We start from the raw sequence: 144,179 nt of genomic DNA on the forward strand, positions 1-144,179 counted from the left end.
GCCCTGACAGGTAAGATTTGCACTTGGGACTCTCACTGTGGAACGCCATGATGTGAGGAGGTCCAGGCCACTTGAGGTGGCCACCACCCCATGAGGTCTCGGCTGACACCTGGCAGCAACCCAGCCAGCCTTGGATATGACCCAGTGCGTGCCACCAGCTGCCCACAACCACATGGGAGAAGCCCCAGTGAGCACTGCCCAGTAGAGCCCGGCAAACCTGGAACCCCGAGCTGTCATAAGAAGGAACTATAGTTTTATGCTACTACACTTGAGGTTTCCGTTATGCAGGGACTGAAAATTGAGACAGTGATTTTTACCTTTGCTGTTTTTCAAAGTATTGTTTATTTCATACCCCTGACCACAACTTTACAGATAATAGATGCAGCACCCCAGCTGGGTCCCTGCTTATAGATACAAAGCAGCCAGCTGTAATTGTTGAGAAACCTGCTGCCACCTTCCCACTCTGCTATGCAAAACTAGACGTGCTTAAATGTCCCCCGGTCTCTTCAAAGGAACCTGACTAGAGGGAGGCTGCAGCTGGTTCTGCGAACCTCAGCAGTGGTTTCAAGGAAGCCTATCTATAAAAACCACTACAGCTGGGCTCCCCTGGGACAGACACCCCCCAAATAGGGGCCCCAGCTCAGTGCCCTGAGGGAATCCCTAAACCCGGAAGCTGATTTCACTGACCAGTCTTGAGCTGGACACATGTCGAGATGCAGTGGCCGGCTGGTGGGGTCAGCCTGGCCCTCCCACTGTGGGCTCTGGCCTCCACCTTAGTCACCCCGGGACATAGGCTGCAGGCTGTCTGAGCATTCCCACAGTTGGCCTGGAGGCAGGCAGCATCTGCCCTGGGTTCGCTGTATGCACCATCACCTGGGCACGTGGTGAGCTGGTGGGACCACTGGGGGTCCAGGGGTCCTTGTCAATGCCTCGGGCCATGCTGGCCAGCTCTCTGGTCCCCTCGCCAAGGTCTCTGCAGGAAAAGGAGGTGTGAGCCTGGGGGCAGAGCGGGGGCCCCATTTAACCCCAAATCTGCCACCATGCAGGGTACCCTGGCCCTGATCTTCAGCAGGCCTGGGATAGACTGCTGCCCCTAGGTGAGGGCCCCCGTTTCCTCTTGCCTTGCACCCAGGGAGGCCCCTCCATCGGTGCCCCTCCCTGGGCCTCAGGCCCCTCACTCATACAAGGGGGATGACTCAAGGAGCATCACACCCACCTTCCAAGGGTGGGAAGGGGCTTCCTGGGGCTTTGTAGAGGAAGGGAGCTTATTCAGAGTGTTTGTAAACTATGTGCACCAGGATGCCCTAGGCAGAGAAGGGACACTGGGGCCCCAGGAACACCCTCGCACTTGCCAGGCTCTCCTCTGAGTCTGGGACCAGATCTCCCACCTTCCATATCTTCAGTTCCCTAGTGGCCTCCCCTAGCCCCCAAGCCACAAACCCACCCATTCTCCAGGCTGAGAAAACCCTGGCCCCACCCTTGTACACCTGGCCCTGCTCCCATCTCCCGTTTACACTGGACTTTACTTCCTGAGGCTGCCTGGCTGCTTCCTCCCCTTAAGATGCTGTCTCTCTCCTTCCCCCCCAGTATAGGCTCTCCTAATCTGTTCACCTCAGGCATCACTTCCTCCAGGAAGCTTTCCCAGATCTATGTTGCCACCCACACCTAGTTCTCAGAAAAGCTCTAGGCAGTAGTAGGACTTAAATTATCTGTTGGTTCAATGAATATGTGAATGAATCAATTAATTAGTGGAGAGGAAAGTCAGTTTAGTGAGCAAGTCCATGGACTTTGGAGCCACAGAGCCTGAGTTCAAACCTAGCTTCATGCTTAGTAGTTAGGTGATTCTAGACAAGTTTCTTAAAATGGGATAAAAATAGTGCCCGCTCCCATGGTTAGAACAAGTAATATTTGGAAAAGCTAAGAACAGTGCCTGGCATAATGTGAGTGCTGGGAAGTGTTTATGAAATAAAAGTAAGGTCAAGGGGCAAACCTCACCTTACTAAAGACGATTTCACCACCAATCAGTGGGAGACCTGGGGTATCTGGGCCTTGCCTAGGATGGCACATCCTGAGAGGCAGCAATTCCTTCCCCTATTCCACTGGGGTTTCCCAATTGAGACACAAGACAGTGTGTCACAGGTCTATAATGGGGAGAGGGTGCCACAGGGCAGCGGGCAATGCAGAAAATTCCAAACCTGCCAAGGAAACGTGACTATATGAAAAGGATGTGCACTAGCAAGACAGCCCCAACATAACTGAAACAAAAAGGAAAGTGCTTGCAGCCAACTGACAGGTAAGGGTCTCTTCCATAATGTACACAGAGCTTCCACTATTTATGAGAAAAGACATCAGCAGGAGATTCAGCAGAGCAAAGTGAAAGTGACTAAAACCAGCAATGCAACTGCTAAGCAAAGGTATGGAGAAAACACTCTTTCTCAATGTTAAAGAAATGCTGATGAAAACCACCTATGTAACTCACCCCTGCTAAGTAAGCGATGGAAAACAAATCATTAACACTCAGTGACAGTATAGGTGTAAAAATGGCTCAACTAGTGCCAGGTTCCTGGAGAAAGAATTTGGTAATAAAAATATTCGGACTACTTGGCCTAAACAGTCTGTTCCTAGGATTGCCCCAAAATGTCATCTCAAAAAAGAAAAACAGCTCTAAGCACAAGCATTTACCCAAACCTGAGCACAGCAGGTGAAGTATCTGGAGCATAGCTCCAGGGGCCTCAGACCACCACGGCAACACAATGACACGTCAAGTCAGGTGGAAAGGGCGCAAGGCGGCATTTCTGCCATGGCCATCATGACCTAGGCCTAATGTGTGTCAAAAGCTCAAGGGAAGGAGGTAGGAAACCAATTCCTTCCCACAGGCCTCGCCACTCCAGGAGTCAGCTAGGCCCGGTGCATTGAGTGTGGACATGGGACCAGACAGACCCTCGCCACGCCTGCACAGGCCACCACCTCCAGCGCAGGCCACCACCTCCAGCGCCTCAGTTTCCTCACGTGCACACCAGGATCAAGAGCAGAATTAACAATGGCTGGCACTCACTGAATCTGTACTCTGGGCCCAGTCAAGGCCATTGACTTGTATCACCTCAACAGGGCCAGGAAGTGAGCCCTGCCATAATCCTCACTGTACAAGGGAGGAAAACGAGGCATGAGCAGTTGTCACACAGTGAGGCGTCAGGCCAGGGGCAAGCATTTGGTTCCCTGGGAGGTTCCTGTGGGGACAGGCTGAGGAAATGAGCAGACTGCCTCTGCGACGCCAGGGCGGGGCAGAGAAAGCACTAAATGGGCCAGAACATCTGTGCAGAGAGGAGGCACTTGGAGAATAAAGGGCATGATCAGGACGCAGCACAACAGGGCTCCAACCAAGAAAGGACTGGAGCCCATAGGAAGCATAGGTCCAGATGACGCAGGGGAACGGTGACCCCTGAGGTTAGCAGACAGGGACAAGAAACCCGTTACACTATTCTCTCTGCTTCTGTGTATTCGTGAAATTTCCCCATAATAAAGTTTGAGAAAAGATTACCTATGAGTTCAGAGTGATACAAAAACAACAAAACAAAATGAGAAGGAAAGGAAGGAAAAAACAGAACTCATTTTCATTCCTCATAGAGGGAATAACAGAATCGCAACAGAATTAAAGTCATTATTCTGTAAACCCCAGGGCCCAAACCGATTCTGGCTGGAACATCCCTGGATGCTAAGGCCACAGGTCAGACGTCATGGGGGCAGCAGAGTGACCCTTAGCAGGGTCCCTTCTTCATCACCTGACAACGGACTCATCTCAGTCAAGAGCACCCAGTCCTCGTGCCTGCAGGGCGACAGCCTGACCCATACCTGTGATTCACACCAGCACCGCCCATGGGGCACCCACGTGAGAAACGCTGCCCGAGTGCAGTCATGAGGGAATGTCAAGACAGTCCAGGACACGGTGTCTGTAGGAGACCACTGGCCTAGAGTCCGCAAAAGGCAATGCTGCCCAAGACAAGTATCCTGCCCCATTTAAGGAGCCCAGAAACCGGGCAGCCCTGGGATCCTGGGGTCAGAGGGTGCTCACTCAAAGCTAGCAACAACCCTGGGAGATGTTCTATCTGCAGTCCGTGTTCAGCCAAGATTAGACTCCTTGAGTCAAAAGGAAGTTATGTAAGAAATGTCCTTGTATTGGTTCATAAAAAGTGTGTGTGTGTGTGTTTTTAAAGAGAGACAAGAAGAGATAGAAACTGAGAGACAGAGGAGCAGGGAGGGAGATGGGAGGAGAGACCAAGCTGACAGGGCACCGTGGGTCCTGGTGAAGGGTAATACTCGTGTCCAGAAGCTTCCTTCTCTAGACAAGGGGTGACAAGATAAAGAAACAGGGTGGAGGGCAACTTTAGGCACTAGGGTGCAGGGTCAGACACGGGTACTAGAAGGACCATCAGCCCCTGTCTTAGGGATGGGAGTTGAGGCCCTGGTGAGCCTGGGCTCGCAGCATGCTGGGGCCTCCCTGCCCTCACCACTGCCCCACCGCCCCGTTGCTCTGCCCATGCCCACGTGGTGAAGCTGTGGTTGTCGTGAGCCTGGATGGGCTGGATCCTGGACTCGCCACTGATGCTGCGTTTGTTGTTGAGGCCCTTGAGGCCGAGGCAGGCGGCCTGTACTGTCTCTAAGTCCTCGTCTCTCAGCTGGAACCATAGCTGGGCCGCCCTGGAGAGAGATGGGGGAAGGACATTCAGGTGCACGTGTGTCCAGGACACCACCTGCAAGCCTCCGCAAGGCCGATAGTACTTTAGGGCCATACAGTTCCTGAGCAATTACTCAGCTCTGCTGCTGTAGGGAGAGAGCAGTCATGGATGATAAGTAAATGTCAGGAAAACTATACTTACAAAGACAGGCAGTGGAAAGTTCTTGAGATGAATCAAGCTGATGGTGGCACAACACTGTGAGTGTAACTAATGATCCTGAATTGTGCACTTAAAGATGGTTAAAATGGTAACTTTTATATTGTAAATATTTTACCACAATTTTAAAAATAGCAAAAAGAATAAAAGGATAGGTTTCCGTGAAGGAAAGTAGAGGTGGGCCAGACTCCACCTGCAGGCCCTAGTTAACCGTCGTGTAGTCAGCCCTTCATGTCCACACAGAGCAGAGCATATACTGTGTGTGTGCACAGTCTGCAGAATGAGACAATCCCCTGTGTACCTGTCACCTGTCTTATGGAAGACCAAGCGAGTGAGCCATGTGCCCTCCACGGCCTCAATGCTCTGTGAACAGCAAGATGCCAAGATCCCAGCAGCCCCGCTCCCTGACACGCCCAGGAGTCTCGGAGTGACTTGCAGGTGCCCTGCGGCAGTGCCAGGTCACTGTACCTGTTGGATCGCCGCTGCTCACTCCTCTTCACACACTTCATGAGGCAGCAGGTGAGGAAGGCCATGGACATGAGCATGATGACGGCACAGCTGACGATGGAGGAGATCACGGCCACCTTGAAGCCGAAGGTTTCATAGGGAGGCACAGCTGCGAGTGAGACAAGTCCAGCTCTTGGGCCCAGCCTGCCCTCAGGGAGCCCTGTTCCATGGGAGAGGCAGGGAGGCGCTGGCAGCTGAGGTGAAGGTCTGTGCAAATTGTTGTAGGGAGTGGGGCTATCAGGCAAGATTGCCCCCCAAGAAGGGGGTGTTTGAGCAGGGTTTTGGAGGGTGTGTAGGAGTTTTTGCTGGCACACTGGGGGAAGCTCTGACAGCGAGTTCAGTGATGATAGTCCCCTTGGCTCCCACCCACTGCAGACTGGGCCCCTGAGACCAGAGGACAGCAGACAACACACAGTCTATTTTCACAATGCCTCAAGTGGGTAAAAACCTACGGGGGCCTAGGTGCTTTCTCGGGTCACTTTCCAGGAAGGTGCAAAAGCAAGAAAAATGCCAGTGTTTGGGGTCAAAGGGCCTTTGGCACATTATCAGCTGTGTGACCAAGAACTAGCTATGTACCAAGAACTACTTCTATCAGGTTCTAAATGATGTTCTTGGGAATCAAGGCCCAGGATGCTAATTTGAACAACACTGCATACTCTCCCCTGTAGTGGACACTGATCACGCTCCCCAGTCCCTAGTCCCCCAGCCCTAGCTGGACACTGGCCGTCCAGACTGAAGACTACATCTCACAGCTTCCCTTGCAGCTACATGTGGTCACATGACCATACTCTGGCCAGTGGTGAACAGGGTGGAGGAGTGTGGGACAACTTCTAAGAGCCTTCCTTGCCCTGCAACTCATCCTGTAACAACTGCCTGGATCATGCAGTTGAGATCATGCCTAACAGAGCCATAACATGGGAAGGACTTGGGTCCCCACCATGGGGTACCATACAAGGCTAGGACTGCCCATCCTGAGGGCCATGGGCAAGAGAAAGCTCTCATAGCCCCCATTATCTTGGGTTTTCTATCTCTTGGAGTCTAATCCTAACAGACACTCTCCTTCTCAGAGATTCAACCACCACATGAGTATTTTAAAGGCTCTGAGAAGTCCTGCAGTCTATTAACCCGGGCTTTTCCAAATTATATTGACTATAGAGCCCTTTTCAATGCACAATACACATTAACACAATATATGTATCCTTACTTTGGAAAATGCTGTGCTGGGTATTATCCTTTAACATCCTGTATAACAAATACAACTAGAAAACCATCTCCTCCCCCAGACTGGGGCCCCATGGCCAAGCAATCCTATTCCCCAGTTCTAGAATTCTTGGCGCACGAAACATCCTATTAATGTTTGCTGCATGTGTGTTTGAAAGAACGTAGTTTTCTGCTTAACAGATGAAGTACTAGCTCAGACAGCACAAGTAACCTCTTGGAGATGACAGGCCGAGTCAGTGGCAGAGCTAGAATTTGGAGCAGCTGCTAGGATTTGAGTCTACACTGCTGACATGGAGCCCCAAGGGACCACCAGCACTGGGAACAGGACCCTACACAGACGCCCATGGAACTTTCTCTGTGGACACCCACACCATCCATGTGACAAAATCAGCAACCCCCCACCAGGGGTCGCTGCTGAGCTGGGTGCGGCTCACAGGGAATGGGCCTCACTCTTGCACATGGGGGTCTCTGAAGACCACTCAGCAATGCTCCCCTTCCAGACACAGGTGAGGAGGCCAGACCCCACCATCTGGTGGCCCGAGGGGCAGTGGAACACGATGACAGTCCCCACAGAAGTACCGTTCCCACGAAGTACTTGGAAGGTGCCCTGCAGGGGTGGCTGCACTTGCACACACATGCCTAGGAGAGAAGAGAGGAGAGACAGAGTGAGGACCTCACCCTGGAGGGCAGGGGCTTGGCAGGAGCCCTCACCTGGGACAGGCATCATTGACCCAATGACCACACGATGCTCTGGAGAAGGTCACACAGCCACCCAGACAATTGGAAGTGGCGTCCGTGTGACTAGTGGCTTGGGAACAGAAGTGGAGCTAATCCCTACATTAAGTGAAATCTAGATGCTCTGAAGACCATGGTGTTGATAAAAGAAACACACATCTAAAGACAATAAAAGCAAAAGGACAATTATTACCCAAGTGCAGCTCAAAAGGCAGAATCAAGGGGGAAAAAAAGGAGAGAGATCAACAGATGTGGTTTCATTAAAAGTAAAACACAAAAACTTTTGTTACTCCCTAATAACTGAAAAACAAACAAACTCAGATGAAAAAAGTAGGAAAAGGTATTTGGAAAACATAGGGCAAAGGTTCAACACCCTTAATTTATAAAGAGATCTTACACGTCAATAAAAGCTGAACATCCAAGTAAAGCAGAATGGACTGGTGTGTGAACAAGCAAATCACGAGATACAAGTAGCCAACAGACATGAGAAAATGCTTGCCCTCATAGTAACTGAAGAAACACTAATTCAAATGAGAGCTAATCTTTCACTCCTCCACTTGGCAAAAAGGAGAAAAAAAAAAAACATGTGTGAAGTTAGCAAGGGCCTGGGAGCCACTCCCCTCAGACTTGCTGGTGGGGGCACAGATCCAAACCTTTCTGGACAGAGTCTGGTAAAGTGTATTAAGAGCTTTATGCTGTGTATACATCTGAGAATTTAGCCAAAGAAGTAGTTACGCATCTGCTGCCAGGATTTCTATACCAGGATGTTTGTCTACACCCACATCTCCAGCTGTGGGGATCAGTACAGTTAATCAAAGTACATCTGACATGAATGCCAGCAATGCTATCCTAAAGTGTTACAATGATGTCCTTATATAAGGACACAGAGGCACTCTAGATAACGTGGGAATCACAAGCATTTTAATAAAATTGTAACAATGCCAACAGCTGGCACGTAGAATTTACTGTGCTGGACGCTGTTCCAAACGCTGTACGTGCATTAACTCATCGATCCACAAAATACCTCCCCACTTGACAGGAAAGCAAACTGAGGTACAGGGTGGTTTAATCACTTCCTGAAGTCACACAGCTCCTATGTTGTAGGGTAGAGATGTGGAACCACACAAGGAGGCTCTGGGCCTACCGTCTCAACACACGCGTGTGACAGATACATCACGTGTCCCTTGTGTCTGGCTTCCCTTGCTTAGCACAGTGACGGGAGAGGTGCCGTGCTGCGTGTGTTGGCAGCTGTCCATATTTATGGTGGAGCCGAGTCCCGTTGTATGGATGCCCTTGTTTGCTTCCCTGTTCCTGCTGATGGGTGTGTGAGTTGTTTCCGGTGTTCAAGAATACGGAATGAAGCTGCTACCGATGTTCTGGAGCACACCTCCTGGTGCCTGAGTGCAAGAGGCTCTTCCTCCTGCTTTTCTGGAACTTTCTGATTTTGAGCACTGTATACTACTAGTGTATAAAGCAGTGAGTCTCAGACAAAAGGGAGACTGACCAGAGGCAGCGTCTGTGTCCAACTCCCTCCACACATCCGAGGCCTAGGTGGGAGCAGTGGTGGGGATTCAGACAGAGGCTGGCACTGCCCAGGCTAAGGACCCCATTATTCCACACCAACCCAAGACAACCCTTCCCCTGTCCTCCACGGGATACCTCCAGCTAGGACTGTCCCCTGGGCACCAGGCACGGATGTCCAAAAGCCCACTAGGCCTGCCACATCCAGCCAAGCTCCTGCACTGGCCAACCTGCTCATCACTTGGCCTGCCCCATTCTAACTTTGATGTTAGCCACTATGCCCTCCATCCTTTACTTGCTCCAGCCCCCAAACTTGGAACCTACCTGGACTCTTTTTCTCAATCCACAACCAATTCACCAGCAAACTGTGTGGGCTCTGTTTTCAAAATATATACCCAGAATATCTGTAGTGGGCTGGAGAGTCCTCCAAAATCCACATCCACCTGGAAGCACCCATGAGGGTGATGCACTGTGGAATGCATGGTACCCCATTTCACATAGGCTGTGGGGACAGAGGACACCCGGAACTGCCCAAGGGCAGCAGCTGTCACTCAGGAGGGCCACACACATGCACTCACACACCCCGTGATAGTGCTTCACATGTCTGTGCACAGCCAGCCCTGCCCAGAGGGGAAACTGAGGCTCAATGAGGTCGAGCCACCCCTTGCATGGCCCCATTGGCCCTACCCCACTTAGGGTGAGGGTGTTAACAGGGCAGTGGCAGAGCCAGGCTTCAGCCTCAGTCTTGCATTCTGCCCTTGGAGGCTAAGGCTCCTGGACCCTCGCTGTGGGCGGTGACACTGAGGGACAGCGTTTGGCTGAGATTGGCCAAGCCCCCCCAGCTCTGCCCTACCAAGAACCTGGGGGGTGCCTCACCAGGCTGAAATGCTGGGGGGAGGGGTGTGAGCCTGGGTGGTCCTTGTGGTTTGTGTACCTAGCAGAGATGGGGGGCTGACATTCGAACAGCACAGACAACGCTGGGCACCTCATGGATACTTCACTGTATTTCAGCCATATGAGGAAGACCATCCACCTCCATCTCACAGATGGGAAAACTGACGCAGAGCAAGGCTGGATGACACGCTGAGGGTGGTGGGGTGGAAGTGTGCTGGGCCACGGCTGCCATGTAAACTGCACATCTGGGAGGATTCAGGCTTCCCTGTCTGCAGATGTCCATCATTAGTGTCACACTAACAACGGCAACGCAGGTCCGATAGAAACATCTGGTTAAGAAGGACCCCAGTTCCTGACCTCACGCAGCACTCAATCATCTGCAGAGGACAGCAGGGAAGAAATTGTTATTATCGTCATTTTAACATGAGCAACCAAGTCTGGAGTGGTGGCTGACCTGCTCAACACCCACAGATAGAGAGGGCACCCGCAGACAGGACTGACGCAGAGCTTAAGATTCCTAATTAACAGCAGAACAAGGGAGTGTGGGTATTTGCAACATACATGTAACAGAGCATCTTTCCTACATAAACAGCACTTACGTAAGACATGACAAAAATCACAACACAAAAAATGGTTAAGTTAGAGAAGAAAAATATGGAAATAGCCCCAAACCAGGGGGCAGAGCAATTAATTAAGAAAATTAAACAGCATCCGCATCAGAAAGGAAGCAGCAAAACTTCTCTATTAAATGACATGATCCTGTATCGAGAAAATCCCTAGGAATCTGCTAAAAATCTACAGGAATTAATAAATGAGCGCAGCGAGTTGGCAGGATACAAGATCAACACACAAAAATCCATTGTTATTTCAGTACAGTGGCAATGAGCAAACTAAAAATGCAATTAATAAGACAATTCCATTTACAAGAGCATCAAAAAGAATAAATTACTTAGGAATAAATTTAACAAAAGAAGTGCAAAACTTAAACTCTGAAAACTACAAAGCATTGTTGAGAGAAATTAAAGAAGACCTAAATAAATGGAAATACATCACATACTCATGGGTCAGAAGACTTAACATGGTTTAAGATGGCAATGCTCCTCTGCTCATCTACAGATTCAACATGACCCCTAACAGATCCTAGCTGCTACCTGTGAAGAAATTTACAAGCTGATCCTACAGTTCATAAGGAAATGCAAAAAGACCTAGAATAGCCCAAACAGCAATCTTGAAAAAGAAGAACAAAGTTGGAGGACTTGTACTTCCTTATTTCAAATTCTACCACAAAGCTACAGTGATGACAACAGCGGCACTGGCATAAAGAGAGACATATAGTCCAATGCAAGGCTTTAGACTCCAGAAATAAACTCATATTTACAATCAACTGATTTTCAACAAGGGTGCCAAGACAACTGAATGGGAAGAGAATAGTTTTTCAACAATTGGTGCCAGGAAAACAATACTTACATGCAAAAGAAGAAAGTTGGAGCTCTCCTTACATCATATACCAAAATTAACTTAAAATGACTCAAAGACCTCAATATAACAGATAAAACTATTAAAAAAACTCTTAGAAGAAAACATAGAAGTAAATCTTCCTGACCTTGGATTAGGCAATGGTTTCTCAATGATACCAAAAGACAAACAACAAAAGAAACAGATAAACTGGACTCCATTAAAATGAAAAAATTTGTGCTTCAAAGGATACAATCAAGAAAGTGAAAAGACAACCTACAGAGTGGGAGAAAATATCTACAAATCATCTATCGGATAAGGGACTGTATTTAGAATGTATAAATTATTATACTGAATTATAAAAAGACAACCCAATTTATAAATGGGCAAAAGATATGAACAGACATTTCTCTAAAGATATACCAATGGCCACCAATAAGCACATGAAAAGATGCTCAACATCATTAGCTTCAGGGAAATGCAAATTAAATGCACAGGGAGGTACTTTTTCACATCCGCCATGAAAAAGACATAAAAAAAAAACAAAACAGATGATAACTGGTGTACCAAGAATGTGGAGAAACTGGAGCCCTCACACACTGCAGCTGGGAATGTAAAAGGGGCAGCCGTTTTGCAGTTTCTCCAACAGTTTCGCAGAGTATTTCCAAATGATGCAGCAATGCCCCTCCTAGCAATATACCCAAGGGAAAGGAAAACACATCTACAAGAAAACTTGTACACAAATGTTCACAGCAACAATATTCATAATAGCCAAAAAGTAGAACCCACCTAAATGTCCATCAACTGATAAATGGATAAATAAGATATGGTCCACCCATACAATGGACTACTTCTGGAAATAAAAAGGAGTGAAGAACTGACATGCTACATGGATGAACCTTCAAAACACTATGCTCAGTGAATGAAGCCAGCTACCAGAAAACCACATATTGTATGATTCCACTCATATGAAATGTCTACAATAGGCAAATCCAGAGACAGAAAGCAGATCAGGGAGAGGGGGACTTGGGAGGTGACCTCGAAGGGTCTAAGGGATGCAGGGCTTCCTTCTGGGGTGATGAAAATGTCCTAAAATTGAGTGTGGTGATGGTTGCACGTATCTGTGAATATACTAAAAATTGTGAATATACATCAAATTGTACACTTTAAATGTACAATTTAAAGGTGTGAATTGTATGGCACATGAATTATACCTCAATAAAGCTGTTAAAAGATTCAGGGGAGAGATCTAGCGGCTGCCTTCCCCAGCTCAGGCTCCAAAATGGGAAAATCCTTCGCCAATTTCATGTGCAAGAAGGACTTTCATCCTGCCTCCAAATCCAACATCAAAAAAGTATGGATGGCAGAACAGAAAATATCATATGATAAGAAGAAACAAGAAGAATTAATGCAACAATATCTTAAAGAACAAGAAGCATATGATAATAGATTGCTTATGGGAGATGAATGTGTGAAGAATGGCCTTAATTTCATGTATGAGGCTCCACCAGGGGCTAAAAAAGAAAACAAAGAGGAAGAAGAAACAGAAGGAGAGACCGAATACAAATTTGAATGGCAAAAAGGGGCCCCACGAGAAAAATATGCCAAAGATGACATGAACATTCAGAGATCAGCCCTTTGGTATTCAGGTTCGAAATGTGAGGTGCATTAAATGTCACAAATGGGGTCATGTCAATTCAGATAGAATGTCCTTTGTTTGGTCTTTCTGGAATTAATGCAAGTTCAGTTCCCACTGATGGCTCAGGACCATCGATGCACCCGTCGGAGCTAAGCGGAGATGAGAAACAGTGGGTTTGCACTGAAACGAAACGTACTGGGGAGAAACTTGACCGCAAATGATCCATCACAGGAATATGTTGCAAGTGAGGGTGAAGAAGATCCAGAAGTCGAATTTTTAAAGTCACTCACAAGCAAACAAAAACAGAAACTTCTCAGGAAATTGGATCGACTCGAGAAGAAAAAAAAGAAAAAGAGAAAAGGCAGAAAAAAGAAAAAGCTTCAGAAGAGCAGAAGTAAACACAAAAAACATAAAAACAAATCCTCCTCCTCTTCCTCTTCCTCCTCTGGTGGCACTTCAGAAAGCAGCAGTGAGAGTGACAACAAAGGAAAAAAAAAATACAGAGGACTTCCCTCGTGGCACAGTGGTTGACAGTCCCGCCTGCTGATGCAGGGGACACGGGTTCATTCCCCAGTCCGGGAAGATCCCACATGCCGCGGAGCGGCTGGGCCCGTGAGCCATGGCCGCTGAGCCTGCGCATCCGGAGCCTGTGCTCCGCAACGGGAGAGGCCACAACAGTGAGAGGCCCACGTACCGCAAAAAAAAAAAAAAAAAAAAAAAAACAGAAGAAGAAAAGAAAGAAAAACAAGCATTCAGGGAATTACAACAGTGGTTCTGGAGAGACGGACAAGTCTAACAAGAGAAAACTTGATGAAGAACGTTCTAGCAGTCACAGTAACAAGGAAAAGCCTAGGTTTTTAAAACAAGAGCGTTCTGGGGAGGAGAGCAAATGGAGGCATTCTGATTCTGACAGAAAGCCCAGAAGGCATAACCAGAGTCCAGAGGAGAGAGGATCTGGAAGAAATGAGAGAGGCAGCAGGAGCCAGAGCAGGGATGAGAGGAGTAGGAGAAGCCGAAGCAGAAGTCATGGTGGTTACAAGCCAAGAGAAATAAGAAGACGGCCACGGCGAAGTCCCAGTGAAGAGTGGGACAGAAGAAATGACACCAGAAGCCATGGCACAGATAGATACAGAGGAGGGAAAATGCACAGAGCATTATCAGGAGACAGGCACACTAGAGTGATGCAAAGAGAATGGAGAAGTAGAGAATAGAGACTTGTATGTGACAATTACCTGGAAATAAAAATATCTCCACTTTCTTCTTGAATACCTTTAGCAAGGGCTAAATTATGTACTATTGTCTTTCTAATAAAAAAGCTCTATTTTAATTTTTCATCTCTGTAAACTGTTATATTAAGTACAAAACTACATGAATCCCATAAGAATGAACTTGGCAAATATTTTAAGTGATCTATTTTGGGGCTGTAAAAATATTTTCTGTTCATTAATGTTTCTTGTGCCCTATACTAAAACAAAAACCCCATGTAACTGCGTGACATTTTCTTTGTTCTGAAACATCATTAAAAGAATGACAGACAGTAAAAAAAAAAAAAAAAAAAAAAAATTCAGGGGAAATATTTATTTCAATTAAAGCAACGCAGATTTGAAACCTAAGTTATTACTTTTGGCTTCTTAGCTTGGTCAAGATCACAAAGACCAGGCCACCAGGTTGGTGAGGGTGTGGGGAAAGGGGTGCATAACCCCTGGGGCAGAGGGCACAGCAGGGAGGACCTGAGAGGCTGTCCTGCCCTGTAGCAGAGGACAGGCAGGTGCTTGCAGGCAGGAAGGGGTGGGGAGCCTGAGCTGGGAGCCCCAGGGAGACAGGGCAAGGAGGACACCGCACCCACCCTGAGCCTCCAATCGGACATTTCCTGATTACCCTCACTGGTCTTGGGTCCCCTAGTACTCAGTAGTACAGAGGGATGCCAACTTTGATTCCAGAGTATAGGCCCTTAATTAATCACCACGCTTTGTTTCCATAGGCGCCAAAGCAGGAATGAATGAATGCATGCATGAATGAATGAATGAACAAACTAACAGTTGAAAGCTGTGATCAACACTCCCCCAGGAAGAATCTCTTTTCTTTTTCAGGATCCGTGGACTTGGACATGTGCTGTTCTTCCAGCCAGGGAAGCGGACTGGGGTTTTGGAACTGGGTAGACACAGCAGGGCAGCCACGGGCCAGCCACGTGGCCCCTTCCCCAGGGTCACCGGGCAACCAACACTTCCCAGTCCCCAATTTAGAGCTGCTACTTCTCCATTCTTCCATGGCTAAGCATCTTCTTTCTCCCGGGCCCCATATGGCCCTCAGAGAAGGGAGGCCCCTGTGGGGGGATCAGCAAGGGTGAGAGCTTTGTGGACACTTGTCTGCCCAGCACCTGCACCAGTGCCTGGCGAATGAAAGGAGGAAGGGATAAACTTGTATTCATCTTTTAAAGATGCAACTAGGACTTTATCAAAAAAGTAAGATGCCTTGAGGGAGGGACGAAGAGATGGCAAGAGATAATGATGAAGCAGGCCTACTGAAAAGTTATGGCTAGGCTAGAGCTGGGGGGGGTGTGGTTATAAATTTTTTCAACTCTGTGGTATGTTTGAAAAAATTTTAAGTGTGGGGAGAACGCCTCAAGCGTCACTGCTGACTGCCTGATATGCCCCAGCTGGCCTGCCAAGCCATGAGGGGTGGCTGTCCAGCTCCCTAACCAGAGCACAGCCTAGACCCTGCATTACCTAATGGCCCTGGCATGGAGAGTCACAGACAGGAGAAAAAGCTCCAGAAACAGAGGCAGCAGGCTGGTTCTGCAGCCAAACATGTCTGGGTGTAAACCACACTTAACCAGCTGGGTAACCGGGTCACCAGTCTGGTCCTCTGACCCACCTGTAAATGCTGCAGAGGGCAGGACAGGGGCTGACTGAGATGATGTGCAGCTCCGGCTCCAGCCAGGAAACCACCACTGTCGTAGGGAAAGGGCTCGCCTGTCAACAGCCACATCCTGTGCTGCTGCTGGGTTCCGCTATGGTTAAGGGTGCCCATCATGACACAGCACTGCAGGCTATTTCACCACCCAAGGGGGTCACACATCTTAAAAGACAGAACTAACCCCTCACCCCAAGAGGCCCAGAGCCTGTCCTGTCTCCTGGAGCCTCGTCAAGGTGGGAGGGTGAGAGGTGACACCACAGAAAGGAAACAAGACTGACCTGCAGATGCCTGCATGGTGTGCATCAAACTGAAGACTGAAGGGAAAGGTACAAGAAAATTTGAAGCACAGGCCCAACGAAAATGCCGCTGCCCCATTAACTATGCACTCTGCATGGCCGGGGACAGGAGGGGCCTCTGAGAGACTCGGAATGGAGGGCTTTAAATGCAGTCATGGCCTCTCTCCCCAGGCCTCGTACTCTGCGTTTCCAGCCAGCCAATACAGGGGTCTCACGCCCATCAGAGGCAGGGAGCCCCTGCTCCTAGCATAAGTGTATTGTTTGAACGGTTCTTCTTTTAAAAATGAAAATGAAAGGTCAGAGGAAATAACTCTGGTAAGAAAGGGTAGAGGGAGGATGAGCCTTGCCCATGGCCCCCTCCTTGCAGTGACCTTTCCCCTACCTGGGAGGCAAGGAGCTCAACCCCCAGTAATCCAAGAGCCCAACCAGGCTCAGAGGAGAAGGCAGAGAAGCCAAGTGGGCCTGGTCTGCTAGGAACCCAAACCCCACCCAGCCCCTCTCCACCAAGTCTGACTCTGCTCCACCACCTCTAGCCTCAGTTCCTGGACCTGGTCCTTGCCTTTCTCAGACTCATCTTCCCAGCCTGCAAAATAGGGTGACCTGTCCCCCGGGGTGACAGGAGTGGGACCACCTGGTGGAGACCTTAAGCCTGTGCCTGGGAGCTCAGGAACGCCGCCTAGGAGGAGGCTCAATACCTCATCCTACCCCCCACCCCAAGTCCACAGCACCCAGGATACCTGCACCTGCCACCCCTACCCGCCACCCGCCAGACTCCAACAGGATGGCCTGCATCCCTTCTCTGGGCCTGGAAGGCCAGCGAACACTTTGGGCTGGGCCCATTTTCCAGATGAGGAAACTGAGGCCCACAGACTTTTGAAGGCCCCAGGTGTACACTGGCAGGGCCCCCACCAGACCTTTCTACAGGACTTGTGACACGTAGCCCAGATGGGGCAGGAAGGTGGCACAGCATCAAGGGACTACAAGGGCTTCAGTCTACCCATCTTCTAAGGATATTCCATGAAACCACCAGCCGGCTCCAGAGACCACATCCCCCAACCACTGCAAACCCAGCCTCTGCTCACACTCCTCACTGCACCCTCCACAGCCTGGAGACCCCTGCACCCCCTAGCTGGGCCCCCAACAGTCCCTCCCCACACTTGGTGTCTAAAAGGCAAATCCTACCTCCTCCATACCCTGCTGAAAACCCTCACAGACACCCAGTTACCCCTGTATACCCTTCCTAGGACTGGTCCCCAAAGGGGACCACCCCCAGCTATCCTTTCCTTCCAGCCCTGTTGCCTGGCCCCATCCACTTGCGGCCCGCCTCAGACACTGGATGCTACACTTCCCCAGCCTTCCTTTGGCTGGACCCCTGCACCTCTCAACCTCTGGTGCATTTTTTTTCTCTGCACCCTGCACGATACTATCTTTTTTACTATGTACAAATAAATCTCAGAGGAGAGGAAAAACAACAGAAAAAACAAAGGGAATGGATTTGATGCAAGCAAGATACAAAACAAAAGCAAACCCTATAGGCTCACTGGACAGTAGAGAGGCAGACCTGCCCATCAGTGTTCGCCCAACACTCCCAGCTCACTCCCCAGCCCCAGGCAATGCTCTCTCCCACCTCTAACACACAGGGGGTGCATGGCCTGACCTAGACAGCCTGTCCTCCCAGCCCATGCCTCCCCCAGCCTGCCTGGCCAGTGTGGGTGAGAACAATCCTTGCTTGTTAATCTTTTATCTGGAACCTTGGACCGCAGGACCATCCCTCCCATCCTCCTTTCTGGAGCCAACATGGCCCCCAAACCCTGACCTCACCCGCTGAGACCAGGTAAATAAGTTACCTTTTATGCTGGCTGTGACTGTGGACAATAGGTACAGTGGGGAGATGGGGGGAAGCAGGCCACTGGACCAGCCCACTATGGGCCTGGGTCCCTGTGGGACTAGAAAGTCACTTCTGAGTCTCAGTTCTGAGTCTCAGTTTCCCCAAGTGGAAAGAGGAAACCGCAGGAGGAATTTCTCAAAGAGAAACTAAAGAGTGACGTGTACAGAGGTACTCTATGGAGAGTGGGACGCCCCAAGACCGCAGCAGTGGGGACAGCCACATGCAGAAGGCCCATGCCCAGGTCGTGTGTCCTGAGGCAGGTGCAGGGTTCAGAGCTACTGCAAGCCTGGCCCTTGGCTATGGTCCAGACCCGGGTCTCCCAGGCACTTCCCTGACAGCAGGTCAGCTCACACACCCAGAATATATATTCTCCTCCAGAACATAACCGGGTAAATTCCAAACCAGGTAAATTCCAAACCAGGAAGAGCGCACTTCCCCATTCCCCCCAAATCTCTCCGGGGAGAACATCGAGGCTCCAAGGAGCCTCATTCATCCAGCAGCTCTGCCTGTACCGTGGTGGGAGGCCGGAGCTGGGCCTTAGGGGCACATAAGCCACATTTAGATTCCCACCTACACCCTCTGGGCTTTGGTCTCCTCCATGAAATGGGCCCAGGGCTGGCCCAGTGGCTGGGCAGCAGGAGTGAAGCGAAGAGGCTGTCCACAGAGCACGTCCTCACCCACCCAGCAGTCCTCCTGCTGCCCCCTTTCAGGGGCATGGGGGAGGGCCACCTCTGGCCACTGGTCTTCCTCTGGCAGGGCCATGTTCCTGGACAATCTCCTCCATCAGGGAGTGCTGGAGCTGCCCTGGGAACAGGGCCAGGGACAGGCCAGGGGCCTAAGGGCAGTGGGAGGGTGGCCTCCCAGTCAGCCATTCAGAGCAAGGCCATAAAAATTTAAGGCCTTGCTCTGAGCCAGTCTTCCCCCACCTGCCTCTCCCCGGTCATCGTGCATGGGAGATGAGGGGAGAATCCTAGGACTCTGTGTCTGACTGGACTCTCATACCTCCTCTAGGAAAAGCAGAATAATGTGCCCATTTTACAGACTGCAGGAAAAACACCCACCCCATTGCTGTGTTTTACACAGTGCCAAACTGTCTCTAAAGACCCCCACACCCATCACTTCACTGCCCCACAAGGAGAGGTGGGTGCACATTTCAGAGCCCAAGAGACTGGGGCCATGGGGCAGAGAAGTGGATGAGTCAGCATCACCTTGGAGCAGAACCATGCAAGGGTGGGTGCACTGGGCCCTCCCTGGCTCCCCCTGGCCTGTCCACAAGCCTGGGGCAGGTATACAGGGCCCACCACTTAGCACGTGGAGAAACTGAGGCACAGAGATAAAGAGACGCACCGCAGGTCATTGTGTGTGTGGGGGTCCAACCCTAAATTCCTGGGAAGGACTCACAGGCTGGGACCCACAGGGCTCACATCTGGGAGGAGGCTGAACAGCAGCCGGTCAGAAGTAGGGCTGGGGCCAGGCTTGGCAGGCCAGAGGGCAGGAACTGGACTCTGAGACCCTCTTTCACCCAGGAGAGTCCTCTGCAAACAGCCTTTTGTATGTAGTCAGGGCCTCCCCTTCCCTGTCCTTGGCTGACCTTGGGCAAGTCCCTCCACCTCACAGTGGACACTCACCTCCCCAGGCAGTGCTGCACAACTTGCACACACATTGTCCTCTTCACACACGGGGCAAAACACCAAATTCAGGATTGGGCATCAGGCTGCCCGAGGGAGTCAAAGAAAATAAACCGACCCCACCACACCAGGGGCAGTATCGGGTCTTAGCTTCCACACCACCAAGCCACATGCCTCTGCTTTGTGACTTACTTCCCTGGGCCTGTTTCCCCATCTGAGAGGAAGCCAGCATTCCCCCCAAGGTGGCAGGTGTCACTGTTTTAAGCATGACTGGCTGCATCCCGGGTGTGTGTGTGTGTGTGTGTGTGACCTGTGCCAGCCTGCTCTTTCAGGCCCAGCTTCCACTTGTGCAATTTAGCGCCTGGACTGGGGCACAGGTGTGCAAAGACCCTGAGGTTTAAAGGGGAGCAGACAGTGTGCCCTAAAGTGAGTCTCCAGGAACATCTGCGGCTCAAGGTCCGGCTTTATCTTTGTTTCTAAAAGGGTTAGATTTTAGACGCATTCATGGAGCAAGGCCGACATTCGAATCCGGGGCTTCAGCTGCAATCCCCCTATCCGAGCAAGGCAGGAAGGTGAACCCCCTACAAAACAATCTCGAAATCAAACATTGAAGATAACAGCCAGCCCACCCCTCCTTCCGGAGACCCCGGAGCTTCACCACAGGCTCGGCTGAAGCGGGACCTTGAGCAGTCACTCCCCTCTCCCAGGTTCAGTTTCCCCGCCTGTGAAGTGGGGCTGGGGAGCTAGCTGAGGATCCAGAACACCTCCCTAGGTGAGGCCAGTTTCGATTTCCCCACGTCCGTCACACCGACATCCCCCGCACTGAGGCGGCCCCCATTGGGAAAAGGGGCGCACCTGGGTTGGCGGGCAGCTGGACGCCGCCGCCTGGTTTCTGGCCGCTTGCCGCTGGGCTTCGGCTCCGCTGGGGCGCCTGCTGGGCGGACGGAGAGCGTCGGGGAGGTTTGTCCTCCGACTGTGCGCCTCGCCGCGGCAGTGCCGCACCCACCGCCCCCGCGCAGGGCTGTGCCCCCCGCGCCTCAGCTTCCCCGTCTGAGAAATGGGCGCAGAGACCCGCTCGAGGTCTGCGGCCTCGGCCCTCACCTGTGCAGTTCCCCGGGGCGGGCGTGGCGTCCCCCATGCGCCCCCCAGGCCTCGCCCTGCGGCTGAGGGTCGTAGCCTCCTCGCGCATCCCTGCGCGCTCCGCGGCGTTCGGCCAGCCTGCCGCGCAGGGGCCAGCGGGGGCGGGGCCGCCCGGTCACGCCCATCCAGGGTTGAGGGCGGGGCCGACCCCGCAGGAACCCAAATCCCCGAGGGGCGAAGCCAGCAGACCGGGAAGTCTCGCTCCAGGGCTTTGCGTAGGTGTTAACCTCTGCCCCTGCGCCTCCGACCACCAGGGCCCCCCACAGACCAGGTGTTCTCGGTGAGTAGCACATGTGAACTCCATCTGCGTCACTGTGGGTTAGGCCCTCTGTGGTGGGTGTCGATATTGTAGGTCCTAGTGAGGGACCTCCGAGTCGTGGGGGTCAGGATTCAGACCTCCAGGGTCTGGCCCTGGCCTTACACACCCGGAGGGCCTGCCCTCTCCTTGCTCCTCCTACCCAGCTCCCTCTGAAGGGGCCCCTGGCTAGCCTCAGAGCTGCGGCCCGCCCCTTCCTCTTCCTAGGACCCCACCCAGCCCAGGCGCAGCACCCCGCCCAGGCCCAGGCAACCACTGAGGGAGCTCTCAGACAACAGACTCAATAGACGCCCCCCCTCCCCCCCACTCCCCGGCCAGGGCATCTCAGGGCAGCTCCTGATCAGATGACCAGCCCGGTAGAGCTGAGGGAACGTAAGTGGAGGATTCCTGGGTCTATCTTCGTTTGCAATCCTAGTCTAATAATGGATCCTTATGTCTATCTTGGTCTACACTATCTATTCTAATGGTGGATCCCTGGATCTATCTTGATCTCCACTACCTAGTATAATGGAGACTCCCTGGGTCTCTCTTGGTCTGCACTTCTAGATTAATGGTGGATCACTGAGTTTATCCACCATTAGACTAGGTAGTGGGGACCAAGATAGACATATGGCTCCATCATTAGACTAGGAGTGCAGACCAAGATAAATCCAGGGGACCATCCTCAGAATAGGTAGTGGAGAACAAGAGAGACACATGGATCCAACATTTGAGTACAGACCAAGATAGATACAGGGATCCTCCATTAGACTAGGTAGTGGAGACCATGATAGATCCAGGGGTGCACCATTAGGTGGTTAGTGACAGAGAGAACAACTGATGCAAGGCCTTGAGATCTTAATTCTTTGGAAGCTTGAGGTATAGCCAGAAGTCCAGTGTGCTCACCCCTGCAAGTCTGTGAGGTGGCCCAGCTGGACAGGCCTGGCTCTGGAGTGCCTGGCAGGTGGCAGCGAAGAGGTAGGTGTCTTGTGGGACAATAGAGCAGGGTTCCAGCAGGCCAGCCCCTCCCCGCCTTTGCTTTTGTAGCCTGGTAGAAGCTGATGTTCAGTGCGATACATAAGGGCCCTGCCCTTTCCTGGGTCACAGTTGTTTCAACCCATAATATCTAATTCCCACTTCAGACTTGTGGGTCACATGACTTTCTTCATTTCCCTTGATGTGAACCAAGCACATATGTCCCATCTGCCACATCAGGAAGCCAGGTGAATCCACAGGGCCCACTGTGATCTGCCCCCTTCAGACCACACTCGGGGACATGGGACCCCAGAATTCCCTACCACATGGCCCCGTGCCTACCTCTGGGGTCTTGTGACCTTCTCATTGGCTCTGGTCTTTTGTGCACACCACTGTACCCAGGACAGCTGCCTGTATAGGTGCATGAGCAGGGCTGGGAGGGGAGGTCTGGTGCCGCCCTTGAAACTACAGGATAGAGCTGGTGGAAGCTGCCTGCGGGCTGCCTACAACACCACACGCTGGCCCAGGCCTGGTATGTGTATGCGTCCTGGGGCTGCTGTAACGAGGTACCACAGACTGGTACTTTAGGACTATAAAAATGTGTAATCTCAGGGTTCTGGAGGTCAGAAGTCTGAGCTCAAGGTGCTAGCAGGGCTATGCTCCCCCTGAAGGCACTAGAAAGGGTCTTCTCCATGCCTCTCCCCAGCTTCTGATAGCTTCTTGGCTTGTGGCAACATCATTTCAATTTTCATACAGCTGTTTTGTCCCTTTGTGCATATCTGTCTCTGTGTCCAAATTTCCCCTTTTTATAGGAACGCCAGTCCTATTGGAATAGGGCCACCCTAATGACCTCACTTTAACTTGATTGCCTCTGTAAAGACCCTATTTCAAAATAAGGTCATGTTCTGAGGTACTGGGGGTTAGGACTTAATCACTTGAATTTTGGGGAGGACAAATTTCAACCCATAACAGCCTATAACATAACAAGAATGAGACAACATGTTTTCTTGGCCATCTGTGGCATGGTTACACGTTCTGGGTATTCAAGCATGGGGCGCTGGCCTCCGTTTGTACCGTTAGGGAACTGGTGGTGGCCTGAGACTTCTGTCACATGCTACAGGAAACTCTACACCTCGTTCTACCTCAGAACACCCACTTGTGTCAAAGACATCTTCAGAAGCAGTGGTAGGCACTGGGTTTGGTTCTGGAGGTGGAACCTCAGTCGGTATGAACCTTGATCTGGACCACCCCATCTACCTTTTCCGGGGCTTCTTGGAACAGCGTGCTCCTGGAGAGCACCAGCAACACCTACCATGGGTAGGGAGGGAAACTGAGGCCGGGGAGGCGAAGGCACTAGTCTACCACAGACTCAGACCGCTTGGGCCGCCACCTCGCCCCCCATCCATGTCAGGGATCGCGGTTCTGACAAGCATCCTGTGCCCGAGTGTTAGTATTCTCATCTGAGGGATAGAAAAGATCCTGCCACCCTCCCAAGGTGAGGGAGACTGTGACATGGTCAAGGATGGAGCATCTCCTGAAAGCTGGGTTACACAGGCCCTGCCAGTGTTTGGACTTGCTGCCATCCCTATCTGCCCCGCAGCTCTCCAAGTTCTGGCCCAGACTGGGAGCAGTGCCTGTGCTATGCCAGGCTGGTGTCTCCTGGCCCTCAGGCCTTGGCCACCTACTCAAGGGAGCCCTCCCTAATGCCCTTCCTGGACAAAGCCATTCCATGCTGCATGACCTCAGGCCTGCGAAGCAGACAGGACATAGGGCTCCCTGGTGGAGGCAATGGCGAAGAGGCAAGAAGAACTAGCAGAGACACTTGAGGAACTGACCGAAGCCTTGGCCTCTCTGCCTTTGGGGGTCCAGCCCCTACCCCATTACCTCTTCCCCATCTGCGTTGGTATCTGGGAGCACAAACAAACATTTGTTGAATAAATGAACTGGCAGGAAGGAACCAGGGAGGTTCGTGAAGGGGGAGGGGTCTGGAAGCTCTAGGTCTTGGTGTTCTGCTCTATAAAATGGGCTTACACACATGCTACCAGAGACTTTGAGGGGATGATGAAGATCTGGCTTGGGGGGTCTCCTCTTCCCTCAAGGCTTAGCCTGTCCCAGAGAGCCTTCCTCAACTTGATTGTCCTGACACAGCATCCACAGGCCATGGTGGCGGGGTTGGGGGGGGGAGGCGTTGGTCATTGCTGTGTTTCCCTCAAATTGGATAATCACTTTAGAAATGTAAAATGCTTTTTGTTTTTCTTTAAATGTTCTTCATTTTTTCCACCACTCAATATAAAAATAAGATTTTTATCCTAAAAACCTCTCATAAAGGACCAGATCCAGAAAATTCCATCCCAAAACAAGAGTCAGGGAAGCAGGGTGGTCTCATGGGCTTTGCCTCTTTTTTAAAAAAATTATGTTTTTAAATTAAGAGCGATTCTTTTAAAAAGTAATCTCAACTTGTAGCTCCAACGAGCTGGGTATTTGGGGAGGGAATTTTCCCCAAAATATTTTCTGCCAGGCTGTTTGGCATCCTCCACACACACTAGTCCTCTGGCTGCTCCACAGGAAAGCAAGAGCTGGTCCTCTTCTGTAGGGAACCCCTGGCTGGAAACCCACTCCCCACCAGGGCCCAGGCTCTGACCACTGGGATGTCCTCCCTGGCCCTAGGTCTGTACAAGTGAGGCTTTCCTTGGCTTTCAGGAGGGAGACAGGTGAATCACCCTAGGTGACATCAAGCCACCACCCACAGGTTCACAGTGATGGCTTGGAGACATGTAGCAAGGAAGCTGGAAGGAGGCAGGCCTATGGGCTATACGCTTTCCTAGGGGGGGCAAAAGCAGGTGATGGATTCACAGAACAGATAGGACCAGGTCCTCCTGAGTGCCAGGCCTGCTCAGCAGCCAGGACACAGGGGGCACAGGAGGGACAAAGGCTGATGGGCTGCTTCCAGGGCTCCTCCTCCACCTCTGGGCAGCCAGACTATGGGTCAGTTTTTCCTGCCTCTTGACTCTTCTCTGAGTTGTCTGAATCGTTTACAATAAGCACGAATCTATTCTCTCACCAGAAAGCAGGAAACTCATAAAGATTTTAAGGGTGGGATCCATGTAAATGGTAACACACATTCACAGGACAGTTCTGAATTCTACCTGTCAGTACAGATATGGACTGGCCCCTTATTAGCAGATGGGGAAGCTGAGGCTCAGAGCAGTGGAACTGTCCTATCTAAGGCCATTTGCCAGCTAGGAGGATGCCTCATGACTGTGGTCTGAGGGCTCACTCATAATGATAGGGTTTGGCTGTGCCCCCACCCCTGCCGGGTGGGGGCAGGGGTATGTTTTCACAGCCAGAAGTTTTCCTAGGTAAGCCTGGGGTAAGAACTACATAGGCGGGTCCAGGGAAATCCAGAGGCTTAGTGGTTATGAGCCAGTTAAGCTTCTTTGATGCCATGCACCTGTGCAGCCAGCTTGGCGGGAGCCTGAGTCCCCAGTCACAGAAGTATGAGAGCCTGCCTCCCCCTGCCTAACACAGACCCTGTGGCCTCTCGGCCCTCATCAGCCCCTCAGGCTCAGGGCATTTTAGCTACTTCTGCAGCCTGCTGGTTGACTTTGGGTAAGCCCTGCCCCCTCTCTGGGCTCCTGTCTCCTCCCCACCTCCTCCCAAGCCACACCTGCCGAGGCTGTGGCTCAAGGGCACCTCAGAGGCCCAGGCTTGCGGCCTGGCACATGCCTTGTGGGAAGGCATCCCCTGGGCCTCCTAGGGGGTGGTGTCTCACAAGGCCTGGAAGGCTGGCCAAGGCCATCCGCAGGGACAGATTGGAGAGACGTGGCCTGGGACAGGTGCTTGGAGGGCTCCCATTTCACAGATGGGGAGTCTGAGGCCTGGGGAAAGGGTCTGTCCCTAGCAACACAGCTCATCCCCAAGGCCCAGCCTCTGGGGCCTGACATTCTGGCTCTCTGTGCCTCTCAGTTTTCCCAAGATGGGCATGTTAGCACTCCTCATACCAGGGCCAAAGGAAGGATGAGATGTACAGTGCAAGTCCAAGTATGTGACCCCATAGTCAGGGCTAGTAGGAGGGTCAGGACAGCAGAGAGCAGGAAGGGGCTGCTCTGAGTCCTACAGGCTGTATACCTGCTCTCACCTCCTCACTCCCTGTGCTGACAGCTGTGCTTTTCCAGTAATCATCAGGAGCGCTTTGCTGTCCCCATTTTACAGGTGAGAAACTGAGGCTCAGGCCTGTGAGTCACACATTTGCTAAGTAGCTGCTTCAGTCAGCTGCAAAGGATAGAAACCCAGCGTCAACCCAGAGGAGATGGCTGCTGGCAGCTTCAGAGTTCAGAGGGAAGTCCTTGAAGCTCAGGATCCCAGAACAGGGGAGCAACTCTTTCAGCATCCCAACACCTCATCCCAGAGATGCACTGGACCATGGGTTCATCCCTGGACCAATCGCTGTGCCAGGCAGAGGCACTCGATGAGCCAGGGTTCCAGGAACCTGTGGCTGCATAACCACAGATACCGTTTACAACAGCAACAGTCATTTCTGCTCATGAATCTGCAGTCCAGGCAGGGCTCAGCACCTTGGCTCTGATCCACGGTGAGACTCCACTGGAAAGGCATCCCAGAGCATTGGCACCTCTCCACAGGGCTGCTATAGCTTCCTCATAGCATGATGCTGTCTTCTAGAAGCAAGCATTCCTTAAGACAGGGAGTGGAAACTGCCTGTTTATCCAGGCCTTGGCCTGGAATGTCACTTCTATCGGATTCTATTCATCAAGCAGCCGTGGAGCTCAGGTCCAACGAGTAGAGACAGACCTCACCTTTCATAGGGAGGATCCTCAGCAAATTTGAGGGCCACAAGCACTAGGCCAGACTCTTCTTGGGTGTCTGATGTGCACCTGCACACTAGCAGGCCATTCCAAATTAGAGAGCTCAGATCAGATTCAGACCCCAAAAGCAGGTGTGACCTTACTGAGTTCTGGTAAAACATGCACAAGCAGATGCAAACACAGGAGGACTGGAGGACACTAGTGCATGGTGTTAAGTGCTGACAGGGGATACAAGTAATGTGTGTGTTTTTGATGATTGTCCACATTTTCTGAACTGTTCAGAGGAATGCACACTCTATTCGTCTGGCCTCGGGCTGTAACGATGCTATCTGAGGGCAGGCGGGCAGAGCCTATAACCAGAGACAAGGTCATCTCTCATGTACCCACGTGTGGAGTCCTGATTATTGTGCCCAGGAGTCTTCCTTCCCATCGAGACCCAGCTCGGCCCAGGTGGTTCCAAGCTCATGTAGATCTTGGATATTGCTGTACTCTTTTCTCCCCTGTCCTCTGTACCCCCATGGTCCCGGTCCTCCTGGAGACCACCTTGTTCTCAGCTCCTTTGAGAGGCTCAAGGAGGGCCAGGGGAGGCCAAGGCTAGCCCATCTGGTGAAGGCCAAGATGCTGAGGGTGCTGCACGGGCTGGATCGCTTTGTATCTCTGCGCTCACCGGGGCCCCTGTGCAGCAGACAATCTGTCAACTGCACACTGTGACCCTCTGTGGGGAACATGCCCCTTCAGCCTTCAGAGGACTGTGAGTGCAGAGGTCCTGCCTTCCCTTGCTGATGGTCACCACCTCCGAAAACCAGACTCAAAAGGTGATTAGGTTAAAAGGTCCCTGCCCAGCTCTTCCTTGACTCCCTCTCTTATTCCATCCAGTCATCAAATACCTGCTCCTGCCTCGCTCGGTGCCCCATGCTGCTGACCTCTGTGATCTCTTGGGTCCACAGGGCCCAGGAATAAAGCCCTCAGTTAAGCTGACTTTCCTTGCAGTCTACCCAGCCCTGTGGCTCTCCTCGTGCTTCCACAATTCACTCAGGTGCCACTGCTTCCAGGAAGGACTCCATGCCTACCCAGGCTGGCTTGAGGCAGACCATAGGCTTGCAACTCCTCCTCTCCCACCCAATAGAGAGATTGTACCTGGAGTGCAGGAACCACACCTTGTTCATCTCCTTGGCCCCAGAGCCCAGCACAGGCTGAGCACAGGGCAGGTGTCACTAACTGTTTGAGGAATCTGAGAACGACAGATGGTCCAGGTAGAAAATGTTGGTGACACCTTGGGCAAACTCCTGCTGTTCCTTTCTCTCCACTCACCAAACTGAGCTGCGGATCAGATTGTGGAATTTGGCATCAGTGACCTTAAGCTCAAACCCTGGCACTGCTGTGGTGACTTTGGGCAGGTCGTCTGTGACAGATGCTGCCTGTGCCCACCATGTCTCCTCTGCTAAGCTCACTCAGGGCCCTAGGCCCAACTCCCAGCTGCCTGAGTCTCCCTCTGGGGTCTTGTGTTAGTCATGTCTTTTATTTTCTATGTTCTGATGCTTTGACACAGGCCAGGCTGACCCTGGAGGGATGGCCTCCAAGTCCCAGAGAGAGTAAAGCAGTTGCCATGAGCACATATTTCATGTGCAAACCAACACATCCAGAGCCAACGCCACAAGCACCTCACACTCCAGACCAGTGTCCACCCGCCCTAGTCACCCCAGGGCCAGGTACCAGACAGCTAGCCTCTGTGCCCTGGTCCACTAAAATGATTCAAACTGGCCAATCCTAAGCCTGCTCACGTTGCTCACTCGTTCCTTCCTATGGAAACCACAGTAAGGGCTCTCACCACATGTCCCCCTCTCCCTCTGCCTCCTGAGCAAACCTGGTGCTTCCCTGTGTGGCCCTACATGGTGCAGTGTGCTCCCAGCCCCCTGGCCCCTCAGGCAGGTTAGCTCTGAGGTGCTGGTTCTATACAGTGAGAAAGCCGGGCCCTGGGGCTCTCCTGTTGAACATAAACGGTCACAGAACATCAACATCAGACAAGGTCACTCTGAGACAAAGAAACAATCAACTGTACCTATCCTGGTGATATAAGTGGCTGCTGCTTTGTTACCAATTACAACTCGTGCTTCCCTTCATTCCTTACGCTTTCTAATAAAACTTATTGATACTCAAACATAGAACAAGCCCCACTTCCTAACAGCATCCAGTCCAGCTCTGCTTCTTTGAACCTCTTCAAAATTGCCTTACATGAGCCCAAACCCTACTCAAGTCCTCCCTAACACCATTGCACTGAGACGCCTTACGATTTCGCGTGGCAAGTGTTTCACCTCACCTCATCACGGCAGGTCTAAACGACCCCGGCGTCATCCTGGGGTCTTTGCTGGGACAGGGTGAGTGGCACACAGGCTTCCCCTACAACCAAACTTCAGTTGCCTCCAGACCTAAGTTGCTTGATGCCACACTCTGTGTAGCAGTGTCCTGGGGCCACTACAACAAAGTATCACAGATCAGGAAGCTTAAAACAACGAAGGAATCTTTGGCCTTCCTTCGCTTGTAGCTGCACCACTGCAATTCCGCCTCCACCATCACATTTCTGTGTGTCCTTTTCCTCTTCTTTTTTTTCTTTTTCTTTTTTTATATTACACACCTTAAATATATGTAGTTTATTGTGCATTAATTATACACCAATAAATCAGTTAAGTAAATCATTAAATTGTTTTGCAATTTTCCTGCTTCTGTCTTGAAAAAATAATCTGGAAATATTATACCTCCAAAATAATAGAGAAAGATTTAGCAAGTCTTTCCCTCTTCTTATAAGGACACCAGTGATTGGATTTAGGGACCACCCTAATGCAGTAGGACCTCATCTTAACTAATTACATCTGCAAAGACCTTCTGTCTTGGTCACATTCTGACATTCCAGGTCGACATGAATTTTGGTGGGGGACACTATTTAACCCATCATAATCTACCCTTTGACCCCCTCAAAAGTCACTTTGGTCCCACTTTCAAAATATATCCACCCCATCCCAACATCTCCCAAAGTCTTAACCCATTCCTAAAGGGAGAAAAAGGAAGGAACGAAGGAGTCACTGGTCCAAAGCAAGTCTGAAGCCCAGCATGCACATTCCAGTAGATTTCAAGGCTGGCAAATAACGCTTTGTGGCTTGATGCTCTGTCCTTTGGGTGCATGAAGGTGGCCCTGCTCTCTGGCGCTTTGGCAGCAGCCGCATCCCACCTTCTCTGGTCTCTGCCTCTGCATTCATGGCTCTGCCCTCCAAGCCATTCTTCACTTCATTTCATCTCTGGGCCTCTCAATCTAGACTGGCAGAGTTTCCACTAATGTAACAGTCTCAAAAGCCTTGTTGGTCTTCTGCGTAATTCACAGGGAGCTACACCATCAGGTAAGAGGCTCCACAGATCTTTCCTGAATAGCCCCATCTCTCTTCCTGCATTCCGCTGGGATGGTGGAGTATACCCGCAAGTCACAGATTTAATCTCTTCAACACTAGGTTCTCCCACAACATCTTTGGTGCTGTCTTTAGACCACACTTTCTGAACAGTGAATTTCCTAATTTTAACAGGCTGAGGACTTCCCAAATCATCAAGTGCTGGTTCCTTTTGCTTAACAGTTCCTTCTGCAATTTATATCTTTCCTCTCAGATTTTACTACAAGCAGCAAGGAGAAACCAGGCCATATCATTCATATTTTGCTTAGAAATTTCCTCAGCTAAATATCCAAGTTCATTCCTTACAATTTCTACTTTCCACTCAACCCTAGAATACAATTCAGCCAAGTTTCTGCTGCTTTATGGCCTGTCCTCCGGTTTCCAATAATTGGCTCTTCATTTCCATCTGAGACCTCACCAGAAGCACCTTTCATGTTCATACTTAATACCAACATTATGTTCATGACCATACATGTATTCTCTGAGACAATAGAAACTTTCTCTACATTCTCCTCACTTCTTTCTTTTCTTTTTTGGAGGTTCTTTTTTTTTTTTAATTGACGTATAGTTGATTTACAATGTTGCATTAGTTTCAGGTATACAGCAAAGTGATTCAATTATACATACGTATATATCTATTTTTTTCAGATTATTTTCCCTTATAGGCTACTACAAAATATTGAGTATAATTCCCTGTGCTATACAGTAGGTCCTTTTTGTTTATCTATTTTATATATAGTAGTGTGTATATGTTAACCCCAAACTCCTCATTTATCCCTCTCTCCCACTTTCCCCTTTGGTAACCATAAATTTGTTTTCTATGTCTGTAGGTCTATTTCTGTTTTGTATATAGGTTCATTTGTATCATTTTTTCTAGATTCCACATATAAGCGTTAACATGTGATATTTGTCTTTCTCTGTCTGACTTATTTCACTCAGTATGACAATCTCTAGGTCCATTCATGTTGCTGCAAATGGCATTATTTCGTTCTTTTTTATGGCTGACTAATATTCCATTGTGTGTGTGTGTGTGTGTGTGTGTATAGATCACGTCTTCTTTATCCATTCATCTGTCGATGGGCATGTAGGTTGCTTCCATGTCTTGGCTATTGTAAATAGTGCTGCAATGAACATTGAGGTGCATGTATCTTTTCAAATTATGGTTTTCTCCAGCTATATGCCCAGGAGTCCTCACTTCATTTTAACCTCTCTCTCCCCAGAATTGCCTTTATTGTCCATATTTCTACCAACAATCTCTTCAAGGAAATCTAGGCATTTTCTATCATGTGCCTCAAAACTCGTCCAGCATGTATACATTACCCAATTCCACAGCCACATTTTTAGGTATCTGTTATAGAAGCATCTCCCTTCCTGGTACAAAATCTGTGTTAGTTTTCTAGAGCTGTTGTACACATTTCCAAATTTAGTGGGTTAAAACAACAGAAATTTATCCTTTCAAAGTTTTGGAGGCCAGGGCCCTGAAATCAAGATGTTGTCAGGACTGTGCACCCTCCGGAAGCTCTAGGAAAGGATCCTTCCATGCGTCTTCCAGCTGCTGGCCACTCTGGGTGAACTTTGGTGTTCCTTGGTTCATAGCTGCAGCGTGCCCATCTCTGCCTCCATCATCACAAGGCCTTCCCCGTGTGTCCCCTCCTCTTCTTATAAGGACACCAGTCATAGGACTTAGAGCCCACTCTATTCTCATCTTAACTAACTACATCGGCAAAGAACTTATTTGCAAATAAAATCACAGTCTGAGGTCCAGGTGGACATAGATTTAGGGTGGGGGATACCATTCAACCCAGGACGCCAACTTGTGTGGGCTTTTTCCCTTCTCTGCCTTATTCTCCATTCCCCTCCTATTCTTCCTGTGTTGCCTCCCAAATAAACTCCTTGCATTCAATCCGTGTAGCAGGATCTGCTACTGGGAGAAAACTACCGAAGACACGGGGCCCCCTGCTGTGAGCCAATGGGGACCCACCTAAGACATGCCCGCCCCCACCCTGTGAGCTACTGGCAACCCATTTAAGACATAACTCCTGGTGCTGAGCTACAATGTCCCCCTCTGTGAGTGGAGTGAAGATAATGGCCCTTTCCTCTGAGGTTTCGGGAGCACAGAGGAGAGAATGCCGTAGGGCTCTGGGTTTAGGACCACACACAGGGAATGGCCACTCCCTACTTCTGGGAAGCGGGGTGCTTTGGGAATGACCCCAATATTTTTCCTTGCAGTGGATGGGCTACTCTTTTGTCAGTTTTCCAGTGCCCCTTGGGGGCAGATGTCGTTCTGGGGGGCTATAATGTGCTTTCTGAGTTCTGATAGAGCACAAGGAAGTGGAGCTCCCTCTCCAAGATGGAGATTCATGGGATGGTGGCATGTGCATTGTGAGCGGGCAGAACTGGAGTGCTTAGGACCAGGCTCCCGGGGCAGGCCTGGCCCTGGCAGGAAATGGAAGATTTTTGTCCCTCTCAGGGATACTGCCAGCCTGGATTCTGCTGGGGAGAGAGGGTCAAGGCAGGACTTTTTGGAGGGTGCAGGCTGGTCCCTGCAGATGGGGTCTGCGGGGTGGGGCAGGGCCATAGAAGAAATCAGACTCCAAAAGAACTGTATTCTCTCATGGCTGCTTCAGGTGAAGTCAGAGGTGGGTTTCTTCCTGCCTCTGTTCTCCCATCCTGGTTTGGGCTCCCTGGGAGGCCCTTCCATCCCATTCCAGGATGGCCCCCTCCACCCTCAAGCGGGGGACTATCTTAGGTCACATGGCCATCTTGGACCAACCCCAGCAGAGGGAGCGGGAGAGCTGGTCAGTGAGCCTGTGCCACAGGAGGGCTAGCTGGAATCCTTCCCCTGTAACCTTCACTTTCTAGGATCTTAGGGCCAGATGGCCCACCCAAGCCACCAGCTCTTCTCCTTGGCAGGAAATTCCCTAGGCACTACCTGGTATTTGCCATCCTGCTGGTCAGAGAGGACCAAGTCCAGTTTGGGGACAGCACAGAGGGGCCATCAGGAAGGTAAGACAAGGCTGAGAGAGCAATGTGGGTGTGCCACTATCCTCAGGGATCCCTGGTATGCTCCCATCAGTGGGGGGGCCACTGAGGCCCAGCAGACAGCGGCTTGAGCACACCTGGGCTTTGAGGGAGATGGCGCGGGTGCCATGGGACAATGGCTTCCTGGGGCTGCAAGGACCTCCATCAGAGCTTTGCACCTGTGAGCAGGGCACCAAGCCCAGAAATTTGTTGGGTCAGCAAGACCAGGCCTGGTGGGCCTTGTGGCCAGGAGGGCGGGGGAGGCCAGCTTTCTAGGACGGAATGTGCAGAATGTAGGGTGGGAACCTGGCTGCTCCCCCATGGCCTGCCCTAGCCCCAGTTATTTCTCTGGCCCTTTTTCTCTCTGTTTTCTCTCTTGTAAATGGGGGGCAGTGGTGGGCGTGGGAGGGTATGTGACCAGGGAGCAGCCTGGCCTCTTGTCACAGCTGGTTGCCTTGGGACCATCTGGAGGTCCTCAGATCACTTGGAGGACTTAGGAATACCTGGAGCCCCCAGGGGACACCTGGAGCCTCACAAGGACCATCTGGAGCCCCTGGCGACCATCCGGGGCCCCCTGAGACAAACCGGAGACCTTTAAGGATCCCTGGGGCCCTCAGAAACACCTGGAACCCCTCAGGACCACCTGGGGCCCTCAAGACCACCTGGAACACCTTGTGACCACCTGGAGCCCTCTGGGACCACGAAGAGCCCCTTGGAGACCCCGCGAGGAGGGGGAGGTGACTGAAAGGAATGGGCGGTGGGGGGTCCATAGTGCAGCCACCCTCTGTTGCCAGCTGGGCCTCCCAGAAGGATCATTCAGAGAGAGCTCGTCTGTAGAAACATTGCAGTGGCATTTGGGGAGGTGAGCCCACCCTCCTTCCTAGATGCCAAGCACCTGGACTAGCTGCTCACAGGGGCTTGGATTCTAGGGCCCTGTCAGACCCCAGGAGGTGGGGAGGCCCTTTGAGCATCTGGGGTATGAGGGCTAGAGCCCCCCAAGGCCTGGGCTCTGAGGTTTAGGGTAAGCAGGGACTTCAGGGGCTGATCCTGCCCCTTCCATGTGCACAGTGGTCCGCTGTCCCCTTGGAGGGTGGTGACGGATGGGCACAGGTGTACGGCGGACCCACCTGGGTCCAAATGCCCCTCTGCTGATTTCCTGGGGCATGGCAGCCCCTTTGGGTCTTGTGTGCTGGTTTCTGCAACGGGACCAGACATCTGAGGAGGAATTGGCTGTATGTCCTGGAGACCTGGGGACCTCAGAGGAGGCAGGAGAGCACTGGGCCTTTATGATCTCAGACAGCCTCTGTCTCTCTCTGAGCCTCGATTTCCCCATCTGTTAAAAGAAGATTCCAGACCCAAAGTGCTCTGGGGCTGCATGGCAAGAACAAAGTCTCTGAGCTTTCACCCAAGCTGTTGGCAAATATTAACTGAGCACATACTCTGTGCCAGGCACTATTGTAGGTACTTCATTCTGCTCTCAGAACGTCTGTTCTAGATGAGGAGACAAAGGTTAAACAAGAGAGCAAATACCCCAACAAAAAGTAGAAAGACTGGGGCAAGGGCTCTTTGTTGAGGTTCACGGAGCAGACTCTTGCAAAGTCCTGCAGGAAGAAACCCCAGACAGACAGAACAGCATGTGCAAAGTCCCTGAGATGGGAAGGAGACTGGTGTGTTCTGAAGGTCCAGTGGCTGGAGCCTGGTGACCTGGGGTGGGAAAGGAGCAGTGCGGGGGCACCGGACAGGAGAAAATGAGGCTGGAAGTGTGACAGGGCCAGAGGCTACAGGGCCTGAGTCCAACCCCTGAGTCCCAGAAATCCAAGTGGCCGGCACACAGGAGGTATGCCAGCAGTGCCTGCTGCATGAAGAAATGGACAAAGAGTGAATGAGTGACTCCTGGCTGGGTCCCTAACTCACTGTGTGACCTTGGGCAAGTGTATTTCCCTCCCTGGGGCTTAGTTTCACTGCTACTAAGACACCCTGAGTTGTCATTATTTTCAGCGAATGGCTGGGCTGGGTGCCTGGCTGCAGCAGACCCTTGTGTATGTTGGCTCCTTCCTCTTCCCAGGACTGTGAGGGACACGGCCAGCATCCCCCCTGGGCCTAGTGGGGAATGTGTGTTCCCCAGGCTGAAGAGGAGCAGCCCCTGGGGGCACAGAAGACCCTCAGCTCAGGCCTTTGACTCCTGTGACAGTTGGGTGCTTCAGACCCTTTTCCTGCCCCGTCTGGCATTCTTTAGGACCCCAGAGGCCCCAGGGCCCACCTCCTGCTCCGCCCACTGGCCTCCCTTCTCCCTCTGTTCAAGGGATGGCCTCCTGTCCTGCAGGGTTGGGGGCTGGACTTGGGGAGGAGGAGGAGGAGAGACAGAAAAGGAAGGTCAGTGGAGAGGCTGAAAGCCAGTGTGCGTCCAGCCTCCACCCTCTGTGGGTGGGCAGTGCAGAGTGCCCAGGCCTCAGGCTATGGGAGCAAGATGAAGGTAGACAGAGGTGGGCAATGTGCAGGTAGGAAGAAGCCCAGGCCCAAGGGTCACCCAAACACATTGTGTGGAGACTCTAGGCAGGCAGCCTGCTTCTCAAGTCCTTACTGGGGCATCCAGAGGGCCAGGCCAGATGCCCCAGCCGGAAGGGTCCCTGGGGACAGACCTGCCTTCTGGGGCCGTGCACCGGCCACCCACCCCATGACTTCAGACTCCACAATAGTTATTAACATTTATCAGGATATTTCACACGAACACCTGAGTTTCTTTCATCTCCTGAAAAGCTGGAAGCTCTGGCCACACAGGTCCATGCCTGCGTGGGGACAGCTGGCAGAGGCTCCCCTATATCACCATGCCTGCTGGCCTCCAGCATGCCCGTCATGGGGGTCTGTGTTGAGACTTGCTGGAGACACAAGGCCCTGTCTCCAGCTCTGCCCTGGTTGCCCCCATCGCAGCCAACTGGATCTGTTAAGACCCCCAAGCCTGCCCCGTGGCTCTTGCCTCCTGGAGCATCACCAAATGAGACCCCGTGGAGACCCCAGGACCAGGCCTTGTCTCCCCCATGCTCCCTCTGCTCCTTGCTGTGTGTCACTGGCTCCTCCAGGCCTTGGTGGCCCTGCACTCAACTTAGGCACCCTTCCTGCAACCCCTCCCCCAGGGTGTCCTGGCTGGGAGTGGGGCTCCTAGGGAACTCCTGCCACACCCCCTGCCATGCCCACTCCCCTTCCCTGCTTCTGTTCCTCCCCTGTGGCTGCACACCTTCTCAATGTCTCAGTGGGAATAGCCACTCCAAACAGAGGGATTTCCTTTCCTCTGTGTCTCAGGGCCCAGCACTGTCCAAAATGGACAGCGAGGACATTTTTCCGGGTCCTGCTGCAGCCACAGCCTTTGGGACGCCTCCTGTTTTCACCCTTGTAGCTGGCCCCAGGACATATGGACTGTGATGGAATATAATGTCCTGGTGTACCCCGAGCTGCTAGGGACAGAATGCCCACCTCGCCAGCCTTCCGATGTGCTGACTGAGGACAGGACCCTCCTGAAATTACTGTGGAAGCTTGCGTGCCGGGCCCCCCAGGCTGTTGGCTGGGAGAGGATAGGGCTCAGGTCTGCCCTGGGGCACAGAGAGCTCACTGGGAACCGGCCACGGGGACCCTGGGCGGGAACCCACAGTGGGGGCCGCGGGTGAGGACCCTGGATGGGGGGCCCAGTCTTGCCCCCTCAGACCCCAGCAGAGTGGCACCATGTCCAGCAGGTCAATTCCAGCTGCCCACTAGGTCTGGAACTGTGGGACTCTTGGGGGCATCCTTTCTGTGACTGTTTCCTCAACTGTCAAGTGGGAACATCCTGGGGTTTAGGTGAGACTGGAGTATTACAGAGTTGACCCTGAGAAGGAGCCCCACTAGGCCCATGCTCAGTCAGTGCATGAGGCAGAGAGCAGAGCTCCGAGGGAGAAGGGGCAGGACCAGCGGGAAGAGGCCGGCTGGGATCCAGGTCCCTTCAATGCCTCTGACATCTGCTGTCCCTGCCTTGGCTCCATGGGCAGGGACTTTGCTGTATTTTCTTGAGTAAGAGCACAGTTGGAAGGGCCTGGCCTCCCCTTCCCAGTGGGCAAGTTGCCGGTATCAAGCAGCTTCAGAACACCCGCTGCAGGTGGTGAGCTCTCACAGGTGCAGGATTGAGGCCCAGGTATGCAGCAGGTATACAGCTGCAGCAGCATCCAAGCATAGCAGGGTGGGTATGTGGGAGACAGCGCTGACTCACGCCTAAGCTCACCTGTGCCCTGCCCACCTCACCTGGGTCTCTTGCCGGGGACCAGCCCCAGCTGGACAGGTTTTACCCAAAGGGGAGACGGAGTCGGCGTGGACAGACCACAAGACACCTCAAAGGATGCAAGGATCTGACAAATTTATTTTCTTGATTCCGTAGTACTTATACTATAAAGTAATCTCATTTTCAATCTTAGTAACCTTATTCCCATACCAAAAAAATCCCTTACATAAGCCATAGAAGAAAAGTAATTTACATTAGCAAATTACATCAGCAGGTTTCAAAATTAGATGTTCTTGTACCTGTATGTTCTATTCAATCAGCCAGTTATTCAAAGCACAAACTCAAGCACATTATTCTTTTAACAACTCTCAAGGGAGGGCGTTGTACCTTTGATCACCAAGTTCCTTTGTAAAATACTTACAAAATATAATCTGTGCTTTATATCTATTTCTATACAAAAAACAATTAAACTTATTAAAGGTTGCCAAATAGCCTACTCTATCTAATTTGCTATACCCCATTATAGCATAAAACTTTCCCACCACCATACCCAAGTGTTTTTTAACATATCTCTAGCTCCCCCGGAGGGCCATAACTCGTCTTCTAAAGTAAGCTTTTACCACACAAATGTTCCTATATATTTCCCTGAACCCAATGCCCTAGCCTGGGAATGGGGATTTCAGGTGTAGTCTTTAAGGGAGCCGGGGTAATCATAATCTTTTTTAGTTTTACCCTAAATCAGGGTCTTTTCCTAAACCCTCCACCAAACTATGAATAATATATCCCAATACTAATAGCAATCCCATAAAAATCACCTTAAGCAAGAGTAGAGGAGAACAAGGGAACCACACAGAGGAGAGCTTTGCTTCTCCTTATTTGTACCTGACAGTACCAGCTTTGCTTGGCACTATGGGTCTCGTCCGTGCTGAGACTCAAAGGCACTTCCTATATGGCTCCCGGCAGTCTCTACTTTACCCGTGTCCTGTCCTACTTCACCTGGACCCTGACCACCTCACCTGGGCCCTGCCCACTTCACCTGGGTCCCAGCTCACCTGTGCCCTGAGCACCTCCCCTGTGCCCTGTCACTCCTTGCCTGGGCCCCACCCCTGCCTCACCCATGACCAGTCATCCATTTCTGGCTCCCACAATGACCCTCTCAGCCCACAGGTATGTGCCCTGCAAGTCTGCCCATGGCTGGGCAGTGACAGGCATCCCCGCAGGGTGCCTTGCGGACGTTAGAGGGATGGGGGTCCCAAGGGACTGGACACCCCTCAGTCATCAGTTCCTAGGTCCCTCTGCTCTCCTTCAAGGCCCTCGGGGCTCTGGTGCAAATAGACCTTCCCGACATCTTTGTGAGTAGCCAGCACTCCCACGATCCCGTATCTAAGTCTGGCTCCACTTGCTACAGGGGCAAATGGCCCTGTCTACCTCACTAGCATGACCAGGGACACAGAGCAGGTCTCCAGGCATGGCACCTTGTCTGAGGCCCCGCTGTCTAATGCCGCTGCATCCTGGGGCAACCACAGGGGTGTTACTTGCACCCTGCAGGCCTGGATTGGGGTCCAGGGCGTCATTACCGGCTGTGCCCAGCTGTTACCCTCATTCTCCAGCCAACCAGGCCCACTGTGGGGAGACCCTGCCCCAAGGCTGTGTCCACCTGTTGGCTGCCAGCATTTATTTATGTAGATAAGCACTGTCCACCACCGACCAGGGGAGGCAGGCACAAATCTCAGGCCACAGATCACCACGCCTGTGTGGTCCCCCTGTAGTTTCGCAGCATGGCTATTCAGGAACCCACCACTCGCTCCCTTAGGCACCTCCAAATGGGGTGGCGAGCTACGAGGTGGCACAGGGTGTGCCCAGTCCCCGGGAGAGGAAAGAGGAGAGAGGTGGAGTCCGGGGGGCCAGTATGGTTCAGCTCACATGGATGTAGATGGTATAGATGGGTGGGCAACCATCAGGAGGGGTGGCATGACTGCAGACATCCACCAGGTGTCCTGGGCACCACCCATGAGCTCCTTCTGTCTTCTGGCGCAGATGACCCCTCACTGCCCACTCAGATGGAGTTTTCTTGACAGTCACCCCACGCCCCGCTCTGGGCCACACTGCTGGGCCTGCAGGCAGAGGCCCGGGTCTTTGAGGGACGTGCTGGGTGACCCTGGGCAATTGGCTGCCCCTGTTTGGGCCTCATTTTTCTCCTCTCTGACGTGGAGGAACCCTCCAGGGCCAAGTGCTATGTGGCCTGTTGGTCCCTCAGCAATCCAGGCTCCCTTCATGCCTGCATGTGGCCTGATGCCACCTCTCAGATGAGTACAGGCCCTGCCACGGTGGCTGTACAGCTAGGAGACACGGCAGAGACTCAGCTCATGGGGCAGCTGGGGCCTGGGGCTGCTGGGCCCCTGGGCTGGCCTGGGCCAGGTGCCCGTGGGCTGCTGAGCTCAGGGCCTCCAGCCACTGCTGCTGCAGCTCGGCGGACGGGGCACTGAGGTACAAAGACTGCTGGGCCTGCTGCAGCTGCCACGTGTGTCCAGCATCCAGCCTCTCTGCGGGCTCTGGCACACTCACCCTGCAGCCAGAGAGGGGGATGGCATGCAGCAGCTGGCCATCCTGCAGGAAAGGAGAGGAGCGTCAGCACCCCGGCCTCTGGAGTCCTGGCATCACGAAATACCATCTCCCACAAGTGGGCAGCAGAAGGGTGATTCTGGACAGCCGGGGAAACTGAGGCCCTAGGGTCACATGAGCCACCCACCACGTGGGGTTGGGCCCAGGCTGCATGGCCCAGGCCTATCTGGGCGCCGCGGGCTTGAGGCTGTGGGCTGCCGGAGCAGGGTGGACCCCCACCCCCAGTGTGGCCCAGCGGACAGAGGACACACCTGGCTGCCTCCTCGAAGGTGCAGCACCAACTCCAGGGAGTCCGACTCAGAGATGGCAGCCCACACCTTGCTCCAGGCTGTGCCGCCATCCGACACCAGCAGGGGGCCACAGAGCAGGCTGGGCGGGGGGTCCACAGTGGCTGGCTTCTGGGGACACAGAGGACAAGTCAGGTGGAGTCTCCCTTGTAAGAGCCACGCCCCAGGAAGCACCAAGGCTGAAGCTCTGGGGGGAGAGAGGAGGGGGAGACAGACTGGACAAGGCCTGGGCCAGCCTGAGCTTCCCCAGGGTCACTGCAAGGCCACTTGGGATTGGGCTGGACCTTTTAGGCAGTGAGACCACAAGAAGGGTCAGGACAGAAATAAAGATAAGGTAGGAAAAAATGGAACAGCAGGGAACCAGAATGTGGCGGCTGTTGATGATTTCCCTGTACACACACACACCTTTCACACGTAACATCACACACCCCACACACATTCACATCCTCCAGGACTAGGAAGAAATAAGTTTCTGTTGTTTAAGCTGTCCATCCTGTGGTATTTGTTATACAGCCTGAGCTGACTAATGCACCATCTAACTCCTGAGTGCAAACGGTTCCCAAGCTCTCAGCCATGACCGGATCCTAAGAGCCCAACATGCACACACGTGATATTTGGCATTCAACTGCTAGCTGCTCTCAGTGGCCTATGGACCCAACCGAGCCCTACCAGTCCTGGTCCCAGGGAAGGCGACAGCACTAGGAGCACAGTCTGTCAAGGCTTCTGGGGTCTTGTGTCTGGAAGGCTCACCCTGCCCACCCACCTCTGTGCTCTGCTTGGGCTCCAAGGGCTCCTCGAGGCTGGGGCTCGAGGGGACCACCGGCTGGGTCAGGAAACACTCTCCGCAGACACGGCTCTGCCTGCCGTTCTCAGCCTTGAACTCGGAGCACTTCCCACAGATGACCTGCAAGACAAGGGCACCTGTGACCCCAATGCCCAGGGACAGAAGACTACCCAGAAGGAGGCTGGAAGGAGAGGTGTAACGGCATGTGGAGGGGAAGGGCTTGTCTGTGAGACATGGGAGTCGGGAGCCTTGTCCACAGGGCAGAGACCCCAAGTCTGGCCCCTGCTGGGCCTCCAGAGCCTGCCTTCTTGCTCAGAAGTTCCAGGATCCAGGGGTCTGTGTGCATGGAAAGAAGATTTGGAGGAGGAGCTAAGCACATGGAGGTCCCAGCAGCTGGCCTCCTTCCACCTGGACTCACCGCCCCGCACAGCTTGCAGTGGCGCTTCCTTTTGGTGATGGAGTTGAAGGTCTCGCCGCAGCTGCTGCAGCCCTGCTTCTCCTTGTCACGTCTGGTCTTAGAGGACCCTCTCCTGGGCTCAAGCTGTGGGAGGCAAACGGCTGCAGTCAGCTTCCCAGCGCATGTGGAGTGGCAGCTGTGCGATACACAGGCAATGCACATGCAGGGCAAGAAAGCCGGACGTGCAGAAGGGAATTAAGCAGGAGCCATACTGGCCAGGGCCCCCTGCCCAGCCTCACTCCCCAGAAGCTGCCCTGCTGTCACACGGGGTGAGATTCCAAGGGGAACAGGAACTCTATGCTTGGAATGACTTGTCCCACCACGGAGGTCAGTGACTTTGCGTGTCTGCAAAGATAACCACCGGAACCCACACTGGGGGAAACGGTGGCTGCTCTGCACAGGAGCCCAGACGCCAAGGACTGGGGTGTCTGCACCCAGCATCCAGCCAGGTGGCCCTTGCTTCCACGCTCTGCCCTTTATTGGACCCCAGAGCATGGTCCCTGCTCCATGCCAGGCACTCAGAGGTGTGCAGTTGCCTGCCCAACACGTGTGAGAGCACTCTCCAGGGGTGGGAGCAGGGTCAGGGGCTGGACTCCTCTCTCTATCTCCTCCGATGCTGCCTGAATTTCCCACAAAAGAGGGCAGTGATGAGTCCTTTCAGCAAGACAACGGGAAGTCATGAAACATGGTGTGTGTTCAGAGAGGTTAGAAGATCTTTAAGACTAGTCACAAGAACACACTATAAAATGCTTTTACTTCTTTTTTGTTTGTTTGTTTGTTTTCTTTTACGTTTAAACAAGCTGTTTTGTGTAAGATTTCTCAAAAAGTTTTACAAGAACCACATCAAACTCCTTGGAGCAAAGAGGAATTGGAGAGTGGCAGGCAGCAGTGGGAGAGAGGTTTTCATTTTATTCTATCACTTTACTTTTTTTTAAAAAAAGTATTTATTCCTGTTTTAGTTAAACATATTTACAAATTTTAAAAAATCTAATGCAGTCTAAAACTAAGGAACAGGTATATAAATCATACACGGGAGGTAGATGTCAAGGCGACATGTTGGAAGACTGTTTAAAGGTGTCAAGTTATATTGCTAAGGGAAACAAGCAAGTTGCAAAATAATGTACAGTAGCATATAATGTTTATACCAAAAAGAGTACGTGCATGAAAAAAAGACTGGAAGGAAGCACACCTGATGATCTTATTGGCTGTTTGGGGTAGAGTAACTCTTATCTGACTCTCTTATCTGGATTTTCTCAAGTGTTCACCGAGAACAGCTTGTGAAAGAGGAAGAAAACCAATAGACACGTAGAAAAGCAAACCAGCCACTCACTGACCAGCCCCCCTAACCCCCCCCACCTCCTGCCTCACATTCCCATTGAGGACTGTGTTCCCTCTGCACTGTGGACAGCGGTTTGAGAGCTGGGTGAGGGAACCTATGTGGTCCACTCTGACTGCCTACCCCTGGCCATAGTGACATCAGTCGTGTCCAGGACCCCAGCCCCACCAGATGCAAGGGCTTGGGAGGTGAGCAGGAGGCAGGAGGGAGTGAAGGTGGGAGTGGGCACCGACCATGCAGGGTGAGGCTGGCGTGGGGGCTCAGTAGCGCTGTCTGATTAGGTTTCCCCATATGAGTAGGAGTGGTGCAATTTGGGGGACAGCTCCCAGGCCCTTGCCCTGCCCCTCATCAGCCATGAGACCCTGCACGAGTCACTTCTCCTCTCCAAGCTTGGTTTCCTCATCTGTAAAGTGGGGTGAGGAACCGCCCCTGGCCCTGAACACCGTCACAGCACAAGAATCCTGACTGGTTTTGCTGATCGCCCTTATGTTACCATGGCTCTCAGGAAATGCCCCGTCCCAGCCCCTTAGCATTTCCTCTCTGTGTGGGTAGGGGGCGCTGGGGTCCCAGCAGAAAACACAGTCAATTCACCACAAACTTAAGATTTTAAGAAATGTCACAGATATGTATCAAATTCCCCAGGATGTCAGAACTAGAATGGCTACTGGAAGTGCTTGTCTCAACCTCTCCCTTGCACAGATGGGGAAACTGAGGCCCAGAGACACTTTTTCTGTTTAAAAGAGAAACACTTAAAATAAGTTTAACATTAGTGTTTCTGAGCAGAATAAAATGACGTCTGAGATTTGTTTTAAAATATTCCAGAAGAAGGAAGAGTGTGTGGGGGTGGGGTGAGGATAGGGGTGGAAAGACAGATAAAACATGAACAGCACAAAGCTGAAGTTGCTCCAGGCTGGTGTGGGGGTCTTGCCGTCTGTTAGTTCTACTTGTGTGTGTCCAAAGCTTCCCTAATAAAAATTTGAACAAAATAAGCTAAAAATATGTCTAATATAAACTCTGCAAGTTTAAGGAGAAAGAGATGCACTGGTTGGGGGTGAGGGAGACAGAAGGGAGGGGCTTGGGCATTGGAGGCTGTTACGGGCTGAATTGTGTCCCCCAAAAGTCATAGCTTGCAGTTCTAACCCCCAGCACCTCAGACTGTGACTGTATTTGGAGAGAGGGCCTTTAAAGAGGTGATTAAGGTAAAATGAGGTCACTAGGGTGTCCTTAATCCAATATAACTGGTGTCCTTATAAGAAGAGGAGATTAGGACATGGTCACACACAGAGGCAAGACTATGTGAGGACACAGGGAGAAGATGGCTATCTACATGCCAAGGAGAGAGGCCTGTGAACAAAAAAAGAACAAAGAGTGCCACTCATCATCCAGTTATATAAGGGTTAAGATGCACCCACTGCAGTCACCCACGACAGTGCACCCGGGAGGGAACTCAGGATGAAAAAAACAAGATGAGGCATTCTGTGTGTTGGAGAAACAGGCCCCAAGATAGAGGCACATCTCAGAAAGAATTTCAGTGACCCCAGATTCTTGCATCTTCCCATGTAGAGAAAATCACTTAAAAGTATTAACTTAAGATATCTGTTCTTTGTGATATAGCAGGAATCTTTTACCAAAATGTATGCTTGACTACATGTATTTCCTAGCCAAAAAATTCGTACATATACTGGCTCCTCCCCTCCCTCTTACAAGCAGTTCCTCAGAGCTGTCTCCCAGGCTATAGTCCTCAGTAAGATCCTGAGTAAAACTTAAACCCAACTCTAAGTTGAGTGTTTTTCTTTAAGTCGACAGGCCTCAGGAGAAACCAGCCCTACCAACACCTTGATCCTGGACTTCCAGCCTTCAGAACTGTTAGAGAATAAGTGTCTGTGGCACTTTGTTAAGTAGCCTGAGCACACTAATTCTGGCCTGTGCTTCCAAGCTCTGCTGCCTCTGCTCATAGACCCCAGTGCTGGCCCCCTGGTACGAGGAGCCCTGGGACCAGCTGGTGCCTCTGAGGGTGATAGGGACGCTCGCTCTACCCAAGACCCCATCACCCTCCTCCTCCATCTCATGACCCCTGACCCCATGGACACTGGGTGTAAGAAAACCTTGGGCCCCCTCTCAGTTTATTCCATGCAGCTCAGGACCACAGAGCCCTGTGGGTGGAAAATGGGTGGCGCAGACCCGACAAGCAATACTGACGCTCCCCACAGCCACATGCCTTACTGGAGGCCACCCCTGTCACCCGGCCTTGGCTGCCAGCCACACTCTAGCCCTGAGGCACATCTGTCTGCCCCACTCAGGGCTCCTTCCCTTGAGACCATCTCTCAGGACTGCTGGGGCTCAGACATGAGAAGAGAGAGGAGGGGCCATCCCTGGGTCTGCTGTGGCCCAGGAGCCTCAGCCCTCTACCAACCTTCATGGTGACCCTGCCATGCCTGTTTTCCAGGTGAGGACACCAAGGGCACTCGAGGTGGGAGTGGTCAGTGGCAGGTGGCTGGATCCGCGTCTTTCCTTCAAGCACTTACATGTGCTGCAGAACCTGGGCTCTCCAGACCCTGCGAACAGCGCTGCACAACTGCTGAGAACACAGGGAGGCCATGGGGGCTACTGGGGCATCCCTGAGGGGCAGGGCTGCCCACAAGATGGAGGAGAGGCTGTAGCGGGTCAGGGGTATGTGGCCAAGAGCTCAGGTGCTGAAAGTCAGCAGGGACCCCGTCCTGGTCAGAGGGACCAGAGGGCAGTTCCTAGAGCCGGGCATCTTGGGGCTGGGGCTTGGAAGAGCGACCCATCCTGGCTTCCTTTTTTTAGGTTGCAGTTCGGTGATCAGACAGGGTCTGAGTACCAGCTTTCTTGGCTGGGTACCAGCTTCCTCGGTGCTGAAGACCGTAAGCCACCATGGCCCATGCTTGATGCGGCTCCCCCAGGCAGTTCCCGACACCGAGGGCTGGTGACCAGGTGGCTGAGGTGAGCCCACCTGCATCGTTGAGGACAGGTCTTCCTGGCCAAACATACTTCCTTTTTGGATGAAGATATAGAATAAGTCAACCAAAGGGAGGGGCTCAGATTTTCTTTTTAGATGTGGAGACATTGGAAAGGCCTGGGCCAAGTCTAACCAGGGAGGTGTGGCACCGTGGCTTCCCTAGTAACAGCCAAGCGACTTCACCCAAAGCGCTCCAAATGCACAAGCGTGGGCGTGGGAGGTCTGTGCTGAGGGCCTGTTTTACTCAACGTCTTCTCTTCAGCAGATTCACTTACAAAGCAAGGAAGCAGGAGTAAAATTCAGGTAAGAATTGGGTCCCAAACAGTGGCCCTGACAACCAGCGTCAGAAGATGGAGCCACAGTTATCATCAGTCCTAAAGGGTGTGGACGTAGGCCCGGGTCTTAGGCCTGGCCCTGTGGTGGGTGCAGCCCAGGTCCTCTGCCCTTCACAGGCAGCCCTGTCCTGGGCTTGGGGTGGAAGGGCGGCACTAAGTTTGTGCATGCTGAACGACGGGTGGCAGGGATGGGGCCTTTCATGACATCGTGGAAGGGTCCATATGTTGCCATGGTGGCTCTGGAGCCCAGGGAGGCCTTGACAGTTCTGTGCTTCCGTGAAGAGAGACGCAACTTTTGCAGAACGGGGAAGTCTTTGTATTCTGCAAGACTCCCTTGCAAAACTTCCTGGTTTGGGTTTAGCTTTTCTTAGGAAAGAGGGCCTAGTGGGAACTGTGCGTCTGAGGACAACACCAGGAAATCAAATGAGCACACCAAGAGTGAGTTTACATTTCCTCTCCAAAAGCTTACATCTGGCATGTTGTAGCAAAGATCACTCTTTCTAGTGCCAGAATTAAAACCCACTTTGGGGTACTTTCCACAAATATCCACTGAGCACATCTCGGACTCGCCCTGTATGGCAGGAGCTTCACGGAGCTGCCCTCCTGGGTCCACCAAAACCTGTGCTCATCAGAAACACAAATGAGAAAAACCATGGCCGGGCCATGTGTGCTGGGGCCGGAGCTGCAAGTCTGTTGCTGACGAGCGTTTGTCTGTTGTAGGGCCTGGGCCTGGCTTGGGGTAGATAAAGGGACTGGGACAAGGAGGCCTGAACTTGAATTGTGATCCCAAGCATCCAGCAAGTCAATGGTGCTGCAGAGCCCTTGGAAGGCTGAGACCCTGGGTAGAAGAAGGTGGGGTGGCCCGCATATCCGCGGGCTGAGCGTCGCCATCGATGCGCAGCAAGTCTGCAGCCTGGCCTGGGCAGACCCCTGGACCGCGCTGAGGCCCTGAGCCTCAGGAGCTCTCAGCTACCTTTTCACCTGTCAAAGGAGTTGGGCAACCAATTGGAGGGGCACCCAAGTGGCCAACAGACACCTGACACGGCTTCTCTCTCTCTTCTCCCCACCCAAGGGAAGGCGAGGGCAGAGGGGGAGGAGTTGCCCAAGGCCTCATGTCAGGACCCACTCCACATGTTAAAACATTAAACATGTGACCTTCAGGTCCCTTCCAGCTAGAACATTCTCCGATGGGCAGTGCCCGTCGTGTGTGCCAGCCCCACCTCCTGCTCCTCTGTCTCTGCCCTGGCACTGGATCTTCCTCAGCCCTGTCTCCCTGACCACACAGCCCACAGCCACTTCTACTTTACCCCGCATCCACGGACTGAGGCCTGCCCGTGGACTCACCCTACAAAGAGTGGGGGTTGCTCACGGCCCTTGATGCCTTCCGGCATGCCCCAGGCCAAGGGTCGGATAGCAGAGGGCCCTGCAGGGGGTCCAGCTCAGCTTCCCTGCAGAGACAGGGAGCAGCAGTACTTCATGCAAAGGGCCATCATGGAGGTCGTCAGAGACCCTGGCCAAGGGACCCTGGAGCTGATTGGAAAGCTGAAGAGGCCCCATGTGTCATTTTTCTCTGGGCAGTTAGTTACACAGATGAAGCTTGAGTGTGCAAGCTGCTTTTCATGATGTTCCTAGACGTTCCAGAAAGGAGCCCAATAGCACACTGCCAGCCTCACACGCACAGTTTGGTGATTCAGAAAGCTGATGGTAGGTTGCTTCACGTGAGAAACACTTGTCAGTGACTCTGGGGTCAGCTGCGAGGGCTTCACAGATGAGGCCTTGGGACACAGCAGGCATAATTGAGGCATTCTGCACAGAGGGGATAGCAGGTGCAAAGGCCCTGGGACATGGCCAGGTGAGGTAGGCCAGGGCATGGTGGGGGAGGGTGGGCTGGAAGGAAGGCAGGGCCAGACAGAGCCACAATGCAGGAAGCCCCTCAGGGCGTTTGAGGGGCTGTGACAAGACCATCTCTCCCCTGCTGATAATGCTGCTTTCAGATTTCCTGACTGAGTTCAAACAAATTAGCACAGGCTCCCTCTGGTTCTCGCAGTGCCACCCTGTGGCAGCAGTAGCACTCAAATAAGGGGGTTCCCTCCTCTCACTTGGTCCCTGAAGCCCATCATGCCCTAGAAATGCTCCATCCCTCCATGGGAGCCCAAAAACTCCTCAAGGTTTTCCCAGTGCCTGGCACTCAGAGACACGTCGGGTCAGGGGTCGTGTGGTGACCTGGCAAAGCTTCTGCTCTTGTAACAGAGCAGGGGACTGGAGCATCTGGGCACACCTGTTCTGGGGCCTCAGCTGGGGCCCAATGCTACCCAGCAGCATGGATTGTGTGGGAGGAGGGGACTAGTTTTCTTACTAAAAATCTAAGCCAGGACAGGAACATTTACTCCCCGTGAGGAGCTAGACATCCGTCCCTCCCTCTGCTGCTGTCCCAGGAAAGCCAAGTCCCACCACAAGGCCTTTGAGGCAAAGGCCAGGTCTCCTCGCCTATCAAGCCCATTTCCTGTTCCTAAAATGGGTTGACCCTAACGAGTGCCAACCCAGAATGGCTGTGATGACCAGCAGGGTGGCCCTCGTAGCCAGAAAAGAAGGAGCTCTGCAAGTTGGTGCGAAATTCAGGCAGACTGTGCTGTCCAACTGGGGAGCACCTGCCACCAAGGGAGTGCTGGCCCAGATGAGGGATGTGAGAAAGAGAAGTCAGGGGGAGGGAAGGAGAGGCAGGCCCAGTGGAGAGAATGTGGGGGCTGTACCAACCTACCCATGGAAGAAGTTCCGCTTTAAGAGCAAAGCCCCTGTTAGGGGTCAGGCTGGGGCTCAGGCCTCCACTCATTCCTTCTGAGCCCGGAAAACTGAGGGATAGGGCAAAGCGAAGATGCCCAGGAGAATCCCCTCTCAGGATGCAGGGTACAGCACCTCCTTGGTAGTCTAGGCTTATAACTGTCATCAGACTTCACGACTATTAGGCCCAGTGGTTAATAAAGATGCTTCCCTGTACTGGATACTCACTGCATGCGAGGCGCACACATTTACCCTGTTACTAATCTCCCAAACTGACAGAGCAGGAGGGACTCGGGCATAGTCCCATGGCCTGGCCCTGTCGGGGTGGGGACATGCACACAGGCTATCTGACCCCGGACCACGCCTTCTCCGCCCACATTGACTGAGCCTCCTGAGGGCCAGGTACCGCCTTGATCCACATTTCATCCAGGCATACTTTACCTGTGGTAAAGAGCACAAGTCTTCAGAAGAACTCAGCTGTGTAACCTTCACCCACCCAAGGAAATGGACATCTGGGTCCCAGCGGGCTTGCCCCAGCCCTCCACCAACAGGCCCCAGAGGCCATCACTGTGAGGACCCAGGTCACACGGAAGGGGGAGGCTAAACCCTCACCCTCAGGTCACCCTGGTCTGACCCCAACTTCCACCTCCCACCCCGTCAAAGCTGGGGGGGTCACTCACCCCTGCAGCACCCCCTCCGCCAGTGGCGACCGCTGCAGGCACCTCTGAGTTGGCGCTCACCATCTGGAGGGGACAAGACAGCTGGCATGAGCAGAGGTCTGTGGCCACAGGCTGACATCCAAGGCAGTGCTGGAATGCCACCATTCCTTCTGTCTGGTCACAGGGTCAGGAGGAAGACTGTCGGGGCCTGGTGTTTGCTATGACTTTGGGAATCTGTCCTCCCTGGCCTGAAGGCATCTCAGAAGAGTTATCATTTCCCAGCTGGGGTGGAGGGCGGTGGGCAGGTATGAACCTCCTTGAGGCCCACCAGGTCTAACCAGCTGCATCACACCATGTGAGGTGGCCCTGGCCTCTAGCTGTCCTCAGGCATCTGTGGAGAGCTCGGTGCCCTGCCTTCTACGGTCAGGCTCTGTCTCTGCACCAACTTTAACGGCAGGTATGGGGTGGGGTGGGGGGTTCTGTTTCCAGGTCACCTCTTTTCAAGGTAGGGGACAGTACTTTCCCCGCCCGGGGACAACACAAAGTTTTCTTCTAAAATAGTCCAGAAAGCAGACAAAATGGAGATTTGATGCAAATATTAAGTGGATAATGAGGTGGCCTGTGGCCCACAGACCAGTGGGACCACAGGGAGGGCCAACCCGGCCTGGTGTCTGGGACTCAGGGCTGCTCAACCAGGCTGGGCTGGCTATCTCTTAGCTTCAGGGATGTCCCTGAGGCATGGAGTGAGGGACCCTCACTGTGAAGTCATGTTTGGTTGTACCTAGACAGAGGGGATGGCCAAGGCCTAGGGTGGACCCATCTGGCCCTGGGTGGGGATCCTGCTTCCCGGCTCCCCCCAGGCCTGGGGACAGCTTCCCATGGGGAGCAAGCTACCCCTGCTGATAAGATCACAGCCCCTAGGTGCATGTGATAGGACAATGCCTCATGTAGAAGCTTTATCCAGGCCTGTCCTTCCCTCCCTCCTGTCCAAGCGCCGACCACCCCAGCTATAAGGTACAGGCGTCCCCACATGGCTGCTCAATAAAGGTGGGCATGAGGAGAGCATGGGGACCAGCTTCCCCCCCAAGCACCAGTCCTTGTGCAAAGGGCCTGGGTTGCCCCAGGGACACTGGCACTCACAGGTGGGTCTGGAGTGAGGGAGGAATCCTCATCCTGGCTGAAGGAGCCACTGAAGGCCTTGAAAGTCTGGCTGTTCTGCTTGTGCTTCTCAATGGTGGCCTCAATGACCTGAAACAAAACCACAGAGAATAAGGGCCCTCAGAGAGCATTCCAGGAGGGTGAGGACAAGGGTCCCGTGGTCCTTGCATTTTCCCCTGACCAACAGCCTCACATGTCCTCTGAGATGAGGAAACAAGGCTCAGGGATGTGATCAGTGACTGACCGGGTCCCCACTCCAATCTCCATGGCTCCCAGTGCCACCCCACATGCAAGGGCAGATGCTCTTGGAACATTTTATATGGATCCGAGGCCATGTTTCCACTTCCTGCAACAGCATTCCCATCTAATATCTGTTTGAATTTCCTTTTTCTCTTCTCACTCAGATTTCTGTCTTATGAATTTTGGGAGCCACTAATGGTGGCTAACCATCACTAATGGTTAGCGTTTGGCCTGGTGGTGGTCTGCCAACCCCGGTCACTGCCTTGGCCTCCGCTCTGACGTGGCCCTCCTGGCCTGTGTCCCTACCATGGCTGGTTCTGAGCTGAGCCTGCTCTGGCTGCCCCAGGACACTGCCTGGCCTGTCTTTGGAAGCACAGGCTCCGTCCTGGAAGTCAAGCTGCTCGTCCTGCAAGACCCACCGCTCCTGCCAACCACGGAGAGAAGGACAACACGGACCCACCTTGGAGCTGCCAGACAGTGGAGATCCTCCCCAGGGTGAGGGCACCTCCCTGCATGTCCACCTCCAGGCCTTTATGTTTATTTGTTTACTGGGGAGCCCCAAATAAGAGAATGGATTCAAAGGTTTGTGGAGTCTGAAGGTGCTTATAAACTTGGTCACCCCATCACTTCAAGGTGGATAGATGGGTGGGTAATACCTGGGGGGGACACGGGGCCATCCCATCCCTTGCTCCAACATGAAATGGCCATACCACTCAAGAATTTGGTCATTTGGTTACTTTAAAACTTTAGGAGCTTCACCTGAATCCATTCTTTCTTTTCCTCTTCTGTCCTATAAAAGCCAAAAGAGTATTTTATTCATTTAGTCTTGGATACTGACTCTAAACCACCTGATTCCGCTCAGCCCTGAAGTACACGCCTGTGCTGCTCACTGCCTGGAAGTGCAACTCACGGCTTGGGAGAGTGGCCCCGAAGGCTCTGGAACACTGTGGCCAGTATCACCAGGTGCAGTCAGGCGAGGTCAAGTGTGGCCAGGTGGAGTTAAGTGTGGCCTTGTGGGTGCAGGTGGGGTCAGGTGTGGCCAGATGAAGTCAGATGTGGCTAGATGTGGTAAGCTTGGTATGCAGAGCCCTCTGCAGTGGATGTAAACCAACACTTCGGTGGGCCACAATGGTCATTGCAAAGATCTCACGTCATTGGCGGAAGTGAGAGATGGGCTCTCCCAAGCCCCGCCACAAGTCATGCACCATCTTAAAGGGTAGTGTGACAACAGCCACCAAAATTTAAAGTGGACATGCTACCCTTTGGCCAGCAATTTTACTTCAGGAATCTACCAGACGGACGTAACGACATATATGTACAAAACTTGGTTCATGGACACTGCTTGCAGCACCATTTGCAACAGCAAGACCCCAGAGGACCTAGGTGCCCGGCAATGGGAACCAGCCAACGATCATATTGGAAAATTATGCTGCTTTAGAAAATGGTGCTCATATATGGGATGATTTCTGATAAATTAAATGAAAAAAGCAAGATGCAGAACAGACTAGATAGAAAATGGTCATCTGTGATTTAAAAAATAGATACAGGGCTTCCCTGGTGGCACAGTGGTTAACAATCCACCTGCCAATGCAGGAGACAAGGGTTCGAGCCCTGGTCTGGGAAGATCCCACATGCCGTGGAGCAGCTAAGCCCATGCGCCACAACTACTGAGCCTGCATTCTAGAGCCCGCGTGCCACAACTACTGAAGCCCATGCGCCCTAGAGCCCGTGCTCTGCAACAAGAGAAGCCACCGCAATGAGAAGCCTGCGCACCACAACGAAGAGTAGCCCTTGCTCGCTGCAACTAGAGAAAGCCTGCGCACAGCAACAAAGACCCAACACAGCCAAAAAAAATAAATAAATTTATTTTAAAAAATAAATAAATAAAATTAAAAATAGATACATATGTATGGGGACAGAAATTCCGGAAGGATACTTCAGAGATGGTTAAGAATGTCTGCTGGGGGTGGGGAACAGGGGGTGGGCAGAGGCTTAATTTTCATTGACTTCCCCTTAGTACTGTTACATTTTAAACCACAAATAAGCGAGTAAAATGAACACAAACACATCGAAAATTTATGCAGTTTAGAAAAGGAAGCCATCTGCTAAAATTTCAGGTCAAACATATTCACACAGCGGCAGACACCCAGGCAGCTGAAACCTACCGAGTTTGTAGCTCCAGGGACCTTTTCTTTCCAGTTATGATGAATGTGTAGGCTGCATTTGACTTGACGACATCCTGCACCTGAAGGCATACAACAAAGGACAAAACAAAAACAGTAGGTCACTTTTAGCAGGTCCTGAACTGTGGACTCACACTCTGAGACTTGGAGGCCTTTCCCTGAGAAGGGGGGGCAGAGGTGACCCAGTGAGTCTGCAGGGGAGTGCTCAGCTTAGGGTCATGGTTGCTGCGGGCCACTCCGTGAGTCAGTCCATGGTGGAGGGCGGACCACCGACCTGCTCAGGCAGGGCTGGGACCACTCATTCACTGTTCTTGGAACTGTGCCGGCCAAATCTGCCTGCTCTCAGGGCTTCCCAGGAAGTCAGCCCCAGTGCCTTTCCCCACAAAGGTACCCACAGGCACTCCCGACGCAGGGATGGGAATCTTAGGAGAAGAGCCAGGAGGATCTCCACTACTCTGCCGGGGTTTCTGAGGCCCCATGGGCAGGTACCTTCTATCTGCAGGTGTCTGCAACAGGGAGCCTTCCCTCATCCCCTCAACACTCTACTCCCACAGCCCTTGGGAGTAGATGTGGCCCACAGGCTGGCCACTGTCAGAAGGGATTGTTTTTGCATCACTAATGCAACCCTTCACTTTTTAGAATAAAGAAATACTTTGCTTTAGCCAGTATTTTTGGAGTGCCCGTTAATTCAAAGCACTCTCCCACAGAAGAGGGGGACTGACTCCAGCTCCAGCAGCCCCACAGCATGAGACATCAATGGAGGCAAGGAATAGGGACAGCAGGGACAACAGGTCATCTGGACCTTGGGTACAAGTGCCTGCAGAACCTCATCTGGGCTCCAAATTGGTGCAGGAGTGGAGAGAGCATGGACCAAGGACCAGGGAACAGGCAGGATGGGCACCCCATCTGCATTCACCCCAAGTTTCCCTTAGAGTCTGTAAGTGGGGCCCTTAGGGCTGACTTCACAGGGGACAGGAGATGGCCCAGGTCCTGGCATTGCCCTTCATCCTGCCAACATGAAGCCGGCAGCGCACTGGCAGGTAGGCCAAGTGGAGGGACAGGGGATCCTGCCCATTCAGCCCAGGATGCTAGGCCAAGGCGCCCTCAGAGATGTTCCCCCATGCCTGGGTCAGGATAGAAGTAAGGCTCAGAGAAGTAGTCAGGCAACCAGTTGCACAGCAGTGAGTACTTTGGTGGCTAAAGCGCTGTGTCCCTACACCTGCTCTGTGCTTTCTCAGGGGAACAGATCGGTGGGAGGGGCTCACCCACCTGGAGGTCGGAAATGTCCATCTTCTCCCGGACACTGAACTTCTGGCCCATGAGCCGCAGTTTGGGCACGCAGTAAAGGATCATGCTGTTGAACTGCGATAGTGACGGGCACGTATGGGGTGAGGGGCGGTTGACTCCACAGAGGAGCACCCCAAGGAGGAGGTGGGGCGTGGCTCTGGCAAGAGTGGGCCGGGCTAGGCAGGGCTGGGCTGAATGTGGGAGTGGTGAGGGCATGCTGGGGGTTGGACTGGGGGAGTGGCTTAGTGGTGGGGCGGGGCTCTGCAGCTGGTTGGGCCTGGGTTGGGTGAGGGTGTGGCTGAGTGGCTGGGTAGGCCCAGGCTCTGCCGCTGGGCTGGGTGTGGCGTGGCCAGGGGCGTGGTTCTGCAGCTGGGCTGGGCAGGACTGGGCAGGGCTGGGTGTGACCGGTTGGGGGCTCACCAGGAAGAGGTGGCGGTCCTGGGTCGTGCCATTCTTGGCTGATAGCTTCTGGATGTGGCCCTCCTTGATCAGCTCGTTCGCAGGGTTGACGATGTCCTCCTCCCCACCCAGTCTCTCGTATACCTCCAAGAGCTTGTGCATTTTCTCCTGAGAGAGACACGGGGTTCAGGCAGCTGCACAACCACAGGGATTGGAGGCCTGCCAGGGCTGGGGACCCAGAGGTGTGTGGAACCCTGCCCTGCAAGTGTGGTCCAGAACCAAGGAGGGACCACGATCCTGCTGACAACGGTGGGAGGGAAAACACGGGCCTTGTAGAACAGAGGTTCACCTTGCAGAGAGTAATAAATAATAACAACAGTTAGCACCATTGCTATGTGCCACACCCTGTTCTAAACACAATGTGGGTATTAATTAATTTAATTCTAGCACCGGCCTTAAGAGGCAGATGCCATTACTATCCTCAATCTATAGACAGAGAAACCGAGGCACAGAAAAATCAAGTGAGTTGCTGGAGATGTTTCAGCTAGAGAACTGGGACTGGCTCTCTTAGCCTCCACAGTGAAGGGCATTGGGTCAGAGGAGATACGTTGGGCAGCTGCAGCTTTTGCCCTGGACAGTCATCCCTTCTTGTGGTAGCCTTACCTGGTTTCCTGCTCCACCCTCAGATGGCCCAGGGCCATGATGAGACCAGACCTCTGCCTACCCGCAGGTCATCGCCCTCTGTTCTCGAGACTGGTTGTGTGGTCATATGGCCAACCAGCACCCTTGTGGTGTGAGGGGAGAGGGTAGGCAGCTCATTGCTCCAGCTCTGGGGCAAGAGGCCATAGGCCCTGACCAGGGGCTTGAGCCAAGAGTGAAGGAGTGAACTCAGCGAAAGGCAGAGCTGAGCCTACAGGAACCTTAACCCAGCAACAAGGAGCATGGATCCACCATGCTACAGCACCACTGCCCTTGGACCTGACCAATCTTAGCCTGCACTCCCTGGAAGCAGGCTGGTTTGGTAGCTCTTCTGCCTCTGGTATGGAAACAGGTGGTAGATGTGGGCATGGGAGAAGGAGGGGGAGCCAGCATGGAGAGTGAGGAAGAGCAGGCTAGGCAGGGCCAAAGGGCCTTGTGTGTACTGGGGGCTGGGCGTGCAGTGGACATGTAGGAGAGCTTATGTGTGTACCTGTGAGGCAGTGGCAGGCCAGGAGGCTTCTGGACAGGGAGTGACAAAATAAGCAACCCATAGAAAGCTCTTAGTAGAGAAGTACGGACCGGAGACCAGGGAGATTGGAGGTGGGGAGGTTGGGGTGTTGGTCCAGGTTGAGGGGATTAGGGATGGACAGGTGGAAGCATGAAGAGGGTCCCATGAGCACACATTGATAAGCCTTCCCCCACACCTGACCAGAGCCCCCTGCCGGTCACAGAGGCCTCACCAGACTTGGAGCGAGAACTGCCACACAGTGGACATGCTATTGTGGGACAGGAGTCCACCCCAAGCCCCTCAGAGATGTAGGCCCATGGGGGCTCCTCCATGGGCTCTGTGTGAGCTCATGACCACAGAGTTCCATGAAGCAGCTCTTTCTCCTCCATTAGATTTAGTCTTGGGGAGGAAGAAAAGGGGAGATTAGATAAAAAGTATCTAGAGTGAAATGTCACCTGTTTAGGTTGCCATGGGTGCCCCACTGTGGGCCTGACCTCAGGCGCATCTGGTCTGGGGGCTCCAGACCCAATCCCGGGGACAGGCAGGTAATGAGGACACAGGACGTGGACCACACATAGCAAGAGCTGCCCCAAAACAGGCAGCCCGTCTCTCATTTCTCCTTTTTGAGAGATGTGAGGTCAAAGAAATATTTCACTTTCTTTTTCCTCTCAAACAACAGCAGTGCCCATGTGAAAGTGAATAGGTCTCAGGACTGAGGCAATCAGGGCTGGGTAGGGACTGTGGCGGCCTGGAGAGCCGGCCCACTTAGGGGGCACCTCGCCTCGTCCCAGGTTTTAGTGTGGGCCTGGGGTTTTCAGAGTTTTCCAGTAAAGCCAGGAATTTGGATTCTCCTGTGAAATGACCTGATCTCTAATTCTGGGCAAGGATTTAGAAATTCTTACACCATGTCCAGGCAGTGTGCAGGCCAAACAAGGACCTCTGAAGACAGGGCCCACTGGGTCAAAAGGCATTGGTATGGGCTAGGAGGCCTCCCCATCGGCAGAGCCTATTACTTGGGGGCGTTAGATCAACAAGAGGACACCATCTCCTCCACCTTCAGGCTGTATTTGGAGGTGGGGCCTTTGGTAGGTGATTAAGTTTAGATGAGGTCATGGTCATGGGGTGGGGGAGGGGTGGGGCATGATGAGATTAGAGCCCTATTAAGAGAGACACCAGAGAGCTTGCTCTCTTTTTTTGCCATGTGAGGACACGGCGAGAAGGTGGCTGTCTACAAGCCAGGAACCAAATCCGCCAGCACCTTGGTCTTGAACTTCCAGCCTCCGGAATGGTGAGAGTAAATGTCTGCTGTTTAAGCTGTCCAGTCTACAATACTTTGTTAGAGCAGCCCCAGCTGACAGAGCTTCAGTGAGTGAATGAACGAACAAATGAATGATACTAACACCAAGAGCTAACACTAAGTTATGCCAGGTCCTATTCTGAGCACTTCACGTAGAGTGATTTAATCCCCGCAACAGCCCAATGAGACAGATTCTGTCAGTGACCTCATTTTACAGATGGGGAAACTGAGGCATGGAGCGCTATATAACTTACCAGCAATCACCAAGCTAGTAAGGGACAGGCCTGTCTGGCTCTCAGTGGAGTCTCTGTCTTCCTGGGGGACAGGTGGGTGAGTATGCATGCTGACAGTACCTGGCCCACCCTGTGCCCTCCCTGCCCCAAACTACTGGTCCCTTGGGCATCTTCCAGGGTCGCCTACACTCACCATTTTCCGAATGGCAGCGTTGGAGTGGTTGGCAGCTGTGGAGATGAGCTCCAAGGACCCTGCAGGAAGAAGACAGAGTCAAGCTGCAGGGCGCCTGGTGGCTCCTCGCCCCACGAGGCTTAGTGTCAGGTTCTGCCCTGCTCCTGCCCTTTCCCACGGTTGTACCAGGCTGCTCATGAGACCTGGCCTTGGGTGTGGGGGTGTGACCCTGCAGATGCATCCCATTTGCTGGGGGTCCGCTGGGGCTGGCATGCCACTCCCCTGTGCAGACCTTGCCCCATGCTGCCTGCCAGCTGCTCCCCATGCACCAGGAGCAGCCTTGCCAGCCCCATAAGGTCCTCCGTGAGGGCTAAGCTCTGCCAACACTTAGCAGCCCCCTCCACAGAACCATCATCCACCCCTCGCACTGCAATGGGGGCAGGGGCGGTTTTCCCTTACACTCAGACTCTCAGTCACCTCCTTGTTTAGGGGTCACTTGGAGCTCTCTCCGTCTCTCTGTCTCTCTCTCTCTCTATCTCTTTGTCTCTCTCTTTCTGTCCCTGACTCTCTGTCTCTCTCAATGTGGGTTTTCAGCAGGGGCCCCAGCTCCCACTGCCCAGGAGCCCCTCAGCCTGTGGCCGGCTTGGCTCACTCTCTGCATCCTTCCAGTCTGGGGCATCCTCTGGGAGCCTCTTCAGATAGTCCTTGAGCAGCAGCTCATAGCGGGGGACCCTCTGCACGGGCTCCAGCATATGGTGCTGCAGCGTCAGGTTTCCGCACATCTCCTGCTTCTGTGGGGGAGATAGAGGCAGTGTGGGGCAGCCATGGACACACATGTGGATCCCCCAGGAGGCTGCCTGGAGTACTGTACCCAACTGACTGCAGACCACATCTTACAGCAGAGGAAACTGAAGTTTGGAGAGGTTGAACGATGGAGTAAGGAGCTGGACCCCAGGCAGGCCTGCTCTAGACCCAGCGCTGGCCTTTCTATACACATCCTCATTGGAGGCTGTTCTGTGGGAACAGCTGGGAGGGGTGAGCGTGCAAGGAGTGCAGGCAAAAGGGGAGAAGGAAACACTCTGATAGTATCAGAGCTATCCTCTCTGGGGAGGGACAGGGATGCTGAGACATGCAGGGGGATCTAGGACCCTACGCTGAGAAATCATGGGTGACCTGATTACAGTGGGATCTGGGGAAAACACAGAAAGTTATCAAGGGGCCACCCCAAATCCGAGCCTGGCCTCCAAACCCTCAGCACAGAGGGACTCTGTGCCCATTAACCCTTCAGGGTACAGTGAGGAATGTAGGTGCACGTATGCATGTGTGAACACATATGTATGTACACATGTGCACATGTGCCTATGTATTATGTGTGCACATGTATGCATGTATGTGCATGTGGCACATACTTGAAATATTTTTTAAAGAATTACTTTATTTAAAATTGGTGAATGTGGCTAATTAAAACCCCAAAATTTTGTATGGAAAACAAAATCATACATAAAGTTAAAAAATAAAACATCAATGGAGAAAAATAATTTGCAACACATTTGACAGTTAACAGCTGACATTCTTAACATATAAAAACCTCATGAATCAGTAAGAAAAAGACCAACATGGCAGTAGACAACAGCAACCAGAGGTGTGAACAGGCTGTTTGCAGAAAAAGAGAAAGAAAAGATCAATGCAACATTTTCCTAAGTGCTTCCACTAGCCATTGAGAGATGCTGTGGAGGGAGACCAGCATGTTTGGATCCAGGTCCTATCGAATAATAGTTTCTGATGACATAGATCACACAAACTTTTTTTTTTTTTTTTTTTTTTTGCGGTACGTGAGCCTCTCACTGTTGTGGTCTCTCCCGTTGCGGAGCACAGGCTCCGGACGCGCAGGCTCAGTGGCCATGGCTCACGGGCCCAGCCGCTCCACGGCATGTGGGATCTTCCCTGACTGGGGCACGAACCCGTGTCCCCTGAATCGGCAGGTGGACTCTCAACCACTGCGCCACCAGGGAAGCCCCGCACAAACTTTTTGAGCCATGATTTCCTCACCCATGAAATGAGAATGATGATTTGTCCCTGGAAGTTATTTTAAGGATCAAAGCATCAATAGAGCATCTGGACACATCCCACAATTTTACTGATTTTCTCCATGTTGAAACACAAAGCCAGCACGGTGCCCGTGAAGCAGAGGTGGGACCGCCCTACCTGGATGCCTTGGACAATGTCCTTAAATACCGGTGAGCGCTGGGTCCAGGTGCTCACCAGCTCCACGGCCCGGTCAAAGTTCTTGACATATTCACCATACATCTTGAGGAATGGGGCCAGCTTCTGCAGGATGTCTCCAAGCCGGGGGTTTGTGTCCCTTTGTGGGGGAGTGAGTGAGATCGTTAGGCAAACAGCTCCACTGAAGTGCCAGGGTGAGACAGGGACTTCACCAGGGAGCTATGGGACAATGGCCTGACTCCCAGCTCTGTGTGATGGTGGGCAAACTGGTCACCTTCCCTAAGCCTTACTTTCCTTCCCTGTATCACATGGGATGGAAAATAGTGTGTTACCTAGAGGATCATGTAAAGTACTTCAATCATGCAGTCATAGAACGATTGCTCAAAACCAGGAGTTGTTAGTAATAATGGAATCACTTTAATGATGAGGCACAGTTATCAAAAAGAATCAAGGAAACCCCATTATACTTCTTCTATATGAGCGAAGATTAGGAAAAATGGGGCAATCTAACTCTGGCAATGTCATGGGAAAGCAGCACTGTGTAATAATGAATGGTTTGGACAGGGATTTGGAAATAAATTTCAAGGAGCAGAAAATATATTAATAACCTTTGACCTTAGAACTGTGGGGGATTTATCCTAAAGAAATAATCAAAAAGAAGAAAAAAAGGCATATGCATAAAGTCATCCTCTGCAGCATTACTAGGAACATGCACTCAAAGGCCCACCACCTGTGAAGACGGATGGGCAAGCTGCTGGACTCTCGCACCTTTATTATACAAGGGGTGTCTGTGTGCTGACAGTCTCTCCAGGGCCTTGAGGAGAAAACTTATATCTAGCAGGTGTGCACTGCATCAGCCAGAAAGCCAATCTAGCCCTGAGCTTTAACCTCATGGCCTTGGACACAGTATAACCTGCTCTGCAGGTGGAGCATGTCTTTCTAAATATTTACGAATTGCCCTGGACCCCTGCTGAGCCTTGCAGGTGCAGGGACAACCCCCAATCAAGCCCCCTGGCCTCTGTGTTCTCCCTGGCCTGGCTGCAGCTTGGTAATGACCTCTTCTCTTACCACAGAACCACACACTGGCTCAAGCCAGGCCAGTGAAGAGGGGAGACAGCAGAGACCCCAAAGCAAAGCTGCAGCAGCACCCGGAACAGAGGGGGAAGCACATAATATGGAGAATGGCAAGCTGGGGGCCATGCCTGTAATGTTTTATTATCATTTCTTACAGCTGGGCAGTCCCTCTGCTACAAATGAACGGAAGCGGCAGAGGGACAGAGGGACAGCCCTCTGGGGACACTGCTGAGGAAGAAAAACATATCATTTTTTAAAGCAGAGGTGCAATATACACTAGGAGGGAAAATAAACCAATAAGCACTGTCTATTCACTGGTGTTTGCAGATGGCAAACCTCATTTAAATTCCACAAAGCCCTGAGCAGGTATTAAAGTCCTTTTAATTTGCAGATGAAGAAGCTAAGACACTGAGAGGGCTTGGGGTCAGGGTTGGCCCAGGACCCTACAGAAAGAGAGCCCAGGGCACTATGAGACAGGCTCCCCAGGTGTCTCCTGGCTTTTGGGCATACAAACCCCAGATTTAGAGGCTGCTTGGCAGAGAGTATTCAACAAAACCACTGCAATAGTGTCATCATGACCCTCAACCACCAAGGGCATTGGAGCCAAACTCCCTGGGACATGCCAGCCCCTACACTTCCCAGGCACCATGAGCTGCACTTACCACTCATTCGTGATCCGTGTCTGCAGCTCAGGAAGGAGGAACTTCCCGTGGAAGCAATAGATGGAGGAGATGTTAGAGAAGATGCCTGTGGTGACTTCCGAAGGGATCCCTGCTTCCATCAGTCGGGTGCAGAAAACCTGGGCACGGAGAAGCCCATGCAGTGGTCACTGAGTGTGGGTCACTGCAGATGGTTACGATCATGCTTCGGATGCAGGTATGGGAGCTCAAGAGAGGCTGCCATTGCCTTATGTTTTCTTCGTGAACCTTCCACTTCATCAAACTGGCTCAAAGAACCTTATGGTCTTAAAGCAAGCTTACTTATGGCTAAGAACTGGGGGCGAGGAAGGGACAGTCCCCTCTAGATGGGGACAGGCCATATTCCTTCCATCTGCCCTTCAAGGGAAATGGATGGTCCTGATTTCCTTTCTTTGCTTTGTGAGCTACAAACAGGAGAAGCACCTGTCAAAACCCAGTTTCTGTTGCAGTTTTACTTCCTGTGCTCATAAACCCCACGTTGCCAGGTGGACAGGGAGAGTGCCACCCACTTTCCCAACTATTTATGCAGAAAGATGTCCAGAGCCCATTTACATGCTCAGATAATTTAACTGCCAAGAAGAAAAAAACCCCAAGGTGACTGGATGAGACCATTGCCCCAAAGCCACAAGTTCTGAAAGCAAAAACTAAGACTTTCTGGAGGAGACTTAAATTTGTCCAAGTTTTAGTATTCATGTCAGTCATACTCCAACTGCAAGCCCTAGCCAATGCTAAGAGAGAAAGTTTGCCTCTGAAACTGTCCACTGAAACTCTGGAAGTGGATAAAGGCAGGCCCAAGCCAGGAGGGCTACCTGGTCTAGCAGGTGTAGACGCTTCACGTAGGTCTCCTCAGTATGCAGCAGCTCCTGGGCAATGTGGAGCAGCTTCTGGGGCTCAGCGCACTGTGAAGAGAAGAGCCATAGCTCACCTAGGGAAGATGAGTTTTGGGGAGGCAGCATATGACAAAGGCTACCCGCTGTATGCCAGGGATGACCAGGGGCCCCAAAAGACCAGAGGAGGCTGCTGGGACTGGGATGTGGGGCTCAGTTCTCGCAGATGGAATTTCCAGGGAGGTTTCTGGGGAAGACATAATAGTTTCTACCAACCCCCCCAAACCTTCTGCAGCCCAGAGAGAACTCTATCTTCCCGGGGCTTTAACTACAGAGGAGCTGCAATAGCCACATCAAAATATATTGTGGAGTGACATCAGCAAGGTGGCAGATTAGAAAGCTACAGGCCCTCCCAACAGGCACATGAAAAGATGCTCCACATTGCTAATTATTAGAGAAATACAAATCAAAACTATAATGAGGTACCACCTCACACTGGTCAGAATGGCCATCATTAGAAAGTCTACAAATAAGAAATGCTAGAGAGGGCGTGGAGAAAAGGGAAACCTTCTACACTGGAAATGTAAATTTGTGCAGCCACTATGGAGGTCCCTCAAAAAACTAAAAATAGAGTTGCTATATGATTTTGCAATCCCACTCCTGGGCATACGTTCAGACAAAACTATAATTCAAAAAGATACATGCACCCCAATGTTCATTGCAGCACTATTTACAATAGCTAAGACATGGAAACAACCTAAATGTCCATCAAAAGATTAATGGATAAAGGAGATGCGGTACATATATACAATGGAATATTACTCAGCCATTAAAAAGAATGAAATAATGCCATTTGTAGCAACATGGGCTAGAGATTATCACACTAAGTGAAGTAAGCCAGACAGAGAAAGACCATATGATATCACTTATATGTGGAATCTAAAATATGACACAAATGAACTTATCTATGAAACAGAAACAGGCTCACAGACATAGAGAACAGACCTGTGGTTGCCAAAGGGCAGGGAAGGGATGAATTGGGAGTTTGGGATTAGCAAATGCAAACTACTATATATAGAATGGATAAACAACAAGGTCCTAGTGTATAGCACAGGGAACTATATTCAATATCTTGTGATAAACCATAATGGAAAAGAATATTTAAAAAAATATATATGTATATATATAACTGAATCACTTTGCTGTGCAGTAGAAATTAACACAGCATTCTAAATAAACTATACTTCAAGAAAATATATTAAAAAAAAAAAAGAAAGTTATAGGCCCTCCTTCCCCTACACATGAGTTAACAATATACAAACAAGAATACCTCTGTGGAAACTCTGGAGACCAGCTGAGAAGCTACAGCTTCCAAGGCATTGTAAAACTAAGAAGAGATTCTATCAAATAGAGAATGAAAATTGGCATGTTTGGAACACCCTTTTGTGTTCCTCCCCCATGCAGCATAGCACAGCACAACTGGGAAGAACCGCACCCCCCCCCCAACTAGGGCTCCTCCCTCAGGATGGAAACAAAGGAGTGAACTGTGCATCCAAAATTTTGGCTAATCTGGAAGCTGCCTGAGGGACTGGTTTCTGTCTTGCCTGATTTGGAATGCTGTCATGACCAGCGCCAGAGTTTGAAAACAGAGGCAAGCAGCATGTTAGAGCTGATGTTCTGCAGGCAGATGCCAGGGGAGCAAGAGATCAGAAAAATTTTAATAGGTCTTAGAAATTCCAGCCTGATTGGCTAAGGTTTTCCCTGCACAAAGCCAGCATGCAAAGACTAGAGAGATGGTTGTTTTTCAGATGCCCAAATTCCAGCAAAAAATTACAAAGAAACAGGGAAACATAGTGTGATTAAAGGACCAAAATAAAATTCCAGAAACCAAACCTAAAGAAACATAGCTCTATGAGCTGCCTGTAAAAAATATTAAATACCTGTCATATAGATGCTCAATGAACTAAAAAAGAACACAGACAACTAAGTGAAATCAGGAAAGTGATGCATGAACAGAATATCAATAAAGAGATACAAACTATTAAAAAAAAAAGAGCCAAACAGAAACTCTAGAACTGAAAATTGCAATAACTAGACTGAAAAGTTCAAGCTAGGTCATTTGAAATCATAAATCAGAGAAACAAAAAGAAAAAACAATGAAGAAAGCAAAGAGAGCCTAAGAAACTTATGGGATACTACCCAAGGGACCAATATATGCATTTTGGGAGTCAAGTACAGCATACTTGAAGAATTAGTGGCTGAAAATGTCCCAAATATGAGGAAAGAAATGGACATATGAATTCAAGTAGCTCACAGAACTCCAAATGGGATAAATCCAAAGAACCACACTGGGACACATTATAATAAAAAAAAAAGGGGGGGTGGGAGGAGTGGGCTGATATATTTAAAGTGCTGAAAGAAAAATAAAACTGTCAACCAAGAATATGTATCCAGCAAAGCCATCTTTCAAAAATGAAGAAGATGATACCAAAACCAGATAAACATATCACAAAAAAAGAAAATTACAGGCCAATATCACTGACAAACATACATGCAAAAATCCTCAACTGAATACTAGCAAAACGAATCTAACAACACATTAAAAAGATCATACACCATGATCAAGTGGGATTTATCCCAGGGATACAAGGATTCTTCAATATACACAAATCAATTAATGTGATACACATATTAACAAATTGAAGAATAAAAACCATATGATCACCTCAACAGATGCAGAAAAAGCTTTTGACAAAATTCAACACCCATTTATGATAAAAACTCTCCAGAAAGTGGGCATAGAGGGAACCTACCTCAACATAATAAAGGCCATATATGACAAATGTACAGCAAATATTATTCTTAATGGTGAAAAACTGAAAGCATTTCCTCTAAAATCAGGAACAAGACAAGGGTGCCCACCCTCGCCAACATTATTAAACATAGTTTTGGAAGTCCTAGCCATGGCAATCAGAGAAGAAAAAGAAATAAAAGGAATCCCAATTGGTAAAGAAGAAGTAAAACTGTCACTGTTTGCAGATGACATGATACTATACACAGAAAATCTTAAAGATGCCACCAGAAAATTACTAGACCTAATCAATGAATTTGATAAAGTTGCAGGATACAAAATTAATGCACAGAAATCTCTTGCATTCCTATACACTAACAATGAAAGAACAGAAAGAGAAACTAAGGAAACAATCCCATTTACCATTGCAACAAAAAGAATAAAATACCTAGGAAAAAACCTACCTAAGGAGGTAAAAGACCTGTACATAGAAAATGATAAGATACTGGTGAAAGAAATCAAAGATGACAAAAAAAGATGGAGAGATATACCATGTTCTCGGATTGAAAGAATCCACACTGTGAAAATGACTATACTACCCAAAGCAATCTACAGATTCAATGCAATCCCTATCAAATTACCAAGGGCATTTTTCACCAATTTTACAATTTGTTTGGAAACCCAAAAGACCTCAAATAGCAAAAGCAATCTTGAGAAACAAAATTGGAGCTGAAGGAATCAGGCTCCCTGACTTCAGACTATACTACAAAGCTACAGTAATCAAAACAGATGGTACTGGCACAAAAACATAAATATAGATCAATGGAACAGGGTCAAAAGCCCAGAGAGAAACCCACGCACCTATGGTCACCTAATCTATGACAAAGGGGGCCAGAATATACAATGGAGCAAAGATAGCCTCTTCAATAAGTGATGCTGGGAAAACTGGACAGCTACATGTAAAAGAATGAAATTAGAACACTCCCTAACATACACAAAAATAAACTCAAAATGGATTAAAGACCTAAATGTAAGGCCAGACTGTATAAAACTCTTGGAGGAAAACATAAGAAGAACACTCTTTGACATAAATTGCAGCAAGACCTTTTTTGACCCATGTCCTAGAGTAATGAGAACAAAAACAAAAATAGACAAATGGGACCTAATGAAACTTAAACCTTTTGCACAGCAAAGGAAACCATAAACAAGACGAAAAGACAACCCTCAGAATGGGAGAAAATATCTGCAAATGAAGCAACTGACAAAGGATTAATCTCCAAAATATACAAGCAGCTCATGCAGCTCAATATCAAAAAAGTAAACAACCCAGTCCAAAAACGGGTGGAAGATCTAAATAGACATTTCTCCAAAGAAGTTATACAGATGGCCAACAAACACATGAAAGGATGCTCAACATCACTAATTATTAGAAAAATACAAGTCAAAACTACAATGAGGTATCACCTCACACTGGTCAGAATGGCTATCATCAAAAAATCTACAAACAATAGGACTTCCCTGGTAGCGCAGTGGTTAAGAATCCACCTGCCAATGCAGGGGACATGGGTTCAAGCCCTGGTCCAGGAAGATCCCATGTGCCACAGAGCAACTAAGCCCGTGCACCACAACTACTGAGCCTGCGCTCTAGAGCCCGTGAGCCACAACTACTGAAGCCTGCGCACTTAGAGTCCATGCTCCACAGCAAGAGAAGCCACCACAGTGAGAAGCCCACACACCTCAATGAAGAGTAGCCCCCGCTTGCCACAACTAGAGAAAGCCTGTACACAGCAACGAAGATCCAAAGCAGCCAAAAAGAAGAAGAAAAAAAAAACTACAGACAATAAATGCTGGAGAGGGTGTGGAGAAAAGGGAACCCTCTTGCACTGTTGGTGGCAATGTAAATTGATGCAGCCAGTATGGAGATTCCTTAAAAAACTAAAAATAGAACTACCATATGACCCAGCAATCCCACTATTGGGCACATACCCAGAGAAAACCATAATTCAAAAAGATACATGCTCCCCAATGTTCATTGCAGCACTATTTACAATAGCCAGGACATGGAAGCAACCTAAATGTCCATCAAGAGATGAATGGATATAGAAGATGTGGTACATATATGCAATGGAATATTACTCAGCCATAAAAAGGAGCAAAATTGGGTCATTTGTAGAGACATGGATGGACCTAGGGACTGTCATACAGAGCGAAGTAAGTCAGAAAGAGAAAAACAAATATCGTATATTAATGCATGTATGTGGAATCTGAAAAAAATGGTATAGACGATCTTATTTACAAAGCAGAAATAGAGACACAGAAGTAGAGAACAAACGTATGGATTCCAAGGGGGAAGGGGGGGATGGGATGAATTGGGAGACTGTGATTAACATATAAACACTATTGATACTATGTATAAAATAGATAACTAATGAGAACCTACTGTATAGCTCAAGGAACTGTACTCAGTGCTCTGTGGTGGCCTAAATGAGAAGGAAATCCAAAAAAGAGGGGATATATGTATCTATATAGCTGATTCACTTTGCTGTACAGCATAAACTAACACAATGTTGTAAAGCAACTGTACTCCAATTTATAAAATAAAATTAAAAAAAATAAAAATTTTTAAATGAAGAAGAAATTAAGACTTTCCCAAATAAACAGAAGATAAAGGGTTCATTACCACTAGACCTGCCATACAAGAAATGCTAAAGTAAGTCCTTCAAGTTGTGAAAAGGTGGTAGATAGCAACATGAAGCTGTACAAAAATATAAGGTTCTTCAATAAAGGTAAATGCATGAACAAATATAGTAACCTGTACTATCATAATTTTGGCAGAAAATAACACAAAAAGGACAAAAACATTTAAAAGCTATAAATCTATGTGAAAGTGCATACTATATATAAAAATACATAATTTGTGACATCAATAACACAGAGTGTCTGGGAGGGGGAGCTGTAAAGGAGTAGAGTTTTTGTGTATCATTGAAATTAAGTTTTGTTCAGCTTAAAATAAAATGTTATACAGATGAAAAGATGCTCAACATCACTAATTATTAAAAAAATGCAAATCAAAACTACAATGAGGTATTACCTCACACCAGTCAGAATGGCCATCAGCAAAAAGTCACAAAAACTAAATGCTGGAGAGGGTGTGGAGAAAAGGGAGCCCTCTTGCCCTGTTGGTGGGAATGTAAATTGATACCTCCACTGTGGGGAATAGAATGGAGTGTCCTTAGAAAACTAAAAATAGAACTACCATATGACCCAGCAATCCCACTACTGGGCTTATACCCTGAGAAAACCATAGTTCAAAAAGACACACGTACCCCAATGTTCATTGCGGCACTATTTACAATAGCCATGACATGGAAACAGCCTAAATGTCCTTCGACAGATGAATGGATAAAGAAGATGTGGCATATTTATACAATGGAATATTAGCCATAAAAAAGAACAAATTGGGTCATTTGTAGAGATGTGGATGGACCTAGAGTCTGTCATACATAGTGGAGTAAGTCAGAAAGAGAAAAACTAATATCAAATATTACCGCATATACGTGGAATCTAGAAAAATGGTACAGATGAACCTATTTGCAGGGCAGGAATAGAGATACAGGTGTAGAGAATGGACGTGTGGACATGGGGGAGGGGCAGGGGAGGGTGGGATGAATTGGGAGATTAGGTTTGACATAAATACACTACCATGTATAAAATAGATAGCTAGTGGAAACGTGGTATAGCACAGGGAGCGCTGCTCAGTGCTCTGTGATGACCTAGATGCGTGGGATGGGGGTGGGTGGGAGAGAGGTGCAAGAGGGAGGGGATATATGTATACATATAGCTAATTTACTTTGTTGTACAGCAGAAACCAACATAACATTGTAAAGCAATTATAGCCCAATAAAAAATAAAAAGCAGATGGAAGATCTTTAAAAAAATAAAATACTATAACTTTAACTATTTTATGTAATTGCAATAGAAAAAATATATAGAATATACAGAAGAGGCAATGAGAAGGGACTCAAAGCATATTATTACAAAAAAATCAATTAAACTTAAAAAAGGAAAGCAGTAAGAGAGGGACAAAAAAGCTACAAAACATACAGAAAACAATGAAAAAGGCGATAGTAAGTCCTTCCCTACCAGTAATTACTTTAAATGTAAATGAATTAAACTCCCCAATCAAAAGACACGGATTGATTGAACAGATTAAAAATAAAATCCAATTATATGCTACCCACAAGAAACTCACTTTAGATTTAAGGACATACATAGGCTGAAAGTGAAAGATGGAAAAAGATATTTCATGAAAATGGTAAACAAAAGAGATCATGAGTGGCCATATTTACATCAGACAAATGGACTTTATGACCTTTTTTTTTTTTTTTTTTTTTTGCGGTACGTGGGCCTCTCACTGTTGTGGCCTCTCCCATTGCAGAGCACAGGCTCCAGGCGCACAGGCTCAGCAGCCATGACTCACAGGCCTAGCCGCTCCGTGCATGTGGGATCTTCTCGGACTGGGGCACAAACCCGTGTCCCCTGCATCGGCAGGCGGACTGTCAACCACTGCGCCACCAGGGAAGCCCCAGACAAATGAACTTTAAATAAAAAAACCATTACACAATACAAAGAAAGACATTATATAATGTTAAAAGGACCAATTCACCAAGAAGATATAACAGTTATAAATATTTATTCATCAAACCTCAGAGCTCCTAAATATATGAAGCAAACTTTGGCAGAATTGAAGCAAGAAACAGATAGCAACAGAAGAATAGTAGGAGATGTCAGTACTCTACTTTCAATACTGGATAGGACATGCAAAACATCAATAAGGAAGCAGGGGATTTGAATAATACTGTAGAACAAATGAACCTAACAAACATATGCAGAACACTCCATATAACAACGGCAGAACATACATTCTTCTCAAGTGCACACAGAGCGTTCTCCAGGTCAAACCACGTGTTAGGCCACAAAACAAGTATTAACAAATTCAAGAAGATTGAAATCATATAAAATATCTTTTCCAATCACAACAGAATGAAACTAGAAATCAACAGCACAGAGAAAACTGGAAAATCCACAGATTTGTAGAAATTAGACAATATGCACTTAAACAGGAGTCAATAATAGAGATTAGAACAGAGATAAATGAAACAGAGGGTAGAAAAACAATGGGAAAAAACCAACAGAACTAAGAGCTGTTTTTTGAAAAGATAAACAAAATTAACAAACCTTTAGCTAGACTTACCAAAAAAATGAGAGAGAACTCAAATAAATAAAATGAAAGAGGAAATATTACAACTGATACTACAGTTGAATACAAGGGATCAGAAGAGACGGCTCTGAACAATTAAATGCCAACAATTGGATAAGCTAAAAGAAATAGATAAATTCCTAGAAACACACAACCTACCAAGACTGAGTCACGAAGAAATAGAAAATTTGCACAGACGGATAACAAGTAAGGAGGTTCAATAAGCAATAAAAGTCTTCCCAGCAAAGAAAAGCCCAGAAACAGATAGCTTCACTGGGAAATTAATACCAATTGTTCTCAAATTTTTCCCAGAAAATTAAAGAATAAGGAACACTTCCTAACTCATTCCATGAGACCAGCATTATCCTGATACCAAAACTTTGGGGCCTTGTGGACCCTGGAGGGACTGTCCCTCCCAGGGGTTCGCCAGATTCCTAGAAATGTAAAGGATTCTCTGGCAAGAATGTCTTTCAAGTGCAAACCAACCCATCCAGAGTCCACACCCAACCACCTTCTTTATACTTGCTTTCCCCTATTCCCCTGCCCTAATTACGCGAGCTATCCAGGGACAGCCCCTGTGCACAGAACCCACTGAAATTATTCAAACTGGCCAATCTTAAGCCTGCTTACCCTGTCTCACCCATCCCTTTCCTCAGAAACCACAATAAAGACTCTACTGTAACTTACATAGTATTTGTACATCAACTATACTTCAATTAAAAGAATAAAATCATTACATGATTAAAAAAAGACTCTTGCTCACGATTTCCACTCCCTCTGCCTCCTGCCCTACCCTGGTGCTTTTCCCTCTGGTTCCCCATGGTGTGGTGTGCCCCCTCCTCTCGGGAACTATGAGTAATAAACTATCTTTAAATGGCAGTCATCTCCTGATGTGTGGGCTTCACCATTCCTGAATAATAATAAAACTTAGCTTAAAACATGCCCCCAGCCCACTCGCTGACAATTTGGCTTTCAACAGTGCAGGCCTGTGGCTGCCCTTTGCCCACGAAGCCTCCTCTTGATGCGGCCATGTTAGGCCATACCATCTCTACCAGGAGCCAGCAGGTCCGACCCTGGCCAAATGCCACTTGTGCTTGTCTTGGGACCCAGTCACTCGCAGCTTACCTACGCTGTTCTCCTCCCATGCACAGGTGGTCTCTCTAAGCCGGGGCTGTCGGCTTTACTTCCATGTCCCCACAAGTCCCAGTGTAGAGCCCAGAGCCCAAAACGCTAAAGGGACACAGATGAGCTTTCTTGCAAGACCGAGCCCCCACGGGCGGGCACGCCTGCTTCCCGGAGCCATCTGCACGGGGCTCCCCTCGCGTGCCTGGACTCCCTTCCTGCCTCTGCCACACACCATGGGAAACCCTGGGGTTTCCCCATTCATAAAATAAGGTGACAAGCATGCTGTCTTCCTCATGGGGGCTCTGCAAGGCAGGCAGCAAAGAGTGGTGGCAAAGAGTGGTGGCAGCACTGTTTCCGCTAAGTTGGACCGCCACAGCCACCCTGGGGTGGGGTCCCTGTGCCACCGTGGGGCCATGGAACTAGGGCTTGGGAGTGAGATCATTGTCTGATATGTCAGGGAGATCCCTGCCTGTGTGGTCCTTCCCCAGAGCCTGCCCATCAACCCATAGCAGGGGCTTCTCTGAGCATGGTGTCTGAGTGTACACCCTGCTACTGGCACCAGGCCTGGGTGATGGCACTGTAAACCTCAAATACTCTCAGAGGAGAGCTCTGCAGCCCCTGACACCTGGGACGGGAAGGTGGCCTACCTTGGCTGGATCCGCGTCAGCCCTCAAGGGGCTATTCTCGGGGTCTGGCTCCTCACTGCTGCCCTCGCCCATATCGCTATCGGCCTCCTCCCGTGGGGCCTTGCCACCTGGGGCTGTCTCCAGGTGCAGCCCTTTGATGGTGGGGCCTGGGCCCGCCTCGCTGCCGTCCTCGCAGGAGAAGTGCTCGCCGACCACGCTGCAGGAGGGGCTGTCTATCCCGCTGTCCCGGTTAGGGATCTTAGTGCCGCTGCTGGGCTCACTCACAGAGCCCACGTCCCCCGCAGAGGCCTGGCTGCCAGGGCTCCCGGAGGCAGGGTCACCACAGTGGGCTCCAGGCCCAACAGGGAGCGCTCGGAGCTTCCCCGGGTCTGTGCTTGGATGCTCCAGGGAGGAACTGCTAGGCCCAGCATCTGGCTCCCCCCGGGTGGCAATGGGGGCTGGGGGCATTGAGGACACCCCTCCTGGCTCCATCCTCAAAGTTGAGTTCTCTGAGCTCTGTGAGGGGCTGGCCGGGGTCTTCCTGTCAGGGAGAAATGAGCATAGTCAATGCCAGCTGGGCCATGGACTAACCCCCAGGTGGGGCCCTCTGGAGAAAATCAACATGGAGGAGGGGGGCTGGGGCTGAGTGTGAAGTGAACACCCTGGTCAGCCTCAGCTGGGTCCTGACTAGGCAGGCTTTGGGGCAATGGCAAGTGGAAAGCATTTTATTCTAAAAATAAATTTCTTCATTAAAAAAAGAAGGAAGAGAGAGAGGGAAGGAGGGAGGGAGAGAGTGAGAAAGAGAGAAAGAAAGAAAGAGAGAAAGAAAGAAAGAAAGAAGGAAGGAAGGAAAGAAGAAGGAAAGAAGGGAGGAAAGAAGGAAGGAAAGAAAGAAAGAAAAAAGAGAGAGTGAAAGAAAAAAAAGGAGAGGGAGGAATGAATTCTGTAGCGTGAAGCTACCTGCCCCTCAGTGAATTCAGAATATATGTGTAAACGAACAGCAATAACCACCGTGAGCACAGTGAATCTGGTCTGTACTGTGCTTGGGCGTCCGTGGCACTCTATCCTACCACGTAGCTCTGAGGTGAGGCAGGAGCCCCATCGAGACCCTCCCTCAATATCACTGTCGATATTCTGTCTGACAGGTGACCTGTCATTTTCCAGAGACCTGGAGGCTGAGGAGGCTGGATCTTGGTTCCCAATTCCTCTTCCTGCTAAGCACCGGAACTACTTCATGCCCTCACATGGTGCCTCTTCTGGAAACCTTCGTGGAGGAAAGGCACCTTCAAGTGTCAGTCTAGGTGCACAGAGAGGGTCAAAGGTGAGACTAGACTGGGAGGAGATTGACATTCCCCCAAATCTTCCACTTGAACCCCCAGTGGAGCTGCAGAGGAGGTCAGGGACCAGGAGCGGCAGTCACTTATTCCTGGGCAATAGGTGGGTTACCTGAGGTTGTCAGACTCTGCAAGGACACTGAGGTGGAAGGGTGGGTGCCAGGCTCCCTGCTGGCTGTGTTCCGGGTCCTTTGAGTTGGCCAGCCCAGGCCTTGCACAGGGTTGGAGGGCTGGGAGGATTTGCTGAAAATCTTTTTCTTGCCCAGCAGTTTTGAAGTGGAGCAGTTCAGGAGGTTCTAAAAAAAAAACGTGAAAGGAGAATGAAAACCACCTTCTCCACTGGCACTTGGAGCAGCATGGGTGACAGACCCAGTGCTCAAGGGAGAACATGGAAGGGCATCTTCATGCCACCACCCAGTGCAGGAGACCCCCGGGCAGGTCATAGAGGTCTGCGGGTGGATGGAGCATGGCTGAGTCCCTGGCCCCCGTGCAGCAGCTTCTAGGCCCTGGCTTAAAACTGGGGCCAGAACTGAGCTTGTCCCCAGTTATGCAGTGACTCAGGGAGAAAGGGTCCTCTTGAGTGTGCAGTGCCCACTGTGTCTGAGGAGAGCTGGCTGGCATCTACACGTGCCCTCCCAGACACAGGCACTCACTCAGCTCTGCTGCCAGTGGCTTCTTCACACATTCCCCTCCTCCCTTGCTAAACAAAATAAAGAACCATCAGTGGAGATGCAGTTTCCCCTCCCTGCAACACACACAACCAAAAAGGTGTCCTGAAGCCTGACCCTCGGCCACCCATGCAGCAGAAGGGCCTCTGGTCAGAGTGTGCTCAGAAGAGGAGCATAAGCCACCTCTGTGCGTGCGTGGCCTTGAGGGCTGGCGAGGCCCCAGGAGTCAAGCACCAACTCCAGCCCCTGTGATAGTCTCCTACGCTCTTGCCTTCCAGTGCAGTCAGATTTCTTCTGAGTGGACCTTTTTTTTTTTTGCGGTACGTGGGCCTCTCACTGCTGTGGCCTCTCCCGTTGCGGAGCACAGGCTCCAGATGCGTATGCTCAGCGGCCATGGCTCACGGGCCCAGCCGCTCCGCGGCATGTGGGATCTTCCCGGACTGGGACACGAACCCATGTCCCCTGCATCGGCAGGCGGACTCTCAACCACTGTGCCACCAGGGAAGCCCTGACCTTTCTTTAAGTGACACCAAAACCAGTGCAGGGTGCACATTTAGTATTGGCTACTGTCACATTCTTAAAGAGCTTAATGGGGAGAAATATCAAGATTTCTAAACAGAAAATGCATGCTTTGCTACATTTTTCTCATAGCACAGGTGATAAACTCCAGTTTCCGGAAATCAGACATGACACAGCAGTCAAAATATGCCAGATGGAATGCAGGCCACGCTCAGCTTTGGTGTGTCCAGTGCAGCCATCTGGTGCCAGGTGGAGCCTGCTGCAATCACACCTCAGGAATTCCTGCTTCTGGTCAAGATGGAATAACAGAAACTGGAGATACTCTCTCACTGGAAACAACCAAATCATGGATAAAACATACGAAACAACAGTTGACAGACACCTTACACCAGGCAGCAAAGCGCGGTGCTCCTGAGAGGTGGGTACAAGTGCAGTGATCCCTCTCTCACCCCAGCTTCCTGCCCAGAGAAGGGGATCTCAGGTAGACCCCTGAGTAAGGAGACAGAGCTGGGAGTCCAGGAATACGAAGGCAGCTGGAGGTCAGAGGATAGAGCACTAGAGAGAGAGCTGCACAGAGAGAGCGCAGAGAGCTGACAAGGGCCCTCGGAGATGGCTCAGTGCATGTGTGAGGAAACTGCAATGCTGGAGAAAGGTCTACTTGAGAGGGTCAGAGGGAACATTACCTGGTGCTCACACAGGGCAGGGAATATGCCTGTTTCCACCAGCTAGACTGGAAACCCCAAGATCCACAGGGAGTTAGAGAACTTGGAAGGGTCTTGCCTCAGTGTGGGGCATAATTAACCCCATGGTGAGCTCTGCTCAGGTCCCACCTAACAAATACTGATGAATTTTAACAGGAAAGTCCATCTGTTTACAAATGACTTAACTGCCTCCCTAAACAATGCCTAAGGACAATTATAAGAGCACAAACATATTCAGCATCCAGTAAGGTGAGATTTATAGTGTCTGGCATCCAACCAAAAATTACCAGACACAGAGGGCAGGAATACACAACCCACAGTGAGGAGAAAAAGGCAGTGAGTTGAAATTGAACCACATATGTTACAGATGTTAGAATTACCAGACAAGACAAGGTCATTAAGGCAGCAGCAGTTACCCGCATTATATTTAAAAGGTCAGTAGAAACATGAAGAATAAAAAAAAGATGCAAATCCAACTTGCAGAGATGAAAACCACAAAGTGTGTGATCAGACCCACTGGAAGGGATTGATGGCAGATTAGATATTGTAGAAGAAAAATTAGTGAGTTTAGAGAGACAATAGAAGCTATCTAAAATGAAAGAGTGAGAATGAATTGTGAGATGTGGAAAAACTTTAAGCAGCATAATATCTGTGTAACCAGAATATATATGTGGAGTCTCAAAAAAGGAGTGAGCTTGAAAAATATTTGAGAAAAATAATGACCAAAATTGATACCAATTCTACATAAATCTTTCAACCATTGAGGGGAAAAGAGAATACTTCTGAACAACACGGATGAATCCAGAAATAATCGTGCCAGGTGAAAGAAGACAGACAAAAGAAAAGGCACCTACTTTTTTCTCATTTACATAGAATTCTAGGAAATGTACACTAACAGGTGCTGCCAGAAAGCAGACAGGGATGTTGCCTGGAAGGAGGGGTAGGTGTGGTGTGGGGGTTACAACGGAACACAGAGAAGCCTTCAAGGGGTGACAGCTATGCTCATCATCTTGGCAGTGGCGACACTTTCACAGGTGTATATATGTATGTTGAAACGTCAAATTGTACATTTTAAACATATGCAGTTAATTGTATGTTGATTATACCCTGTGGAAGGTGATACCTCTGAGCTGTGCAAACTTGGTGAGTTGCTGACACTCACCAAGTGTCATTTTCCTTGTTACAGAAGGGACAATGAATCATGTAGAGGAGGGTGGTGAGGGGTGTGGCAGGCCCAGAGGCTGGGGAGGCTGGTTTGCCTGGATGCCTTTCAAAGGGAGGAAGTGTGCCTTTCCTCTGGAGGCCCTTTAGCCATGACCATCTTATCTTCCAAGGGTTTTAGTGCAAGGACAGCTGAACCATGCTCGGCCAGACTGGGAAGCCCAGGGCTCAGCATAAAGACATCCTCCAGGGAGCAGAGTACGTGGTGGAGGAAGGTCCTCGTTGCAGAGCAACCTTCCTAAAGATCAGACGACCCTCTGATCTGATTTGGGAAGCCACAGGATACAGCCCACAGCCTCGCTTACCTCAGGACTGGTCTCCCTGCTGCCTGTCCAAGGCCAACGTGAGTGCAGGGCAGGCCAGTCCAGTTCCAGCCTCCCCTCCACACTGCTCAGAGGAGCCGGGGGCTAAGGTAGGGTTGGGGGAGAGGAAACACATGTTCAAAGGTGCCCAACATACACACATATAAACACACACATGCCTCCACACGTGTATACACATATGCACATGCACACATACACAAATACATATAAACATATATCCAATTATACATACACACCCACACACCCCATGTGCCAGGAGATGTGCTGAATGCTTTTGTACCCTTGCTCAGTCACAATCACCAAGGTGGGTGACATTCCATGTTTCAGACAAGGACGCCAAGGCTGACCCTGGCCATGCTGGCCTGGGGTAATCAGCACCCAGGAGCTGGGTCCCCCAGACATGCTGCTCTGAACCCCCTGGACTGGGCTCCGGGCTCATTCTGACATGCCCAAGGCCAGGGACGTGTAATCACGGAGGAGCCAAGGAGCATTTGTCATTTCTGTCTTCCCAGCCACTCAGCTCTCCCTTTAGAAGCCCTGAGCTGAGGGAGCCCACCCTAGGTGAGTTGAGCCCGCTGCCGAACTCAGGACCCAGGGCCCCTGACACCCGAGGCTGCCACCACCTAGCATCAAAGGCCCCAAACCTGGGACTGGGGGAGGTGTGGGGACTGGAGAAGTACAGAGAAATTAAATGTGCCCCACTCTCCAGTGCATTGTGGCCCGTTAAGTGACTCCATCCACAGTAGCCAGTTGGATGGGGTGGCATGAATGCAGTGGTGTCTGCCCTAGAGTCTCTGAGCCACTTGGTAGCTGCCTGAGATGGGCAGGGATAGTCTTACAGATGGGCCACAAGTCCGCTCCACCTGCCGCTGGATGTCCCCACCTTGGAAACAGTATAGGAACCCCCACTAAAACCACCATTATGCCCATCTCACTTGCTGCCTGTCACCTGGTACCCTGGAGGCCCCACGTGGGCAGAGACCTCGGCTGTCTTGTCACTGACATGGCTTAGTGGCCCCGGCACGTGGGGCCCCAGCTGACAGCTGGCAGCAGCCATCAGATGTGTGAGCCTGAGAAGAAGACTTTGAAACAGTTCCAGCCCTCACTGGCGACAGTCCCAGAGAAACCCTGAGTGAGAGCCATGGGAATGCATCCCACGAGCCCCAGAATCATGAGAGATGACAATCCTTGGTGGGGTTGCTCTTTACCCTACCATGTCCAGGTGGTTGGTTACGTGAAGGAGGTAATTCAAACAATACTGGAAGCACCATAGGGCAATACCAGAAACTTCTGTGCTGCACACACCTGCACGCAGGTTGCAGGCTGGGAGACAAAGCTGCAGAAACCCACAAGGCTGTATTAGCAGTGACAAAGGTCTGGCTGCGCTGGCCATGCCAGATGTAACAATCAATGACATGTCAGCAAAGCTGCCCAGGGACCCAGGGGTGCCTGCACTCCAGTGTCAGGATCCAGAAGCGCAATACTTGCCTTGGGGCCTCAGCCCGGGAAGCGCTCTGGCTGCAGCTGGTACAGTCTGCGTTCTCCATCCTGTGTGCTAAGAACACAGAGGTGGACACAGGTACTGTGGGCTGCCACATGCTTCAAAATTCGCTGGGGTCAGTGGGACCTCGGGGCGGGATGGGGCCAGCAGAGTGGGGAGGAAAGGAAACGGATCAGCACAGCACCATCCCAGCTTGCTGGGACGTCCTGACCAGATGTTCCCCAAACAGTTCACACCATCACTTTAAAAAGTTACTGTTATTTTTTTAAACCTCATGAGTGATGAGTCATTTTTTTTTTTAAGAAAACCTAGATATTATGGAAAAACAAAAAAGAAGCAAAAGTTACCTGTCCGTTCTAGTACTGGGATACTGGTGAGTGGGCAGGGGCCTGTGGGCTGGACAGCGGGGGTGTGAGGTAGGTGGGGGTCCTAACGCTCCTAGGTATGCTGCAGCTTTTCTTAGAGAAGCTGCATTTGTTTCAACACCAAATTCCAACGTGAATCCCTTATGTCCTCAAGAACACATTTCTCCCAGTAGAATTGAAAGCAGAGACTCGAACAGATGTTTGCCCCCTGTTCACATGTGAACAAAGGTTCAGAGCAGCATTTTTCACAGTGGCCAAAAGGTGGAAGCCTACTTCAACATGAATGAACCTCGAGGAAGTGCTGAGTGAAACAACCCAGACACAAAAGGATAGATATTAAGATTCCGCTTGTGTGAGGTACCTGGAGGGGGCAAATCATAGAGACAGAAAGTAGAATGGTGGAGCTGAGACTGGGAATGGGGAGTTAGTATTGAATGGAATAGATTTTCATTTTGGAATGATAAAAAAGTTCTGGAGATGCATGGTGGCGATGGTGCATAACAACGTGAATGTACTTAATGCCACTGGACTGTACACCTAAAAGTGGTTAAAATAGTAAATTTTATGTTATGTGTATTTTACCACAGTAAAAAAAATAAAAAAGCTTTTAAAAAAAGGAATGCATTTCAGAAAGGTTTGCCTAGAAAGTTCTATAAATTAGGGTTAAAGTGACAGTGATTCAAAAGCACTGAAAACTTACTCCCTGCCCTGCATTCCTGTCACCCTGGGCCTCAAACCCAGGCTTTTTCTCCACTCACCCCCCCGGAAGCCTCGAGGCCCACAGTGACGTGCGGTTGTGGAGAGGCCTGGCCCTGAGCAAGAGCTGCCTGTAAACCTCTCACCCCGCTGCTGATGCATCGTCACCCTACACTGCCCACGCTACTCCTCAGGAAACATGGCCCCCAGGGCAGGGCCTCAAACAGACCTGGGGGGTGGTTGGATGGTTGGACTGTGGCCCACGCTCTGCGTGGCTCCGGCTCTGACCTCGGCCTCCAGACCATCTTTTGGTCCCCCACCTGACGAGGTGAGGCTCAGAGACAGCTCATGGCCCAGCACAGAACATGGGTATCATTATTAGAGGCTCAATACATGATTGTGGGGAAAAGGCAGGATGATTTCCCGGTTGATTACACTCCTGGGACCACAGGTGCCTCACTGGGAGGGAGGTGGGAGGGCTAGAGCCCCCTGCCCACCAGGGAGGGTCAGCCAACTCCAGCTATGGAGGCCCTGCCTGGACTCCTCCCTGCTCTGACCCCAGGCCGTCTTCTTGGGCCTATGGGGGCATGACAGCCCCCATGGATTGCACGATGCATCTTTGGCCCTCCTGCGTGGATCCAGGGAGGCAGCAGCACAGTGGGCCTGAGGCCCTGCATCCAGAGTGATCAGTTTCTACCACTGATTGACCCGGTAACCAGAGATAAGCTCAACTTCCCCAAACCTCAGTTTCCTTGTCTGTAAAATTGGACCCAACAACAGTCCTGCAAAGGTTCTTAAAGCTTGAGGCAGTGCACAACACTCTACCCTCAACTGGCCATGTCATACATTTTTAGTGGCCCTAAATGACAAACATGGGCAGGACACCTCACCAGGGTGATGGCCTTCAGCCATTAGCATCGCCTGAAGCTCCCAGGTCCCCTGTCACAGGGCCTGCTCAGTTGCAGTAGGAGTTGTGTGAAATCACACAATGAGCCCAGTAGTGATGACGTGTGCCCAGAGCTGGATTGACAGAAACTCAGGGAACGCACTGGGTGCAGTGTAAGGAGCTATGACAAGAGGGGTTACATGCAGGGCTGCACTGTGCGCAGGGTGGTTGTGCCTGGGAAACAGACCACTGCACTGTTTCTTTCTTTTTTTTTTTTGGCTACGCTGCGTAGCATGTGGAATCTTAGTTCCCTGACCAGGGATCCAACCCATACCGCCTGCGTTGGCAGCATGGAGTCTTAACCCCTGGACTACCAGGGAAGTCCCTGCAGTGTTTCTACTTAATCTTTTTACTTATGTATTTACTTAATATTTTTCTTTATTTCTTATTTTTAAATTTTCTATACTTATTTCTGTTTCATATTTTGTTTCTGTTTTTATTTTACTTTCATCTAGAAGGAGTATAAATATAAACACTACAGACACTGTACATTACCATACATTAAAAGCAACTATAAAAATAAAGTCACAACCTTTGAAATAAAAAATAAATCCTTCCTTGCATAGGCAGGTAGATGTGTGATAAAGCAAATAGAATCTCAGGAGGGGACATTGTAAAATTCTTGGAGCTTTGCTGTATGTTTGAAATGTTTTGTAATAAAGCTTTTGGGGAAAAAAGTTGATCTCTGCAGTACCCAAGACCTCCAGGCCCACACTTGGGGTGGGGCAAGGGGGGGTCCTTGTTCCATTCTGACCTCCTCCATTGGGCACCCTGGGCTCACTACATACTTCTCTCTACTTTTGATTATGTTTGAAATTTTTATTTAAAAAAGTAATGAAACAAAACAGATAAGAACTTTCCAACAGCTTCCGATTGACACTGAAATCCTTGAGCACAGATGTAACTCTGCCGCTCCTTCCACACTGAGCCACCTCAGGGGCCTTTGCAAGGTGCTCCCTCTAGAGGAACAGCCTGGCGCAGCTCCCTGAACTCACTCCCTGCTCTGTGACAGGCCTTCCCCCAAGATGAGGCCGCCCCTCCTCCATCCCCGCTACTCCTCCAGGCTCACCCACACCTCCCACCTCCACTCCCCACTGGCTGCAGCCCACACAGGTGGAAATCTCACCTCCTTCACATGGTCCCCCACCTGGCAAACAGCAGGACTCAGTAAGCATGTTTGGTGAGGAAGTGAATAGATGAATTTGAATCGGCATCGCAAGCGGTCTTATTTCCCTTCTAATATGTACGTTTACATAACCATACAAAAATGTCCTCTGGCTGAGTCCAAATTTTGAAAATATAAAATGCAAATCAATATTACAGAAGGTCAAATCCCACCTCCAACAGTCCATCACTCGACAGCCCCACGGTCGTCTCATCTAACTTCACAGTGACCCTGTTAGGTAATTACAGAGAAAGGGACACCCAGACAATGGATTCACCTTCCTAAAGCCACACACCTGCACCAGCAAGAGCTCTGTGTCCTGGGCACCGAGGGGCTCCAAGTGGGCCCCACCAAAACCCCCAGAGCTGATGTGTAAGGACAGCCACCATCCACTTCACTGGGGACCTAGGTGACCAGTCATCACACATCGGGACTCAGACAGAGGGGACAGTATCCCAGACAGACGGAACAGCATTACAGACAGAGGAAACAGCATCCTAGGCAGAGGAAACAGCCTCTCAGGGAGAGGGAACAGAGCCTCAGACAGAGGGAACAGCATTGCAGACAGAGGGAACAGCATCTCAGACAGAGGAAACAATGTCCCAACAGGGGAAACAGCATCCCAGACAGAGGGAATAGAGTCTCAGACAGAGGGAACAGTGTCCCAGGAAGAGGCAACAGCATCTCAGGCAGAGGGAACATTATCTCAGACAGAGAGAACAGCATCTGAGGCAGAGAGACCAGTGTCCCAGACAGAGGGAACAGCATCAGGTACCATCAGACAGAGGGAAGAGCACAAAGCAAATAAGAGTCAGCCAGGCCATCTGAAGAGCTGACAGTGTGCCTAGGTGGGTGAGCCCAGAAAGGGAGGGGATGGGACCTGGTTGTTGGAGCCAGGATGGATCTCATAGCTGTGGGTAGCCAGGGGGTCATGCAAGTGAGTGACACCCCATCCAGGTTTGGATTTCACATCTCGGCTATGGTTAATACTGCCCCAAGGTTACATTTTTACCCCTATGTTCACCCACTTTTTCATGGACCTGTTTCCTCATCTGTCAGTAGAGTCATCAGAGCCCACCTGGAGAAGGTGGCAATGATGCCGCAAGGCAGGTGCTCCTGGCACTGGATCAGCGACTCTTCCATGGTCACTGTTCTGGGTCCAGGGACACCCGCCACCCTAGGTTCTCAAGGGGCTCCTGGCAGCAAAGCCTCACCCTTCCTCTGGGGCCTCACTACCACATCTCAGCTTTAACCCCAACAGACCCACCACAGTCCAGGCTTCTGTGTGTGCAGAGCACACAGTCTTGTCCAGCTTTGCGAGGCACTGCATATTTGGAGGTGCTGGTTTTTGTGCGGAGACAGACATCAGCCCAAGGAGCGGAACCAGGGCCTCTGGCCTCCTGCACCCAACCAGCTGGAGACAAACCACTTCCTCCCCTTCCGCACCCGGCCCCACCCAGCCCCAGGGCCACTTGCCAGTCAAGCTGTCAGGCTCCAAAGGTTTGAGTTTGCCCGGCTTGGCGTCTTGCAGTCCATGGTCTAGGGCAAACAGTGGGCCTCAGTTTCTCTGTGACCTTCAGCTTCCTCTCCTGAAAGAACGGCGGAGCGAGGTCACCCTGGGCTTTGTCTGAGGACTAATCCGAATAATAGCAGAGCTGCCCCAAGCACATCCAGCCTCCAGGGGGCTGTGCTCACGTCCGGAGCCCGGCACCACTCAGACCCCAGTTCACATACAGGAAAACTAAGTGGTCGAAGCATCTGCCCAAAGTCATAAGCTGGGGGAGGGGCTGCAAGCCAAACGTCCCAGTTGGCCACGAACACCAGCAGGGCACCAGCCACCTGCTGCCCCATGCTCAGTTTCCCCTCTCCAGTGGGGTCTCAGAGAACCCCAGGCCCAACTTGTCACCTCCCAAGGGGACTCCACAGCACCTCACCGACTGCAAGAAGCTGTAAATGGGCTGGTGGTCAGCAACCACAGGGACTCCCACACTACAAACCCCAGAGGGTCCTGGGAGCCAAGTGTTCTGAGTGCAGTCGCGCCCTAGAACATGTCCACTCTGTACAACGGGCACAAACACAGCTGCCTCTGGTACCCCATGGCTGCCCATGAGCCTCCCCCAGTCTGCGAGCCTCTCACAGGTGGTCCGCCCACCACCCTGCACTGTCCGGGCACAGTGTGGGATTCTGAGGAGGCCCTGATGGGCTTGGCCTTCCTTCCTAGTAGCACTATCATGGACAGACCCTGTCTGTCAGTACCTAAAATGCAAATTGCAGAGGAATCTTCTGGAGCCCCACCATGTGGAAAGACCTAGCCCCCTAAGGACCATGTTTGGGACCCTTCATCTGTCCTCCGTAGGCCCAGCCTACACAGGGACCCTGGCCTCAGGTTCATCTTTGCTAGAGTCTAAGCCACTGCAGATGACACCCAACACTGTCCTGGCAAGTGTGCTTGTTTGCTGTTCGATGATGCCCACAATAACCTGACTTGTTACAAATCATGCCAGAGGCACCACAGGAAAACAAAGGGACACAAGACATCACTCAGCGCCACCACGGCAGCTTCCTGCCTTGAAAACATCCGACCCCGAATGGGTCCTGCTCTGAACTTCCCCTGACCCTGAAAGTACCCCTTACAGGACCAGCACAGGCTCTCAGGGCTGGCGAAGACCCCAAAGCCAGCACCACTCACCTGTCTTCTGCGGCACACACACTTCTCTCCAGGACTGACTTCAGACAGCAGCAAAACACAACTTCCTTTTGCTGGTTTTCGCAATATGGGTCACTAAACGACAGTGCATTTGCATTTCCGCACTATCACACATCCAAGCTCACTGGTTCTCCCCCTGCCTTATTTGCAAAAATACAGCCCAAACCAGCTGGAACGCTGTCCAAGGCCCAGGCCATCCTGGCCTGAGTTGGTTTAAAGTTTAACAGACTGCTTGGGTGTCCCTGAGTTGTTCTGGGCGTGGAGGCTGCAGCCATTCTGCCTCTGCCTCTGTGGGTTTTTCTAAGCAGACCTCCAGGCGCCTGTCGCTCAGGCCCTCAGAGAGGGGTCGTCAGTGGGTTCAGTGCCTGAGCGGTGGGGCTGGCCCCAGACCACACAGGCAGTGGCCCCTAGATCAAAGAAAGGGCCCAATGGGCCCCCAGAGGCTTCTTCAGGTCTTCTTTGGTGGGAACGGTGAAAATGGCCACAGACGGTTGGAAAATTGAGAGGTCCCACTGAAAACAGATTATTTCAAGATGCTCCCGGGGTGAAGCCACTTCCTGTGGAGACCTTCCCGCCACTTCCTGTGGAGACCTTCCCGCCACTTCCTGAGGAGACCTGTTCCACAACGGATGCTCCAGCCCCACCCCAGCACCCACAGGAAGGGCTCCATGACTTCTAGGGTGAAAGTAAATATATAAAGATACAGGATTCCTACAAGGCTTAGACCACGAATTCTGACCTAATTTAATTGATGGATTCTTCATCCAGGCTTACATGCTTTTTAAAAAACAAAGCAATTTCTCTGGGCCTTAGTTTCCTTGTTGTTGCAGGGGTGTCACCATAGAGCCCCCCTCAGAGGCAGTACCTAACACACAGGGATCATGTGAGTGTAACGAATGAAACAATCGAAAGGGCCAGTTAATGAGATAATTTCTCCAGCCCACCCTGACCTCCCTTGGCAGGGCACACAGCCATGTTTCTCCATGAGTTCCTAAGTGATGCCCACACCAGCTGGAGAAGGGACTTGCTTCCGCCCTCAGTTCTACTAAATATTTACCCGTTGTTTGGGAGGGGGTAGGCTGAGACATGCTACCCACTTTCACCTCCAGATAGTCTTCCTTTCAACCAAAGATCTGAAGAATTGTACAGCTAGGACACTGATGAGCTCTTACTCACCTCCATGAATAATTGCAGTGAAAGCCACCATGCGCCAGACCCTAGGAGTATGGCCACCCTGGACCCAGGCCCAGCTCTAGGATACCTAGGTGCATCTCCCTCCAGGAATCTGAAGACCAAGGTGAGGATGAGTTCCATCTGGCCCCCAGCCATTGCTGAGGACTCAGAGTAGCCTGGCCAGCAGGTGACAGAAGACAGGGTGGCCTGTGTTTCAGGGGCACCTGGTTTCACATCCTGGCTCACAGGTTGTGTGACCTCCACACATCACTGAGCCCCTCGGAGCTCCAATTCTTCTCATAAAATGGAGATAATACAGGATGCGTGGTTGGAGTTTTTGTGAGGAACGAGAGCCTGGCCTGTGGCAGATTGACCACTGGAATGCTTCCAGCCCAGGCTGGGAAGGACAGTGCCTGCCACCATCCTCCAACACAGCCCTTCCCCTTGTTGACATCCCTCAGACAAGAGAGTGGCAGGGGGACTCCATCAGGACATGGAGACCCAAGCCCAGACTCTGCTGTACAGAACTGGCCTAAGAAAGCAGAGATGAACCCTGGCAGCACAGCAGCAGACCAGGTATAATGACCCAAAGGTCATGTGGTGGCGGGGCTTGGCCAAAAAGCAGAACTGGGGTGAAGTACCCTCTCACCCTGAGATGGGGGTCTCCACTGGGGGGTGACACCATCCAACAAGAAGTGTGCTTGTGGCAGTCGGCTCCCAAGATGGTTCCTGGTGATCCCACTCTTCTGCAGCCACGCCCCCTTTGAATAGGGTTGACACAGTGATGCAGCCAATAGGACACTGCAGAAACATCGAGGGTGACTTCTGAGGCCAGGTCACCCATCACATCGCAGCTTCTGCCTTTCTCTCCTGGGTCAGTTGCCCTGGGGGAGCCAGCTGCCATGTCATGATAGTGCTCAAGCATCTCTGAGGAGAGCCCCATGTGTGGAGGAGCTGGGCCCCCAGCCAACAGCCAGCACCAACTTGCCATGAGGGAGTGAATTACCCAGAGTCAAGTCTCTGGGTAAGACTGCAGACTCACAAGAGACCCCAAGCCAGAGATAAACTGTATCCAAATTGCTGACCCACCAAAACTGAGTTGGTAAGTGTTTACGGTCTTTTTAAGCCACTAAGGTTTTGGGCATTTCGTTATGCAATAATAGATAGATCTGTTATGCAATGATATAATATGGTCATCAGGAAATGGGCATCACCTTAAGGTCAGGGGGCATCAGCCCAAAGTGAAGAGGTGACTACAGGGTATTAATGGTACACATTCCTATTTCTCTATCCAGTTATTTCATCAGTGACCCAATGGTCCAAATTGTTTCCTCAACCCTGAAGGGTTCCCTGGTAACAATGGTGAAGATTCTGTCATTCACTCTCGATGGCCCTGAATAGCTTCACAAATCAGAGGCTCTTCAGGGGAAGGCCAAGTGCCCCAAACCGTCATCCCTCTGCCCGTCCATCCTCCAAAGGGGATGCTCACTCCTCCCCCAAGCAGCTCACTGCACAGGGGGCAACACTGATCAGGAGGGCTCCCGCTACAGCCCCTGCTCTGCCCCAGAAACCCCCAGGCCCACCTACCAGGACAGTTGGCAAGGACCTGGGGGCGGCCCTAGGTCTGAGGCAGGCAGAAGAACCCTGAAAGCAGTCACCGAAAGGGACTTGTGTGGAACCAAAGGCTGGAGAGAACGGGTGAGCAGAGACCTTTCTACCAGGGGGAATGTTCACTCATTTCACTCAAGAGGTGATCCAAAGGGAGAGTGCCTCAGGCCAGCCATAAGAAACTGGTCTTGGGGACATTGAATGAGGCAGAGCCCACATCCCGAGGTGGGGCTGCTGCCTAGCTCTCAGCCCTCACAGAGGAGAGTATGGGGCAGTCTCTTGGAATAAGGGACAGGCCGGCGCGGAACCCAGGAAGGTCTTGTGATACGATTTATTTTGTGTTATGATCCCTACTCATCTTGTGTGAAACGCATAAGATTTAAGCTACATTAAGTAATTCAAGATGGAGTCACAGTGGTGAACGTGAGTTTCCATACTGGTTGTTTTGAAACGTCCAATACAGGACTGTGAGCGTGATACACTGAGAGTGCAATATAGATAAGGAGCTTGTTTGGCAACATCCTTGGAAAGATTTCGGGAACAGAGGGGTGACTAATAGAGACAAAACTCCCTGGGGTGTAACCATGACACCTTACTGACTTCTTAAAAGTTGAGACCACTGAACCAAATGACTTAAAGGCTCTTTGCTGGAGGTTTTTTTGCCGCCTCCACGCTGCTGAGAGCTGTTCCAGACGGACCTGCCGGAGGCTCTGTTGGAGCAGAAGCGACTTTCCACTCACACTTGTCAAGACACCCATTGCTGGACCAGAGACTGCTGCTGGTGCTGAGATGCCTCCTTCCGGGACTTGTCCCTGGAGTGGTTCATTACCCCCTTTCCTGTTTTCTCCCTACTTTGACTAAGCTCTGTTGTGTGTTGATTGTGTGCAATAAACCGAGTGATTTGTGAATTGAATGTTAGCTACGTTTCATGTATCTCCAATCCCGTGATTCTTACCTGACTTTACTGTTGTGCCCTGCAACAAACAGGTCTGTACGAAGAACAGTGGAAAGCGTGAAGAAAGAGGCCTTGGGGGTTAAGTCCAGGGTTTATGGAGTCTCTCTATAAATTTGTTTGTCTCTCTGTACATCTGTACATTAATTTCCTGCCCAACCCTGAACTCCCTGGTTCTCCATCCACTCCGAGAGTGCTGTGTCCCAGCTTGAGGAACAGAGGTCATCCAAAATGAGTATTTTTTTTGTGTGTGTGGTACGCGGGCCTCTCACTGTTGTGGCCTCTCCCGTTGCGGAGCACAGGCTCCGGATGCGCAGGCTCCGCGCCCATGGCTCACGGGGTCTAGCTGCTCCGCAGCATGTGGGATCTTCCCGGACCGGGGCACGAACCCACCTCCCCTGCATCGGCAGGCGGACTCCCAACCACTGCGCCACCAGAGAAGCCTGAAAATGAGTATTTTTATAGTATAAAATATTGAACATGAAATGGCCACATCTGGTTGTTTCTTATTTGCACTTCCTTGAGTGTGAGGAGTACAGGACAGTACCGCCTCCACTTTCTTCTGGAGAGTGAAGTGACCACATCTTATCACTCCCGACCTCCCCGGCTGATGGTGGGCCATGTTGTCAACACTGGACAATGGGAACGACATGCCCCCTTCAGGCCTGGCCTCTCAAAAAATGCCCACGCAATCTTCCAGCTCCCTCTTCCCCATCTGCCAGGCAAATGCATGGAAGTCAGGCCAGGAGCCACCAGATGGAGAGGACTGGACCCCAGACTGTCGATGAGCTAAGCTGGACCTTTGTCCCCCAGAACCCATTCTCCCTGGGGACCTGAGTTAGGGCTGGTCACAAGGGAAATTTGCCCATGATCGGGGAGATGAAAGTGAAACGGTGCCTCCCTTTCTGGAAGTCATTGTGATTAGATGAGAGAGACCCAAACAGGAGTGCTAGCAGGTTCCAGCTCATCCCCATTCCTCTCTCTCTCTGTCCCACTCCGCATCTCCCAACAACCACCATCAACCCAGCCCCAGAAGCAGGGTCACAGCCTTCCTCGAGTATCTCCACCAGTCCCCCTTCATGGTTCTGGTCTGCTGGTAGGACCCTTCTTTCTCAGCTGGTATTTAGTAAGGACATGCCTGAGCCAGACTCTGCCTGGGCTGGATTTGTGGGGTAACTTGGCACCCACAGGCCCACCCCAAATGCTGCTCAGAATAAGATCAACCACCAGGGTGCATCCTCCGGTCATGCAAGGGTGTCCCTGGCTGTGGACATCAGATGGCCCCAGAATGTGCAGGATCAAATGTGTGGCCAGGCCTCACTGAGGTTTTCCTGCAGACACAGAGGCCAGGGGACAGCAAAGGCACTAGCTCTGGGCAAAAGTTACCTCTCACCTATACTGTATGTGTCATTGAGCTTTGCGATCATATCTAAGCCCCGTATGAGACTCTGATGTTTAAGACTCTTTCCCATGGAGACAAATTCAGAGTTTACTCATAGCCGCCAGCAATGGAAAAGCCCCTGTTAGAAAAGGGGGTGCCTAACCCACCTGCGTACATTCTGAGTGGACGCTCAGAGATCCCATCAAATCCTCTGTCTCTAAGCAGAGCAGAGAACAGAGCCTCCAGTCTCCTTGTCACCAGGAAGTGGCAGGGCTGGGGGTAGCCCTGTCTTCTTGCCTGTGCTGATCTGAGATGACCTAGCTCTTGCTGTCCTTCAGTACTGTAGGTGCCAGCGACCTCTCCCAGGACACTCTTGTGAACCATCAGGTGGACACTCTGGACCAAGGGTGTTGGGCAATTGCTGCTTCAGTACTGGGCAACTTGGGAGACACACAGAGCAGCCACTCTTCTGGGTCCTCCAAGAGCTGTCAGCCCACTGGTCTCCCATCAGAGCCCCTCAGCACTGCTGCTGGCCCCTGCATGCACTCCCTGCCCCACGGTCCTCTCTGTGTCCTTGGGGATCAGGCCAAAACCACACGCCGACACCACTTCAGTGTCCCTGATGGCGTATCCTGTGCCAACACAATGACCCAGAGCAGGCATCAACAAATCCCTCCTCACCGGCCAGGCAGCAGGCAGTCCTCACGGCACAGCAGTATGGAACCAAGAAAATGGCCTGCAAAGTGGTCCTGACCAAAGGGGAAAACTACCATTTTCCAGGACCTTTAAAAATGTTTTTCAGAACATTGAAAATCTCTCACTGTTGCTATAAATATAGAAAGATGAAAAATGGTAAAACCAACATTTATTCAATATGCCGTGACAAGACATTAGAAACATTAAGACAAGGTGTTTTATTTCCTTGTATAAAAACGTATACAAAGAGAACCTAATTCTCTCTTCTATCATTTAGTAGAACTCTGGGCACGTATAACATTAAAATCCAATATACTCCAAGAGTGAAACCTAATGTAAACTATGGACTTTGCATGATTATGACCTGTCAATGTAGGTTAGTCAATTGCAACAAAGGTACCACTCTGGGGGAGGTGCGGGGGTTGTTAATGAGAAGGCTATGTATGTGTAGGGACAAGGGGTATATGGGAATATCCCTTTTCCCTCTTAACGTTGCTGTGAAAGAAAAACTACTCTTAAAAAATAAAAGCTTAAAAAAAAATTTTTTTAAATACAATACACTAAATATAATATGGTACCCCAGATTGGATGCTGTGAAACCTGACTACAGACTGCAGTTTATGGTATTCTACCAATGCCAATTTCTTGACAAATGGAACCTGGTTTTGTAAATGCCCGTGCTGGAGCAAGCTGGGTGAAGGGTATAGGAACTTGTATTATCTTTGCAGCTTGTCTGTATATCTAAAATTACTCCATAATAAAGAGATTATAAATTCAGTACTGGATATTTTAATGAGATGGAACAGTCCTGTTGCGAGGCCATGAGCAAGTTAGGCTTTCTCACAAAATCTTGTCTCTTATGGCATTTCACATTCTAAATAACTTCCTGGCTCATGTGTCAGTCAGTGAGGCAGCATGAGGGACAAAAGGATGATAAAACCAGCTACCAGATGTAAAGTAATTTGTTTGCTGTTTATCAGACTTATACATGTGGAGTTAGATGAGTTAATCTGACAAAACCTAAATTTGGTTTTATTCCAAAATGGTTCAGGTTTTTTTTCTATTTTTTTTTTTAAGATTCAGATGGCTGATCTGCCATCAGATGAGTCATTCTCCATCATTTAGTCCAAATAAGGGTGTTGGGGGTGGGGGGTGGTGAGTGGAACTGTGGAATGATCCAGAAGCCAGTAACTCTGGGCAAAGGGCAGGAATAGATAATCATAGAAAAGGAAATGTGAGTGGTTCTTAAACGCCTCACACATAATGAGAGAACTACAGATTACAGCCACACTGAGATACATTTTCTCCCCGTCAGATTGGCAAAGACTGGAGGAGGGGGGAGGTGAGGCTGTGGGAAGAGGCTCCTTCCACATGGTGGATGGGAGGGTGAAAGGACACATATGCCCTGAATTCAACTCTCCGGAAATCAGTTCTGCAAGCACACAGTGTTGCCCAGGTACACAACAACAGTGTGCCAGGTGGTTCCCTGCATCGGGGCTGGTAAGAGCAAGTCTGGAAACAACAAAGACCCACCTAGAGAGGACTTGCTAATAAATCACATGGCCACCTGCTAACTGCAGAGGGAAATTTACACAATGGGGGGATCTGGCAAAGCGACCTCAAAGGATGATGCAGCTAGTCACTAAAATGAGATGACCAGAGCCTGAGTGACACAATGGGAAGTACCTAGCCACAAAACGTTCCATCCGTGAGCTATGAAAGGTTTTTTTTTCAAATGGTTCTGACAAAAAAAAGTCTGCCTATGTATACAGAGAGAGACAGCAAATATGGGGAAATATTGACACTTGGTGAATCAATTCTTACAATTTTTCTGTAAGTTTGAAAATGTTTAAAAACAGTTTAAAATGGTTATCTATAGAGAACAAGAGGAAAGGGGTGAATGAAGATAGGGGTGGGAGTGAGACTTCTCTTGTAGCTTTTTGTTTTTTTAGCCATATAACCATATAACCTAATTTTATTTTAATCATTTTGTAAGACTAAGATAATTAAAACAAACAAAAAGATTCTACTTCCTCTCATGGCTGTCTCTATGACAAAGCACAGAGCCAAGACATGAGATAGCACTCCACAGGCACCAAACACTGAAGGTTGTCTTGGAAAGGGTCAGAGTAGTGCCTGAGGTGCACCACTCCCCCACCCCCCACCACCTTGTGGGAGGCAGTCTGGAGCCTCGACCAAAACAAGGATGACAATACACAGGTCACCCCCTTCCACACAGCTCTGCCCGCTCCAGGTGTCAATCCTTCATGTTCACACAGATGAGCAAGGACATGCAGTACAGTCATATTTGTAATAGGGGAAAATTGGAGGTGTTCTGGATGTCCAACAATAGAGAACCAGTTCAATAGATTACCACAGCACAAGTCTTACTATAAAATATAAAATGATTTAATTTATTAAGTAAAATCATTACTATAATAATAAGATTAAATTAAATAAAAAATCAAGACAGTGTGATATTAGCATAGGGATAGAGAAATAGATCAATGGAACAGAATAGAGTCCAGAAATAGACTCACATTCACATGATCAAGTTGATTTTCAGTGAAAGTGCCAACACTTGTCAATGGGAAAGGAAAACCCTCTCAACAAGCTGGAATAAGTGGTTATCTACATGGAAAAATGAACCTTGACCCTCCACTCACACCACACACATAAAAATAACTGGAAATGAATCACAGTCTTAACTGTGAATAATAAAACTAAAAAGGTTCTAAAAATAAATAGTTGAAAACATTCATGCATTCAAGGTAAGCAAAGATTTCTTAGGCTATAAAAGGCACTAGCCATGTAAGAAAAACTTGACGAACTGAACTTCATCAACATGAAAAACCTGTGCTCATCAAAAACCTGTGCCCATTAAGAAAATGAAAATGCATGCCACAGACTGAAAGCAAATATTTGTAATACATCTATCTGACAAAGGACTTGTGTCCAGAATATATAAAGAATCCCTACAAATCAATAAGAAAAAAGACAAATGATCTAACAAAAAAATAAATTTGAGGAAAAGACTTAACGAAGCACTTGACTAAGAAAATTATCTAAATGGGCAAAAAGCACATGGGAAGGTGCTCAGCATCACCTTTATCAGGGAAATGCAAATTAAATTCACAATGAGATATCACCATGCCCTACCAGAATGGCTACAATGAAAAATACTGACAATACTAAGTGTTGACAAGAATGCTGAGCAAACAAAACTCACACAGTGCTGGTGGAAGCATAAAATTGTACAACTGCTTTGGAAAATTGCTTGGCATTTTCTTATGAAGTTAAACATACATTTGCCCTGTGACCCAACAATTCCACTCCTAGGGGAGTCTACCCAAGAGAGAAGAAAACATCTGTCCACACAAAGACCTGGTCACAAATGTTTATAGCAGCCCTATTCATAATAATTCATAACTGGAAAAAACCCAAATGGCCACCAACTGGAGAATGAATAAGTGAAGTGTGGTATAGCCATAATATGGAATTAAAAGGAATGAATTACTGATATACCAGTGATACGGATGCATCACAAAAGAAGCCAAGCACAAAAGACTAATTTAGATGAAGTTCAAGAACAGGCAGAACTCGTCTATGAAGTTGAAGTGTGGTTTATCTGGGGCTCTGTGGTGAGGGTGGGTATTAGTTTGCTTGAACTGCCATAACAAAATTCCATAGAAACAACAACAAAAATTTATTATCTCAAAATTCTAGAGGCTAAAGTCTGAGATTCATGTGTCAGTAGGGCTGGTTTCTCCTGAAGCTTTTCTCCATGGCTTGGAGATGACAGTCTTCTCTCTGTGTCCTTACATGGTCTTCCTTCTGTCTGTGTGTGTCTATGTCCTAATCTCTTCTTCTTATAAAGACACCAGTCATATTGGATTAAGGTCTACCTGCAAGACCTCATTTTAATTTAATTACCTCTTTCAAGGCTCAATCTCCTAATATAGTCACTTTCTGAGGTGCTGAGGATTAGGATTTCAACATATAAATTTTGCAGGACACAATACAGCCCATAACCTCCCTTAAGAATGAGAACAAGGCAAGGATGTCTGCTTTCACCATTCTTATTCATCAGAGTAGTGGATTCTCTAGCCAGTGCAATAAGGCAAGGCAAGGAACTAAAATGCATACAGAACAGGATGGAAGGAATAAAAACATCCATATTTACAGATGACATGATTGTCTACAAAGAAAATTCCAAGAATCTACATCATACTCACTGGTGAAAAACTGAAACCATTTACTCTAAGATCAGGAACAAGACAAGGATGCCCACTCTCACCACTTTTATTCAACATAGTATTGGAAGTCCTAGCCACAGCAATCAGACAAGAAAAAGAAACAAAAGGAATCCAAATTGGAAAGGAAGACATAAAAATGTCACTGTTTGCAGATAACATGATATATACAGTAAGTCCCCTACATATGAACCTTCAAGATGGGAACTTTCAAACTTGAGAACATGCATTCCACCAATGTTAGGTGTGAGTGAAATTGCAGCTTGCTCTTTGTCTCCTATTGTTGATGGTCTTTCAGTTCTACTATCTCCTACCTCCTCTCCCTCCTCCAGTCAGTAACTCTTCTTGCCTGTTTACTTGATGCCAGCCCCTGTATGCCAGCTGTTGTACTGTACTTTTCAGTTACTGTATGATTAAAAAGTGTTTTCTTTGGTTTTTTTTGTTTGCTTTTTATGTATTATTTGTGTGGAAAGTATTATAAACCTATCAAAGTACAGTACTATATAGCCGATTGTGTTAGTTGGTTACCTAGGCTAACTTTGTTGGACTTACGAACAAATTGGAGTTATGAACACATTCTTGGAATGGAACTTGTTTGCATGTTGGGGACTTACTGTATAAAAAATCCTAAAGATGCAACCAAAAAGCTATGGGAACTAATGAATGAATTCAGTAAATTTGCTGGATACAAAATTAATATATGGAAATCTGTTACATTTCTATACATTCACAATGAACTATCAGAAAAAGAAATTAAGAAAACAATTCCATTTACAATTGCATTAAAAAGAATAAAAATACCTAAGAATAAATCTAAACAAGGAGGTAAAAGACCTGTACTCAAAAAACTCTAGACATTGATGAAAGAAATTGAATACAACACAAACAAATGGAAAGATATACTGTGCTCATGGATTAGAAGAATTAATATTGTTAAAATAACCATTTTACCCAAGGCAATCTACACTTTCACTGCAATCCCTATCGAAATACCAATGGCATTTTTCACAAAATGAGAACAAATAATTCTAAAGTTTGTATGGAAACACAAAATACCCCGAATAGCCAAAACAACCTTGAGAAAGAAGAACAGAGCTGTAGTTATCAAGCTCCCTGACTTCAAACTACACTACCTAGCTACAGTAATCAAAACAGTATGTTACAGGCACCAAAACAGACACATAGATCAATGAAACAGAATAGAGAGCCCAGAAATGAACCCACAATTAAATGATCAGTTAATCTATGACAAAGGAGGTAAGAATATACAATGGGGAAAAGATAGCCTCTTCAATGAATGGTGTTGGGAAAACTGGACAGATACATGCAAAAGAATCAAACTGAACTATGTCACACCATATACTAAAATAAACTCAAAATGGTTTAAAGACTTAAATGTAAGACCTGAAACCATAAAATTCCTAGAAGAAAACATAGACTGTACCGTCTTTGACATCAGTCTTAGTAATATTTATTGGATATATCTCCTCAAGCAAGAGAAACAAAAGCAAAAATAAGTAAAAGGAGCTGCATCAAATTAAAAACTTTTGCACAGTGAAGGAAACTATCAATAGAATGAAAAGGCCTCCTACTGAATGAGAGAAGATATTTGCAAACAATATATCTGATAAGGGGTTAATATCCAAAATATACAAAAAATTCATACAACTCAACATCGACCCAATTAAAAAACAGGCAGACACTGAGGTTGCTTCCATGTCTTAGCTATTGTAAATAGTGCTGCAATGAACATTGTGATACATGACTCTTTTTGAATTATGGTTTTCTCAGGGTATATGCCCAGTAGTGGGATTGCTGGGTCATATGGTAGTTCTATTTTTAGTTTTTTAAGGAACCTCCATACTGTTCTCCATAGTGGCTGTACCAATTTACATTCCCAGCAACAGTACAAGAGGGTTCCCTTTTCTCCACACCCTCTCCAGCATTTATTGTTTGTACATTTTTTGATGATGGTCATTCTGACAACAAATACCGTACGCTAACACATATATATGGAATCTAAAAAAAAAAAAAAAAAAGGTTCTGATGAACCTAGGAGCAGGAAAAGAATAAAGACACAGATGTAGAGAATGGACTTGAGGACATGGGGAGGGGGAAAGGTAAGCTGGGACGAAGTAAGAGAGTAGCATTGATATATATACACTACCAAATGTAAAATAGCTAGCTAGTGGGAAGCAGCTGCATGGCACAGGGAGATTAGCTCCATGCTTTGTGACCACCTAGAGGGGTGGGATAAGGAGGGTGGGAGGGAGACGCAAGAGGGAGGGGATATGGGGATATATGTATGCATATAGCTGATTCACTTTGTTGTGCAGAAGAAACTAACACAACACTGTAAAGCAATTATACTTTAATAAAGATGTTAAAAAAAAAAATGGGCACAAGACCCGAATAGACATTTTTTCCAAAGAAGACATACAGATGGTCAACAGACACGTGAAAAGATGCTCAACATTACTAATCATCAGGGAAATGCAAGTCAAAACCACAAAGAGATATTACCTCACATCTGTTAGAATGGCTGTTATCAAAAAGACAACAAACAACAAGTGTTGGCGAGGATGTGGAGAAAAGGGAACCCTCATGTTCTGCTGGTGAGAATGTAAATTGGTGCAGCCACTGTGGAAAACAGTATGGAGGTCCCTCAAAAAATTAAATATAGAACTACCATATTGTACAGCAATTCTACTTCTGAGTATTTTTCTGAGGAAAACAAAAACACTAATTTGAACACCCCTATGTTTATTGCAGTGTTATCTACAATAGCCAAGATATGGAAGCAACCTAAGTGTCCATTGATAGATGAATGGATAAAGAAGATGTTTCATACACACACGCACACACACACACAATGGAATGTTACTCAGCCATAAAAAAAGGTGAAATCTTGCCATTTTCAATAACATGGTTGGACTTTGAAGGTATTATGCTATGTGAAATCATTTGGACAGAGAAAGACAAACACTTGCACAAGTGAGCCCTGTGCCCGTACCCCTTCCACTCACTGGTCACATGGGGCACACATGCAGCAGGAACTGGGGGCACCTGTCAGACTCCAAGGATAGGACAAAGTGTCCAGTACTGTCATTCTCCTTTCCACAAGGCAGGCGAGAGCCACAGAAATGATAAACTCGCCAGGCGGGAGGCTGGGATGAGACTCCAACAGGCTTTGGATGGGGAGGCAACTTAGCTTTCAGGCCCCAAGACAAATCCTAATGAATATTCTACTTATCAATAGACAAGACCCAGGAAAGGAAAAGGGGAATCTTTCCAGACCCACAAAAACCTCGCCATCTTTGGGTGGTGAGCTTCTGGGAATTTTCATTCTCCTCTTAATGCTTCTCGGTAATATCTAAATTTCTACGAAGTACATTCATTGTATTTGCAATTGGGAGAAAAGCCAACCTATTTAAAAATAAGAGAATAAAGGCTTCTCCATTGCTGTTTTGATATTCCAAACCTCCAGCTATTACATAGTCAGAGCCAGCTGTCTCCACGTCTGTTTACGTATGGAAATTTTAATTTCTACTTAGCTGTCCTAAATCTCTCTTAGGAAAAATGCGGTCAAGAAACCCCAAAAGAAGGGACTCTGAGTGTAATTCTGCTTTCTGAAAACACGTTTTTTACAAAAAGTTTTCTATGTTGCTCTAAACTGAAAGTGTGTTTTGTTCAAAGGCCTAAAATATTTCCTACATTGGGCACTGCCTTGAACGTCACCCACCTTCACCAGCAGTCAGGCAGCTAGGAGGGTGAACAGACCAGCACCTGGAGTCTGTGAGGCCACATCCTGGGCAGGTGACAGTGGGAGAGCCCCTTCACACCAACACAGGGCTACGGGGTGGGCAGTGAGGAGCTGATTAATCATCATTCGCTTTACTTTCTTATTAAAAAAAAAAAAGAACTGCTCTAAAAATATTTGAGACGAAACTTAGCCATCTCAGCCAAGAGGAGCCTTTGGCATTGCACTGGAGAAGCAATCTCAGCCTCAAACCCTTGGACGAAGTGGCATTTAAGAGCTTTCCAGACAGCACAGGATAATTACAGAGAGGCCCTGGTGTGGGCTGCAATGACATTCAAGCCTGAAGTGGAAGCAACCTCTTATCTTTAACAAAGAGCTCTGATGATCTACACTGAAAGGAAAGTGCTGTGTCCAGGGTACATTTTTTTTTTAATTCTGTAAGAAAAAAATATCACTGTGTAAACAGAGAGCTATATGAAGGAGTAAGACAATAAGAGTGGCTTTGCCCCACTCTTCAGGTCTAGGTATCTGGATACAGGGTGATTCCAACATTGTTCTGGCAACTGCACAGCCTCAACCAGAGCATGGCCGAGCCCAGAGAGGTGCAGGGTCTCCCCTGTGTGCTCAAGATCAACCCACATTAGAGTTAGCCAGGTGGCATTTGCACAGTCACTTGGACCCTTCCTTTCTTGTTCAGCTCCTTAGTCTCCGCTCCTGATTAACCAAAAGCAATTCAGAAATCAACAGCTCTGCTTATTTAGAGGGCTTTGTTTCAGGGCACTGCTGTGCTGGAGACTCTGGGAGAAGGTAACTAGAGAGAACTGGAATCTACTCACAGCACCACTGTCCTAGTGAGAAAGGAGGGAAGGGAGGGGAGAATGGGGAGAGGGAAAGGGAGGGGAAGGGGAGAGGACCTGAGTGTCCCTTAACAGAGGTCTAAAGCTGAGGGATAGTGTCAGGAAGCGATAGCAGGCTGGGAGCATCTGCCCACCCCCCTGCAATTGATTATTTCTTAAGCAGCATAGTTTATTTTGCAGACAAAATTTTTTGGAACTTGGTTTAAGACAAAGGATCATGGAGAGAATAGAGAACAGATGCCCCCTTTGCCATGGAAGATCTTAGACTCCCGTACACGTGGGGAATGGGGAAGGGAGGAAGGACCTTCTCTGCAGCAGCTCCTGACCTTAGCAAGGTTACCATTTCAATGGTTTCCTGCAGACACTCCCTGCAAACGCTGCACACGCACAGTTGGACACAGGCCAGGCTCCCACCTACACCAGGGTTCCCTGACCAATCACCTAGGACAAAAAAGCGACAGCCACACTCTCCTGGACCCACGCCGGAGAAGCAGCACAGGCTGCTGAAAAGTCACAGCCTGTTGACCAGGAAGCTTACATCTCAGAGGTCAGCGGTTTTATCCAATTTGCAGCCTGAGCACCAGCTATGAGGGGTCCTTTAGACACGATGTTAAGAACATGGGAGTCGACAGATATAACCCCACATCTGCATGGGACAGCAGTTTCTTTTAGGATGCTATAAGTTCAGTGTAAGATGCATTCAGCAAAAAATTCTAGCCTCATCCAGCTTAGTCCACGTGAAATATTCTGAGATGCAAAATTATGTACTAGGAGAACACAGGCCTTCCTCACTTATCCATTCAGGCATATATCACTAGTAACTTTTCATTTTAAAAGCCCCAGGTGGATCTCTAGAAAGCTAGTTGGAATTCCCTCTAAACACTCTCAACTTAGCCTTTATCTCCCAGCCAGGCCAAGGGGGAGCGAGTCGTCCACCCCCACGGTGTCCCCTCTCCCTTGTTCCTGCAGGGGACAGGGGACAGAGTGCTGGGAGGGACAGCCAGGAGGATGGTCATTCAGGGGCTCTCACTCCTCAGACCCCCTCTGAGTGGGCTCCTTGGGTCTGTTTCTGGGTTCCATTCTTTAGACTGAAGAATGTTCACAAGCTCTGATAGCTCACAAGGGCCTGACCTGGAAGTGGGGAGGAGGTTCGGAGTAAACTGGCCAACACTGAACTCACAGGTACAGAGCCTTCTCTCTCCCCTGCCTTCTTCCAACACCCGGGCTCTCAGATGGCTAGGCTCAAGTCCAGAACTCCCACAGAACTCGGTCATGGGGCTTCACGCGCCGCCCCCCCACACACACACACACACAAGTTCTGTCTGCAAATACAACCAGCTCTTACACTGTATTCACCTGCTTCTCTCCTTTTTTTTTTTTTTCAGTATGCGGGCCTCTCACTGTTATGACCTCTGCCATTGCGGAGCACAGGCTCCGGATGCGCAGGCTCAGCGGCCATGGCCCACGGGCCCAGCCGCTCTGCGGCATGTGGGATCTTCCCGGACCAGGGCACAAACCCGTGTCCCCTGCATCGGCAGGTGGACTCTCAACCACTGCACCACCAGGGAAGCCCCGACCTGCTTCTCTTTATCCTGAATATTAGGCTAAACCAAATCCTTTCTGGAACAAGATGGGAAGGAAGGAAGGGAGAAAGGGAGGATGAGAGAGAGGGAGGAAAAGGGGGAGAGGGAGGGAAAGAGGGAGGGAAAGAAGGGAGGAAAAGGGAAAGAAATGGGAAGGAGGGAGGTCAGCTAGCTGGTTAGTGGTTGGGTAGTAGCTGGCTGGTCAGTTAGTCAAACCCTAACAGGGATCTTGCCTGTGGCTCTGGGACAGAGGATGGCTGAGAGCCTCTCAGGGAGAGTAGAGGGAGGGCAGGGGGGACCACACCCCTTGGCAGCACACAGAGGGCGAGGGCACAGCAGTGCACACGGGGAGGGTGCTGGCTCAGAAGGGATGGCTTCTCGGTTCTTCCCGGGAAGATTCCTGCAAACACTGGTGCCTCACCGCTCACTGGACACAGTTGGCCCACGCAGACATCTGGCGGCCCTGGGTGGGCTGGGAGTAGTGAGCTATGGCCGAACTACAAACCTGGTTCTGGGGAACCCCTCCTCTGGGTGTCCTGGAGAAGGTGGATACCCCCAAAGCTGGCCCGAAGCTACTGGACTGAAGCAGAACTGGAGCCCAGGAGCTTGGGTTGGGTGCCCCCTCAGCCCTGGCAGGTACTTCAGTCAGACAGACTCCACCTGCCGTAGATTGTACCCCTCAGCTCCTTTTACACACAGCAAGCCCCACTGGACAGCTGGGGGAACTGAAGCACTAGCCTAAGGTCATGCGGTGGCAGGGGCCACCATCACCTGGTTGTGTGCCCCCCCACCAACTCGCTTGGCAGGCAGACGTGTCCTGCTCTGAGCCCCCCAGACCTGTGTGAGCTGGTCTGTTCCCAGTGCCTAGAGCAGGGCCAGGCCCCCCACAGCCCCAGCTGAGGTCACCAAGTGAGCCACTAAGGGCCTGAGGACGAGCTGTCAAGACCCCCTGAAGTGCAGATGAGGAAACTGAGGCCCAGCCCAAGCTCTTCTTCATGGGGTCTCTGTCAGGATCCAGCCCAATCCGACTAGGCTTGGACCCTCGCCTACACAGAGCAGACCCTGCGTCCAAAGCCAGCTGGCCTTCAGCTGACCAACTGACTAGACACAGGGGCCTGGAAGGAAAAGCCACGCCTGCCAAGACACGTTTAACTTTTCTGCACAATGTAACCTCTCGTAAACAACCTATCTGGAGCTGGGGTGTGCTGTCATTTGAATTGAGTCTGTGTACATGTGTGCACAGACACAACACACACAAGCATTCTTTTCACTTCAAGCTGATTCAACCCAGTCACCCCAGAAATCCACAACAACAGTAAAGAAGTTCTCACTGTCCCGATTCACAGATATAGAGCAGGAAACACATCACCAAAGAGCCAGGGACAGCCTGGGGTCACCAAGGACCCGGGAATGAGCATCTTACAGCCTCTTTAAAGAAAAAGTCCCCTTGCCCACATTTATCTGAACGGCTGGTTTTCCTCATGTAAAAGAAAGTAAGTAAGTAAGAGAAATAAAAAGAAGACAACCGTGGAACCTAAAATGCATATTACTAGGTGACAGGAGCCAATCTGAAAAGGCTGCATACTGTATGATTCCAACTGTGTGACATTTCAGAAAAACTACTGGAGTTCAGGACTTGCCAGGGGTTAAGGCAGGAGGTATGAATAAGTGGAGTACAAAGGATTTTTAGAGCCATGAAACTACTCTGTACAATATTATAAAGGTGGATACCTGCTATGATACATTTGTCCAAGCCCATAGAATGTACACACCAAGAGTGAACCCTAATGCAAACTGTGGACTCTGGGTGATTATGATGTGTCAGTGTAGGTTCATCAGTTGTAACAAATACACCACTCTGGTGGGGGATGACGATAATGGGGGAGGCAGGGAGCAGGGGCAGGGGAGTATATCAGAAATCTCTGTACCTTCCCCTCAATTTTGCTGTGAACATAAAATGACTCTAAAAAAAAAATAAAATCTATGTTTTTTTAAAAGACAATCCTGACATCTGAAATGGGGTCCCTGTTATCATGGCAACCTCAGGAGGTGGTATTTCTAAAGCACACACTCTATTCCTTTCCCATCCATTTAAAAAGAAAGGAGAAGACTGAGGGAAATCCAGAATTAGACCACGTCCCATTACAGAATCCAACATCCTGCATTTGTTTAAAAAATATTCTGGACAATTCCATTCAAGAGCCAGGGACCCTTCAGCAAAGCCAGCCCAGGTCGTCAGCCTAGACCCAGTGTGCTGAGATGCAGGGGGACCCCCTCCTCAAGTCACGCGGCAGCAGTGTTCCATCCCCCAGCCCTACAACCCTGGAGAAGAAGGAGCACCCAAGGAACCCAGAGAAGTGACCCACCTAGGACTTCACCACCCGAAACGAGAAAAAGTCTCCCCTTTTCAGACACCCGTCTACTCACCACCTTCCCTTGAGGAGGAAAACCAAGAAACACGGAAACAGGCAGAGCCAGGGGTTCTCCACAGGCCTGTGCAGCGCCATCAGCCACTCCTGCCTGGGACAGCTTGCAGGAGGGGACCCCAGGCAGATCACCAAGAAGCAGGACACCACCCCAGGTTCCCACACTGGGGCGGGGCTGGCCTCCTCCCTCTGGGCACGCTGTGCTGTGGGCAGTCAGTCCAGGGTGAGGCTGGCAGGGACCCCACAAACTCGGGGCTGGTGGTCTGGAGTGGCCCTGCCTGCCGGTTTCGGCCCTCAAGGGGCCTCAGTGGCACCCACGGCAGCCTCTTTTCTTCTCCGTCTTGCAGCTGCAGGGAGACGCTGAGCCCTGACAAAGCCCGCCTGCTCCTCCAGAGCCAGCAGGAGGGGTGAGGGGAGTGCAGCCCGCAGCCCGCAGCCTGGGATGCCCACTGTCACCATGGCAACAAGGAAGGGTGTGTGGGGGGGTGGGCAACAGGCTAGTGGGACCTGTAGGGCCAGGGAGTCCACACAGTCATGGGCTAAGGAGGGGGCCCCGGCAGGTTGGGAGGGGCCTTGTTTCTTGTTCTGAACCACCACCCTCCCTCTTGCAGACTTTTTAGAAAGTTCTGAGGCAACAGGGCATTTAAAATGTTTCATCACCACAATGAACCCCCTTTTGTAGTGTGTGGACACTTAATACATGCCTAGGTAAGCATACAGGGAATATGCATCTGCTTAAAGAGTTCTTTGGAGACTGGGTGTGCGTGTGTGTGTGTGTGTGTGTGTGTGTGTGTGTGTCCCACACTCAGGCTTACCTCCACACTCACATTTTACCCTCACACTTGCCTGCACCCCTCAGTTTGGGGGATGCTAACTGAAACTTTGATCCTTAGGGCATGTCAGCTCCCCGGAGCCCTGTCTGTGAATGTGACACAGACTTGTTTATTTCCTGTGGCAAACCTGTAAGGTGAGTACTGTTATCACGGAGTTTTCTGCCAAGGAAGCCAAGGAGACAAGTGCCCCCCTGAGGTCATTCCCTCTGTAAGTGACAAGCCTGGACTGAATGGCCACGTCACACACTGTTGTAAGTGCCGAAACCACGACCAGCAAGCACTGAGCAGACATAGGGCATGGGCGTGAAGCAGGCAGCCCGGCCCAGGCCAGCCATCATTCCTGGCCTGGTACCCTGAAGCCTTGAGCAGCTGTGCCTCAGCTTCCCACCAGGTCTGAGTGTCCTTCACCCCCCATGCCTGCGATCTCACTAAATATCTTCGTAATTCAATGTCCGAGGCCTTCAAATGCCCACTGAGGTCCCCTTGGCGAGGGACCTGGCAGGACACAGAGGGTCTGAAACCCCAAAGTCTTCACTTCTCACCCTGTGAATTTATCTATACATATACACGTGCAGTAGCATTACAACACCTTGCAAAGAGAATGTGCTAATATGTTACTTACGAAATTATAAATAAGTGCAATGAAGAGAAAACCTTTTAAAGGAATAAGATGCCCTGAGTGCAGATGAAACCCAGGTTCAAGTCTCAGCTCGCCCCTTGTCTGACCAGTGACCCCATCTTCTCATCTGTAAAGCGGAGATCTTGCTAGTGGGGCGCACTCCAGAGTTGCCGGAGGATTCCATGGGGTGCTGATGCATCACACTTCAGTGCAGGGCCCAGCTCACAGCAATTACCCAGTTAATGCCAGCATGCCAGTGTTTACATGTGTTTTTTTATTTTCCAACCAGAATCTACAATATCTTGTTTTAGAAAGGGGTTCCCACACCCCACAGTATATTGCAAACTTACCCCTATTTGTAAATACTCTCCTATAGCCATGTGATTCTTTCTGCCCCAGCCAGCGCTGCTTCCCCTGGGCTGAGTTGGTGGAGACTGATGGAGAGCTTCTCTCCTGCTGCTTCTCCACCCTCTGCCCCTTCAGCCCGACACAGGGTGGAAATGAGTGGAAACTGGCAATCAAGCGATTTCTCCTTCTCTGATGGGCACCTCTCTCTCCTCTAGCCCTGAACCACAGAACGCACCCAGCCTTAATTGCTTTCATAACACCACGAACAATGACCCATTTTACAGGCTCACATGGATGGAGAGATTACTCTGACGTCAGGATAACACTTGCTGTCCAGACTATGTAGACCTAAACCCTCTGGATCTCATGGTTCATCACACACCCACAGTCTAAGTCTGTCAGGTTGGGCTTCCCTGCAGTCCCACGTTTCTGGTGTGCTCTCAGTTCTCATGTTGGAAAAGGACAGGCAGCGTGGCAGGCATTCTTCGCTCCAATTCCATGATGCCTGTGACCCAGAATGCCAGCCTCCGGGGGCCACTGTCATTGTCAGTGAGGGACATGCACACACACGTGTGCTCACATGTGAGTGACATGCATGCAGTGTCAGGGACAGGAGGTAACACGGTTCTTCTTGTCTCATCCCCTGGAGACAGCTCCAAATGTCCCAATGTGGCCTTTACTGTGCCTGGAATATCCACAAATAAAAACACAGGCTTGTGAGCTAGGAAGAATGCCATTGTCTCACTAAATGCTCATTTGCTCCTGAAGTGCTGATGCACAATTGTGTAGCCATTAAAATAATTAGGAGGGTTGTGTAGCAGTATGGGAAAAAAGGCAGAGTCGTAGAAACTGAATTACCACTTTGTAAAACCAACTTTTGCAAATGAGGAGGGGACGAAGCAACAGTGGATTGTACAAAAATGGTCTTTTTTCTCATGCTGTTGTGATGAAAACTGCGTAATAAACAAAAGCCAGGAAAGAAGTGAATTTCCTCTGTTTCCTGAGCAGGAATTATGTTTGACGTGCTTTCCACAGGTGGTTTCATTTAATCATACAAATCCAGATCTTTTCACCCAAAGCTAGCACCCAGATGTCTCTCAGAGAAGGGCTTCTTTGCAATCTAAAATATCAAAGGGGGCCAGCCCTGCAACATTTCTGGGGTTCAACCCCAAGTCTTTCCCTGGGAGGAACACCCCACCCCACCAAGAAGGGCCAACCTCATGCAAGCCCGTCCAGATGTCATCCGATAACTCATTCCCAAGGGGCCTGGACACATGGTTGACTTTTTTGTTAAAAAAAACTTCAGCAAAAAATGGTGTCTTTTATGTAAGGTTTGAGCAGTGTGATTTTCCTGTGGCATGTAGAAAAAATGGCAGAAATACCATAATTCCAAGCATTTATCTGCTGGGTTTAAAAATATCCAAGCAGCTGTCCCATCAATGGAATGTTTCTCCTTTGCAAACCAGGAGAATAAAGGGCAGAAATTCTTTGTCCCCAGAAAGCATTTTCCCTTGACATGCTTCCTTTTCTTTGCAGCGTTTGCCTGTAAGCTTTTGACATTTCATAGAAGCACAAATCAAAGCTTCCTATCACTCAGCAGACTCAGTCTCGTACCCACTCCTGCCAGCCCCCACCCCATGGGTCTGATCCTGGAGGAGAAAGAACAGGTGGTGGCATCAGTGCATTCCAAACTCCTGTGCTAGTGGGATGAGCTAGCACAACGCACACCTTCAGCATCGGGTGTGTGTCAGACCTGCCGGGCCGACAGCCCAGAAATCAGCCTCGCTTGGACACGCTGAATCAACCACCCAGACACACAGGAACTCTGAATAAACTATTACTGTATATCAAATATAAATTAAATAAAAACTGTTTACTAAATATTTACATACTGAATACGTAATGAATAAGTTGTTTTGAACACTTGGTGCGTGTCAGGCCCTCACATGAGGATATCATCGTTTGCCCCCAGAGAGGTGGGCATCATTAATTCCGTTCACAGATGAAGATGTGGCAAAGCGTGTAAAATGCCTCAGGAAGAGCAGTTCTGGGTGAGAGAGCGGTAAGCGCCTCCTGACTCAACAGTTCAGCCCTCCTTCCTGAGTTCCTGGCCTCACCAACCTCAGCGGGGGCACCGAGGCTGGCCCACCTGTGTCCTATCCTGACAGCAGGTGAGCAGGAGCCACAAGCACACCCACACACATGTACACACGCACACACATGCACATGTGTGCTCCCACCCCCCTTGCCATAGCGCTCTCCTCAATCTCTCGGTTCCACCACAACAAACCCAGACTTCTCTAAAGGATGGTAACTACGAAACTAGGAGACAAACGGCGCCAGGCCTGTTTTAGGCTCGGAAGGAAGCGGTAAGCCAAACTGACACAGGAAACCTAGAAGCAGCAGGACAGACACGTCCTGTGCCATCTGATCCTAACAGCCCTGATGTGAAGCCAGTCTCCCAGCACGGCTGCCAGAGGCCAGCGCCTGGCTCCCCTCCTGCCCTGGGCCACACGACTTAAGGCTGGCCAGTCCCCAGTGGGCAGGACCTGGTGAGCCCCTCTCTCCCAGGGAGGCCCAGGCCCAGCTGCTCAACCCATCAGCCTGGGGACACCAGGGTCTCTAAGTAAGAAGCCCTTCCCCAGGTGACTTCAGGAGTGCCCCCACACCTGGTAGCCTGGACCCCCTCCCCTTGATGCCCTTACATTCCATCTGGTGACAGTGGTCCCTGGAGCACGGTGCTGCGGCCTGAGGATGGATGGATGGATGGAGGTGGCCACCACAGCCCAGATGAGGGAAGCCTGTTATGTTTGCTAAGGCCTCATCCATAACATGGGAAAGATGGACACTCTGCGTTGCTCCAGACAGTGCCTCAGTGGGAACGACATGCACACCTTCACAGGAGTTTTGAAGTTCAGGTCTGTGCTTCGCTGCCCCAGGCCCTCCTGCTCCCTTCCCAGCTCTGGCCTCAGCTCCGAGCTCTTGGGTGATGCGTCCCAGGTCTCTGATCCTCTAATTACTGTCTGTGCTGCTGAAACACACAGAGTTTGCTCCGGGCTGGGGGTCCTCTGCCACCACCGCTGACATGTTTTCACCATGAACTTAAACAATGGCAAGTGCAACTTCAGCCACGGAAGTGTAATGCTCTAAGAATATAGTGTTTAAAACCTGGACCAACTCTTCCTTGGAAAAAACAGCATATTCCAAATCTCGATTTTGGACACTTCCTTCACTTAGCCAAGAAGAGCACCAGTGGACAAAGAAGCCCATTTAGACCCTTCCCTGATGTCCCCAAGCTTCAGATTCCATGTGTACCTGCAGGGGGGCTGGGGGCTTGAACCTGAGGGCAGCCAATCCCACCTGGCCTCCAGCTGCCAGCCTTTCACCCTGCAGCCCAGTGCATCTCAGCCCAGTGCAGACCACCTGAGCGCAAACAAACAAACAAGATGGGGCTTGTCAATAGAATTCAGGACTTGACCTGGAGGAGCTCCTACTTGCCAAAGCTGGAATAATTCGAGCAACAAAATTAATGATGGTGTCAGATTTCAACCCCCAGAATAAAATAAATATCCATGAATCTGTACTGATACTAAAAACTGAGGAAGTCGATAAACAAATGCGGGAGAAGAGACAGATCTTCCTTCTAGAATTTCAAGCAACAAATGGAGATGGGAAGAGGGACACGAGAATCCCCATCAGGCAAACACTAGGAACAAATGCTGTAGACAAAATGTCCCAGTGGAGGCAAAAGGCAATGGGGAAAATGTGAAGAGAAACAGGATGTGCACCGTCTCCCCCAATATACTCATCAACTACGAAGGCAAGGGAGGAACATTACAGCAGAGAAATTTAACCAACTTAACCAAGTGATCAAGCTAATGTAACCAGGGATATGCTGAGTCACAGATGCCCTAATAGGATGCACTAAGGGACCTTCAAGATGGCAGAGGAGTAAGACATGGAGATCACCTTCCTCCCCATAAATACATCAAAAATACATCTACATGTGGAACAGTTCCTACAGAACACCTACTGAATGCTGGGAGAAGACCTCAGACTTCCCAAAAGGCAAGAAAATCCCCATGTACCTGGGTAGGGCAAAAGAAAAAACAGAGACAAAAGAATAGGGATGGGACCTGCACCAGTGGGAGGGAGCTGTGAAGGAGGAAAGGTTTCCACACACTAGAAGCCCCTTCACGGGCGGAGACTGCGGGTGGAGGAGGGGGGAAGCCTCAGAGCCACGGAGGACAGCGCAGCAACAGGGCTGCAGAGAGGGCAAAGCTGAGTGATTCCCGCACGGAGGATCGGTGCCGACCGGCACTCACCTCACCAGCCTGAGAGGCTTGTGTGCTCACCGCCCGGGGGTGGGTGAGGGCTGGGAGCTGAGGCTCGGGCTTCGGAGGTCAGATCCCAGTGAGAGGACTGGGGTTGGCTGTGTGAACACAGCCTAAAAGGATGCACTGAGAAGGACACAACATCGTGACTGTGATATTTTGCCAAAATGCATAATCTCACTCCAACCATGAGAAAATGGAGGACAAGCTCAAACTGAGGGACATTCTGTAAAAACAGAGACCGGTTTAATCTTTAATCCAGATCAGAAAGGCAAGGAAAGCCCCAGGTATCATGACAACCTGGGGGAGATTCAGGAGAAATAACGAATGTAGTGTGGGATCCCAAAATAAGAAAAAATGTCAGTGAGCAGTTTGGCAACATTCAGAAAAGTTCTGGCATTTGGTTGATAATATCATTCTATGGTAAATCTGCTTGTTTTGATCATTGTACTATGGTCATTAAGAGTCTATATTAGGGGGAGATGGGTGAAGTGTACTTGGGAACTCAGTAGTAGTGTTTCAACTTTTCTTTAAGTCCTGGCATTCAAGGCTCCTCAGTATGGCTCCAGCCTTCTCTGGGACCAGAAACACTTTTTCTTTTTTCTAGTAACAGGGCATTTAGTTCGGCCTTTAGGAGGAAAGCTGTTCTAGTTAAAGTAAGGTCGAGGGCCACATCTTGTCTCCTCGACCCTTCACACCCATCCAGCTCAGAGGCCTGTCCTCAGGGACACCCTCCTGCCCCACCACCCACATGTTGGATAAGACTCCTTGTTGTCTGAGCCCTGGGGCACCCTGGTGGATGCCCAACAGCAGTGACTATCTCTTGACTGTTCTTTGTGCCCACATCTCATCTAGAGAGGCAGGAAGATGGAGCGCTTAGGGACTGTGTGTCCTTGGGCAAGATACTTACCCTCTCTGAACCTCCATTTCCTCATCTATATCATAAGAACAATAAAAGAACCAACCTCTTTTGGTTACTGGAAGGATTAAAAGAGGCAGCACAGGCAAAGGTTTAGTACAGTGCCTCTTATTGGTGCCACAACGATATCATCTCTCCTTGGAGCTGGTGTCCTTGGGACTGTCTGGACGGCACCTAACAACATCTCCCCAGGCCACCATCACAACCCCTTTGAACCTGGAAGTGAATTTAAATAGACCACAGCACATCCTAGGCACCCTGGAGCAAGTATGTGGCCTCACATCACATCACTCCTAACATTACTAAGCTCGCATTCAGATACATCTAGGAGTAAACCCGAAGTGAAAACACTCCAATTTTCGGTTGTCAGAAACTCAGAAACTGCACAAAACCCACTCCCAAGGAGGTAAGGCTGCTTTTCTGAGTGACCCTGGAGCCTGTTTACAAAGCTTCCACAGGCTCTCTGGGGGAGAGTGGGTCCGGAACAGCACTGGGCTCAGAGCAGCCACTCAAAAATTTGTAAAGAAAGTCTATTAATATAAAAAATCAGGGCTTCCCTGGTGGCGCAGTGGTTGAGAGTCCGCCTGCCAATGCAGGGCACACGGGTTCGTGCCCCGGTCCGGGAAGATCCCACATGCCGCGGAGCGGCTGGGCCCGTGAGCCATGGACACTGAGCCTGCGCGTCCAGAGCCTGCGCTCCGCAACGGGAGAGGCCACAACAGTGAGAGGCCCGCGTACCGCAAAAAAAAAAAAAAAAAAAAAGTCAATATTGGGGCTTCCCTGGTGGCGCAGTGGTTGAGAATCTGCCTGCTAATTCAGGCGACACAGGTTCGAGCCCTGGTCTGGGAGGATCCCACATGCCGCGGAGCAACTAGGCCCGTGAGCCACAGCTACTGAGCCTGCGCGTCTGGAGCCTGTGCTCCGCAACGGGAGAGGCCGCGATAGTGAGAGGCCCGCGCACCGCGATGAAGAGTGGCCCCCACTTGCCACAACTAGAGAAAGCCCTCGCACAGAAACGAAGACCCAACACAGCATAAATTAATTAATTAATTAATAAACTCCTACCACCAACATCTTTAAAAAAAAAAATCAATATTAATCCAATTCCTTAACCCAACCCTTTGGAGGAATCAGATAGATGTTATCTATTCTAAAGTGCTTTGTACTTGTCTCAAAAACCAAATCCTACGATGATAGATGCAAGGTACACCCGCAGACTCATTCATTGTATATACTAAGCTATGATATGTTTATTAATGCTTAGCAAAATAAACATGAATATGTCTAAAAAAAAATTTGTGGAATGAATGATCTCAGAACTCTTAAGAGGTCTCTAGAATCATTTAATTCATACACACCTCCTCTTCATTTCATACCTGTTGAATTATTTTAAATGTTTTTGTTGTTGTTGTTTGTTTGTTTTTAACAATAGCCAAGCCAGGAAAGATTGGTGAAACAGATGAACTAGGGCCATTTGTAACTACAGCAGCCAGCCACTGGTCTAGCCTGCCAACGTGTGCCAAGGGCAGGACATCCCTGCCCTTCAGCTCAGGCACCCCCAACCCTGCACCCCTGAGATTTCTCAGTGAAAATCAACAGCAGCAAAGCTCTACCCCTGCAGCACCTCTTCAATAGTAAACACATCTGAATAAAATGTCTTAGCACCAGCTGATCAGGGTATACATAATTGTGATGCAACATTATAAATAATCTAAATCATGGCAAAGTCTGTATAAAGTTTTTAGATTTAACATAGAATAGGGGGAAAATCCAAATGCAAACCCACAGTTCAACACCACGTTTATGTTGAAAATCTCACAAAGATGGCCAAAAAGGGCTGGGATAATGAATATCCCTCCTGCCCCCAAACAATTTTTCTTCAGAATCTATGCTATTTCATCTTTTTGATGAAGTGTGAGGAAAATCTATGGAAAGACTGTAGAAAACTGTGAATGTAGGAGACAACTAATAATAATTCAAACGATCCTTTTCCATAGAAATAAAAATGAACCTTGCAGGTGGAAGGCAATGGATTTTTGCCCCGTGGACAAATGGCTTTGCACTTATCTGTACATTCACTTGGGCTCCCCTTACTGCCTAAACATATGCTGCTGAACCATTTCCATTGGGAAATTTCAGGGGAGTGGAGGGTGGGGCGGTGCCTGAGCTAGAGGGCTGGAGTGTCTTTGTGATTCTCAGATCAGATCTTTGGCATGTGCTCACTTCATATCTGTGTGAGTCATGTTACCTTTTCAAAAAGTGAAAATTCTCTGAACACAGGTTTTAATGAAGTGCCCAGACCTAGCATTTAACTCCACCTGGTTGGGACTGTTCGCCCCCAAATGGGACTATGCTCTCACAATCCCCTGTAGGATCACAGAACCAAGGCCTTAGCACCGCAGGTCCTAAGGTTAACCCCAAGCTTAAAGGCCCAGGGACCCCCAGTCAACTTCCCTTTAGAACACCTATAAATGCTAAGTTGTAGAAATATCTGGAAAGTCTAGAAGAGTAAGGGCATTGGACATTCTGAAGACTGGATCTTACCAAGCTTGTTTTTTGAAAAGGACGTATAAAAACCCATGGTGAGGGCTTCCCTGGTTGCGCAGTGGTTAAGAATCCGCCTGCCAATGCAGGGGACACGGGTTCGAGCCCTGGTCCAGGAAGATCCCACATGCCGTGGAGCAACTAAGCCCATGCGCCACAACTGCTGAGCCTGCGTTCTAGAGCCCACGTGCCACAACTATTGAAGCCCGTGTGCCTAGAGCCCGTGCTCCGCAACAAGAGCAGCCGCCGCAATGAGAAGCCCACGCACCGCAACGAAAAGTAGCCCCCACTCACCGAAACTAGAGAAAGCCTGCATGCAGCAACGAAGACCCAATGAAGCCAAAAATAAATAAATAAAATAAATAAATTTATTTTAAAAAACCATGGTGTTTTGATTTGCATTTCTCTAATAATTAGTGACGTTGAGCATCTTTTCATGTGCCTCTTGGCCATCTGTATGTCTTCTTTGGTGAAATGTCTGTTTAGGTTTTCTACCCATTTTTTAATTGGGTTGTTTGTTGTTTTGATATTGAGCTGCATGAGTTGTTTGTATATTTTGGAGATTAATCCTTTATCCGTTGTTTCATTTGCAAATATTTTCTCCCATTCTGAGGGTTGTCTTTTCATCTTGTTTATGGTTTCCTTTGCTGCGTAAAAGCTTTTAAGTTTCATTAGGTCCCATTTGTTTATTTTTATTTTCATAACTCTAGGAGGTGGGTCAAAAAAGATCTTGCTGTGGTTTATGTCAAAGAGTGTTTTTCCTGTGTTTTCCTCTAAGAGTTTTATTGTGTCCGGTCTTATATTTAGGTTTTTAATCCATTTTGAGTTTATTTTTATGTATTGTGTTAGGGAGTGTTCTTATTTCATTCTTTTACATGTAGCTGTCCAATTTTCACAGCACCACTTATTGAAGAGGCTGTCCTTTCCCCATTGTATGTTCTTGCCTCCTTTGTCATAAATTAGGTGACCATATGTGTGGGTTTATCTCTGGGCTTTCTATCCTGTTCCATTGATCTATATTTCTATCTCTGTGCCAGTACTATACTGTGTTGATTACTGTAGCTTTGTAGTATAGTTTGAAGTCATGGAGCCTGATTCCTCCAGCTCCGTTTTTCTTTCTCAAGATTGTCTTGGCTATTCATGGTCTTTTGAGTTTCCATACAAATTGTAAAATCTTTAGTTCTAATTCTGGAAACAACCTAAATGTCCAACAACAGATAAATAGATAAAGAAGATGTGGTACATATATACAATGGAATATTACTCAGTCATAAAAAGGAACAAAATTGGGTCATTTGTAGAGATGTGAATGGACCTAGAGTCTGTCATACAGAGTAAAGTAAGCCAGAAAGAGAAAAACAAATATTGTATATTAATGCATATATGTGGAATCTAGAAAAATGGTACAGACGAACATATTTGCAAGGCAGGAATAGAGATGTAGATGTAGAGAACGGACATGTGGACACAGGGGTGGAAGGAGAGGGTGGGACGAATTGGGAGATTAGGTTTGACATAAACATACTATGATGTGTAAAACAGATAGCTAGTGGGAACTTGCTGTATAGCACAGGGAGCTCAACTCAGTGCTCTGTGACAACCTAGATGGGTGGGATGGGGGGTGAAGATGGAGGGGATATAGGTATACATATAGCTGATTCACTTCATTGTACAGTAGAAACTAACACAATATTGTAAAGCAATTATACTCCAGTAAAAAAAGAACAAAACCCAAAAAACATAGTGTTTATTGGTTCTAAAAGATTTTCTGTAGGCTTCTCAGAATTTTCTACATACAAAACCACATCATCTGCAAATAGAGATGGTTTCACTTCTTCCTTTCCCATCTAAATGCCTCAGACTGAAATGCCATAGACTGAAATTCATATGTTGAAACCAGTATGATGGTACTTGGAGGTGAGGCCTTTGGAAGGTGATTAGGTCATGAGGGCTGTGTCCTCATGGGATTAGTGCTCTTATAAAAGATACTCTAGAGAGCTTCCTCATCCCTTCCTCCAGGTTAGGTTACAGTGAAAGATAGCTGTCTCTGAAGCAGGAAATAGGCCCTCACCAGACACCACATCTGCTTGTGCCTTCATCTTGGACTTCCCAGCCTCCAGAACTATAAGAAATTTCCAAATATCTGTTCTTTATAAGCCACCCAGTCTATGGTATTTTGCATACCAGCCTGAATAAACTAAGACATGAAACTCTGCTTACTTACAGTTGGTTATGTTCTACAAAGTCAACTCAAACACCGAATTAGCAAATACGGAACTGCTGTTCCTAAGAGAAATATAGGGTTAGGATCCCACTAGTCTCATATGACACTTTTCCATCAACCAATCCATACATAGTCTTTTTTATATGTATTTTTGTTTAAAGACATCTGATTTAATTTATACTGTTGATTCGTTCATGAATTCTCAGTCACCAGAACATAGCTCATGCCTGAATGAAGTTCGTATAACACACATATTTTCTCCCCAAGACACATCGTAGTGTTTTTGCACTTAGAAACACCAGTTAGCCCTTCAGCACTACTCTGGGGGCCACTTTAAACAGTAAAATCACCAACAAAAAGCACAAAAATGCTTAAAATGTGGCATTAAATAGACATCTAAAAAGGAGTTTACAGTATGAGAGCTGAAACAAGAAGGAAAAGTGTCCCCTTGTTTGACCTTAGCTGGGAACATGTGTGTTGGCCACTCAGATGTCAGCTGCTCGACACATTTCTGTGAATGACCACAAAAGCACAGCAAGTGTTGATTTTGGAGTTACAAATAAATTTTAACAAGCAAGTGGATATGCAAATATGCATCCATGAATAATGAGGATTGACTGTACATTGATTGATTTTTGTATATTAAACCAACCTGCATTCCTATGATAGGTCTAACTTGGTCATGGTGTATCATCCTTTAAATGTGCTGCTGGATTCTGTTTATGAGGTTTTTTACTGAGGATTTTTTGAATCTATAGTTGGCCCACCATATCTTAGGGTTTGAATCAGTGGATTCAAACAAACGAGGATGGGAAATATTTGAAAAAATTCCAGAAAATTCCAAAAAGCAAAACTTGAATTTGCTGCACCAGCAACTATTTACATAGCCTTTACACTGTATAAGGTATTATCAGTAATCTAGAGATGATTTAAAGTGTACAGAAAGATGTGTGTAAGTTATATACAAATACTATACCGTTTTATATACAGGACTGAAGCATCCTCAGATTTTGGTATCCATGGGGGTGGGGGGGCTGGAGGGAGTGTGTCCTAGAACTAATACCCCAAGGATACTGAAGGATGACTGTATATTCATAAGAGATGTTGGTCTGTAGTTCTGTTTTCTTGTGATGGTTTTTTCTGGTTTTGGTATCAGAGTAATTCTGGCCTCACAGAATGAAATGGGAATTGTTCCCTCATGTTCTAATTTTTGAAGGGTTTGTGAGGAATTAGTGTTAATTCTTTAAATTTTTGGTAGAAGTCACCAGTGAAACCATTAGGTCCAGGGCTTTTCTACGTGGATGGGTTTGATTACTGATTCAATCTCTCTACTTCTCAGGGGTCTATTCAGATTTCCTATTTCTCCTTGAGTCAGTTTGGTGTCTTTCTAGGAATTGGTCCATCTCTTCCAGGTTATCCAATGTGTTGGTGTACAATTGTTCATAGTATGCCTTTATAATCTTTTTTACTTCTCTAAGATTGGCAGTAATATCCCCTCTTTCATTTCTGATTTTAGTAACATGATTTTTCTTTCTGTTTTTTCTTAGTCTAAGCATTCATCTCTTTTGCTGGTCATTTAAAAGAACCAACTTCTTGTTTCAATGATTTTCTCTATTTTATTTTCTATTTCTTATATTTCTGCTCTAACCTTTATTATTTCCTTCCTTCTGCTTGCTTTGTTTCTTAAGTTTCTTAAATGGGATGTTTCTAAAAAACAGAACAGGTCCCTCCCTTCCTCAAAACCCTGCCATGGTCCCTCCCTTCCTCAAAACCCCTGCCGTGGCCCAGAAGAACCCCAGTGAGCTGGCTGTAGACACCTCCGCTACCTTTTCTCCTGGGACTCCCCTCAACCCATTCTGCTGCAGGGATATTGTTCCTCTTGTAATCCCCCTGATGAGGCACATGTGTTCCTACCTCAGAGTGTAAATGCCCTGCAAGGAGGCATGTCACATGTATCAACTTACGGGCAACCCCTCACAGAGGCCTCCTGGGGCCACTCTGGTTTCCACCCATCCAGAACTCCCCACCCCATCACCTCTTTTATTCCCAGGACTCATCACCATCTGATCTAATCTTGTTTATTTGCTTCCTTTACAACCTATACTCCGCCACGTGGGCAGCTGAGCTGGATCTTCCACAGAGCCCCCATCACACCCAATTGTCCTTGTTACTGTCTACTTCTACTGCCCTTAATCTTACCAAAACCAACCAGCTCTTCCCTGCCACTGAGCAGGGAGATCCTTCTGACCGCTCATCTCCCCTAGCCATTCCTCCCATCCAGGGCCTTGTTTCATTTCCACACAAGCTCTCCAAAGCCAGCCTTATCTTGTCTACTTGTTTCCCACCTCTTCCAAAAGGTAAGCTCTGTGGCATCCCAGGGCCAGAGCAGCAGGCTGAGTGTTCAATGATCAGGTATGGCCACTGCTGTTCCCTGCCAGCCTAGAAGACCCAGTGATTCTGATTGTGTCCAGCTGGACAGCCAGTGTGGATGTGTGAGGGTTCCCTGACCTTAGAGGCCTTCCCAGAGCCAGAGGTGATCCACCAGTGATGCTCTCCTCAGTGGTGGCAGGGTCATTGATAATGTGACCTCCCACATGTCCCCACCTGGGGACCCTCACAACCTCCAGAGGCTGAATGGCTTTCAGACAAGTCACAGATTGCACCAGGTCACTGAGTCCAAGGTGGGTGGCCCACTGGGGTCCAAATCCAACCCCCTCCACCACCTCCCAGCCAGGTTCAAGGGTTCTTAGGTGGGGGCGGGGGTTTTGCAGACCTACTCTGACCCCTTTCCTTTCTCAGTTTCTCTGGGCCTCTCCCTCACTCAACTTCACAGGGACTCAGCCCTCCTCCTCAGCCCTCTTGCTGTGGGGGGAGGGAGCAAGAGGTTGAAGGAGGGGAGGAGAGGGTGAGAAGGGCCTTGGGGGGAAACTCCTGCCAGACCCTCCCCCATTCTCCCCCCAGAGCCCCATCCCCTGCCTGGGCTGCCCTCCCCTGTCCCACTTTCTCTCATCTCCCCACCCCTGTGGACAGATCACATCAGCAGCCAGCACAGGGCATTATGGGACTAAAGGAGCATGCTGAGCACAAGCCTGTCCTGAGAGGGACTCCTACTCTTGTCATCACCACCATTACCATCAACCATCAACCCTTACCTCCACCATCACCACCACCACCACCACCATCATCATCACCATCACCAATGCCAGGCCAAGGTGAGGGGTGTGACTTTGATGAGGAGAGGAGGGAGAGTGTGGGGAGAAAAGAGGTGGCCCCAGGAGGATGGTGCATGGGATGTGCAATGCAGGGAGGACTGAAGAGTGCGGGCTGGGCCGAGAGCAGGCCATACACTTATCAGCGCCCCTGCCCTTGGCAGGGTGGGGTTTCTTGTCACTTGGTGTTTTGCTTTCCAGAGCCCATACCCTAGTAGTGATGTGCCCTGCAAGCATGCAGGCAGATACATGTAAAACTAGCCACTGCACCAGTGAGCTCAGAGCTCCAGGCTGTACACACCACCAAAACCTCCACACAGCAAGAGCCTCTGCTTCTAGAATGATGTTCCAGGGTCAGCAGAGGCCATCATGACAATGTGCAGCTTCAAGGTCAGAGGTCATCACAGCACCCTGCAAGGGGCTGGAAAAAGAGGTCAGGGAGGCTTTCAGAAATCATTACTCCCACACTCATCCCCCATCTCAGCCAGCCTGTGCCAGGAAATGGGGCCACAGAAGAATGAGGAACCAGACAGATGAGGTTCCTGTCCTCGAGCATGGGGTTCGTGTTCTTGCGAGGGAGACAGAATAAACAAATGAACCAGACGGTTCTGGACACAGGCACTAGTCCCCTCCACCAGGAAGCCTACACAACCCACTGAACCAACCTTAGCCACTGGGGGCAGACACCCAAAACAATGGGAACTATGAACCAGCAGCCTGCGAAAAGGAGACCCCAAACACAGTAAGTTAAGCAAAATGAGAAGACAGAAAAACACACAGCAGATGAAGGAGCAAGGCAAAAATCCACCAGACCTAACAAATGAAGAGGAAATAGGCAGTCTACCTGAAAGAGAATTCAGAATAATGATAGTAAAGATGATTCAAAATCTTGGAAATAGAATAGGGAAAATACAAGAAACGTTTAACAAGGACCTAGAAGAACTAAAGAGCAAACAAACAGTGATGAACAACCCAATAAATGAAATTAAAAATTCTCTAGAAGGGATCAATAGCAGAATAACTGAGGCAGAAGAACGGATAAGTGACCTGGAAGATAAAATAGTGGAAATAACTACTGCAGAGAAGAATAAAGAAAAAAGAATGAAAAGAACTGAGGACAGTCTCAGAGACCTCCAGGACAACATTAAATGCACCAATATTCGAATTATAGGGGTCCCAGAAGAAGAAGAGAAAAAGAAAGGGACTAAGAAAATATTTGAAGAGATTATGGTTGAAAACTTCCCTAATATGGGAAAGGAAATAGTTAATCAAGTCCAGGAAGCACAGAGAGTCCCATAAAGGATAAATCCAAGGGAAGAACACACCAAGACACATATTAATCAAACTATCAAAAATTAAATGCAAAGAAAACATATTAAAAGCAGCAAGGGAAAAACAACAAATAACACACAAGGGAATCCCCATAAGGTTAACAGCTGATCTTTCAGCAGAAACTCTGAAAGCCAGAAGGGAGTGCCAGGACATGTTTAAAGTGATGAAGGAGAAAAACCTACAACCAAGACTGCTCTACCCAGCAAGGATCTCATTCAGATTTGATGGAGAAATTAAAACCCTTACAGACAAGCAAAAACTAAGAGAATTCAGCACCACCAAACCAGCTTTACAACAAATGCTAAAGGAACTTCTCTAGGCAAGAAACACAAGAGAAGGAAAAGACCTACAATAACAAACCCAAAGCAATTGAGAAAATGGTAATAGGAACATACATATCGATAATTACCTTAAAAGTAAATGGATTAAATGCTCCCACCAAAAGACATAGACTGGCTGAATGGATACAAAAACAAGACCCGTATATATGCTGTCTACAAGAGACCCACTTCAGACCTAGGGACACAGACAGACTGAAAGTGAGGGGATGGAAAAAGATATTCCATGCAAATGGAAATCAAAAGAAAGCTGGAGTAGCAATTCTCATATCAGAATTTCTGGAGACTGAAAGTTCAATGAAGAAAGCAAAATAAGGGAAGGTGATGGCGATGTGGGAGGGAGGGAGGCTCTGACCTGCAGAGGATGGGAAAGGCTGAGGGAACAGCAGGCACAAAGGCCCCGAGGCAGGAACAGAGATGCTTGTGACCTGAGCAGGAGGCTGAGGCCGTCCTGGAGTCCTTGTCAGCCTAGAAGAGTCTGCGTTCTGTTCTAAGAGCTGTGGAAAGCCCTTATAGGGAGGACAGATGACTTACAGGTTGAAAGGCTTCTGGCTGCTGGGTGGGGTTGCACTGCAGGGAGCCTTGAAGGATGAGGGTATAAGCAGCAGAGCATAGGAAAAGGTAGCATGAGTCAAGGGGGCCAGTGCAGAGGCGGTGGGAGTGGCCTGGAGTGAGAGCTGGGGACCAACCGAAAGTTCCCAACTTGAACATAGGGAAGGATAAAATTCATCCTGACCATGATGGGAAGCAGGAAAGGGGCTGAGCAGCGTGAGGCTTTGCCCATCTCCTGAGGTTGACCCAGATGGCAGAGGAGGAGAGAGGAGAGGGCAGGGACGGTGGGGCAAGACAGAGAGGGACAAAAGGAAAGGGGAGAAAGGGAAGTCATCACAAAGAGTCCCTGGCTGGAGTGCGGTGTTAAAAAGCATTCTGAGGCTCCCCTGGTGGCGCAGTGGTTGAGACTCTGCCTGCCGATGCAGGGAACATGGGTTCGTGCCCCGGTCCGGGAGGATCCCACATGCCGCGGAGCGGCTGGGCCCGTGAGCCATGGCCGCTGAGCCTGTGCATCCAGAGCCTGTGCTCCGCAACGGGAGAGGCCACAGCAGTGAGAGGCCCGCGTACCGCAAAAAAAAAAAAAAAGCATTCTGAGTCCAGGTTCTGGACCCACAGGGAGGTGTCCTGAGACCTGTGCTGTCAGTCTTGATAGAGGACTGTGCGGCCATGACTGTGGGCCCTGCCTGCCTCTCTCATAGGGGATCCCAGCTCTGTGCACAGAGCTGCCACAACACTCACTGTCGACTGTCAAAAGGCCCCTGAGCCTGAGCCCCAGCCCTTTATCAATGAGCTCAGTGGCCTTAGGAAAGCTTCAGTTTCCCTGTCTGTAAAATGGGCATCCCCTAACCTTGAGCACTTGAGAAGAAGCCATGTGGATCCAGTGAGATCGGCAGCACCCTGGGGATGTAGGTGCATTCTTCACACCAAGGGAGGGATAGAGACCTGCTCCCCCTGCCTGACCCTGCAGACATGCACCTTTGTGAAGACAGAACTGACACCCCCAGTTTCGTAACTCTGGGTCAGAAGAAAAGTAATAAGCCAATCCCAAGGCTGGGTGAGGGCCCTCGGGGTTCCCGCCCTGGCTCTGCCCCTTGTTTTGTGGCCTGGGCAGATGAGAGACTCATACGAATTGGCACCTGGAAGGCCCAGTGCCTGCTGCAGTGAGCACCCCATACCACCCCTTCATTCACCGTCGCACCTGTCCATACCCCCCAAGAAGCCCCTCCCCCTTAAGTGGAGACCACATGCCTCCTGGATCCTGTCCCTATCATTGTGGAGGAGTTGATGGGCAATGCCTCTTAAAGCACCTGGTATACCGTAAGTGCTCAATGAATACTTCCCTTCATCTCCTTAGATTCATTCACAGACTGTCCTTTTACCAACAGGAGAGGCTCCCATCCCAGGGGGCACATATGTTTACCAGATACACACTGAGCCACCCAGTGCCGGGCCTGGGAAGTTCAATAGGCGACTGGGGCTGATCCTGTCACACGCACCCCACACCACAGTGTCAAGAGCAGAGTCCTCAGCCTGTGCCAACCCCGAGCCAGAGGTGTTGAGGCCCTGCAGGCAGCTCCCAATGAACTAGTTTTACTCCTAAAATTACATCTAACACATGGTTTTGACAAGACCCTTTAGAATCAAAGCTCCCTTCAACATTTATAGTTAAGGCATCTCAGGCCAACTCTCATGAAATGAGTTAAAAGACCGCAGAGCCTTGTGACTCAAAGACAGTGAATGAACACACGGGGTGAACCAAAGTGACCTTGTGCACTGCCCTCCGCCCCGTCCCCGCTGACCCCTGAGTCATTTTGCTCAGGTGAAACAATTATTCACTGTTTAAATCTTCACAATTAAATCTTCCCGTTATGTCACTGATTTAGGTCAACCTACATATTTGAAACCCCAAAAGAAATGGTTTTAGGAACTGCTCAATAGCTGAAACACATCCAACCTGATTACCAAGTTGGAAAAGTTGCAAGAGGCAAAACGGTTGATGGATTTTCAAAAAACCCTTTGCCAAGTTCTTACCCAATAGAATTACAGTGCTGGAGCTTCGGCAGGGTCAGGGCCTCTGGGGAGGAAACTGACTCAGAAATGCCACTTGTTGTGGCTTAATATATATCCACAGTTCTTTGACTCTCTCCTCTCCAAAAGGTGGAGCCTAGCTCCCCTACCCTTGAGTGTGGGCTGGGCTTAGTGATTCACTTTTAACCAAAGGAAAGTGGTGGAAGTGAGGTGATGTGTCTTCTAAAGTTAGGTCATAGGAAAACCTTCTGCCTTTCTCTCCTGGATTATTCATTCTGAGGGAGCCAAATGCCATGTCATAAGGACTCCCAAGCAACACTGAAGAGAGCCCTGAGTGCGGAGGAGCTGAAGCCCCCAGCCAACAGCTGGCCATGAGGGAGTGAGTCACCTTGGAAGTGGATCCCCAGGCCCAGTCAGGCCTTCAAGTGAGACTGCAGCCCTGACCAACATCTGCACCTCACGAGAGACACAGAGCCAGAACCACCCTGCCAAGCTGCTTCTGAATTTTTGACCCATAAAAACTGGGGGGATGATAAATGTTTACTGTTGTTTTAACTACTAAATTCTGGGATAATTTGTTACACATCACTAGATTTGTTATACACCATTGAACGGTGGCCACTTCTCTGGCTAGAAAAATACAAACAAGGAGGTCTTAGAACTTGGAGCTGAGATCCTTTAACTTGGGGCCCTACCCAGATTCCCTTCACCCGCCAGTGGCCCTCACCCGCTCACCCCCAGTCTCCCACTATTGAGAGTGCTGGCTGCTCTCAGCCTGCACTGCCCATTACACTTCACCCCTCATCAGACCTTGGCCAATGACTGATGGGGTATCTGTGTTGTGTCATTCATTCTACCATACCCTGTGGATTGGGCTGAGGCTTGGCCCTGGCAGAGACCCTAACCTGGCATAACTCCCTCTCTTATGCCACCCTGTACTAGTTCCTCCAGAGAGCCCTCCTCAATAAGTCACTGGCACAAAATCCCCCTGCCTGTCCCAGTAGGATGTGTGTCATCTTAGAGAGAAGAACCCAGTTGCTATCATGTGATAAAGCCTGGATAAGAGTCCAACTCTAGCTCTTTCCACTCCATCACATTGCTTCCCTAGAACGTGGCACGTGGCAGACAGTGTGTTTATTGAATGAGAAGGTGCTAACAGCCTCTGGGCTTTAAAATACTTCATGGGGCCTGCCTGCCAGAGACAGGGTAGGAGTTCAGCTTTAGAGTACAGGCCCTTGAGAGCTGGAGGGCCACGTGGGGAAGTGGCAGTACATGACCTGTGTTCCGCTCGGGGTCCTGCCGCTGACCACTGCATGGCCTCAGACACGTCCCTGTGCTCTGAGCCTCCAGCTTTGTATCTACAGAGCGGGGGTCATGTGGTAATCTTGCTCTAGCAAAGCTGCTGTGAGAAGGAGGCCATCACCCTGCTTCCAGCATGGCAAGTACACCCTGACCACAGAGACGTCTTATAAATTCATCCCAAGAACTAGATGGTGCCTGCCACAGAGCAAGGATCCTTAGTGTGTGTGAAACAAATGAATGAATGAATGAATGAATGAACACAAGGGATGGCCTCTGCAAGCTCAGATTACCATCTCACAGGAATGGATCTCTGTGAGGGGAGGGGTGGCTGCAGAGCAGGACCCTCCCACCCAGAGCCCAAGGGTAGCATTAACTCCTCCTCCCTCCAGCTGTGATCCTCTGTCCTCTCCTCCAGGGACATCTTCATACTGCAGGGAAAGATCCAGTTCTCTCCACTCCCTTCCCACTGCTTGGATATCCATCAGCAGATACAGATGTCTAATGATGCTGGCCACAAAACGCTGAGGGTGAGGGAGACAGAGGGACAGAAAGGAGGAGTGAGGATGGTAGGGACAAGAGCAGAGGCGGCTTCTGTGGTTTCTGAGGCCAAGTCCTTCGAGAGTCTGTTCTCTCTCAGTTGTGAAAAACAACACTTTCTACAGCAGGAAACAGCTTTGCTGCTTCTATTTCCACACTTCAAAGGTGGCTTCAGCAATGAAAGGTGGCTTAGCTGATGTTCGCATCAGCACTAAGGCAGGACACAGGTGCAGAAATGGCTTTGCATTTAGGATTTCTCTTTGGGACCTAATGACTTTGCTGAGGGTCTTTCACAGGATGGTGCTGACAAGCCAGGGCTGCTCCCACCTGACAGGTACAAACTCAGGCTTAATTTCCTGCAATTCTGGGAGACTTTTCTCTTTTCACATCAAATTTAGCTTTGGAGTTTAGCTGGGTACTATGATGATCTACAATGAGAGATTTAAATGAAAGGGTCAGAGCGATGTGACAACCGATGAGGAGGCAGGTGAGATGCAAAGACTTGAGAGACTCCACGCACCATTGCTGCCTCTTAATATGGGAAGGGGTTACCAGCCAAGGAAAGCAGCATCCTCTAGGAGCTAGGAGGGATCCTCAGTTGACAGCCAGCAAAGAAATGGAAATCTCAGTCCCACCACCTCAAGGAACTGAATTCTGCCAACAACCCAAATGAACAAAGAAACAGATTCTCACCTGGAGTCTTTGGAGGGAGTGCAGCCCTGCTGACACCTTGATTTTAGCCCCTTGAGACCTAAACCCGACCTCTGACCTAAAGAACTGTATGAGATTTAAGTTTGTCTTGTTTTAAGCCACTAAGTGTGTAGACATTTATTACAGCAGCAATAGAAAACTAATACAGGATTTTTCTTGGAACTAGAGAATTTATTGAAAATTTTATCTAAAATACTAAAAGCCCCAAAACTAAGACAAATTTGAAAAAGAAGACCAAGTGGTGAAAAAGTGAACAAGTGGGTCTAGTGGGTAGAATCATGTCCCTCAGAAATGTATGTCCAAAGACATATCCCTGTGAGTGTGACCTTATTTGGAAATAAGGTCTTTGCAGGTATAACTAGGTGAAGGATCTCAAGATGGGATCATCCTGGATTAGGATGGGCCCTAAATCCAATGACCAGTTTCCCTTTCAAGAGAAAGTGTAGAGAGACACATAGAGAGAAGGCTGTGTGAGTACGGAGGCAGGGTTGGGAGTGATGTGGCCACAAACCATGGGACGCCTGGAGCCACCAAAAGGTGGGAAGAGGCAGGAAGGAACCTCCCCTAGAGTTTCTGGAGGGAGCACAGCTCTGCCGACACCTTGATCTCGGGCTTCTGGCCTCCAGACTGTGAGAGTATAAATTTCTGTTTATCTCACCAAGTTTGTGGAAATTCGTTGCAGCAGCCACCAGAAACGAATACAGTAGGGGAACATGTGCTATAAAATTCCAAGATGTGTTATACATAGTACTGATGTATTATCACAGACAGAGACAAATGACAAATAGATCAGACCAGAACGCCTTAGCATATACCTGTGTGGAATGAAAAGCGCTTATCACGCAGATATGGCTCTGTAAACCTGGGGAGACGAACTCAACTCGATCGTGAGGTGTTATCTTTCTTATGCATGGCTGGATATGGCTTATTAATGCTTGTTCAGAAGTGTTGCAGCTTTGCTCATGAGAATATTGGCCTGTAATTTGCTTTTCCCACATAAGGCAAATGATGTGGGATTTGTCAGAGTTTAGCATTAAGTTTATGTTAGCATCATGAAATGAATGGCGAGTGTTTCTTCCTTTTGTATATGTATATATGTTGGAAAGTTTGTGAAGTATTAGAATTATGGGTTCCTTCCCAGGCTGGTAGCACTTTCTGATAAAATCATACTGGGATTTTTTTCTGTGTGGGAAGATTTTTAATTACTGATTTTATTTCTTAGTGGCTATAAGATTATTCAGGAATATTTCATATTGAGTCAGCTTAGCTATCATATTTTTCTAGATATTTATTTCATCTCGGCTTTCAAATTTACTGGCATAAAGATATTTTTAATAACCTCTGGCTAATTTTAATTTTTTTAACTGTTTGTGGTATTATTATCTCTTGTAAATAGAAATAAAATAGCAGGAAGAGCTGGAACTTGCTAACAGGGCCACTGGTGCAGGGATATTTACTGAAGCCTTGCTTTTAATTGTCAAAAATCAGATGTCCATAACTTGGAGAGGAAATTAATGCACTGTGGTATATTAATACAATGGAATGCAGTACAGCAATAAAAAGGAATGAACTAAATCTACACATATCAACACGGATGAATTAATAAACACACAGTTGGATGAACAAAGCGAGTTCCAGGCTTTATATACTGTATGAAGTCATTCATGTGAATTTAGAAATGAACGCTTGCACTTACATTGAAAAACTAAGAAAGCATGGGCTGCAGGAGAGCAAATTCATGATGATGTTGTTTCTGGAGATGGAGGGGTGTGGCCTGGGAGTGGAGCTTGGGCACTGCAGCCTTGGAATGACTTGGTTCTCAAAAGAAAACCTGAAGTAAATATGACGCAGTGAGAGAGGGGCGGCACAAAATGTAGTGGAAAATATTTTACAGGAACAAATGATTCTCACTTAAGCCTAAAGTTTTCCATTTGGGGCAGTTTTATGTTCCTACAGATTTTCTTTTTCCCCAGACGACTTCTAACTGTTATAGAAACTGATTGGTTGTTTGTTTTTTATTTTAAGGTTCTCCCTGGCTAATAAAGGCAGTTCTTTTGGGCTTGGTCCCTCTTGACAGAGCTGTAGGGCACTGACTCCGTGCTGGCACACCGGATCTAGGCCTGCAGTCCCGGCTCTCTGGCTTTGCCAAGGTGGCTTTGGAGGTGACACCACCCACCTGGACTCTCACTTCTGCCAAGTCAGTCCCAGGGAAAAGCCACCTTCCTGCATCCTTGCAAATGGTACCTCACTGAGTTCCCAGAGGCAGCCCACTTAAACCCATCCCTTATGAGTGCTTGTAGAGCCCTGGGCCAGGACAGTCGCATCCTGCCCAGGTCAGGGAGGCATCTAGTTCCCTGGGCCGAGGGCAGGACTGGCTCAAGTGTGACTAGATGAGACTTTCATTCCAAGTTCAACTTAATTCAGCAAATATTCCCTGGAGCCTCCTCTTTGCTAGGTACCATGGGCAAGAATAGGATGACTATATGATTTGTAGGGCCCAGTGCAAAATGAAAATGTGGGCCTATTATTTAAAAAGCAGGAGAAGAGGACTGTACAAAACTTCTTTTCTTCCATGGTCTCTCTCTTAACTTATCATGATGTCTTATATTTGCTATATAATTTCATTTATAATAAAGAAAAACTCAAAATTTAAATTGTTAGCATGACTTTTACTGTTAATCTTTATAGTATATAATGCCAGTTTTAAATGCAAATATAAGAGCATTTAACTCACCAAAATTATACAAATTCACACAATCTGTATTTTGTAGCTCATTCCTGACGGATGGCACTGCAAGCTGGACCAAGGAAGGTTGGAAAGAGGAAGAGAGGGTCCCGAGCTCAGAGCCAGCTGAGTGAACGCTCCTGGGCTCAAGGTATTTGCAGGGGTACAGACCTTCATGGGTACCCGGGCCGCCCTCCTGCCTGCTTGGGGGGCCTCTGAAGAAATCAGGGCCTCTCCATTCCCCATGGCCATCATCCAAGACGTTTTTAAACCTCAGTCACGCTCAGAGCCTGAACTGCTGCAGCACCTCCCATCCTCCTGTCCCCGCGCCCCAGGGTATGTACACCTGACCCCAATCCACCACGCCCATACCCAGCCTTCCCGGCCAACAGGACCTGTTGCTATGCCAGGCAGAAGGTGACAGGGGAGGCTGGGCAAGGCCTGGGCACCAGGAAGAACCTGTCCCAAGGAAGCAGGAGAACAGTCGGTGGTAGGACTACTAGAGACAACACACGTGCTCCATTGTCATGTCTGCCGCCACTTACAAAACACAAGGTCAAAGGTGAATGTATTAAGATCACAGATGGTGACAGCAGAGCATTCAGTCAGGTGCAGGGACCTCCTGAGTAAGCACAGAGGCCTGATGACTACACAGATTGCATCCCCCCTGACTAAGCAATGAGAGGGGATGGGGTCTCGGCCCCCAGTACTCCTCTAACAGAGCAGGTAATAATACAACCGGATGGTTGTGAAACAATGGGTTCCGCCAGCCCATCATGATCCGTAACCTACCCATCTCCTGCCTCACATCCCACTGTTCCCTGAGCAGCTGCTCCTCAGAATCACACTTAGAAAGAGCTCTTGTCACCCCTGCTTGCTCCTGTTCTCATGACAGATACTGCTAGCTGATCCTGGCACAAGCTGCATAGGAAACTGCAGAGTCCAAGGCAGAAACGGCGAATTGATCCCTGCCTAGGCCTAAGAGAGAACTGCAATCCCTCGCACAGCTATCAAGGCAGCCAGTACTGGTCAAGGTTGCCCTCAGAATGACCCCCACCTGTCAGCCAGTTCAAGCCTGCATTCACCTGTCTTCTGTCTTTGTACATTCTGTTCCCACCCCAGCGTGGTTGTTCCACCCTTCCTCTGGCTGATTCTCCCTCATCAGTCAAGACTCAGGAGCCTCTCCCTGGGAAGACTTGCTGCCTCTCTGGGCTGGCGTGGCACCCATTACCCCCCTGATGCACCATGATTCCCATTGTTTCACAACCATCCGATTGTATTATTACCTGCTCTGTTAGCGAGTACTGGGGGTCGGGACCCCATCCTCTCTCCTCATTGCTTAGTCAGGGTGGCTGCAACCTGCATAGTCATCGGGCCTCTGTGCTACTCAGGAGGTCCCTGCACCTGACTGAATGTTGTCAACTACAGTTGGCACTCGCCATGGGCACTTGCCATCTACATCTACAAGGATTAAATCATATGCTGCTGCAGCTGCTGATTTTCAACACCCCCTGAAAGGAGTTCGGGGTGGAGAGCAGAAATGAGGCACTCTGTGTTCTGGGAAAAACTGGCAGACAGGTCTTCAGATAGGTAGATAGTTTCAGGAGCTGATTTTATGAGCCCAATTCTTATACCTCCTCATGTCTAGAAAAGCACTAAAATCCTTCATGGTGATATCTGCTCCTCGTGACTAGCAGTAACCTTCAAGAGACTCGCAGAAACCTTCTACAAAAAATACGTGCTGGATTACATGTACTCCCTCTTCACCAAAATCACATACATACTGACCTTCCCCCCTACCTCTTTGGAGCAGTTTCTCACAACTACCTGAAATGCTGTCTCCTGGGATATAGCCCTCATTTTGCACATTGTGCACTTTTTTAAGTTGACGATGCTCTGCTGTCACCATCTGTGATCTTAATACATTCACCTTTAACCTTGTGTTTTGTGAGTGAAGGCAGACACGACAATGGTTCTGATGTGGGTGTCCTGCTAAGAAACACACATACACTTCCAAGTCCACCAGCTGGGTCCTGGACACCTGCCTTAGGTTTGCTACCTCACTTGTGGGGCTGCACCTGCCCAGCGAACCCAGCACTGCCTGTACTTTCCAAACACAGAGGCTTGGTCAAGCGTCTCATTTTCCTCATCTGTAATGTGAAGATGATCATTTATACCTTACCAGAGCCTAAATGGGGTCTTCAGGCCCCAGCATTGCCCCACACTGCTGACCCAGTGTTCGTGCTTGGGGACAAACCCTGTTCAAGGCCCTGAGCCAGCACAGGGACAGCCAGCCACTTCCCAGGACCCAGGCCCATGTCCTGGTCAGTGTTCTCAGCACAGGGTCTCCTGCTCCCCACCCCCAGACTCCAGGCTACTGCGAGTGCCCACATGCTTCTGTGTCCAGTCCCTCTGAAATGCAGGCCACGTAAAGCCCAGTTGAGGAGACTAGGGAGCACACAGTCACTTCCAAATACCAAAAAGCTGTCAGGCCAGACTGTGGCCACCTCCTTCTCCAGTGAATCAAAATACTCTCTGCTTAGTGCTTTTCCCAACAGATAAGAGCAAATGGTAAATCTGGCTCACACCTAGATAACACTCAAGCTGCATCTGCCCTGTACTTGGTGCTTTAAAACCAAAACTTGGGCGCCTTCCCCAAAGCCAGGGAGGCACCTGTTCTCAGGGTTGTAGAGGCTCAGAAAGGTGAAGCAGAGCACCCAGGTCACACAGCCAGGAAGCAGAGTACCAAGGCAGCTGGCCTCCCCTCTGTGCCTCAATCACTCAGCTGTGATGCCTCCTGGAAGGGAGAAAGCAAACATCCTCTCTTCAAAGTGGGGAAGTTCCAACTCTTGCAGCAAAGTTGTGTGGTCAAAGGATGGGAGTGGTCATGGTTAAGGGGTACTGAGCTCTTCACCTGCACTGTCTCATTGGAACCCAACAACCCTGCTCTTTGAGATGGGCTCCATTATCAGCCCATTTGAGTTGGAGAAACTGAGGATTAAAGAGCTTAAACAACTTCCCTAGGTCACGCAGCTAAGAAATACTGTTTGTGACTTCTAGGGTTATAGTGTTAACCACAAGATGAGTTCCTGAGATGGGCCCTGTGAGCAGAGGATGTTAGCTAGACATCAGCCCAGAACTGAAGTGTTAATTACAGCTGAGTGACAAGGTCAGCCTTAGTAATAAGCCTGAGATCCTGGTAGCATTTAATACCTAACCTTTCTCCCTGGTCAGGTCCTCAGCATTAGAAACCTGAAACACTTCTAATAATACATCAAAATAGTGTCTTTCAAAGTGATTCCTTCTGCCAAGTATAAATAAGCCCCATACCCCACAACATATGCAAAAGCTTGGGAGAACTGGGTTTTGCAAGGCTTGTCAGGCCTTTACTATGCAAATGTCTCCAAGAAGGAGAATCACCAAGTAGCTGCTCCCAGAATTTTGTGACTAGTCCCTTTTACCCAGGAGCGGCTGAGGGAATGAGTGCCACATGGAACAGTTTAGGAGAGCATTTAAGACTGACACGTGTTTATACCCTGTGAGTGTGGGGAGAGGGGGGGAAAACATGCCAAGATAGTTTCTGAATCTAAGAAATAACTCATACTAACCTGGAGTCGTCAAGCCCTCAGGTCTGCAGACAGTCATTTTCAGTCATCTCTGACATTCCAGACATACTCAAGGGAATGGCTCTGGGCTGTGGTTGGCTCAGCTTGGAAGGTCAGCAAGTAAAAGGTGCTTATTAACCATTGGTTGATAAATGCAGTTGGTAAGTAATTAGACCAGGTCCCTGCTGTCTAATTCTATTTAAGTCAAACTGATCTATGGTAATGGAGGTCAATAAATTGGATGAATCCAATATAGTACCTTCTGAAGAGATTTATGACAATCAGCTATTTCTACACAAAATTGTGACCTGATTCTCTCAGAATTAAACCTTTCAGTGTTTCAGCATGCATTCCTCTTATGGCCTGGGAATTGCAAATCAAAACAACAAAATACTATTTCCACATCAGATTGGCAAAACTTAAAAAGACCAATACTTCATGTTGGCAAAGATGTAGGGAAACAACACCTTGTGTCTATTGATGATGATGAGAAATGGAATATTGCCTGCTGTATCAGTAAACAAAGAATGACACAGTCCTCAGCGATTGCAGCCACTGCCAATGGTGAGCGGTGAGCCCTGAGGGAACTCAGGAAGGAAAAGAACACCTGTCATCTAGCAGCCATCAGACTGCAGGCACTCCCTGTGGTGAGCCCTGAGGAAACTCAGGATATGAAAACATAGGATACTGACCCCAGATAGCTGAGGTGCATATCAAAGGAACTGTTTCAGTGAGCCCAGACTCTTGCATCTTCCCATACATAGAAAAGCGCTAAATTCCTTAACTTGAGATGTCTGGTTTTCTTTCATTAATAATAATCTTTTGACGATCAGACTACCTGCTCTTGGTTGCAGAATTCCTGTATATCCTGGCTCCCTCCTCGTCTCCTTGGAGGAGTTCTCTCAGGGTTACATGAGATGCTGCCTCCCGGGCTTGAAGTCTTAAAACTTTCCACCGAGTAAAACGTAACTCTCAACTTTTAGGTTGTGAATACTTTTTTAGTCAACAATGGGAAACAAAGGTCTACAGGCTTTTCTGTATCTGTTTGTGATTAGAAGACACTAAGGAGCACGTTTATGTGGCCCATTTGAAAAGTAAAAGCAAAACCTAAAATGAATTTAAGAAATAAAATATTTAGGTTGATTGTAAATTAAACTAAAAAATTTTATGAGTTGATTTTTTTTTTTTAGTTGAAAACTTTGTTTTAAACCTCAGTTTATCAACTCAGATATTCATGAGTTAAGAATCTCTGTGCTATCCTGATGGAGCTTCTTCTGTAGACTTACATCATTGTGATCTCGGGTGGCCTCAGCCTGCAGTGGCTTGAAGCAGGATTTCTGGTTCCTGGCCAGAGATTGAAGTCAGGCCAAGGCAGTGAGAGCGCTGAATCCTAGCCACTAGACAGTGGCCAGTGACAAGGCCCTGGCCCATATGGCTTTGCAGAAAATGAATTTCCACAAAGAAACAGAAAGTAGTGAAACAAGTAAAGTGTTTATTAGGAGGAAAAAGAGTATGTGTGGATAGACATAAGGGCAGACTCAGAGAGAGAGTCCCGCCCTTGTGTAGTTTGAATCACTTACATGGGGTATTTATTTCTTCCAGGTTTCCTTTGGCCAAACATCTTGTTTTGCCTGGTTCTGAGTCCGTATTTGGTTTATCTCAGGGTCCTCCCATGTGTGCATGTGCATCTCTTAGCCAAGATTGGATTCTAGCAAAGAGGCTTATGGGTAGGTTGACATCACTCCCTTTTTGACCTCCAAGGAGCCTTTCTGTGCGTGTGCAGTTGGGAAGGTCTCCTTGACCTTGAGAATGAGAAATATGTGGTCTCTTTCTTTTATCTGGGCAGGGCTCAGCTCCTCTCTCACTCCCGCTATTTTGGAGTATCTGTCCATAGGGGACAAACTCCAGCTGCTCACACTGAGGCCCATCTATCTCCTGCCTCAGCTGGACAATTCATAGAGTCACTAGGTGGTTCCTTTACTCATAGAACCATGTGTTAGATTTGTGGGGAAGAACTATAAGACAGAGCTACTAAACTATTAAAGACTTAACAGTCAAACTTCTTTATTCTTCGGTATTGTTATACTCCAACTATCTGTACTATGGTGTGATAGCTTAGGAGTGAATATAATTTGAATTTATGAATGGTAAGAGGCTGTCTAAAATTCAGAATGAGGCAGATCCATCTACTCTGACCCTAAGCATGGCCCTAAAGAAAATTACTTGAAGAAATTGGGTTCAAAGATTACAGGTGGGGAATTTTTGCAGTATGTCCATATTCAAGTGGAGATCAAAGAAGCATTGACTGACATGACAACTATGGGCTGAGCAAAAATTCTTTTTAAAAGGGCTACCTTGAAGATTAGGATTCAACCATTGGAGGAACTACAGTGATTTACAGTGGAAGAAATCATAACATGTGAATTCCTTAAATAAAAATGTATTGACAAAAAACTGCATTTCAACAGTGCCAACTCTAAATCTGGACTATTCCTTACCAAAATATATCGTTCACACATACCTCTTTTAATTTTTTTCCTATGGCCCATTATTTCTTTTCTATATGTTTTTAAGAGAGCTTCCTTATTTAATGTTTCACTGACATGAATATTGAAGTACACTTATATGTACACATTGTCTACACACATAGCATATGTAAAACGTATACAGTACACCTCATACATAGGAAATGAAGTATTTTCATATATTTAGCAACACAGGAAAACTGGGGGAAAATACAAGAATGTTAAGTGCTGTAGATAAAAGATAATCCTATTTTTATTAGTAATGTTTGGCTTGCTTGAAATTCAATTTCTTTAAAAATAGGCTGGACATCCTACCTGGTATCTGAAGGCTGCTGGAACAGAAGCCTCCATCTCAGGTGTCTGCTTTTCTCAGAAAGGAATTTATCTGGAATTTATCCCCTGATCTCCTCCAGCCTCAGTTGTGTTTGATTGTCTAGCCTTGCTGAAATGGTAGTTTAGGCCTGGGCATGTGTCCAGCCTTGGCCAGCACAGTTTCCTTTGGGTTGCTGAGAAGTTTTCTGTGAATTTAAGAAGAGACAAAAAAGGAGTTTCTCCTCAAAAGTAATGCAGAAAAATCCATGATGAGCAAAATATTTAAATCTTAAATAAAGGCAGGATACATCAGAGCTGGGATGAGGATGTGGCAGTGAGGGGAGCAACTCAGTGGCAGTCTGTCCTCACTGCACTTCTGTGACAAGTCTTAGTGGTAAGCAGAAGCAGAAACTGAGTGCTTGAGTCCTTCCAGTGAAGCTCAGCTAGAGAGATTCTAGGAGTGGAGTTGATCTCAAGGACTCCTGAAATATTTGACAAACCTCAAAGGATAAGCCCAAAGAAATCCATACCTAGACTCATAATCAATCTGCTAAACATTAAAGACAAAGAAAAAATCTTGAAAACAGAGAAAAACAATATGTTACCTACAAAGGAACAAAGATGCAAATGATAGGATTTCTCATCAGAAATCATGGAGACCAGATGGAACTGGTGTAATATATTTAAAGAGCTGAAAGAAAAGAACTTTTACCCAAGAATTCTATAACTACTGATAGAAAATATCCTTCAGGAATGGAGATGAAATAAAGACATTCTCCCATGAAGGAAAACTAAGATAATTTATATCTAGTACACCTGCTCTAAAAGGATTACTAAAGAAAGGTTTTCAGACAGAAGGGATACGATATCAGAAAGAACCTGAGAACATCAGGGCTAAAGGAAGAGCAACAGAAATGGGTGAAAATAATAGACTATTGGATTCTTTAAAACATGTTTAATAATTGAAAAAAAAAACATTGTCTGATGAGATTTTTCAAAATATGTAGATGTAAAATATAGGATAACTATAATATAAAGAGTGGAGGGTAAAAGGGATTGATGTGGTGGTAAAGTTTCTATTCTCCTCTTGAAGTGGTAAAATTCTGAATCTAAATAGACTGAGAAGTTAAGTGTGCATATTACAATTAGTGTCAAAATGTAACACTAAAGAGTGCTCAAATACCCAAAAGAAAGTAGGAAAGAGGGAAAAGATGAAATTAAAGCAGGTATAATAAGTAGAAAGCAAATAATATATAATGTATATATAATAATATAAAACTAAACTTAAATACAAACATATCAATAATTACATAAAATGTAAATGGTATAAACACACCAATTAAAGGACACATTGTCAGAATGGTTTTTTTGTTTTGTTTTTTTTTGGTTTTTTTGCGGTACGCGGGCCTCTCACTGTTGTGGCCTCTCCCGTTGCGGAGCAACAGGCTCCGGACACGCAGGCTCAGCGGCCATGGCTCACGGGCCCAGCCGCTCCGTGGCATGTGGGATCTTCCCGGACCGGGTCACGAACCCGTGTCCCCTGCATCGGCAGGCGGACTCTCAACCACTGCGCCACCAGGGTAGCCCAGAGTGGTTTTTTAAAATGATCCAACTATATACTGTCTACAAGAAACTCCCTTCAAAAATATGTGATTTAGGGGGGACTTCCCTGGTGGTCCAGTGGTAAAGAATCTGCCTTCCCATGCAGGGGATGCAGGTTCAATCCCTGGGCGGGGAACTAAGATCCCACATATTGCAGGGCAACTACGCCCATGTGCCACAACTACTGAGTTCATGCGCCTCAAATAGAGAGCCCACATGCTGCAAACTACAGAGCCCACGTGCTCTGGAGCCAGCACGCCATAATTAGAGAAGAGAAAACACACATGCCACAACTAGAGAGAAGCCCGCACACCACAACGAAGAGCCCGCGTGCCCCAGTGAAAGATCCCACGTGCCTCAACGAAGATCCCACTTGCCACAATTAAGAACTGATACAACCATAAAAATAAAATAAATAAATAAGATAAATGTTAAAATATGTGATTTAGGAAGACTAAAAGTAAGATTATGGAAAAAGATTTATCATATAAACAAAAACTGGAGTAGCTATATTAATACCAGATAAAACAGACTTCAGAGAAAACAGAGTTATCAGGAAAAAAAGGGACATTACCTAATGATGAAAGGGTCATTTTATCAATACATAACAATCCTAAATGTATATGCAATTAAAAATAGTGTCAAGGGCTTCCCTGGTGACGCAGTGGTTGAGAGTCCACCTGCCGATGCAGGGGACACGGGTTCGTGCCCTGGTCCGGGAAGATCCCACATGCCGCGGAGCGGCTGGGCCCGTGAGCCATGGCCGCTGAGCCTGCTCGTCCGGAGCCTGTGCTCCACAACGGGAGAGGCCACAACAGTGAGAGGTCCGTGTACCGCCAAAAAAAAAAAAAAAATGGTGTCAAAATATAGAAGCAACATTTGACAAAATTGAAAGGAGAAATAGACAAATCCGGGATTATAGTTGGAAATTTCAGTATTTCTTATTTAGTAATAGATAGAACTAGTATCAGAAAATCTACAAGGACAGGAAGGAGGTCAAGATGGAGGATCAAGAGAAAAAAACAGATGGAGGATTAGGAGGAAGAGGAACTCACCTCCCACCATGAACACATCAAAAATACATCTACATGTGGCACAATACTCACTGAAAACTAGCTGGAGACTGGCAGGAAGACTGTTGTACAACCAAGGCTGTAAGAAAGATCCACACAGAATTGGGTAGGAAGGGAAAATAAGTGATCAGGTCAGGACCTGTGCCCCTGGGAGGAGATAAAAGAAGAGGACGGGATTACACGATGGGGGGATCCTCCATTAGGGAGTGAGCAGTTGGAGCCACAAAGACACCCCAGACCTGGGGTCTGACACTGGGAAGACTAGTTCCTTTAGCTGGTTAGAAAACCAGTGAGACTGAGAAGAGGGCTGTAAGAAACCTAGACTCCATCCAAGAGGAGTGCACACACACTTGCTTACTCCTGAAACAAGACGGAGAAAGCTGATTGAAACTGCATAGGACTCTGGATGGTTTCCTGCAACCACCCTGGCATGTGCCCTAGCCAGAGCTGAACACCACTCCAGTCCCACTTGCTCTTTGGCATAGCTCCACACTAGGGCAAGGGCTGCCGTGACCAAGAGGAGTGCTCAGTTGTGAGGGATGGAGCCAACTCTAACCCAGAACAACATCTGAATGGGGCACAGACAGCTATTACTGGCACCTACGGAGGCAGTGCATCAGAAGTGGCCTGAGACTCTGACTGGAGCTGAGACTGACACAGCCCATGCCCAGATCCACACCAAGCACCCACTGCAGCACTCCTCCTATCTGGATGAGAGTGCCAGTGCTGGGAGGTGGAGGAGCACACACTTAGGGAACAGAGCCAGCTTGGACCCGACCCTCAGGGCTTCCCCTCCAGCAACTTGGGACCCACCCCCACCCCCAATAGGTGATGTGGGCCACTGAGCAGAGGAAAAGCACCTGCTCACACCTGGTTCTGGCTTTAGCCCCTCCATCTCCAGCCTCATCTCACCAAGGTGATAGCTATCAGGACACTCTGGAGAAAGATGTAAATCATGCTCACATCAGATCCAGCTCTCTCACACAGAAGCCACTGAGCAAGTGCAGGCTGTATAGGGATACTCCCACACAAGGATAGATAACTGTGTCACCTAATTTCATAGAGAAGAGAAAGTCAAACAAAATGAAAAAAAAAAACAGGAAATTGTTTGAATTGAAAGAAAAAACCCTTAAAAAACAACTCATGAAACAGAAATAAATAATTTATCAGATAAAAAGTTCAAAGCATTAGTAATGAGAATGCAAACTGAATTAGGGAAAAGAATCGATTAATAGAGTGAGAATTTTAACAAGGAACAAGAAAATATATAAAAAATAACCAGTCGGGGGCTTCCTTGGTGGTGCAGTGGTTAAGAATCCACCTGCCAATGCAGGGGACACAGGTTCGAGCCCTGGTCCAGGAAGTTACCACATGCCACGGAGCAAATAAGCCCGTGTGCCACAACTACTAGGCCTGCACAATAGAGCCCGTGAGCCACAACTACTGAGCCTGCGTGCCACAACTACTGAAGCCTGCATGCCAAGAGCCCATGCTCCACAACAAGAGAAGCCACCGTGATGAGAATCCCACACACTGCAACGAAGAGTAGCCTCCTCTTGCCGCAACTAGAGAAAGCCCACACATAGCAACAGAGAGCCAACACAGCCAAAAATAAATTAATTAATTTATTTTAAAAAAATAACCAGTCAGAACAGAAGAATACAATAATTGGAATGAAAAACACACTACAAGGAATTAGCAGCAAACTAGATGATGCAGAAGAATGCTAAATGATCTGAGAGATAGAATAATGGAAATCACCTAATCAGAGCAACAAAAAGAGAAACAAAATTTAAAAATAAAAACCATAATTCAAAGAGAGTAATGTACCAAAATGTTCATTGCAGCTCTATTTACAACAGCCAGGAGATGGAAGCAACCTAAGTGTCCATCATCGGATGAATGGATAAAGAAGATGTGGCACATATATACAATGGAATATTACTCAGCCATAAAAAGGAACAAAATTGAGTTATTTGTAGTGAGGTGGATGGACCTAGAGTCTGTCATACAGAGTGAAGTCAGAAAGAGAAAGACAAATACCGTATGCTAACACATATATATGGAATTTAAGAAAAAAAAAGTGTCATGAAGAACCTAGTGGTAAGACGGGAATAAAGACACACACCTACTAGAGAATGGACTTGAGGATATGGGGAGGGGGAAGGGTAAGCTGTGACAAAGTGAGAGAGTGGCATGGACATATATACACTACGAAACGTAAAACAGATACCTAGTGGGAAGCAGCCGCATAGCTCAGGGAGATCAGCTCGGTGCTTTGTGACCACCTAGAGGGGTGGGAGGGAGGGAGACGCAAGAGGGAAGAGATATGGGAACATATGTATATGTATAACTGATTCACTTTGTTATAAAGCAGAAACTAACACACCATTGTAAAGCAATTATACTCCAATAAAGATGTAAAAAAAAAATGAGAACAGTTCATAGGACCTCTGAGACAACATCAAGCACACCAACATTTGCACTGTTGGGGTCTCAGAAAGAGAAGAGAGAAAGGGGTTAAAATGTAGTTAATGAAATTATGGCTGAGAACATCTTGAACCTGAAAAAGGAAACAGATATCCAGATATAGGAAACAGGGTCCAAAACAAGATGAACCGAAACAGACCCACACCAAGACTTATAATAATTAAAATGGCAAAAGTTAAAGAGAATTCTAAAGGCAGCAAGAGAAAAATAAAGAGTCATATGCGAGGGAACCCCCATAATGTTATTAGCTGATTTTTCTGCAGAAACTTTACAGGCCAGAAGAAAGTGGCATGATCTATATAAAGCACTGAAAGAGAAAAATCTGCAACTTAGGATACTCTACCCAGAAAGATTATCATTTAGAATCGAAGGAGAGATAAAGAACATCCCAGACAAGCAAAAACTAAGAGTTCATCAATAATAAAACTACCTTAAAAAATGTTAAAGAGTCTTCCCTAAGTGGAAAAGAAAAGGCTTTAACACGAAGTGTCTATAAGAAGGGAAAAATCCCGCTAGTAAAGGCAAACATATAGTAAAAGCTGAGAATCGAACACTTAAAAAAGCAAGTTTGAAGACTAAAAGACAACAAAATTGTAAAATCAACTGTAACTAAAATGAACAGTAAAGGGATAAATATGAAGATGTAAAATGACATCAAAAACACAAAATGTGGGGGAGGGAAGTAAAAACATGTAGATTTTTTAGAATGCATCTGAACTTAAATCACTACCAGTTTAAAACAAATGGATATAGTTATAGACCAACATATATAAACCCCATGGTAGCCATAAATCAAAAACCTACAATAGGCATACAAAAACTAGAGAGAAAGGAACACAAGCATACCACTAAACAGAATCATCAAACCACAAGGGAAGAAACTGAAAGATGAACAGAGAAGAGTGACAAAAACAACCAGAAAATAAGTAGCAAAATGGCAATAAGTACGTACCTATCAATAATCACTTTAAATGCCAATGGACTAAATGCTCCAAACAAAAGACATAGAGTGGGTGATTGGATAAAAAACAGGACCCACCTATATGCTGCTTACAAGAGACTTACTTCAGAGCTAAAGACACACACAGACTGAAAGTGAGGGAATGGTAAAAGATATTTCATGCAGATGAAAACAACAGAAAGCAGGGGTAGCAATATTCATATCAGACAAAATAGACTTTAAAACAAAATCTATAACAAAAGACAAAGAAGGTCATTATATAATGATAAAGGGATCAATAAAAGAAGAGGTTATAACACTCATTAACATATAAGCCCCAATACAGGGGCACCTAAATATATAAGGTAAATATTAACAGACATAAAGGGAGAAATTGACAATAACAGTAGGGGACTTTAACACTCCACTTACATCAATGGGCAGATCATCCAGGCAGAAAGTCAATAAGGAAACAATGGTCTTAAATGACATATTAGGCAAGTTGGAATTAATAAGTATCTATAAGACATTCATCCAAAAAAGGCAGAAAATACATTCTTTGCAAATGCACATGGAATATTCTCCAGGACAGATCACATGCTAGGCTGACAAATGGGTCTCAACAAATTTGAGAGGATAGAAATTATATCAAGCATTTTTTCCAACCATAATGGTATAAAACTAAAAATCAATTACAGGAAGAAAAATGTGAAAACACAAACACGTGGAGACTAAACAGAATGATACTTAAAAACCAATGGGTCAATGGAGAAATCAAAGAGGAAATCAAAAAATACCTCAAGACAAATGAAAATGGAAACACGATTTTCCAAAATATATGGGATGCAGCAAAAGCATTTCAAAGAGTTTATAGCAATACAAGCCTACCTCAAAAAACAAGAAAATATCAAATAAACAACCTAACCTACCATCTAAAGGAATTAGAATAAAAATAAACAAATCCTAATGTCAGCAGAAGGAAGGAAATAACAAAGATCAGATAGGAAATCAATAAAATAGAGACACACACCCCCCCAAAAAAATAGAAAAGATCAGTGAAACCAAGAGCTGGCTTTTTGAAAAGATAAAGTTGATAAACCTTTAGCCAGGCTTATCAAGAAAAAAGAGAGAGGACTCAAATAAACAAAATAAGAAAAGAAAGAGGAGAAATAGCAACTGATATCACAGATATACCAAAAAATCATAAGACAATACTATGAACAGTTATATGCCAACAAATTTGACAACCTAAAAGAAATGAACAAATTTTAGAAACATACAACCTTCCAAGACTGAATCAGGAAGAAATAGACATTTTTTAATAGACTGATTACTAGTAGTGAAATTGAATTAGTAATCAAAAAACTCTCAGTAAACAAAAGTCTAAGACCAGATGGCTTCACAGGGAAATTCTACCAAACACAAAAAGAAGAGCTGATACCTATCTTTCTCAAAGTATTCTAAATGATTGCAGAGGAAGGGATACCCCCAAATTCATTCTATGAGGCCATCATTACCCTGATATCAAAACCAGACAAACACACTACAAAAAAAGAAAGTTACACACCAATATTGCTGATAAATATGGATGCAAAAATCCTCAACAAAATATTAGCAAAACAACTTCAACACTATATAAAAAGGATCATATACCATGATCAAGTGAGATTTATTCCAGGTATGCAGATTTGGATCAATATCCGTAAATTAATCAACATGATACACCACATTAACAAACTGAAGAATAAAAACCACATGATCATCTCAATAGATGCAAAAAAAAAACATTTGACAAAATTCAACATTCATTTACGATAAAAACTCTTATCAAACTTGGTATAGAGGGAACATATCTCAATATAATAAAGGCCATTTATGACAAACCCACAGCTAACATCATACTCAATGGTGAAAAGCTAAAATCTTTTCCTCTGAAATCAGAAACAAGAAAAGGATGCCCCTCTTGCAACTTCTATTTAACATAGTATTGGAAGTCCTAGCCACAGAAATCAGACAAGAAAAAGAAGTAAAAAAATGCAAATTGGAGGGAAAGAAGTAAAACTGTCACTATTTACAGATGACATGATACTATATATAAACCCTAGAGTCTCCACCAAAAAACTATTAGAACTAAAATGAATCCAGTAAAGTTGCAGAATACAAGACTAATATACAGAAATCTGTTGGTTATCTGTATACTAATAGTGAACTATCAGAAAGAGAAAGCAAGAAAACAATCCCATTTAAAATTGGGATAATTTTAAACCCCCCAAAATAAAATATCTAGGAATAAACTTAACCAAGGAAGTGAAAGACCTGTACTCTGAAAACTATAAAACATTGATGAAGGAAATTGAAGGTGATACAAAGAAACATATGTATCCAGTATTCACCAATTAGAAGAAATAATATTGTAAAAATGTCCATACTACCCAAAACAATCTACAAATCTAATGCAATCTCTACCAAAATACCCATGACATTTTTCACAGAACTAGAACAAATAATCTTAAAATTTATATGGAACCACAAAAGACCCTAAGTTGTCAAAGGAATCTTGAGAAAAAGAACAAAGCTGGAGGTATCATGCTACCTGACTTCAGACTATACTACAAAGCTACAGTAATTAAAACAGTATGATACGGGCATGAAAAAACACACATATATCAATGAAATAAAATAGATAGCCAGAAATGAACCCACACTTATATGATCAATTAATCTGTGACAGAGGATGCAAGAATATACAATGGAGAAAAGACCATCTCTTCAGCAAGTGGTGTTGGGAAAGTTGGACAGCCTCATGTAAATGAATGAAATTAGAACTCTCCCTCACACCATATTTTAAAAAAACTCAAGGTGGTTTAAAGACCTAAATATAAGACATGGCACCATAAAACTTCTGGAAGAAAATATAGACAGAACATTCTTTTGACATAAATCATAGCAAAATTTATTCTGGATCTGTATCCTAAGGCAAAGGAATCATAAGCCAAAAAAATAAATAGATGGAAACTATTTAAACTTAAAAGCTTTTGCACAGAAAAGGAAACCAGGAAAATGAAAAGATAATCAACTGAATGAGAGAAAATATTTGCAAATGATATGACCAATAAGGGGTTAATATCCAGATATATATAAACAGCTCATACAACTCAATATCAAAACAAAACAACAACATTAAAAAATGAGTAGAAGATCTGAATAGACATTTTTCCAAAAACATATACAGATGGCCAACAAACACATGATAAGATGCTCAACATTGCTAATTATCAGAGAAATGGAAATCAAAACCACAACAAGATACCACTGTACACTTGTCAGAATGGCTACCATCAAAAAGTCTGCAAATAACAAGCATTGGAGAGGACGTGGAGAAAAGGGAACCTTTGTACATTGTTGGTGGGATTGTAAATTGGTGCAGCCACTATGGAAAACAGTATGGAGGTTTCTCAAAAAAACTAAAAATAGAATTACCGTATGATTAAGCAGTTCCACTTCTGCGTATATATCTGGGAGAATGAAAATACTAATTCAAAAAAGATACATGCACCCCAATGTTCATTGCAGCATTATTTACCGCAGCCAAGATATAGAAATAACAAAGTGTACATCAACAGATGAATGGGTAAAGAAGGTGTGGAGCATATATAAACAATGGAATATTACTCAGTCATAAAA

The 144,179-nt window shown here is 48.5% G+C and overlaps 3 protein-coding genes across 5 annotated transcripts; 1 reads left to right on the forward strand and 2 right to left on the reverse strand.

Annotated features, from left to right (window-relative positions):
• Positions 1-359: 359 nt before the first annotated feature.
• On the reverse strand, positions 360-20,778 carry SUSD3 (sushi domain containing 3). Of its 2 annotated transcripts, none has more exons than XM_060155468.1 (5): positions 20,691-20,778; positions 7,068-7,256; positions 5,358-5,505; positions 4,543-4,695; positions 360-973 (listed from the first exon to the last, which is right to left on the reverse strand). In XM_060155468.1, exons 1-5 carry the CDS (start codon positions 20,776-20,778, stop codon positions 778-780), a joined length of 774 nt encoding a protein of 257 aa, XP_060011451.1. In that variant the 3' UTR covers positions 360-777. The 2 variants fall into 2 exon arrangements, with proteins under 2 accessions (XP_060011451.1, XP_060011452.1); XM_060155469.1 differs by having other exon boundaries at positions 7,144-7,256; positions 20,691-20,718.
• Positions 12,442-14,129, forward strand: LOC132522982 (corepressor interacting with RBPJ 1-like). The gene is given in 5 exon segments (XM_060153554.1): positions 12,442-12,846; positions 12,848-12,924; positions 12,926-13,012; positions 13,014-13,336; positions 13,546-14,129. Coding segments are annotated over 5 exon segments (1,356 nt in total). The 5' UTR covers positions 12,442-12,504; the 3' UTR covers positions 14,073-14,129.
• Positions 20,779-39,224: 18,446 nt separating the features above from the next.
• FGD3 (FYVE, RhoGEF and PH domain containing 3) lies at positions 39,225-74,127 on the reverse strand. 2 transcript variants are annotated; one of them, XM_060153556.1, is made up of 18 exons: positions 74,005-74,127; positions 73,727-73,855; positions 72,580-73,099; positions 62,739-62,828; positions 61,894-62,030; positions 60,140-60,296; positions 58,587-58,725; positions 57,956-58,014; positions 55,047-55,193; positions 54,609-54,701; positions 53,322-53,401; positions 51,916-51,946; positions 50,899-51,006; positions 49,780-49,842; positions 41,632-41,754; positions 41,193-41,333; positions 40,394-40,540; positions 39,225-40,127 (listed from the first exon to the last, which is right to left on the reverse strand). In XM_060153556.1, the coding sequence occupies exons 3-18, from the start codon at positions 73,048-73,050 to the stop codon at positions 39,885-39,887; spliced, it is 2,229 nt and encodes a 742-aa protein (XP_060009539.1). In that variant the 5' UTR covers positions 73,051-73,099; positions 73,727-73,855; positions 74,005-74,127; the 3' UTR covers positions 39,225-39,884. The 2 variants fall into 2 exon arrangements, with proteins under 2 accessions (XP_060009539.1, XP_060009538.1); XM_060153555.1 differs by having other exon boundaries at positions 54,609-55,193.
• Between the last annotated feature and the right edge of the window lie 70,052 nt (positions 74,128-144,179).

The sequence above is a fragment of the Lagenorhynchus albirostris genome, chromosome 7, assembly GCF_949774975.1.
Source record: "Lagenorhynchus albirostris chromosome 7, mLagAlb1.1, whole genome shotgun sequence".
In the NCBI taxonomy this organism is placed as follows: Eukaryota; Metazoa; Chordata; class Mammalia; order Artiodactyla; family Delphinidae; genus Lagenorhynchus; species Lagenorhynchus albirostris.

Coding starts and splice junctions, on each gene's coding strand:
- SUSD3 (XM_060155468.1), bottom strand. CDS start 20,778: ATGCGCGAGGAGGCTACGACCCTCAGCCGCAGGGCGAGGCCTGGGGGG. Junction 7,257..20,690: donor CGCCCCGGGGAACTGCACAG/GTGAGGGCCGAG, acceptor CTTCTCTCCTAG/GCATGTGTGTGCAAGTGCAG. Junction 974..4,542: donor GACAACCACAGCTTCACCAC/GTGGGCATGGGC, acceptor CTTTTCCTGCAG/AGACCTTGGCGAGGGGACCA.
- FGD3 (XM_060153555.1), bottom strand. CDS start 73,050: ATGGAGCCAGGAGGGGTGTCCTCAATGCCCCCAGCCCCCATTGCCACC. Junction 62,031..62,738: donor GTCTACACCTGCTAGACCAG/GTAGCCCTCCTG, acceptor CTCCGTGCCCAG/GTTTTCTGCACCCGACTGAT. Junction 51,947..53,321: donor TCCCTGGAGCTACAAACTCG/GTAGGTTTCAGC, acceptor TGGCTTTTATAG/GACAGAAGAGGAAAAGAAAG.